This window comes from Carassius auratus, chromosome 46 (assembly GCF_003368295.1).
Source record: "Carassius auratus strain Wakin chromosome 46, ASM336829v1, whole genome shotgun sequence".
NCBI lineage: Eukaryota > Metazoa > Chordata > Actinopteri > Cypriniformes > Cyprinidae > Carassius > Carassius auratus.
The window spans coordinates 3,320,805-3,438,134 of NC_039288.1; the positions used below are offsets into that span (position 1 = coordinate 3,320,805).

The window sequence follows — 117,330 nt, forward strand, 5'->3', positions numbered from 1 at the left end:
AAATCCTTCCCGGCCCCCCTCTATACCCTTTTGGGATATGATTCTAGTGTTAAAATCACTACAGCAGGGCCCATTCGAGACTTTGCATTCAGTTGAGCTAAAGTTTATTTCATTAAAAACCCTGCTCCTGCTTGCATTGGCCTCCATCAAGAATTTAGGGGACCTGCATGCATTTTTGGTCGACGATTTGTGCCTAGAGTTTGGGCCGGCTGACTCCCAGGTAATCCTGAGGCTCTGGCTTGGCTATGTGCCTAAGGTTCCCACCACACCCTTCAAAGACCAAGTGGTGAACCTGGAAGCTCTGCCCCTGGAGGAGGCAGACCCTGTCCTGGCTTTGCTCTGTCCTGTCCGAGCATTAAGATGCTACATAGACTGGACACAAAGCTTCTGGACCTCAGACCAGCTCTTTGTCTGTTACAGAGGCTGGCAGAAGGGGAATGCCGTCTCTAAGCAGAGGATGCCCTCACCCTGGCTGCCCGCTCACTCAGCTAGCAGTGTTGCATCTTCCTGAGCGTTGGCTCATGGCACCTCACTGACAGATATTTGTAGAGCTGTGGGATGGGTGACCCCCAACATGTTCGCTAGATTCTATAGCCTTCGTGTAGAGACGGTATCCTCCTCACCTCAAATGAGTAGTGGCAGAGGTCAGCGGAGGTCCCAAGGACTATGCTTATATTGCGGTGGCTCTGAGCATTCCATCCATTCCTGCCTGGTAAAAAGAGCCAGCCGGTAGTAAGTTTGAGGCTACTATCGGGTGGGATCTCTGCCAGGAAGTCCTCAACCAATTCATATCCAAATTTTGAAAGGAATTTTGTAAATTGCTAGGTGCGACGGTTAGTCTGTCTTAGGGTTATCATCCCCAGAGTAACAGGCAGTCTGAGCGAGCCAACCAGGATTTAGAGAGGACGTTGCAATGTTTGGACTCCAAGAATCCTTCTTCCTGGAGCCGACAACTCTCTATGGTGGAGTACGCTCACAATTCGTTACCAGTGTAAACTCCGTTTCAGTGCAGCTTAGGTTACAAGCCACCAGCTTTTCCTAGCCTGGAATCTGAAGTCACAGTCCCCTCCGCTCACGCCTTTGTCCAGAGGTGCCACCGCACCAGGACCAGAGCCTGCGAGACTCTGCTCCGGATGCGGGAGCGCACTAAGGCCAAGGCCGATCGCCACCGGTCAAAGCCTCCCGTTTACGTCGTAGGTCAAAAAGTGTGGCTTTCTACTAACAATATTCCTCTTCGTTCCATTTCTAACAAATTAGCTCCCAAATTCAATGGCCCATTTACTGTCACCAAGATCATTAGTCCGGTGACAGTCCGCCTCAAACTACCTCCAGCGTAGAGGAGAATACATCCCGCCTTCCATGTGTCAAAAATTTTATCCGTGTTTTATTCACGTATTAATCCACAAACCCCCGCCGCCGCGTCTTGTAGATGGGGAACCGACTTATTCAGTTAATTGTATTCTGGACTCGAGATGGAGGGGACGAGGATTCCAGTACTTGGTGGACTGGGAAGGTTACGGTCCGCAGGAGAGGAGTTGGCTACCTGCTAGGGATATACTGGATCACTCCCTTATTGATGATTACAATCAGCAGGTAGACCCTTCTGGGTACTCCAGGAGGCGTTCTTAGAGGGGGGGGGGGGGGTACTGTCACGGTTGGTAATCTCGTGATCTCTAGGTTTTGCACATTGTGGGTGAAGCCTGTGTGTTACACGTCAGCACTGATTAGGTTGTGGCCGTCTCCGTTAATTGTCATCAGCAACAGCTGTCATTCATTACTCATCCATAAATATTGGCTTGTCTAGCGTCTTGTGTTAGTGTGAGCGTTGTTTCATATTCATGATCTGTTTTGCTTTTTTTTGTGTTTCTGCGTTGGATGTCCTTGTCTCCCCGGAACCCCGTCCACTCTACGCAACCCACCACCAAGCAACAACACTTACCTTCGGCTCGCTTCCCCGCAGTTCCTGTGTCACCCTCTCCTGCTGCCAACTCACCTCCGCCTTCCAGATTCGTCATTCATCACCACCATCTTGGACTGTGCATTTCTCCCAGCATTAATACCTGTTTATTACTGGATCTTCCAGTTCATTCAAAAGATTTAGAAGAACAGTTTCATGAATCAGACATCTATACCTCTCTCATGAACGTGTCAAAGAGACCAAAATTTAAATGGAAAAAGTGTGTCTATTTAAAATTTCCCAGAACAAGAGATACACAGAATGAATAAAGAAAATGTCTGACCTAAGACTATAATCTGAATATAAGATATTATAAGATATAAATTATTTATCATTTCCATACAGCAATTTTATTTCCTCTTGTACAATTATTATAATGTAAGTCATTGTTCATTGTGCTTGTTCTCTCAAAATCTGATCATAAATTAGATTGACAGTGGAATTGACAATATAATAATAGGTGTTTTTTTCTATATCTGTTTTGACAATTAGATCTTATTTTTGTAGTTACTGTTGCTAAAAACAAAAGAATGCAGGTTTGTATACAAATTATACAAATTTATATATAAGTCGCAACACTTTATAATGTCATATCATGAACAAAATTTAATTTCTGACATTTTTCAACACACGCACACATACACAAACACATAATTTCTACCTGTATTTGGCCCAAGAAAAAAATCACACAGAAAAACAAAATAATTATCATCATACTCGACTACGGTATCTCCACTGACGTCACTCACATTCGCAGACACTGTTTTGATTTGCTGCAGGTTTGCATAAAGTTAAACTTTGCTCGACTTTCAGAGGCAAGTCAGTGCGGCACGCCTGCATTGCATTTCTACAGTCACTAATGCGGTCTTTTTGCCAGTTCTTTTCTTTTTGGCAGTTCTAAAAGAAAATGAATGACATCCAGTTGCTTTGCCTCTGTAAGTCACTGTCAGTGTGAATGAAGCATGACGTGCTCAAAGTAACTAGGATGACACTAATTACACTATAAGGAGGAGGTAAAGCATTACCCTAGCAGGATGAGGGGGAGATGTTTTCCACTGGGAGTGAGGATTCCTGGGAAAATACTTGTCCAATCAACTACTTGGTGGTTTAATTATGGTAGAAGTTAAGAAAAAACTGCAGCTAGGAGCTTTTTAAATTTATAACCTGCAATATAATTAGACCCTAAACCCAAATGTTGCTATTATTATTGCACTGTGCAAGCAGTATTTCCTCAAGAGCTGTGCACTGTAACATCTCTCTGAAATATACATTTCCATAAGCCTTCCTCAGAGCAAATACTTCACCATAATACACCATAATGTTTTAAACTTTATACATGTTTGTTCACTTACATGATAAATTAAAAACTGAAATAATATATATATATATATATATATATATATATATATATATATATATATATATATATATATATATATATATATATATTTATTTATTTTTTTTTATTTTTTTTATAACTGCCGTTAACGGTCAAATTTGTCTATACAGATTCGTTTAAATAGTTTTTTTTTTTTTTTTTTTTTTTTTTTACAGTGTGTCTGTTTAATTATTATTAAAGGGATCCTATTATGCCCTTTTATGAATTCTTGATTTGTTTTTTCTGGTGTACTGAAATTGGTTTTCATGCTAGAATGTTCCAAATACGCATTATTTTTCACATTTTAGATTATTGCGGCACCTCTCTTCTCAGTCTGCCTCATGCCCTGATTAGTTCCTTTTTTTGAAGAAACCCCCATTAAAAAAAAAAAAAAAAAAAAAAAATTTAATAAAAAGTGCTCTGATTGGTTAGTTGGCCAAGATCCTCTTTTACAGCTGTAATATGGGATTTCATCAGGATGCAGACAAGGCACGTTCACATGTAGATTTAGTCCTTGCAGCTGTGGGCAGTGGCAGGCTAGGCCAAGATATAGCAGTTAATGAAAATCAGAGACGGTTAGGTCTTATGACAGCAGCAGCAAATGTGATTCTATTGGGTCTACTACACATAAAAACCATTTCAGTTTGGAGAAAAGTGTATGGAATTTCTCCCACTGAGCAACCTGTCAAAGATCATAAGTGTCATGCACTGAGGGCTTCATACCATTAATCTGTGCAAAAGACACCATTTTCTGACCCAGAGTCCCATTCTTGGAAGTAGCAAAACTCGTAACGGACCCCTCTCTCACAGGCTTGGGTGCAGTTCTTGATGACCAGCCAGCCCATGAACCTTTGGAAGGCCATCATCTCTCATGGCACATAAACTGTCTGGAAATGAGGGCATTATTACTACAGTAGCACTTAAAATGCTTCCTCCCACAGCTGAGGGCAACCATGGGCTCTCCTCCTGAGAGTTCTAGCAAGGGTTTATCAGGGCCGAGTACACCTATTGTTTGTAGCTCTGTTCTGGCAACGTGCAGCCTGAGTTTGGTTCTTAGATCTAGTGTCTCTCTGGTGCTCACAAAGTTTGTGAGGCTCATTGCATTGTGTCTTTGTTTCAATATCTTAAAAATGGCAAATGTCTCAAACCCTTCAAATTAGTTTCCATTTTGTGGCAGAATAAACAATAATATTGGTCAGGATTTTTTCAATATAATGGCTTCTGTGAATATATCTCATTTATACAGAGTACTGAAAAAATTGACAAAAAATATCAAGCATGAAATATTCAAGGTGATTGTTTAAAAAAAAAAAAAAAATCAAATCACTGGCTTTCTTTGTCTTTTCTTCAGTACAGATTAACAAATTAATGAACAGACTTTATAGTGCACGATCCAAACCTAAATTTGTATAATTCATGAATGAAAACATTTTGTAACATGATATTGATGCACCATTTACATGGTAATGCAATGTCTGATTTTAAAATGGGTTTTAAAGGATGAATTTTGAGATTTTAAGTTTTCAGTTGAAATATAATTTCTGATAATTTCTAAAATGTGATAGAGAAAAAGGCAATGAAGAACTCTTTTTTTTAACAAAGGTCAGAACTGTTATAATGTAGATTTTTGAGGATGCACTCATGTCATAAATTAATCTATTACTTTTCCTACATAATTTTTAACAAAAAACATTGGTAAAATATATATTTGGGAGTCTTAGATCTTTCCAACGATATATAGTTTGTCAAGATTAGATTTAATTGTAATATAGTGAAGTAAATGTAGGAGTCCCGTATACAGGAAGGGGTGAGAGTTAAAGGGTTAAGTGTCAATATTTGCCCTTTTGAACTGATTTCAAGGGGCATTTCTTTCTCTTTTTTTTTTACCTTTGTATGGGCAATTTTTATAATTACCTTATGAAACCTATTTGTGTTGTGTTTTATATCAGATGTTTAAAATGGAATAATGTAATTTTAAATAGCATACATAAATTATATAAAAAATAAATAAATCAGGAACTCATTAATGGGTAGGGAGCTACATTTTTTTGAAAAAGTAGCTGTTAATTATTGACCTTGATGCTGTAATAATGATGATTAATGTTGTAGGCTACACAGTCAAAAAAGCTTAGATCCATTTATGATTTAGTTTATTACTGTTTTATGCATTAGAAAATCAAGACTTCACATTGGTTATCTTAGCAGGATTAAACACACAAACACACACACACAAGCAATATCATACTTGTAGCAGTGCAATAAGTAAGGAATAATGTACATCCAGCCAGTTGTTATTGCAGATTACAACTGTCATTGTATGGACAAACAGTTGAAACAGTCTTCAGAAAAAAGTAAGTCACACAGCTTTGGAATGACTCTGAGTAAATGAATTTACCTTTTTTTTTTTTTGGCAACTACTACTGTTTGTCTGTTGTTAGTTAAAAGGGATTGTTCTGGCCATCCAAAATGTAAGTGGACTTTTTTTTCTTCATTAGAAAAGTAAAGAAGATTTTTATTTGAAACCGTGAGCAGGTCCCCTTTTCAAAAAAAAAAAAAAAAAAATGAGATCACCATATGAGATCTTATGAAGTTAAATAATTGGTCTGTGATCACATGATCACATGACTGCATATTGTCGTATAATGATATTATCCACCAACTGAGTTATGCGAAACCCAAATTGTGCTGCAGGTAAAAGAGTGCAAAGCATTAATATGAAAGTGTCCTGTCGCAGACACTCTGATGGGTCATATTTCAGGGATTTTGACGAACGACCGGTGCAGGCGTATTGGTTGGAGGAAATGTTGCTTTATTTTAAAGTGTCCTGGACCTTGTTCTAGTGTAATTATACATAAAAGTACGGAGTGATATTAATTAACTACATGTACTGTACTTACTACATGGTTAGGGTTAGGATTAGGGTTTGGTTAAGGGTAACCTGCATGTAATTATGTATAATTAATTTTTATTATAATAGTAATCAAAAAAAGTACATGTAACATATGAAACAAGGAAACCTTAAAATAAAGTGTTACCGAAAGTCTCACTTCAACATCAATTCAGTGGGTTAGTAGTTTCTGTATGGTTCTGTAGCAGGCTTTTCAGTTTCTTTAGAAGAACATGTGTATGCTGAATAAATATTTTTTATGCATTTGATATAATACTTGATTTGCTATGATTTGTTTTATTGTGGCTGATCCTGTTCTACGGTTTCAGGGTGATTTTGAATCCCACGCCAGTGTTGAATAATGTTAATTTAAGCATCGCTGTAGGTGTGTTAAGAAAATACATGAACACCTGACTCAATATTCAACTATCTGACAGACTGTTTCTGAGCAAAAACAAATAACCTTTGATCAACTGTGGCAGTGTTTAAATGGAGTCATGGATAATTGGCCCATTGGTGATTAAAGTCGGGATAAAACAATATTGTATGTTGATGGTATTGCTAAAAGGTTATTCTCGAGGACAGCACTTCCTAAATTAGACTACCACTGCTTGTGCAATTGATGTTTGGCCTGAGGGTGCAGTTTATTTCACTATCACTCATCAAACTTAATTAAAACATGCTATCTCCTCAAACAGGAAGTTGACAGCAAATCTATCAGGAGCTGGGATCTTGCTGAAGATAACTGAAGATCAGAGACACATTTCCTATATCAGCATACTAAATGTTTGCAGCTCATCACAAAATGTATCACAATAAGTGGGAAAAAATTGCCAATTGATAAATGGGAAATGACAAATAAGGATGTTTATTATTATAATAATTATTATTATGTATTATTATTTATGAGAGTGTACCATCTAATATATTGATCGATTGGCTTTCAAAATGTCAAGTGGTGAAACCACCAAAGAAAAATTAGTCATGTTATAAACATTCAAATATCATTATTTCTTTGGTTACTCCATTGGACATTAACTATCTTTGCCTTTTAATAAAAATATTTGTTGTGATTATGAAATATGTATGGCTGAAATTTCCAGACATTTAAAAATAAAAAAAAATTGGAGTATTCCTTTGGATTTCAAACTCCACTAAGTGGAGCAACAAGGAATATGAGCAACAAGGAAATGGAAAATTGGATTAGTCTGGGAAAAAGTGTGTGTGAGCAACAGGGCAGTTTATAGATGATGAAACAATTTGTTACACACCGCTTTCCATTCGACCAAATTGAGGAAAAGATCCACTCTATCTCAAACACGCTGTCTCTACTGATATCACCCTCCATAAATCTGTGAGGACCTCAATGATTAGGATTACAGAGTGGATAAAACAGTCTAGTTCAGGTGTAACTTCTGCAAAGAAACCCTGCTGCTTGACAGGCTCAAACTATATCATGACCACCTGTCCCACAATTAGCATACGCTGACCTCTGGAATTTCTATAAAAATGTCACGTTTTAAAGACTGCGAAAAAAAATTATATGTTGTAGTCATATAAAACATCAAGAGACCAATGAATGGTTTATAACAACATTTTCAGGATTTCTCAGAGGCAGGCTTCAAGTATAACTCGTTTGAAGTACTGGTGCTACATATAACATTATACTCTATTGGTGTTAGACAACAAGTTTCAGGACCTACTCATTGTCGAAATCATACTCTAGATTTAATACTGTCACATGGAATTGATGTTGATAGTGTTGAAATTATTCAGCCAAGTGATGATATCTCAGATCATTATTTAGTTCTGTGCAAACTTCATATAGCCAAAATTGTAAATTCTACTTCTTGTTACAAGTATCGAAGAACCATCACTTCTACCACAAAAGACTGCTTTTTATCTTTTTAAGTTATCTTCCTGATGTATCCAAATTCCTTAGCACATCCAAAACCTCAGAACAACTTGATGATGTAACAGAAACTATGGACTCTCTCTTTTCTAGCACTTTAAATACAGTTGCTCCTTTACGCTTAAGGAAGGTTAAGGAAAACAGTTTGACACCATGGTATAATGAGCATACTCGCACCCTAAAGAGAGCAGCCCGAAAAATGGAGCGCAGCTGGAGGAAAACAAAACTAGAGGTATTTCGTATTGCTTGGCGGGAAAGTAACCTATCCTACAGAAAAGCATTAAAAACTGCTAGATCTGATTACTTTTCTTCTCTTTTAGTACAGTGGCTAAATTAACGAAAAATAAACCCTCAACAAGTGTTGACATTTCCCAACACCCCAGCAGTAATGACTTTATGAACTACTTTACTTCTAAAATCGATACTATTAGAGATAAAATTGCAACCATTCAGCCGTCAGCTACAGTATCACATCAGACAGTGCACTATAGACCCCCTGAGGAACAATTCCTCTCATTCTCTACTATAGGAGAGGAAGAATTGCATAAACTTGTTAAATCATCTAAACCAACAACATGTATGTAACGTCTGCCCGATCCCTGACACTACCCCCCCTCCAGGGTCCGCGCCAGCGGGCCTTACTCTCCGGCGTCGTGGGGGTCTACCTCGAGGTCGCTGAGCGGGTTTCTCAGGATGCTGGGCATGAAACTCAGTAAGTAGACTTGGATCAAGGATGTCTTGGCGAGGCACCCAACACCTCTTGACCGCTTTCTGAAGGTGATTGTGGGCTTGGTTCCACACCAGCTCGCTGTCGCGGAACCAGTCATTGACAGCCAGAACGTTTGAAGGTTCTCCCGACCAGGGCAACAGAGGAGGTTGGTTACCAAGAATGCATTGAAATAGGGTGAGATTGGTTGATGTTTGTTGATGTTGAGGGAATTTTAGGCATATTCGGCCCAGTGTAAATACCTGCTCCACAAGTTCTGGTTCCTGTGGCAGAAGGTCCTAAGGAAATGGCTGATATCCTGGATCTTCCGTTCTGTTTGTCCGTTGGCTTGAGGAAGGTAACCAGACATTAGGCTGACGGTGACGTTGAACATGGCAAGGAAGGACCTCCAGACCCTTGAAATTAATTGATACAACTGTTACCGTCAGATGCTGGGAGGTCAGTAACGAAGTCCACACCAATACAGGACCAGGGGAGCTTAGGAATAGGTAAGGAAAGGAGCTTTGAAGTAGGTAGTTGTCGAGGTAGGGTTAGTCGTCACACATAGTGCGCACCGTTGAATAAATTCCAGAGAAATTCTACAGAGGACTGGTGAAAGATACATTTTTCTGCCTTCACAAACAGGGAATATTTTCAGAGTTCTTGGAGTACCTGGGTTATGTGCTGCTGATGTTCCTCTTCATTGCGGGAGTAGATGAGTATGTCGTCTATGTAAACGAGGGCAAATCGGTTCAGGAAATCTCAAAGGACCTCATCCATAAAGCTCTGGAATAGAGATGGGGCGTTTACAAGACCATATGGTATCACTAGGTATTCATAGTGCCCGGCTGGTGTGATGAAAGCTGTTTTCCATTCATCTCTCTCTCGGATTCTGATCAGATTGTATGCACTTCTGATATCTAATTTAGTGAAGATGCGAGTGTCACTGAGTTGTTCTAGGGAGGATGGAATTAAGGGTAGTGGATAACTGAATTTCACAGTAACCTTATTTAATGGCCTGTAGTCAATGCAAGGTCGCAATCCACCATCCTTCTTGGGGACAAAGAAACTATAAACTATAAACTATCCAAACTATAGTGAAACACTATCAATTAGCACAGTAACAAGATCGGCAGTTTAAGACATTAACTTGTAAGCACAAAACACAAGATACTTCTCTTTTCAATATGAATAAGGCTTTATTAGATAAATCTAAGACATATAAACTAATCTAACACATAAACTCATGCACTCACACATTCATACAAGTTGCAGGAAGATCGAAAGTTGGGGAAAGATGAGTTTAAGAGAATGGAAATATGGAATCCCAAGTTTACAGCATTACGTTAAATTGCATAGACATGAAAAACCATCAATCACGTAATTAGCCCTCGCATTGAGTTCCTCAGTGAGGTTAAAATTATATTAGATACACCAGTAAAGGTCACAGTCTGGAGGTAAAGTTACTTGCATCTCCTGTGAAAGAGGGCTATCCCGAGGTCATTGATTGGCTGGAAGTTCAGTCGCTGAAGTGACGTCTTGGGAAGCCCGTGGTGGGGCAGTTGGCTGAAGCTGGAGTTGTGTGGCTGGTTGGACTTGAAACGCGCAGACGAGGTCGACATTACAAAACTTAACTCAGAACACGAAACTCTCAAACGGAAAAGAAAAGAAATAAAGTTTGACGAGACAAGGTTGTGTTCCTTCTCATCGTGGCTAAGTAGCAGCAGGCTTGCAGGCCGAAGCACGCTGGAACCGCGATCAACGAACAGTGATGACTAAACAGCATGGCTAGAAGCTACAAGCTAGCAGAAGCATAGCTAGAGACTAAAAGCTAAAGCTAGGTAGCAAAGCTACGTTTTCCCGAGATGAAGTTGCCTGCTGATCTGTAGTCCACAATGGCCATGGCTGAAATGATGACATCTCTAATTTTCAAAGTCACACTGATGGTTAATGGGGATGACACAAAGGGTTTAGGAAGGACTGAACTCAGCATTAAACTTGGGGGACGAGATGGGCAATTGCGTAGGAAATGATTTTCATTCCCACAATAAAGACAGAGCCTGTTTTCTCGTCGGCGAATTCGTTCAGTAGGTGGCAGTCTTTTGGTTTCCACTTGCATTCGTTCCGGAATGTGATTCAGGGAGTTTCTCAGATGTGGGCTGATGGTTAACAGGAGCTGGGGCAGGTGCGTCTTGATAGCAGGACTTGGATCTAAGGTGCACTCGCTGGGCTTGTTGCATAAATTTTTCTAACCCCATATTATCATCATATATGGCAAGCTGCAACCGTAGCGCAGGATTTAGCCCTTCCCGGTAAATCATCAGTAAGGCTTTCTCAGTCCATCCACTCGCTGCGGCCAGGATTCTAAATTCAAGAGAGTATTCCGAAACAGATTTCTTTCCTTGAGGTAAATGTAGTAATCGTTTACTGACGGAGGAACCACCCACTGGACGGCCAAACACCTCCTTAAAATGATGAATGATGAAGTGACCGCTGTTTCTTGGAACCAGAGTTCTTCTGCCCACCTCAATGCAGCCCCGGATAACTGCTGGATTATAAAGGATATTTTCGAACGATCCGTGGGATACTGATGTGCATGTTGTTCCAGTGCGAGAGAGCATTGTAACAGAAATCCATTGCAGTCCTCCTCCCTGACTGAGAAGGGCACTGGTCGAGTGATCATGTTCACGATATACACCAGTGTGGGAGCGGGGTTTACGGAAGTGCCGTCCTCGGGTGTTGTTGAATCCATCGGTGTTGGTCAAGCCTTCTGTCAGGGTATCACATGGAGGCTGAGGTTTACTGAATTCAACAGTATTTATTTTGCAAAGTTTGTGAGAGGTGAGCAAGGGAAATCTTGGTGCAGGGGGTGTGGAGTTTGTGTTCGTGGAAACCCGGTTAATTTGGCTTCTGTGGAAGCCAGGTGAGTTTGTTCTGTGTCGGAACGTCAAAGCCACACAATACGTGAATATCAACACTTGTTCTTTTCCATTTGCAGTGGGAGAACAATGTCAGAGAATCACATGAGCACTCATGACGTAACGAGGTACGTAGGAGCATTCAGATCATTGGGAAGTGCCAAGAGAGTTCTGGAGACAAGAGAACAAAGACACACAGGTTAACTGCCAAATGTGAGTATACGTTATGCCTGGTGCTTCGTCGAGAAGATGCGGTGAGTTAGAGACAAGATCGTGAGGTCGATTTCTGTTGGAGGCTTGACGGTGAACTGAGGTTTCAGAGGGTGTCTTATAGTGCCGGGGTAATGGAGATCAGGTGCTGCCCGATCCCTGACACCTGTGACTTATTTTGACATGATTTAATATATATATATATATATATATATATATATATATATATATATATATATGGATTAAAAGTACAGCTAATTTGCTTCAGTCCAGTAAAATGTTTGTTTTTAAATATTACTAATAATATAAAAGTAACTTTTATGTCTTCTTTACAAAACTCAGAAAATATTTCATTGATCCTGTTATTGTCCCCTAAAAAGGGTACTAAAAGGCCTTTTACTTGCTAAAAAAATATGAACTATCAATTAGACAGACAGCATATACTGTAGTAGATTGTTTACAAAAGGTTTTTTAGCAAATTTTTTATGATGTTGATAAATTAGGGGCCTAAATGGGATTAATTTTAAATAATGATAAGCTCTATTTAAATACTTAATGTAGGTAAGACTTTACTAAACTAAGACCATTCAAAATATAAAGATAAAATTATCCACAGTTACAGTTTAGCAGTAAAGGTACATAGTTCTTAAGGAGGACATCTTAGTCTCATTTACACCGGACTGTGTGCAGTTATAGATATATTGAACCAGCCATATGCTTTTGCTGTGTGAATGTAGTCAGTATTTCACATATTCTTCAGATTCATGTGTATTAGAGACTTTACTTTAATTAACATCTCGTTATTTCAGCAAATTGAATGACAACACTCACTTCCTGTTCGAGCGTTAATGCATTGCAGATGTGCAAATTTAATCACTTCATTAATCAATCATTTTGGACGCCTCCGTTACTGATTTTGTGACACGTGGCAATGAAGAAACTCTTTTGGATCAGACAATATGTCTGTGGAGCTGTGATACATAAATGAGTGGAGCTGTCATAAATGCCATTGTCATAAGCCATACTCGTTTGAGTTCAATAATAGATCATATAATTAGATTCACGGAAACCATGCTGTCATCATCTCCAGCACAAAGCACTACCGCACACATAAACAATAGATGCTGTGCCTGCTTGGATAGAAATAGAAAATGTGCCTGCTTTTTCATTCTGTTCCCATGCATGGGTGAACAGGGTCTAGATTGTAGTATTCATTTATCTTAAAGAGTGACACGTTGATATGGATGTGTCAAAGCACACGGAGAAGAGTTCCAATGCTTCAAAAAGAAAAGAGAATAGTGTTGATTTCATTTTCAGCATTTGTATTGTTTTGTGTGTGTGGTTAATTGTCAAGCTCAGCAGGTCAAACTATTAATTTTGATGTTTTAGATTACTGCATTCATTCTAAGTTTATTTTATTACAGTTACTCCCATGTATCACACAGCAACATTGCAAATATTTTCTTAAAGCCACTTGGTCATCTTAAATGGTTAGTGTACACCAGTGAGTTATCAGTCCTGGAGAATTTGAGGGATCGAGCGAAAACATATTTCTACTTTTTACTCGACTGGGCTGTGGAATACGATTTGCTGCCAAAAAGTAATTTATAATATTTATATTTGTCACTTTGATGTTTTGATTGCCATCAAAAAAAATAAATAAAAAAAAATAAAATAAACCAATGGTTCTTGATTTAAACTACAAAAACTTGTAAAATGCTTTTTAAAAGGTTTTCTTGAAAATCTTAACTATTTATTCAGCTTTATGCATCATTTTCTGATGAATAATAAAGTTGCACTGGTACTTAACCTACAATATATAATATTATGTTATTTTGCTTCATGCTTTTCTTTATACATAACATTTAAATGATCTGTAAAATGAATTCAGGAACACACCAGCTCAGACCAGCATGAATTTCCATATACAAATTTTAAGCCAGTTAACTTAATTTCCTGGTAGAGATGTGCCAAAAATAAGCCCATTTGGGTCATTATGAACTATATAGCAGTTATAATGTACATTTGTCATTAATATCTGACCATCGTTTTCCTTGCTGGTTAAAAGCAACTTAAGGCAGCTGTACGGTTGATGGTACATAGCTGATCTAAACTAGTTTACCAGCTAATAGAGTACTAGTATACCACTGGACTGTTTTTAATATAATATTATATATATATATATATATATATATATATATATATATATATATATATATATATATATATATATATATATATACATATATATATATATATATATATATATATATATATATATATACATATATTTTAATATATAATATATATATAGTAACCCAGTACCTTTGTGATTCTTCATAGACATAAACAGAGAGAAGTAGTTCCGGCTACGATGTTCTTCCGCAAGACGCAAGCAGTTCTGTTTATTAACCGCTAGAGCGTCAAAAGTTCCCTACTGCAGCTTTAACACATGTGGAATTATATATGGAATTATATACATAACAAAAATTGTGAAACAACTGAAAATCTGTCATATTCTAGGTTCTTCAAAGTAGTCACCTTTTGCTTTGATTACTGCTTTGCTCACTCTTGGCATTCTCTTGATGAGCTTCAAGAGGTCGTCACCTGAAATGGTCTTCCAACAGTCTTGAAGGAGTTCCCCGAGAGATGCTTAGCACTTGTTGCCCTTTTGCCTTCTGTCTGTGGTCCAGCTCACCCCTAAACCATCTCGATTGAGTTCAGGTCCGGTGACTGTGGAGGCCAGGTCATCTGGCGCAGCACCCCATCACTCTCCTTCTTGCTCAAATAGCCCTTGATGCCTTCAGTGTGACTCGACAATTTTCATAGTCATGAAAATAAAGAAAACTCTTTGAATGAGAAGGTGTGTCCAAACTTTTGGTCTCTACTGTATGTCACAAGATATATTTTCCTCATAGTTGTGACATATATAGGTAATCCATGTTCAAAATACTGTATATTTACTGTTTATATTTATACATGATACCATATTTTATCGCATATATGTCAATATACTGCATTATTGAATATAAAATAAACATTTCCAAATATAAGTATTTTATATTGTTACATTTTAATATGAAAAAGAAGTGATTGCTTATTATTCAATATTATAATATATTAACACAAAATATTGTTCTGTATATTTTCAATATCCGTTAAATAATTTATTGATTATTCAAATATAAATAATTATTTAGTTAGTTACTTGGTGACTGAAAATGCCATTTAAATGTGGACAAAATGCAGATAAAAAATCTTAAAAGTTTTCAGAAATGTGATATTCATTGATGAGATCTAACAAAAGTGGATTTTGGGGGAAATGTCAGATCAACCTGTTCTTCAACAGTGCATACAAATAAATGAAACTGTGATTTGTTGTTTTAAATGGCAGTCACTTAACCTCCTTTTGAGTTTGTTTGCTGTTTAGCCAAAGATCTTTCTGTCAATAAAATCTATATTTTTCTAGCTCCATACAGACCAAGATGAAACACTTAAATAACACATTGAAGACATCTGTTGCTGTTCCATTTAGTTGTTTGACTATTTACAATAATGCAAAAGTGTGATATGGACCATTTCACTTGATGTCAGTTAAATGAACAGTTATTATTGCTTCTCTGTAATAGACAAATTTTATGACCTACACATTTAACAGAAAGCTGCTGTTCAACTATGCAGTTCTCTCACCAAGTCACCTCCAGTATTTCCTTTGAAATGCTTTTCTGTAATAAACAACATGATGTCTCATCTAGGGAGTACTAGACCGGAGGCGTTAACCAACACACATCTGACCATCTCCACACTGCCAAGTACTGTACAAACAATTAAGCAGAAAGTTGAGAAGCATCTCTGATCCTTGACAGAGCACGACTTTCTGACATCACAGAGACCTGTCAAGACATTAGCGGCCGACTCATGCAACCCCCGCTTCAGATTGTTGACATTTTATACACTCTGTTGCCGCCTAACTAGACAAAGTTTGGCTTGGTTGGTTTGAGAAAATCCACTTCTTCAAAGCAAAGAGCAACCTGACAGGCTTACATTCATCTCTCTCTTTCGCTCTCGCTCTCTTCTCTCTTGTTTTTGTGTGTTAGGGAGGGATGATTTTGAACAAACCTAGCATTTCATTGACACGTTGGCTGGTTTTGAGATGAAAGGTGGGATTCAAAGAGTTTTGTTTATTTGAAGAGGCCAGATCAGACTGATATAGGAAGCTCAAATCTGGCTTTAGATGAAATGGAGCGAACATTCAGATTCTTCTTTTTCACAATGGCACTTTTCAAAATGTTGCACGGAATTGTGACATCTTGATCTAGCTAATCATAAGAGCGTTTATAACCAGTTAGTGTTACTGTATGTTTATAAGATGCATATATGTTTATAAGATGCATATAAGATGCATATAAGCTTATAAGATGCATTGGTAACATAACACTGGCAACAAATATGTTTTACAGCCTTTTGACTTGAAATTTTTAATGATAGTTGCTTTTAGAAATATAATGTTACTTAATAAAAATAAAATAATAAATAAACACTATGAAACTGAGTCAGGCTCTGAAACTTGATGACATTGATTTCTCATTCTGGAAGCTTGCGCTGGAAGCTCTTACATCCATCATGTTAGAAAAAAAAAATCTTTTACAGAAAGAATGGAAGAATAACTATGCCTCTACACTGCCCTGTACAGTAGCCAAATCATCTAGGATCTTATTCAAGCCAAAATATTACAATTACTCGTCTGGTCATTTCATGTGGTTGTACCAGTTTTTGGCAAATAGCATTAGTTGCTGGACAGTCTGAAATGCAGTCCCCATTATTACCAGTGCTGTCATTTAAATTCACTGGACACAGGAAAATATTTTTATGGATAGGACTAATGAATAGATTATAACATAGAGAACATTAGTGGGACCCCTGGCTGTCCCCCCATGGATAATATGCTCATATGGGCTTTGTTAATGTTGCATATATAATGATAGAGTATGAAAGGACAATCTAAGACTGGAAAAAGAACATAATTTTGTCATGAATCTCTGATTGACTGGCAAATGAGAGCTGTATATTTACTGAAAATTATGCAAAAATAATTTTTGCATGGACTCAAAATTTACAAGCAAATGGCATGTCGCCCAAATTGAAATGACAGAAGTAACATTCTTGTAATCTGAGCAGATTTAAAAAGCTCGTCCTGCAAGCTCCTGTGCACTTTCATGCATTGATGTGGAATCTGCCAATATCTGTGTTGTTATTAGAATTGAAGAGAACCTTTATTGATTCGGGTTCTGTGCTGTGCAGCATGAAATCTCTCTCAAAAACAAAAGTGAAAGATTTTTTCAGATCATTTCAGATTTTCTTAATAGCAATAAGAAATATGAATGACCCTCAAGTCATGCATTGTATACATATGCATATATACTGTATATTCTTATTCTTATCTTATGTGTTCAGTTAATTTTAAAGTGTACACCAAGGAATATGACAAAACTGCAGTAAATCTACAGTAGTCTCTGGGAGTTACTGAAATTGAGTTTAATAACACATGACAAATGACAGAGATATGCAGTTTGGCATATGAAATGCACTATAAACCTTTGTTATCAATATAGTGTAACCTTTTGTAGTATTTACCTTTATAAAACAACAGGGCTTTTGAAGACAATAATAATGACTACATTATGAACAAGATGTGTTCATAATCAGATTTACAGCAAAGTACTGATTCTAAATTAGACAAAAAAAAAATGCATTTAGTAACGTTATCCATTGCATTTCAAATTTTAGGTTTTATAATCAGCCTACTTTTTTATTACTTTGATTACATTTGACCTAACTTATTGATCACACTGATTTAAATAGGAATGCAAACAGAGAGGATATATAATCTGTTCATTGTTAATAACATCATAAAGTGCATTAAACATTACATTACATCAAGGTTTCTCAAACTAGGGTTGTGAACAACTTACACAGGGTTCATGAGTTTAATGAAAAAGAACATTAACTAATAAAATTTTAATTAATTTTAAAATAATAGATACAATTTTTAAATATCATGTGTTCCTGTAGCTCAATTGGTAGAGCACTGTGCTATCAAGCGCAAGGTTGGGGGTTTGAATCCCTGGGAACACATGATAGGTAAAAATGGATAGCCTGAATGCACTGTAAGTCACTTTGGATAAAAGTGTCTGCTAAATGAACAAATTTATTTTAAAATAACAACAATTAACACTTAAAAAGGAAGAAAAATATTTTTGTTAACCTAAATGTCATGTGACCATAACCCAATATCAGAAAACAGTGACATATAAACTTCCTCTCCATTCCTCTGTTGTTCCTTTCCTCTCTTTGAGTTTCCAGTTCCTTTCTGATTTCATATCAACTGTTAACCGTTGTCTAGTGAATCTGTATTAACTTTCATCGCAGTACTTTCCAGCAGTTCACATTCCGCCCTCAAGCTGTTATATTTAAGAACTAATCCAAAATGCACTTTCGTTCACACATCAGAGGGTCTGATCTCCATCCGACAGAGCTTGGCAGCAGCAGATGTGTTAGTGTGTGCAGGACTGGCAGCGCTCTTGGCCGCGGGGGTTGCATGCTGGGCAGCGCAGCTCTCTGATTGACTCGTTGAAGCGATTGGCCAGCATGGACAATTTGCTGCCGTGACAGAGAGAGCACGGCGCACAGCCCGAACCTCCACACTGTTCACAGGAGCCTGCTTCCTGCTGCACAAACAAAACAAGTAAACAAACCAGCAAACATGCGTGGTGCACAAGCAAGCAAGATGATGAAGCCAAGTGCCCAATAAAAGCAAGCAGCTTGTTGCCCCTTCACATTTTAAAGGTATAGTCACAAAAATATGAAAATTCTCACATCATTTATTCACCCTTATGTTCCAAACCTGTTTGTATTTCCTTCTACTGCAGAACACAACATTTTGAAAAACACGCAGCTCAAATAGTATTGGACCCAGTTGACTGTCATTGTATGGTAAAAAAAAAAAAAAAAAAAAAAAAAAATGAAATTAAAATTGTGTTCCTGTAGCTCAATTGGTAGAGCACTGCATTATCAGGCACAAGGTTGTGGGTTCGATTCCCCTGGAAAACATGAGAGATAAAAATTGATAGCCTGAATGCACTGTAAGTCGCTTTGGATAAAAGCATCTGCTAAATAAAATTTATTTTATTTTATTTTATTTTATTTTATTTTATTTTATTTTATTTTATTTTATTAATTAAAATAAAGTTCATTTATTTTCATCTTTAAAAATGGGAAATTAATACTACATTAATACACTTACAAGTATCATTAGAAATGACTTTAAAACATACTTTAGCTTACCATTAATGCTTGTCAGTACTGTACATTCAACAGTACACTTTAACCATATGTCAGAGACAGTAGGAGTATAACATATAAAGATGTACTTAAGTCTTACTAAAGTGTGTCAAAAAAAGCAATCTTAAGTTAATTGAACTGAATACAAATGTTTAGACCTGATTTATATTAAGTGTCTTTAACTATTATGTATTTCCATTTCATGTACTCATTTGTGCAATGTTCTTATTGTGTGCTGTACATATTTGTTATATTTACAAATACCTTCCTGTATTTACATGTGTAATACATTTCTGTAAATGCATCTGTCATTACGCTGTTGACTCTACCCCTACATCATGAACACAATAGGTACATTGTAACTTAACTTAAGTACAAGTTGCATTCTCACTGTTTCAACAAAAGAGGCTATAGTGTCATTATCATAAACTATCAAGTATGTTCAGTGACAGTTTGAAGAGAATGCTTTTTGCAAGTTGGTTAAATTGATCTGATTGTAGCTGAATAACAGATATGTTTGGAGAGAACTGTGTTGCTCCATTGAGTACTGAGGTTTATTACCACTTGTTTCTGGTCTTAAAGTACATATTTTAGATAATGTTGCAATGGGTGTATTTTTTCGTAAAAGACAGAACAGACCGATTGATTAGAGTAAAAGATTTATGGAAATGTACAGTATAGGGACTCATGTCATGGTTCATTATTTTCAGTGGTGTTTCAGAAAGAGTCATTATTCAAGACAAATTGTGTTTCAGCAGTGGATAACATTCTGCAAATGTCTTAATCATTGCTTTGAGAATGTTACAAGTTAAAAAAGTAGAATGCAGCTCTGAGAAACCACAGCCTTTGTTAAACAATACAGATAAATGAACAATAGTAATAAAACCAATGTTATCTTTTTTGAAACAATGGTTTATGGAACAGTCAAAATAGCTACTCCAGGCTATCATTATATGTTGCCACCATGAAAGATGTTTTCTGTCTGTGATTTGGTACCAAATCAAAAAACCATGTCACCAAGACTTTATAGCATTGTCTGTTTTGTTGTCTTATCATTTGGAACAGTAATAGCATACATCTTCTCAACAAATCAAAAGATTTGAGATAGCATATTAATGTCCTTAGCAGTACAAGTTACATGTCAAGGTTAGTTCAAGGTTTGTTCAGATTCCTGACTGTTAGTACAAGCAACTATGGCATGAGCAGATTAATTAAAGTCTGTCTAGTAGTGCAGAAGAAGCCAGGAGACGCAAGTATTTATATGCTACTGTACTGCAGACTGTATATACCTTTTGTTCAGTCATTGCATCTGGTTCCTCTGCATGAGAACCTGCTGTTCTATGTCTCCCTTTGCTCCGGGACTCCCGTCCTGGGGAACTTTCTTTCCTGTCCCGGCTGCGGTGAGGACTTCTTTCAGATTCTCCCCTTCTCTGAGGAGCTCGAATAATCTTCAGGTTGCTGGTGTAGATAATAATCTTTCCAAAATCGAGTACTGGTGCCTATAAAAAATAAGCACAGAATCACTAAGAAAAAGATTCAAATCTTAGTTCATGCAGTTTCATATGGTTCATAGAGTCACATGGTGTTTATTACTATGTAATTACACAGAAGGTAATGTATAATAGTTATGAACTTACTATTTTGTGATTATTTTGTGTAGCTGTTTTTAATAAACAATGCTTTGTGACTACAATTTAGGGGTGTTGGGATATACTGGTATTTACAATAATTGTGATATTAAAAAAATGGCATATTGTTATTGTGTTAATTAGGAGTGTTGTGGTATTGCTCATAACAATGACATGAAAAGTACACAGTGCTAAACTCTTACATATACTTAATTTTTTATTCATACTCTAAATGGTTGACTGATGAAATGTGAGGAGAATCAACACACAAATGCAGATTGAAATGCACACAAATGCAGTCGAACATTTGAATATTCGTTCTGCTCTAATTATTAGATAAATAAAAATGATATTCGAATTTTGCAAAAAAAAAAAAAAAAAAAAGTTCACAATAAAACCTATTTTGGTCACTTTCTGTGATTCTCCACGGCATATCTGAAGATGTATGCAAGCAAAAAATAATTAATGAATGAATAAGGGGCCGTTCACATATCGTGCCTAAAAACGCGTGGAAAACGCTAGGCGCGCCGTTTTCTCCTTCTCCAAAGCACTCGGGCAGAAGCTCTTGAGGCGTCTGCCGTTGCGAAGCACCAATGACCACTCTCTCCATGAAGACGCAGAAATTTCAGAAAAGGATAAATGGATTTGAAGCACAAAGAAAAAACGCTTTCAGTGGCTCTGCTACTAAATTTATTTCAAAATGGCAATCCATATACAGCTATGATCAGCTGTTCTTTCATCTTGGCTGAGTGTTCAACGTTGTTACGGGAAAGGATGAAGCTGAATGTTTAGTTCTTGTGACATGACCTGCGGTGCGCTTGCGGCATTCTGAAAAGTTGAGATGTTTTTAACTCGATGCGGTGCGGACGCACCTGGAAAAAATGGGCGTGTTGCACAACGTGTGCATCGCGACCACGTCACTTCCATTATGATCACGCATACCACACGCCTACACTGGAAAAACGAACTTGAGAGGGCAATAGACGCGATATGTGAATGGCCCCTAAGAACTGCGGTCTTCTACAGTACTTCAAATATGCCGTGGAGAATCACAGAAAGTGACCGAATTCAAGAACATTGTTGCGGCATCTCTCAACCAACGAATAAACACCGCTAACTTGGAGAATTCAGTGAAAACTCCTCTTCTCACGTCTGCCTTAGACCCTCAGCACAAACATCTCAGGTTTCTCGATGAAAACATGAGAGAAGTAAGAAGAAAAAAAACTTTTTTGAACATTATCAGAACATTTTCCTTGATGCGAGTGGTGCGGATGCAGCTGCCATCACCAACGATGAAGAGGATGCAATGCCCACTCATCGGAAAAGGCTGAGCCAGTTCTTCAGCGATGATTTCAGAGAGTGGGAACAGTTCTTGCTGGAGCCATGTATTCCACCAAATGAGGATCCCCTTCAGTGGTGAAACGAAAACACGAAGTGCTTCACAAAACTTATTCGCTTAGCACACCGTTATTTCTGAGTCCCGCCAACGTCTGTGCCGTCAGAGCGCGTTTTTTCCGTGTCCGGCATTATTGTTAACAGACTAAGGAGCCGACTTTCCCCCTATCATGTTTACATGCCTGTATTTCTTAACAAGAACATGTAAAACAATATAAAAAAAAAGCATAAAAAAGATTTGCTGACAGTTTAAAAGTTTAAAAGTTAAGTGTAGGCTACGTTCTACAATAGGCTAATTGCTGCAGGCTGCTTTACGTTTTTTCTTTGTTTAATTTTTTTTGTAATCTGTACTTTTTTCTTTGCACGCATTGTTAAAGGTTTTCAGCTGCAAAACATGACGTGTAATGTTCAAGCTTATTGTGTGTAAGCTTGTTCAAAAATGACGGAAACAATACATTTTGCTGAAAAATAACATCTGTCTCATTAAACTTAATTTAAATAAATGAATATTTGAATATTTGAGTATTCGAATGTGATATTTGCAGAAAACGCCCATCCCTAATTTATAATTGCAATGCTTATCAACATGCTAGAAAATAATGATTTATTGATAATTTCCCCCTTTCTGTGATAAGAAAAAACATCAGTTCATAGAAAGAAGTAATTCAAACAATCAAGCAACTCAACAGTAAAATATGTTGTTATTTTCATAAATTGTTTGTTTTTCCTTCTGCAGCATAGGGAAAAATAAGAAATAAAATACTGCTGCAAAGTTCTCAAACCAATATCATGTAACAAAATATAATGAAATATATAAATAAATAACTATGATTACAGTGCAGCATTACCAATCCCAGCTTGTGGGCCTGCTCATATTTAATATATATATATATATATATATATATATATATATATATATATATATATATATATATATATATATATATATATATATATATATATATATATATATGTGTGTGTGTGTGTGTGTGTATATATATATATATATATATATATATATATATATTAGGGGTGTAACGGTTCACAAAATTCACGGTTCGGTTCGGTACGATTCACTGATGTCACGGTTCGGTTCGGTACGGTTCGGTACGTTTTAGATACAGCAAAAAGAACAAATTGGCAACAAAGTATGTTTTTTGTTTTTTTTTACATTGAACAATGATCTATTCTTTACCCATCTTCTATGGTGTTTTCTTAGCAGCATACTGTATAAAACAAAAACAGCTCCTTATTAAAAAAAATTGAAAATGTTATATTGTTGTAGTAGTTATGAACAAATACAAAGATGTAACTTTTCATATGGAACTCTATAACTCTTTATATTGAGTGTGTTTTTACTCAATTGGTTCTCTATAGGGCTTATGTTTTTTGGAACAAAGCAGGAATTACGGTCTGGCTGAAATGGGCTCGTGAAGGAATATAGTAACGGGGCTAAATTACATTAAGAATGTTCTTAAAACATGCGTTTTCCACTATAGGCGCTCGCTCACTCAGCACACGCTGAAGGCTCGTTGCAAAATGACTAAAGGGTCTTTCACACAGGACGCGATACGCGCGGCGCTGGATCCTGGGCTCAGCTATGGAAGGCCAAAAGGGTCAAATTCACGTGAATTTTAACGCGTCAACAACACGTTAAATACGTGTATTTCACGCGTAAACAACACGTATTTAACGCGTTAAATACGTGTTGTTTACGTGTTAAAAATCAGCGCGTACTTAACGTGTATTTCACGTGTTAAATACACGTGAAGTACACGTGAAGTACGCGTTAAAAATCAGTTTGAACGGGTCAATGTCATTGGCTGCTGAGGACTTGGGTCAAACCACTTCTGTGAGCTTAGAGGGGTGTACCATTCACAGACAGGCAACCATCATTTAACATGCTATAGATCAGCTTATTCAGCCTTATTATTTTGTCTTTTTTTGTATAGACTATAGAAATAATATAATTTAATTGCAGTTTTATGAAATATTTATTTTTTAATAAATATTAATTAACATTTTGTGGTGATAGTATAATGTTTATAAAAGTTACAGTATTTTGTAATGAAACAGGACTTTTTGTTTAGCTCTTGACTCGTCAAAATATACTATTTAAATACTGTTGCTTTCTGAGTGCCATACACAAAAATACCAACTCATAACTCCACGAATATAGCAAGGAGAGTCAAAAGTTATAGTCTGATTCTACTGTGACGATCCAAGGGGCTGTAGTATTTTATTTTGCCCAGCAGGTGTCATGGGGTAACACTTTTTGTGTCTTTAGGTTAAGTGCTGTGATGCAGGTGTGGAAAATTGATTGTGATTAACAATGCTGCTTATAAGATGCTGGCTTTCTTACCCTTTGGAGGGAAGGAGATTGGTGCTCGGTCTTTGCTGGTCTTGCTGTTTGGTGGTCAGGCGGACTTTCTCACGCTCTCCAGTCCAAGGCTTGATGTTGTGTTTTTGTATCTTTATATTTTTTTATGTTTTACCTCAATGTGGTTATGGCTGTTTTCTGATTAAAACACATATTTGTGCAAATTTGATTATGTTGTATGGACTCTCTATTCATGTTGCTACTCCTTGATCCAAGGGGTTGTAACACTACGTTCTGTCAAAATGTTTAATAGAGCTCTCCAACTGATTCATGGGTTTAGATATTATTTACATATGAAAGATCATAATGGATTGTTTTGATTTTGGACTCATCTCAATCTGGAGAATCGGCTGTAAATAATGATATGCCATTTTTCACAATCAGAGCATGTTTCATGAAGTTATAAAGGTAAAACCATGAGAATATTGTAGCATGTGTGTATTTGGAGTTTTTTTCTTGTTTTGTTATAATTCGATGACGGATATCTTCAAATCTGAATGACAGATTATTGTATAATTGGGCTCATTTTAATCGAGAGAATTTTTAATTTTCCAATATTATTAAAATAACTAAATTACTAGTAACTACTGCTCAACTCTGACTTTCAGTAAATAAAAATATATATTTGCACATTCTCCTGCTGAGAAATAACTGACAAAATGTAAGAAAAAATATAGTGTTCAAGATAAATTATTTATATCCATCATATTTGATATTCAATATCTCAGGACATACATAAGTTTAGTTAAAGTACTGGTTTCAAATGTTTTGTGATAGTATAAGACTTAAGTTAGCATCGAGCATTAACATTTGTGTGGGGGAAATAGTTACAATGGAGGTAAGCAATCAATTCAGGTTTAAGATACAAACCATTGAAATCAATATGTCTTTAGAATACAATCATCTTAGGAATCAACAGCTTTTATTGTGCTTACATTTACAGCAATCACCAAGCAGGTGGCACTTATTGAAACCTCTTTTTTTGTTCAGCAATTTTGCACTTTTTGTTCAGCGATGCACTCATCAGACAATCATTAATTAGGTACACAGGTGATGTTATAAGACATAAGCGTTTAAGACTTTCAGGATTAGAATGAGAGCTTGTACTAGGGTCAGGACAACAGAAGTATTCTACTGCTACCACAGTCAACCCCCCCCCCCCCCCCCCAACACATCAATATTACTAATCATATATTTTTTTTTAATCGCTGTCCATATAAACAATATTGACTTGTAGCCTAAAAGATTAACTAACAATCTGGTCAACATAATGTATTAGAAGTACATTTCTACAAGAAAGGTAACTTACTGAAAAAGTTTTGGTGCTTAAAGTGTTTCACTGAGGTGAAATTTAAACCTAAAACGTCTCAAGATACATGAAATAAAAAGAAAATCTAAATGAAGGGTTTTAAGGGCTTCAAACTGAACATATCATGGCTCAATGTCTTATGGACTATCCTCCACTGCAGTCACATGCCCCTCCGATGGACAATTCCTTCTTGATTTCTTGATCTTTGGCCTTTGCTAATCCAGCTGGCCACACTCTCTCTAGCATCAAAATCTTCCAGACTTGGCCATCTACACTGATTCTTATGGGACAGGTGAACAGTCCCTAAACAGCTTACACTTATTGGATCAGCTATTAAAATAGTTCAGTTTTATATGTAATAGAAAAGTCATTATATTTTGTTAATATAATATATTTTATTAAGTTAGAAAAGCGTTTGGAGCATTTTATGTTTGTTAAATATAAGTTTTAGGTTTTTTTAAGTAATGACCAAGCTGCCAGCGGCAGACAGTGAGCCTATATGTTTGATGAATTTAGCCTTCTCAAATCATCACGACTTGCCTAAAATAAAATCTATAGATATAAAACAGTTGAAGCTTATGACAGTGTTTGTTAGACCCAGGTAAATGTAAGCTATCCAATCATTTGTGAGATGCTTCAGGACAGGGAGACGGCAGCATGATCACTTGCAATTTTTTCCTTGGATATGCCATCATTTTTGCTTATAAAAGGTAAAAGTAATACATTATTCGTAACTGTACACACAATATCAACAAAACAGTTGCTCGTTCTGCCGTGTTGTCTTTAATAGGAGTACAAAAATTAACCGAAACTCAGTGAAAACATATACATATATATACATACATACATACATACATACATAAATATAGCTTTAAATAACTACTTAACAAAATAAAAAAAATAAAAAACAAAAACTCTTTCATTATAATTATAACCCATAAAGATGTACTTATCTCTAAAAACGTTTCTAATGAGGAGATGACGAGTCGGGATTGCAACTGTCATGATCCCAGTTCGGTCTCCACCTGCTGGTTCTTTCTTTTCCTTTGCGCTCACTTATCTCTACTCTCATCATCTTCAGCTGTTCCTCGTTCTCTTCCGCTCACCTGATCTCCTATCATTAGGCTCTCTATTTCTAGCTCTGTCTCTTTCCATTCCCTGTTAGATTATTACTAACCACTTTGGATGTTTCTGACGTTTTTGTGCTTTTTCTACAGACCATTAGTCTAGTCTAGTCTAGTCTAGTCTAGTCAAGTCGTTGGGAGAGTTTTGTATGGACTGTTTGTTGCCTGTCTGGTTCTCCCCCAGTTATCTGCCGTGAGGAGTAACGAGGGGTCCGCTGCCTCACCTGTACCCTCGCTGATCACAGGCTTTCCAGACCAGCCACTTTAGGCTCCATTGTTTTGACCAGGAATTATCCCTGTACTCTGCCTTTGTTTTTTGGCCGTTGCGGCTTTGCCTTATTTCTACTAAAAGAGCATTAACTTGCCATTCGCCTCCTGGGTTCTCTCTCTCTCTGTTCCGTAACAGCAACTTCATTCTTGTGATACAGATTCAGAAAACACTAGTTTATTAGTAAATTAAAATATCTTCTTCTTAAGCCTATTATTTGAACGCAGAACTGTTCAGCAGTGCTGCTGCGGGACACAAAACACCGTCGAGCCACTCTTTACAGCCGTGGCATCAAGGTTTCCTGTTGTTTCCAATAGGGCAGCAAGTTTTTTTTTTCATCGTTAATTGACGAATGTCTAAAATATAAAAGTAAGAAGAAGTCTAAACAGACTGGAGGCCCAGCCCACATCTGAACAATCGAAGCCCGGCTCGAGGGGTTCCCCTTAAATGGCTCGTTGCACCGGTGCGACCTCAGAATTTTTTTTAGTCGCACCATTGAGAAATTGTATGAGGCTTTGAATAAAGTATATTCTCCTGATTAAAAGAGCCCAAAACTATCTGTCATTTATATCTAAAGATTTTCCTCATAAATTTATAACGCACATAAAACTGCACAGAGAGCATGTAGTTTAGCCAAAAATCTATGTTAGCTGTCATGTAGGCTTTCCACTGATAACTTCATGAAAAAAGCATAGGCTATATCATAAAAAAGACAAGTCACTATTTGCAGATTAAACACAGTCGAAACTCACCATAAAACATAATTTAGATCTAAATATATATTTCATAAAGATATAACACATAGAAAAAAACTTAGGTAATATATCTTAGAAAAAAAAAAGAAAAAAAATCAGAGGTTTCAGTCCCGTGCCTCTTAACTTCACCAAACATGCATAGATCCTATGATCAGATCGAAAGATTTCGTTCATAGAGCTGTGACACATGAAAGCAGACTGGCGCACTGAGGCTGCAAAGAAAAACAGCTCGATACTTCACGTTTCGTTTTCATTCATAGCTTCAAGAATCATGCATAGATCATTATTTTCAGAAAATTATCCCAATTAAAATGAGCCCAGAGATACTGTAATCCATGGATGAGATCCAAATATATTGCTATAACACATAAAACCCAACAGGCACAGCACAACAAATAACTTTTGTTTCCCTTTGCACTTTTATTAATAACTTCATGAAACATTAGATCATGCAAAATCATATGTCATTTTTTACAAAATTCTACAGATTAAAAGGAGCTCAAATTCATCATAATTTGTTCACTTGATCTAAATATATTACTTACGATATTATCACACACATGAAATCATTCAACTGAGAAAATAACATAGGTTACGTTTCCATTCATAACTTCATGAAACATGCATAGCTCGTGGAAAGTGTTAAATTCTCTCGATTAAAATGAGCCCAATTATACAATAATCTGTCATTCAGATTTGAAGATATTCATAATCGAATTATAACAAAACAAAACAAAAACTTTTTTTAAAAAGGTTTTACCTTTATAACTTCATGAAACATGCTCTGATTGTGAAAAATGGCATATCATTATTTACAGCCGATTCTCCAGATTGAGATGAGTCCAAAATCAAAACAATCCATTATGATCTTTCATATGTAAATAATATCTAAACCCATGAATCAGTTGGAGAGCTCTATTAAACATTTTCACAGAACATAGTGTTACAACCCCTTGGATCAAGGAGTAGCAACATGAATAGAGAGTCCATACAACATAATCAAATTTGCACAAATATGTGTTTTAATCAGAAAACAGCCATAACCACATTGAGGTAAAACATAAAAAAAAATATAAAGATACAAAAACACAACATCAAGCCTTGGACTGGAGAGCGTGAGAAAGTCCGCCTGACCACCAAACAGCAAGACCAGCAAAGACCGAGCACCAATCTCCTTCCCTCCAAAGGGTAAGAAAGCCAGCATCTTATAAGCAGCATTGTTAATCACAATCAATTTTCCACACCTGCATCACAGCACTTAACCTAAAGACACAAAAAGTGTTACCCCATGACACCTGCTGGGCAAAATAAAATACTACAGCCCCTTGGATCGTCACAGTAGATTCAGACTATAACTTTTGACTCTCCTTGCTATATTCGTGGAGTTATGAGTTGGTATTTTTGTGTATGGCACTCAGAAAGCAACAGTATTTAAATAGTATATTTTGACGAGTCAAGAGCTAAACAAAAAGTCCTGTTTCATTACAAAATACTGTAACTTTTATAAACATTATACTATCAACACAAAATTTTAATTAATATTTATTAAAAAATAAATATTTCATAAAACTGCAATTAAATTATATTATTTCTATAGTCTATACAAAAAAAGACAAAATAATAAGGCTGAATAAGCTGATCTATAGCATGTCAAATGATGGTTGCCTGTCTGTGAATGGTACACCCCTCTAAGCTCACAGAAGTGGTTTGACCCAAGTCCTCAGCAGCCAATGACATTGACCCGTTCAAACTGATTTTTAACGCGTACTTCACGTGTACTTCACGTGTATTTAACACGTGAAATACACGTTAAATACACGTTGAATACGCGCTGATTTTTAACACGTAAACAACACGTATTTAACGCGTTAAATACGTGTTGTTTACGCGTGAAATACACGTTAAATACGCGCTGATTTTTAACACGTAAACAACACGTATTTAACGCGTTAAATACGTGTTGTTTACGTGTGAAATACACGTATTTAACGTGTTGTTGACGCGTTAAAATTCACGTGAATTTGACCCTTTTGGCCTTCCATACTCAGCGTTGCCCTTCAGATACAACGCGATTTGCGCTGCACTATGCCAAGAGCAAAGTAGGTGGAGTTTTCAAAACTGCCCGTGCATACGTTCTATTTATAACAGTTCTTCTATAACGTGCAGGCCTGTTAATTGAATCGTACTGCTCAGGAAATTCCGACACAGTACTAGTCCATTTTGATTACCGTGCTTGTTTGGATGCCCCGATCGATTGGTAAAGTGCACCCAAACACCAGACCTGTTGGTTATTGGAGGATCTTCTATTTGTGGTCTGTTAAACGCATTGGCCATTTTGCAACGAGCCTTCAGCGCGTACTGAGTGAGCGAGCGCCTGACCTGAGTAGCCTAACATAAACATATAAGATGGTGTTTTTTTCTTGTTCGGGAGTGTCAGGGGCGTTGCCTGTTACGTCGTTTGGGTTATTGGGCTACCTTGTTGAACGCATATCATTATATTTCACAATTTTTTCTTTATTTTCCAAATATAATTAATTAGTCCAACGAACCGTTCGGTACATAATGCGTACCGCGTACCGAACCGAAAGCCTCGTACCGAACGGTTCAATACGAATACGCGTATCGTTACACCCCTAATATATATATATATATATATATATATATATATATATATATATATATATATATATATATATATATATATATATATATATATATATATATACACACACATATAGTTGATGTTCACACTCGCGTGATGCCTTTTGAAAACCTTAGGCCAGTGACACACTGGCATATTGCACCTGTCAAACACAGCGCCGTGTCAGGCACGATTCTGGTGTGTAAAGACACAGAAAACACAAGCAGCCATCATGCAACTGACACGCAGCAGAAACGCCACGCTCACGCCATGCAGCCAGTGTGTCACCGGGCTTAGAATCAGCTGCAGGGCGGGATTTCCGCTGAACGCTTTTGAAAACACGAAAATGTACCTATGTTCCACACACAAAATAATACATTTGGTCATTAGGCACACACATGCACCGTACCGAAAGCCCTGTACCGAAACGGTCCGGTACGTATACACGTACCGTTACACCCCTAATACATATATATATATAGTGGGTATAGAACAGAATCACCCCTCCAATCACATTTTGTTGAAATAAAGACAGACACAGTTTTTGTTTTATCCAGTCACTTATAACATTCAAGTGTAGTACCACTGTGACAAAAACAAAAAAAAAAAAAAAACACAGATTATTTAGTTGAACCACCTTTTGCTTTAATAATAGCCTTTATTCTGTTGGGATATATCTGTACTTACTTTGCACATCTAGACAATATTTGCCCACTCTTCTTTGCAGAACCGCTCGTTCAGTTAATATTGATGTTGAGTGTTTGTGGACTGCAGTCTTCAAGTCATTCCACAGATTTTCAATGAGGTATAAGTCTAGGCTCTGACTATAGGCTATGCAAGGATGTTCACCTTTTTCTCCTTCAAACACTGTGTGATCAGTTTTGTTGTGTGCTTTGGAAGGTAAACCTTCTTCCTATTGAAAACTTTCTGGCAGAGGACAGCAAGTTTTTGCGCAATCCATTTTTCTTCTATCCTGACAAGTACTCCAGTCCCTGCTGCAGAGAAACACGATATTACCAATGCTTTACTCCGTGCTTTACTGGAGGAATGCTGTTTTTTTATGCTGAGCTGTATTGGTTTTCCAACAGACATATTGTTTGGTGTTGAGGCCAAATAATTCAGTTTTACTCTCATCTGCCTAAGAATCTTTAAGGTGCGTTTTGGCAAAGCTCGGTCATGGTTGTATGTGGCCTTTCTTGAGGAGTAGCTTTTTCTTGCAACCCTCCCCTACAAGCCACATTTGTGGAAACTTTGTGATATTGTTTTCACATGCACACAATTACCACACTCATGGTTAGTTATAAACTCCTGTAACTGCTTCAGAGTTGATGTTGGCCTCTTGGTCGCCTCTCTCACCAGTTTCCTCTTGGCTCTTTCATCCAGTTTGGAGCGACGTCCTGATCCAGGGAGGGTCTGTGTTGTACCTTTCACTTATTGATAATAGACTTCACTGTGCTTCTAGTCATTGATACAGCATTTTATTTTATTTTATTATTTTATATTATTATCCATTTTCTGACTTGTGCCTGTCCACAACTTTATCCTGGAGATATTTTGACAGTGACTTGCCACCCATAGTTGATTGTTTGCTACAGTTGCACTACCAAGAACTACACCTGATTGGGTTTACAAGTCTTTTTAGGAGGGGTGATCGTTTTTACAACTCAGTGATTATGTTTGTTTGGTTGTTTATTTATTCATATAGTGACATGTTGGTGATATATCTTTCACTTGGATGTGATAAGTTGTATATAAGTGTCTTTTAAGGACAGGACAAGTCAAGAGAAAAAGGACACCACTGAGGTTAGAGTTGGGAAATAGGATTAGGACATGACGCAGGCCAGACTGAAACTTACATCCCCATGAGGCAAATGCCCTTTACCCATCATGAGCTTGTTCATTACCGACTGTAGCATGGCTGGCTTTTAAAATTCTGACACACTGATAGATTTGATTAGATTAAATGTCGGGGATCAGATGATGAGAAATGTGATAAATATGCTGCCAGTTTAGTCTTTCAGCAGCATGTCACAGGTGACATTTTAATGACAATATAAGTTTAATACAACACAAAGAAGCAATTTTCAATCTTATTTAAGTATCCACCTTGTTTGATGTTTATTCAGTCTATGAATTTGAAGATTTGAGGCAGAGAAACAAAACATAGTTCACAGTGGAAAGGAAAAGAATATCCATGCGGATGAGATGTAATTGCATCCCTATGTTTAGAAGCTGTGTTGGAGTTTGGGTCTATTATTAGATCTGGGAACTATGAATTAGTAACGGTGTGGCATAAAAACAGAGAATTCAAAAACAGCACTGCGACCGTGGAGCAAGACAAAACAAGAGAAAAATCTTGTAAGCAATGTTTTACATGCCAAACAAAACATATTAAGGAGGACAATAAGGAATCCTTACAAAACACACATTGTGTTTCGCTCACAACAAATGACTATTTTCTAAACTTACCCACCTTAGATGCTATTGCAATATCTACAAAATGTCCCAAAAGAATAAAATCATGATTACTGTGAAAAAGGCAATTTACATTTCAGTGTGTTCATAACATTGGGAAAAAAATAATAGATATTATTCTTATGTGGGCTGGAATGAAGTTTGACTCTGCAAAGCATTATCAAATTTGATGAAAAATTTATGCAGTACCAAAATAAAAGAAGCAGACAGTGAATCAGAATCAAGGCAAACACTTCTCAGTAGGCTAATCGGAAACACAGAAGCGTCTTTTGAAAGCGATGATAACATAGTGAAGAGAACATCAGTAACAACTGATAGTACAGTGAGATTTATAATATTTTGTTTGGTTTATAAGGCCAAAGTCCCTTTAAGGCAAGTCATTTCACCTGGCGGGCATCTTTAAAACATTTCAGTCATGTAAGTACGGCTCCTATCTCTTTGAATGGGGAAACATCAAATTCTCCAAAGGTACAATTTCATGTTTAAAATCACCTATAAAATCTGATAAAAACTGCCTCATACATTTAGTTTGATTTGCACAAATAAGATTAAAAAATAGCTTATTTTTCAGGCTAGAGCAGCTAAAGTGCAAGTGCAGTAGGCGTGCATCCCAGAATGCTGACTGTTTCTATAGCAACCGGAACTTCCATTGGCAGCTGCAGTGATGCGATGACATTACCATTTAGTGATTGGCTCTTTTACTGAGAAGGCAGGACTATTCCGCCATATTGTACGTTGTTCTTTCTCCCATTTATAAGTGAGTGAGTGAATGAAGTGGCATACTTGACATACAAGTATGGTGACCCATACTCAGAATTCATGCTCTGCATTTAACCCATCCAAAGTGCACACACAAACACACACACACACACACAAACACAAAAACAGCAGTGAACACACACTCATCAAGGGCACCTCAGTCGTGGAATTTCCGGTCCGAGACTCAAACCCACAACCTTAGGGTTAGGAGTCAAACTCTCTAACATGGCTTCTAATAAGTAATAGGAGTGCACCGTCTTGGTATATCTAAAGTCTTTGACAGGGCTTTAAGATGATGTCGATGGTTGCTAGCCTGTTTTTGGTAGTTGCTACATGGTCAAAAGAGCCCCAACCCTTGTGATAGTCAGATCTCTAGATATGGCTCACATCGCACCTTCAGAATAAGTTCATGGAATTATTATCTAGTATGTCTCCAAGGCGAGATTTAGAGAAGTAGCAATTGCAGCTTTCCTCAATAAAAGTGATCTGAGGATTTGTTCATAATCGTAGTGGGAACAGAGGTGGATCATAATCCTAATTATGAACAATTTTTATTTATTTTATTTTATTTAACCTTTATTTAACCAGGAAAGGTCCCATTGAGTTACAGTAACTCTTCTCCCAGGGAGTCCTGGCCAAGACTGGCGGCCAAAAGTTTCAATACATAAAAGACAGGACATAAATTACATAATACACTACAAATCTCTATACACTATACATACTAGAAAACAAAACAAGACATTAACAATAGGGAAAGGGTCAATGACAAATCAGATGGTTAATGACAATGAATAAGACAAATATCTTACTGTTAAAATTCACGTTGGCTGGATATGATTTTTTAGAACTGTTTTTAAGAAGCATTCAACGACTCTAAAAATTTAATGTGGTGTAAGTAAAGATGTATAACTATACAGTAATAACATATTTCCTTACATTTTCCATTCATGTGAGGGTACCTATGTTTTAGAACATATTTTCCTAAGTAAAATATTATTAAAATGGTTTATTCATAAATACCATTGCACTTTTGGTGGGCATTTTGCAATCTGAAATAACCTTTCCTTGTTATTAAAATTATCTGATATAATATTATATTTTCTGACCTTGACAGCCCTCTTATATCATAAACTCAATGATAGGAATTTTTTTTTATTTTTTTTTATTTTTTTGTGGTTGCACCGCAGTACTTTTTGATCGTAAAGTGGCATTGTATTTGCCACACTTTTTTTTTTTAATAAGCAGTATGTAGTTTTTATTATTTTAATTAATATTATTATAATGCAAGATTATGCCAAACTACCTACTGAAGTTCTATTTTCAAGAATGTTATTTATTTATTTATTTTTCATTAAATAAGGGCAGTTTTAATAATGGAATTAAAAATATATATCACAGAGGAGGTTTACTTTAGTTAGCGTACGAATGTATGACCCGTATTAATCTTTTAAAAGCATTTTTTAAAATAAGTTTCAATGTTCAGTCCACAGAGAGCAATCTAGTTTTCAGTGCAGTGCATTCTTACTTTATGATCCCCTTCTGGAAGATCTCCACACACCAGGGAGTTGCATCCTGTCACTCCTCGATAGACGTTTATCCTCTGGGCGATCAGGCCTGTCGGAGGGTACAAACTCTGCTCCTGCATGTCTTCTAAGCCACACAGATGTCCCATCTCCATCTTGGTGTGCATGAAGCTGTGTGGGTACTGCTCCTCTGGACTATCCAGTTCCTGTCCATCTTCATACACGTGCTTCAGCACCCGGCCGCTGTACGATGAGGCCAGCCTGAACCTCACCTTTCTGGGCTTGCCCTCAATCAAGTTGCCCGCTTGCCTCTGAAATTCCTCCATGGTCCCTTACAGCTAAAATACACTATGGTCTTGAACAGGAGAAAGAACAAGAACAGGAGGAAGAACTGTGTTCGATATATATTGAGGAGAGACTCGGACAGCCCAGCTGCTTTCCATGGCCCTGATGAATTATTGAGCTGGGGATCTTGTGCACAACAGGAGAGTTGGAAATTGAGACCTCACCATTTCATCAAATAATGATGGTTGAAGGAGAGAAGCAGGTGTGTCTACATTGCTTATGCAATTCCTGTAATGAATGTCATGAATATTTTTTTTTCCCTCACTATAAAGACTGAAATTAAATGCTCTAAAAAAAAAGTGGATACACTTATATGTGGGCACAGATATGTGGAGATCACAGATGAATGTTACTCATGCTACGTCAGGTTTTAAAAGTCTGATTCATTCTAGTGAATTGGTCATCTTAAATGCTCATAACTCCCATACTGTACTTAATCTACTTGACCATGTAGTGTATGGATTATATAAGATTATTTTGTCATTCATAATCGGAGTCTGCAAGCCCCTCCCCTCTGCTAATTCAAGTTTTGACTGCTGAGTGCATGAAGTATTCAACATTTCGCACTTTGTTTTTCAGTTATTTAAGTAAAGTGCACTTTTGTGGACTTTTCAGTGTGAACACAGTACTCGCACTATTTACACTACAAAACGTCATAGGATAGTGCTTCAGTACGCAAATTGGGACGTACCTTATGTGAGTCTGATACAGTATACTGAATTTGTTTATTCAGAAATCACAAAAAAAAGATTCAATGATTCGATTCCCAGTACTATGTATTAAATTTGTAACTTTTGTTATGTATATTGGAATTTATTTATTTATTTATTTATTTATTTATTTATTTATTTATTTATTTTTTGCTGTATTTAAAATCAATGTACTTGTTCATTGTTGACACAGTTACCCAAATTAAGATGTAGCTAACTACTTGGAAAAAAAGCTTGACTATATTTTAAATTCTACAATGGCACTGAAAATAGAAATTAACTGAAAACAAATGCTAACAGATTTATTTATTTATTTTATTTATATGTATTTATTTATATAATATACAGTTACAATTACTGACTGCATATATGATGTATTATATGATGCAAATAATTTAAATTAAGACAAAAATAAATGTAAAATAATTAAGAAGTAGGTAAAAGTATTAACAAAAAAATCGACAATTATTTTAATTGTATTATTTTATAATTAAGTTATATTTATTATAATATTTATTTATGTATTATTGTTTTATTCTTATTTAGTTTTTAGTACAGATATCTCTTAACATTTAATATGATAACAGTATAATAAAAGAGCAGTACACACTAAAATCACAAGCAAATCAACAAAGTTATGATTATACAACCATGACTATCTTGGAATTTAAATTTGTTTACAACATCTCAACAGATTAGTCACATTATACACACATTTAGATGGTATTGCTCTTAATAGTTAAATGCTATTAGCATCTTTTATATTTCTTTCTGGCCAGCTTGCAGAAATCCCTTAGATCAGCTAGTAGAGAGACATTTTCCTGAGACAGCATCTAACAAATGGCTGACATTAACCCTTGTGCATTCTAACATCCATCTTGCAATTATCCCCCTTGTTGACTGTTATTGCATTCTAACCAACTGCTGAGATGGTTTGCCTCTTTTTCCTCCATATATTCTTATCTGCTATTACTATGAAATCATTCATGTGAGAAATTGTTTTGTGTGCCTCTCAGTAAAAGACTCATTGAAGGTGTCAAGTCTCCAACTAGGCTGTACTAAATGATTATTAATCTGCGTGCATGCTTATTTTCAGCTGTCATTTGAGACTGTATTTTTCTGCAGGGTACCTCCATTGGGACACAATTTTTCTGAATGTTTTTGATGTTGTCTTAATGATGCCTCTGATGATATGTTATCAGTTCCTTATTTTCCAGATTGTCATAAAAGCGCATGCCGCTGGGCAAAAAATATGTGATGGCATAACCTTTCATCTCAGGAAAAGAGTTAATTATTTTCTATACAAGCCAGAGTATCTGGTATTGATGGAGTGTCATGCAGTGTTGGTTTATAATGGACTCTATTAATTTAAAGTGTGTGTGAGCTCTAAATTATCTATTTATCTGGAATTGGTTAATGAAAACTACAGTGGCTCTGATTATTTGAACATTTAAATCTGAATGTCATTACACTTAGATACACAGTAGCAAACCAATTGATTTCTGCAAAACAAATGCCACTAGAGCTTTTCTCAGAACTACTTTTCTAAACCATTTTATAATGACCTTTAAGCAACTGGTATGAGTAGTAACTAGAAAAAGTAACCATGCACAGGATTAGGTCATCACTTTAATTATGAACATGGGCCACTACTGTTTGCCAAACCATATATTTTGACCTTATTGTGAACATTATATCAATTGATTTATCATTTATGGCTTAATCTTATTTTGTAAAATATTTTTTTATGGAATTTATGTGCTTGTGCTGATACACAACACTTCAGATTATCACTAATAACTATTTTCCAGTACCATTTAAAGGGTTGCATTTGCACTAACAGTTTGTATTAGGACGTGATGTAAGCCAGTGGACAGCGATGTCATTAGTGCATGGCGTTCAACAACGAAAACGAAGAAGAACAACGTTAACAACAGGAGGATGGAGGACACTGTGATTGGAGCAATGTTTTATTGTGTCTCGCGGGTTTCACAATAATGGACATGGAATGACGATGTATACATAAAGCGACTGAAAAACGGAAAGGAGAATTAAGAATGTCCAATGACAGCATTGCTACAAGTGCCCCTATCCGTCCATCTAACGCTGTTCTCCATTTTTGTGAAATAAGTTGACACAATGATCACAGAATGTTTACAACGTATCTTAAATTATAGCTGGTGAGGGCATTTTCAAATGCATCTGCCCAATCAGTGTCTACTTACATCATGGGTAGTACCAGTTGTGCTGGTTAGACAAAAAGTGGGTAGTTCCACAATTAGTTCTGGCACTATGAAAAGGCTGGATGATTGGTCTCGAAGTGGCTCGTGCTGGTTCTCAGCGCCCCACCATGGTGCCTTTCTTCCCGGAAGTGCATGACAAGCTCACCATAGACGGCACCTTTTACTGTAAGAATCCATCCGGTGGGCTCCTCCTCCCTCACCACCTCTTGACAGTGGTGCAGTGAAGGGGTATTCGGTGATTCCCCCAGTGGAGCTGCTGCCTCTACCCATCCACCAGCCGTAGCACCCCAGCCTGCTTTTCGCCAAGGGCGGCCCCCTGCATCCAACCCCGCGCTGCATCCATAGCAGCCCCCATTACCGTAAATCTGGGTGTAGGCAGGCCACCCCACCCGTCCTTGCCCCTGTCAAACCTGGCGTTTAGTGGAAGAGCAAGAGGCCCCGAGATGGGTGACCCAGAGAGAGGTAGTTGTTTTCTGGGGGATGGTGCAGGCACCTCTCCCTCCCCGTGAGGAACGCCAAACGGCAGCAGCGGGCGGTTCGAGAGTGTCAATGAAAGCCCTAGGCTGGGCATATCAGTACAAGGTCCTGCCCTTCTGGCTGTCCCTGTCTCCACGTGTCTCCAAGAAAGTCACAGAGGTGGCTCTTGTTACCCTCAGAGAGCAGGGTGTTTGCATTTTCAACTATCTAGACGATTGGATGATTCTAGCACAATCTTAGTATCAGTTGTGCGAGCACAGGGACCTGGTGCTCCGGCATCTCTGCCTGTTGGGCCTTTGGGTCAAATGGGAAAAGAGCAAACACTTGCCCACACAGAGGATCTCTTTTCTCATTATGTTGAAGTTGATTAGGATTCGGTCAAACAGACAGGGCGCCTCACATAGAAACGTGCGCGGGCGGTGCTAGCCTGCTTGAATATGTTCAAGGGCAGGACAGCGGTCCCACTGAAACTTTTTCAAATGGTGGCTGCAGTGGCCCTTTACCACGCTCGGCCTATTACATATGAGACCGGAGGTGGGGGTGACACTGGCCTGTCGCCAAACCCTCACCCCGTGGTCAGATCTTACATTCCTCCGAGCATGGGTGCCCCAAGAACAGATCTCCAGGCATGCTGTGGTTTACACCGATGCCTCCACCACCAGCTAGGGGGCAACGTACAACGGGCATGCGGTCTCAGGGGTTTGGAAGATGGCCCTCCGGTTTGTGAATGCCATAACCCTGGCTTATGAGGCACAGGGTGTGCCCTGCCTGTTCAGGTTGCGAGCTCACTCAACTAGAAGTGTTGCATCCTCCTGGCCTTCATGATGAATCTGTGAGAACCGCAGAAGGCTGGGTTCCATATTGAGACTTAAGTGGTACTCGTATGTTGATAGTCCACTGTATAGCCTAAGAGCCTGTTTCCCCGGCAGACTTCTGCCTTCCCAAGAAGGTTTTAATCACCTTAAATTTCTCCATATACACCTAAATGGATGCTAAATGTGTAGTGCTCCAAAAACTCCTTCGAGAAGGATGAGGCTTCCGCAGCATCCCTGTTGCAAGCGGAACGGGAACGTTTTCCCAGTATTATACAGTCTCACCCAGTGATATAATAATGGAGACATCACGTCTTGTCGCCACTGTTGCTGTACCACCGCTGAGCCGCTGGGTCACCGGCTCGGCTCCTCAGCGAAAACCTGATATGCAATGCACCTGCTGCCTTATTATATTCACACTGTGATCAGCAGCAGCTGGATCCAAAAATTGCATGACAATGTGCATTGGCTCATTTAGTTTACAATTGAAGTAGATTGGTTTATCAAAGCAATATCCCAATTAGTCGGCCACTGACGTAACGTCTCCATTCCCTCCTTCAGGAAAGGAGGGTAATCATACGTAACCGAGATGTTTTCTTGTGTTACAAAATTATTATTATTACAGAATTAATGATTTGATAATATACAAAGTGTGTTTTCTCATAATTCAGTAATTCATGTTTGGCCCAAACTCTGGGGATTCTGCCAGAAACCTGAATGACAGCATTGTTCTGTTCTACAGGATGATGGATTGCACATTACAGGTGATTTGTTTGAAGCTGACATTAGAGCGCTCGCACCATCCAACAAACCAGAGGCAACTTGCAACCCACCCCCCTGCATGCAAGAGATACAAACTATTCATGACTGTGTTACAGTAAACTGATATTGTACACTATGATTTTGCACTGGTAAGCACAGGGGGTGGGATGTAAAAAAAATATAAAATGTAAAGTTTCACTGTATATTTACATTTGAGTGATTTGAGTGATACAAGTATCGTAACGTTTCTATAAATCTGTTGTTTGTTAATGACCTGTTAATAAAAGTTATGGAGGTATATTATTCTTATTCTCATTCTTATTCTTATTCTTATTTTTATGCTTATTTTTATTCTTATTCTTATCATCATCATTATTATTATTATTATTATTATTATTATTATTATTATATAATGTGCACCCCTGCTCAGGATGAAACATGAATCTTTTGTGTAAGCCGAGCAGTCCACCAGCTAAAAAAAAACAAACAAAAAAACACTTTGACTTTTCACAATGGTCTGAACTGTCTTCCTTTGCCCTTTTTTTTTTTTTTTTTTTCTGTAACATTCACAACACCTTAATGTTCCTGCCTCATGGCATCACTGCACCTGCAGGGAGCTTGCTGTGACTTAATGGATAATGGTACTGTAGGTCAGCAGCCAACATTAGGTTCGTCAGAATGAATCCCGGTGAAATCACAATGCTTGGCTGCTCATAGGCAACCAAGCATTGATACATAGCAGTTTGGTAACTTCCCTCAATACCTTGCTAGTCCATTATGGGAATGTGGCCCATCGGCCCTTCCATTTGGCTGCCCGTCAGGTCATTCTTCCCCTAATCAATCAGATTTACTTCTCTGCCTCGTGTTTCAAGAGATAAGAATAAAGACACCGGGAAACTGCTTAATGACATTCAGATTAGTACAGTGTGCCAGGTTAGGAAATTACAACTGATGCAAATGGTTGTTGCTGGAGCTCTCAGCTAAGAGTGGTAGAGAAAGTGGTGCCATTTTTTTTTTCTAAGACTGCCTCAATGTGAAAGGAGAGCCAATATGACAAAGGTTAGAAAGAAAAGAATAGAATAGAATAGAATAGAAAAGACAGTAACAAATGGTTCTAAACTGTTTTTGTTTTTTTTACAAACCTGAAACTGCTCAAGTAGCAGTCACATTAATTGTAAGTACTAGTAGTGTTTAATTTACTCCTATTTACACACTGCTTATTGACATACCATTTACCTTTAGATGAAACAATCATGAAGATAAAGTGCCACCAACAGGCCTATTATGTGAAGTGTAAGCAGTTCAAGTTCAAAGTTGTAAACAAATGGAATCAAAAGTTGAACACACACACTTGAACTCTTGGGCCAAATGCCTCATGACAAGTAGAAAGATGCAAAGACCTCGAGTGCAGGTATTGGGACAGGCCCAGAAACTGAGTTCTGCTTTGTCATGGTCTTTCTCTCAGCCCCCTACATGTTCTTTCTACGTTACTCATTGATTGTGGCAGCACCTAAAAGATTTAACACAGAAATGAACATGCTCTCTGAGTTACTCATTAATATTATCTGACCAAAAGTCAAAAAGAATATTTGATTTGCAGTAGAGCTTTGTAGAAAAACCTTGTTTTGTAGCAGGGCATCGCTAGCCTAATTTTTTTTGCATTTATGCTAAAAAAGGTCTATCCTTGGACTGAAATTTTAACATCTTTTACACCTTATGAACTTAGCTATAGCCAACATCTCTGGTAATTGGTTCAGACGGCTATGCTTATTAAAAGCACGGGTGTCGCCTACACACTGCGAGCTCATTGGTTGCTCTCCGTGTTGTAGAGACATCCTGCAGTGCCAGGCCTGGAAAGGCAAAAGATGTAGACTGTGATGGGGAGAAAAGCACATTTACACACTGGCAAGGACTCGTGCATCACGCTGAATTATTCACAAGCGGCTGGCTAATACAGATGGAGAGGGGTTTGTAGAAAAGTGCTCTGGACGAAAGTGACTGGCAGAGATGCTGATTGTTAAGTTAAGTGCTTATGTGGGGCACTGTGGTTTCATGCTGAATTATGTTTGAGGTAGATCGCAGAAAGTGGTCAAAAAAAGCCTATTATTTTGGAATATACAGCATTTATTTTTTTGCATGTGTGTGTGTACCTGGTATTCCCTACATTATTGGGACCTAACATTCCCATAATTACGTGTAATTTTTTATGTTGTGGGGACAATTTGGTCCCCATGAGGAAAACAGCTAATAAATAATAAATTTTTAAAAAAAATTACAAAAAGTTCTGTATGGGGAGTAAGTTTAGCAGGTCATGGAAACTGCATTACATGTTATCAATGAGTAGTTTTGATATGATATTTTTGATGTTTGAATATTTAGGCCTAGTAAGAAAAACGAGTAGAAAATAGAGCTCTATTGTCCCTCTGAATTATTGAGAATCTGAACTTGGGAACAAAAATGCAAAGTATCTAAAGCAAGTATCACTAAAGCCTACTATTACTCAAACTGTCTTGAATACTACAGTGCTTACTTAAAAACATTTAGAATATTTGCCTGGTGGAGATCTAAATTCAATAAAAAATACAAATAAAATAATGAGTATATTTAAATGGACACTAAAAGAGTGACTGAGAATGCATACGTTTACTTGTTTGTTTGTTTTTATTAAATTATAAACAATGTAAAAAAAAGGTATTTGGACACTTGAGTGTACTATATATATATTCCACTTTGTGAGTTGCTGCTGTTCCTAAACACTTCCACTTGCAATAATACCAATTTCACAAACTGACTAATGGCAAAGATGGCATGTTTGTAAATGCAGACCTCATGACCGGGGGCTTGATTTTATACACCTGCTACAGTTGATGCTTCATTTTATATACGTTATTTAGTGTGTATACTGGTCAAATGTCTTTATAAAAATAATTAAACTCAGACCAACCACCTAATAAAATGCTAAAAACAACACAGAACCATCTTACCACATAAACACTCACCCACAACCGGCACAGACACACATACACACAAAATAGCAGTCCCTTTAAATGTTAAATACACATTATGTACATAAAGCTGAGAGGCGTATTGGCAGATGTTAAAGTTTTCTTTGAAATCTTTTTTTTTTTTAAGTAAACTTTGTCAACTTAGTATGGGCATATTACTTCAATATCCCATTGTAGGAATGCATCAATCTAAAAAATACTAAATAAATCAATACTTGGCACAGCAATTTTCCACCTCATTGGTGTCCGTAGCTAATGAGAATTTCAGTCATAAATCATTATGTAAAAAACTGTCTCCAAGTGACCATATCGTGTGGTTGTGTAACTGCAGCACTGAAGCTAATTTCATGCGAGCAAGTAGTTGGCTGTTCACTCCTCTCACAAGCAGCTTCAATTACAAATGGCTGTCAACCCGATTTCCATGTGCTCTTGAAACCTGGATCCAACGCTCTTAGAAAGGTCTGACCTGCTCATCTGCCAGCTACAAATATAAGACATATATTTATTTTGGCTGTTGTTGGAGAGTGCCTTCCTTTTGAACTTATATATCACCATAGTGCTTGGGGTGTGTTATAATAATTATATGTTAAAGAAGAATGATCCTAAACAGTGAAACATCCATCCTGCTGTAATTGCTGAAATAAACCTATTTTTGTCAATAAATTGCTTGCTTTGTTTGAAAGGAAGCAAGCAGAGTGGCAAAAGAACAAGCTTTAGATACATCACACATGTAATAAAAAGATCCTGCCTGAGCCCCGTTCACACAGAGACGAGTTTAGATGTGTACGCATACATATTGTATCATATAGGCATTTCGTTCACACAGATCCGCCGTTTTGGGAGAGTGATTATTATTATTTTTTAAACTGGGTCCCAGAGTGGATAAATCTGAATATGCTTCCCTTGCGTTTGCGTGTGGACAGCGAATCCGTATATTTTTTTAAAACAATGACGTCATCAGCTCACGTCTCGCCCCTAGTCAGACACCGCTACGTCACGTAACAGCTCTGTAATGCTTGAAAATACTGTACACAGTGCTTAAATAGACTAGTTTACCTCTACAGCAGCAACAGTGGTCTTCGGTGACTAATGCACTTTTAAAAAAAGTCCATACACTCTTAAGTGTGGACTACAAAGGGCTGAAGGTGCCATTTAGGACAAGGTTCATCTTTGTCTGTGCCTGGATAGGCTATTACATAAGTGTACACAGGTCACATGAGAATTTCTCTCTTTAAAGAGCAAATAGTGTTTGAGCTAATTGGCTACATTGAGCAAGCATTATCGCTTACTCATATTTTCATTTGCACTAAACCTTACTCTTTCCCTCAAGAGGTTCTAATACAAACCATGTTTCTCCATTTCTTGCTGACTGTCATTGTTCTTTTTTCACTTTATTATTCTAACCGCACTCCTTTTCATTCGCTTCGCTGTCAGTTTTCACCGCATCCTCTTTCACTGTCTGTCTTCTCTGCTAACCTGTTTATGTTCTCACATCAGTGCTGGAGAGCTGACTGATGGCCACTCGTTCATGTCTCAGGACTTTCTATTGTACCCTGACTCGCATGTCATCTATAAAATATTTGTATTTTTCTCGTATGCACCCCTAAAGCATCACCCTATTTTAAGAGCAATGCTCTTTAAGGTTTATGCCTTGCAACTTTTTTGACATGCACTTTTTTTTTTTATCAGGCTCAGTACATATGCATTTCAGATGACCACTTCCAGGAAAGAATTAATAATGTCACACTTCGTTTCATTACTATCTCTCTTTTTAATGCGTGTTATGTGCTATGGCCATGGGATTTAATAGGCTGTGCTTATCGTAGCATATTTAAAAGTAATTTTCACGGAAAGTAACTCAAGCCTTGAAAACCTACCAGGGTGATATGAATGAATGTTCCTTGACCTTTAGAGTTAACTTCAACCTCTTTCCATAAGGACTTGAAAATTCCCCTTCAAAGGGATGTTCCACCTTGATGTTAGGATCATATCGTGAAGAGAAACAACCGATATCCGCTCAAATATTCACTGGACCACCCACAGCGCGTGGATTGAGATACTAGGTTGATTTCACGTTCAAAGCTAAACCTGCTTTCACAGGAGAGGAGCGCTTCAAAAGGACCACCGACCTGTAGGAGATTCCTCCAGTCAGCCAGTCCTAAAATGAGAAGATAAGCTCAGCTTTTCATACTCTGTGAACCCTTAAATAACATTGACGTGCTGTATTTTAAAGGGCTTATGTCATACCAAAGTTTTTCATGACCATTTTCTAGACTATTTATTTAGCATCTGTGCCTTTAGTTTCGAAAAAATGCAAGTATTTCATCATATTACAATAGATATTTTTGGATATTTTTCCTCTCCTTTTCACACCACAGCTCAGAATAGAATCTGTGCACATTCCTGTAGTTCTGTCAATGCTGTCATGTCCTGCTGCTCCAGAATTAGTCACGCAACGGGTGTAGTATGTGTGTGTGTGTGTGTGTGTGTGTGTGTGTGTGTGTGTTATTTATTTCAGTTTAACAAATTAAAATAATTGGATTCAATTAACACAGCATCATTGTTCCCCTGGCATCCTTTGGTAACCTCTAGTAGATTCATATTGATTAGCTTTAATTAATTAATGACTAAAATTGAGTATTGGTATCAAAAATAGTGGATATTAGATTTGAAAATATGACAATATAAATATATTAATATGCAATTAACCAGTTAATTACAGAAAAAATGTGTGATTATTTAGTTATGAGTTGTGTGTTTGAACACTATATATATGTGTGTGTGTGTATGATAAAATCATAAACTGTAGATATTGTACAAAGCCACACAAACGAGTCACAAAAGATTTATATGATAGTGACTGTGCATTATGTCACATTATGAGCACATCACAGTAATTGGCTGAAAAATATTTGCTGTCTTCTGTTTCCCCACTTGTGTGTGTGTGTGTGTGTGTGTGTGTGTTTCCTCATGATCTACATGCCATCATTGTTTGTCTTGTTCCATCACTAACCACTGGGGATTTTCTTTCAGTGCTATATTTTCAGTGAGCTTGATGCATAACGTCCAAAAGAAGGTCACTAGGGCACTGCATTACCCATAATTCACCCCACAGGTACATCAGCTGCATTTGAAATCATTTTCCCTAGAATACTAGAGCTGATACAAAATGATCATGTACAAAAATTAAAATATCAACAGTTCATATTGTACAGTGTTTAAGATATGAGAATGTTTCAAGGCAGCTTCGCCAGGTTTTATCAGAAGTCATTCTTATCAAGATGAGCAGAGAAGTGAAGAGACATGGAACAGCACTGGGAGACCGTTCACAGAGACAACATCCTTATCGCTGATGATGACCTTGACTGAACACAAGCTAAAAAAAAGTAACTATTTTATTAGTCCATGCAATGGAAGTCAACAGGGTCCAAAGTTATTTTGGAACATGATTTTGTTAATGACTTGATTTTCCATATTTTCCATTAGTTGAACACACAACTAGTTCCACTACAAAATCACTTCAATTATATTACATCACATTTTCAAAGCGACATGTTCAGTGAGTAGCATTAAATTTAAAGCATGTTCATTTTTCAGATGAACATGAGTTTTATTGTGTTGTTTGTTGCCTAGCCGGAACATAACTGATAGTTACAATTTTTTAAAAAAGCAAACATGAGATATAAAAAAAAGCAGCCCAACAAGTCTTTACTTTATAACAGCTTGTGATTTACGGGACTTGTACCCGAGCGCTCTGTATCTCAGTAACAATGATGTACCAGGTGAGCTACTGAGCAAGTTTACTGCCAGAAAGAATTAGTCATGTATTAGTTACAGTTACACTTTATTTTAAGGACCTATTCTCATTATTAACTAGCATGCATATTACAAGCATGTTGGCTGTTTATTAGTACATATTATTACCTTATTCTGCATGACCACATTTTAGCTCCCTTAAACCAACCCCATACTTAAACTTAACAACTTATTTAATAATTATTAATAAGCAGCAAATAATTGGTTTACTGAGGCAAAGGTCTTTAATAACGAGAACTGAACCTTAAAATAAAGTGTGACCTAGTTTCCAAATCATGCACTATAGTAAAAGTGTCTCGGGGTCATAGCATACAGTAGGGTGTAAGTCTTTATTAATCAATGATATAAAAGTTGTTGTTTTACAGACATCAGTGTTCATTTCAGCAGAAAACTGTGATGAATTGAATAGGTAAGGTTTTAGAGTTTTGCCAAAATGTAGGCCAGTGCATGTGTTTCTATGTTTAACAGGCTATTTGATCACAAACTTGTCCAATTCTATAACTGTCCAAACCTTAGGGTGACAAACCATTAGTGAATACGGAGTAGGTTGATACAGTAGGCAAAAATGCCAAAACTAAAGCATTATGAGGAGATAACATTCTCCACGTGATCTGCATGTCACCACACTCCACTTAGATAAGAGCTCACACCCAAACACATCACTCAAAGATCAAAGACACGAGTTAGGACGAGACCCCGGAGGAGCAAGAGATAAAACCCACAATACACCACCATGCAGAATATAGCCCTGCTCCAAAGCCCGTTATAAAGGAGCGGTTGACTGATACTTCAACACCTCATTCTGCAATGAGACGACATATCTATGCTGAGCAAGATTTTTTTTTTGCAGAAAAGATCCAAGCTTCAGGCATGCTGGACTGGATGGGATGGTTTCTGCCCCAGGTGCCTCAGCTGTTTCTGTGGACTGGGCTGTTACCACAGGGACACATGGCTGCTAAGGAGATACACACACACAAACACTGAGAGATGTCACAGCAAGACAACATCTCTCTAGGGTACATATGCTCTAAAAAGTGCCACGGATGCTCTTAGATCCTCCCGAGCAGTTGCGAGCTGGGAACTCATTATTTGTGTTCGAGTGTTTCCAGTCAGAATAAAACGGCCTTGTTTGCCACTTTCATATTTCAAATGAGATTTTAACTGCTAGACAATAAAATGAAGAGCACATTAGTTGTGTAAATAATGCATTACTCATAATTTGTTACATGCAAGTGTCTATGGTAAAGAAAAAAGTTCTTAATAATGTGATCTCTGTATTCATTTAATGACCCATCTGAGTGCATTTTTTATTATAAAAAATTATTAATACATTGCATTTTTATGTATTTTCAAATAAATTAATAGATTTATTTAACCCAGTTTCCACTTATTAACATAAAATTCATGCATCGTGATCATTCTGACGTGTCAAGGTATCACATTTCAGATTTGATGATCAACTGTGATCTTGACACAATTTAAAAGAAATAATACATGATTAAACCTTACTGGATCTCAGTGATTTTGAGAAATATTTCATGCTCAGTCACTCCTTTCCTCTTTTTTTCACTTTTCTGGTTTTGTATCTGCAGTGCTTAAGGCTCCAGCGGCCTCATGTCCCACCAGTGCTCCACAGAAAACCCTTGTCGCAACCATGCACCTGTCTCTTATACACACACACACACACAGTCTCGACAGAATGTGTGTGTGTGTGTGTGACAACAGTGCCCTCTACAGAAATGCACACACACTTTTTGCACCAAGAGAGCAGAGAGAATCCAGCGCTTATGACATACAATCCTTGAAAACCATGATGGATGATTTAAGTTATTTATACCAGAGGTTGCTAGATTTTTTTACTGCATTGAATATTTCTCAAAGTAGACACATACCTTATAGTCTTAGTGGGGATGGATGGATGGTGAAAAGTTAGTTACTGAATAGCCACAGCTATTCTACAATACATAAAATAATAATAATAATTTTGGAAATCAAGTATCATCATTATTATTATTATAATTATTTGTACTTTTTTGTATAGGACTATTATATATTCATAATAATAAATATTTATGTTATGCATTTAGCAGATGCTTATTTCCAGTGCATTCAGGCTATCAATTTTTACATATCATGTGTTGCCAGGGAATTGAACCCACAACCTTTCGCTTGATATTGCAATGCTCTACCAATTGAGCTACAGGAACAATACTTCATAATTATATCATACACATATAATGTTATGTAATGTAATATAAATGTTAATATATGTAAAAAAAAAAAAAAAAAAAAAGAAGTTAACTAAAGGGGGGGGGGGGGGGTGAAATGCTATTTCATGCATACTGAGTTTTTTACACTGTTAAAGAGTTGGATTCCCATGCTAAACATGGACAAAGTTTCAAAAATTAAGTTGTACGTTTGAAGGAGTATTTCTGTTCCAAAAATACTCCTTCCGGTTTGTCAAGTTTCGGAAAGTTTTTTCGAGTATGGCTCTGTGTGACGTTAGATGGAGCGGAATTTCCTTATATGGGTCCTGAGGGCACGTCTGCCAGATCAGAGCGAGAGCGTCGCGAAATGTCACAAAAGAAGTGTATTTTTGGTTGCCAGGGCAAGACAACCCTGCACAGATTACCAAAAAAAAAAAAAAAAAAAACAGCATTAAGGGACCAGTGGATGGAGTTTATTTTTACAGAGCATCAACGGAGTTGTGCAAGTGTTTTTGTTTGTTCCCTGATTGTTGCTGATGCTGCTCTTGTTAAATTTCAGCCTCTGGATCTGATTCTGGATCATAAATAAACGGCTGAATCTGACTGTTAGCCATGGTTTGTTTGGGATGTGTTTTCCTCACGGTAATGTCACAGCTTCCAAACGCTCTCAACGCAAAAGCCTACTGGCGCTCGTGATTCTTTAGCTCCGCCCACACGTCACGCCTCCAGCCGGTCGTGTTTTTCCGGGAAAAATCGGTACAGACTATCTTTCTCTTATGAATATAATAAAACTAAATACTTTTTGGAGTTATGAAGGATGCAGTACTACTCTATAGGTACTCAAGATTAACAGGATATTGAGTGAAAACGAGCATTTCACCCCCCCTCTAAATAAAAAATCCCAATCTTTAATATAATGGTAAATGTAAAATGTAAGATTTAATGGCAACATGCATGAGTCACTAATCAACTTATATATTGCTTGATTGTTTGTTTATCACAGGTTTATCATTATTTGAAGGTTTAAGGTATTACATAAAACACACTATATATTTTTATAACATTTTATTTTGGATCAAATGAGAGATGAGGTCATATCAGTTTTGACTCGGACTTTGAAATCCGATTAAAACTAGTGACCCGATCCAGACTGAATCCATGTAGCGAAGCCTGCATATGTATAACGACCATGAGAGAGCAATCTGAAATCAAAGCATACAGTACACAGTCCCAGAAGCCATCAGAAAGCTCTTTTCCACCCCAACTCTCCGTCAGTTTGAGATGTCAGCGGCATCAATCTTCAAGCAGAGAATACGGATGAGTCTAACCCTGCATGAAGTTCAGGACCCCGGGTAATAAACATCCTGACAGCTGAGACTTTTAGCATCGGCAAAAACACAGATAAGAAAAGAAAATCTGAGCAGTGTACACACACAGTTTCTCAGGAGCTCTCCAGCGTGGTAGAAACGGTGTAGGTCTGTGTCTTCAGCCTCTTCTTCATCTCTCTGATCATCTGACAGAGGGCCAGAGGGTAGCAGCAGTATACTGTAGTCCAGTCCTCACACACACTGCCCTAGAGACACACACAGGACACGCTCATGGATTCTTCATCTAATGTAGCTAGTCAAAAGAGTTTGTAGATTTCTAAGTAGGGATATGTTTCCCTGATATTGATTTACACCCCCACCCAAGTCAAGAAATCTACTTATAGACTCATATCTAATGGTCAAATACTGTGTTTCACTTCTTAGCACATGAAGGTTATGACATGATAAATAAAATAAAAAATCTATCTACACCTAGTCTACACCTAGAGGGAATATTGTAAAAATATAGGAAAATATAGTTTCGTGGAAACTGCCATTTATGTTAATGCTAGTCTATTTTTTTTATTTTTAATCAATCCGTCTGAAAGGGTTACAAATTTGGAATACATTAACTGAATATATAATGAGTTGCTGAGTATAAAAACTGAAAGATAAAGTCATTTTTGTTAGTATCATTCAGTAAAAAATAAAAAAATTGCAAAACTTGTTATTGTAATGCAAAAATGCTGAATAATTGTCTTTATTATTAAATATTATTAATTTAACCCTTTAATATAACTATTAAATGTAACCTGACACCACACATGGTTACTTTACTTTAAACTGCAATAAAACTAAAAACACACACATACATATATATATATGTCTTTATTCATCATCATTTTACTTTTCTTAAAATGAATATAGTATGCATCCACTGCTATTCATACACTGTGTATATGTATACATATACGTATAAACACATATACATACATGTACATATATATATATACATACAAACACACACACACACACACACAGTGTATGAATAGCAGTGGATGCATACTATATTAATTTTAAGAAAAGTAAAATGATGATGAATGCAGACATACATTTCTTGCATAACATTTCTTACATAATGTTTCATAAAAAAGTGCACACTAAACAGATCAGATACATTTTTAATTCCTGTTTATTTTGGCGGTAGTTCCGTTTCCAGATTTTTGTAACATTTTCAGTTGAACCGAAACTTCCAAAAGCCTCTTGTAAGTTTTCAGCATGAAAGCATATTTTCAGCATATTTTGGTTGATTTATTTTTTACATAACTGCTGAATCCTTACCCTGATTTTATAGCGCTCTCGAATGCCCACCCTCATGGCGAACGTAGAGCCAGGCAGCAGAGGCAGACACATGCACTCTCCATACTGATGAGCCAGACTCAGGTCCAAACAGCAGGGCACAAACGCACCCATCAGACCTGCACAGAAGAGGGAGAGATGAGCTTATATGCAATTACCTTAACACTGCTTACATCAGTTGACTACAGAAGAGGTTTCAATCCTGAGAAATATCACTTTGAAAGATAAACCAATGTCCTTGTTTTATGCCCAGGTTAACTTTAAATTAATGGAAAATCATTAACAAGTTATAATCATTAAGGACTGTCATTAACTTCTAATGATCGTGAAACGGTACACAAGCCATTGGATTAGGAAAAAAAACAATAATTGTGCTTATAATGAATGCATAGTAATAAATAGTGGAGTCCTAAGACACTGTATAGCTGTAATTCAAAAGTTGTACTCAATAGATCAAGTACTTTATGTGATTTGTAAAGTAAATAATCTAATGGAGCAGGATAGCCTATATCTTTTGTACAAATTTAGTCATGTTTAACTTTGACAAACTACAGTTTACTAGAGTAATAAAATACAAAAACTATTTATAATTAACAATGTAATCATCATGAAATCTAATGAAATAGTAAGGGTAAGAATTTAGCTTAGGACCAATTCTCATTATGATCTAGTTGCTTATGAGCATGCATAATACTAGCATTTTGGCTTTTCATCAGTACTTCTAAAGCGCATATTAATGCATTATTCAGCATAACAATATTTTAGATCCCTAAATCTTACCCCGTACCTAAACTTAACTACTACGTTACTATTTAAAAAAAAAAAAAAAAAAAAAAAGTTCATAGTGAGGATTGGCCCTCAAACTAAAGTGTGAGCATAATAGGTTCTAGAGTTAGGGATTTGTTTTCTACAATTTTACACAAGATATGCAGCTATGGAATTCTGTGCGCTATCAATAAAGATTCATCTCAATTACTTGCATAGAGAAACAGAGGCTTCAAGGAAAGACTTACAATAAATAAGCTGCTGTGTTCGGTTTTCTGAGGCTTTTAATATATTAGACCAAACAGTGTCCCACCAGAGCTCCAGGCCAGTTTTATTATAGGTCAAATTACTTAAAACAATTAAAATCCATGTGACACAATGTGGAAACAAGAAAATCTGAAAAGTTTTTTTTTTTTTTTTTTTTGTCTAAATACAAGACGGACAAAAAAAACTTTGTATTTCCCACTGAGACTGTTTTTCATAATTGCGACTTTATATCTCACATTTTTCTTTTTTTTTTTTTTTTTTTTTTTGCAATTGCCAGCTTACCTCTTGTAATTTAATAAAAGCATAAACCAGCAGCTTACAAAAACCCGTCTTTTCAAAAACTACTGTCAGGATTTTCTAAAGACAGGCAGTGAAAAATTAGCAATGAAAAGGCGTGGACTGTTATTTTTCCGGCTGACCTTATTGCACATGCATTTGTAGGGAATTTATGGCAGAAAGGTGTTTAAATGAATCATGCAAGGTTTTTACAATGAATCATGCAAAGCCAATTTACTGCTATTTTGCACCATTATTTAATGCATGTCTAAAAGCACCTGATTTGAGTCTATCTCACAATATGAATGGTTTTCTTAACCGCAAAAACTGTGACTTTTTTGAGTTTTGACTTTGCATCTCAAAATGTTAGTATGCATCATAATGCGACGTCACTGGGAGCATACGTCTTGCAGTTGAGGCTTTATTTCTCATAGCTGTGACTTTCCAACTTGCAATGTTACTAGTTCTCGCAATTGTAAACGTCTTTCCCAATTTTGACTGCTACTTCATGTCACAATGTGACTTTATATCTTTAAAGTGAGTTGCAGTTAATGCTTTGTTACTCATAGGTATGGCTTTGAATCTCCAAATGTGACCATTTCTAGCAAATGCAAACATGTATTTCTCCCAAAACGTTGCTTTTTACATCACATTGAGACTATTATTTTGTAGTTCTAACTAGTTTTTTTTTTTTTTTTTTGTAGTAGCAACTTGTAACCCAGAATGTGACTTTAGATCTCATAATGCCAATCAATATCAATCTTCTCTCAAGCACTTCCTCTTACATGTGCTGGCGTCACGGCACACTGCGAACAGTCCTGTGCTCCAGTCTCCTCCCGTTTGAGAGATAGTGGTCACTGTTGTCGTGGTCACTCCGAGGCCAGGTTGGGTCAGAACAGGAAGTTCCATCATCTCACTACCTGTTGGGTTTGCTTCAATATCGGTTCCGTCTAGAGGGTCCATTTGGTTCAGACGCTGATGCAAAAAAAGCAGGTTCACAACAAAATCACAGGTGCACAATCCTATAAAAATGTACGTGAAAAGGAAGTCCTTACCTGACCCGAAAGTTTTGACAGTCCTGGGACATTACACAAATGAAATGCATACTAATGAGATGAACACTTACATGGTGAATGTCAAAGTGGCTCGGAACAATCTCTCACGATGACAACGGACTAAGGGAAAAGACAGGGGTGAGTTTCCTGTGGTGACAGTGGTGTCTTCTTCTGATAGCCACTTGGCCAAGAAGCCCTGACAGAAAGCTGCTGTGAGCTGATAAGCCTTCATACTCACACACACACACAACACACAGGAGAGCCCCACACAAATGAAAACACCTCTCAAGTGCATTTAAATACCATCTCTCCCGAGACGCAAACAGAAATGTTTCACACACAAAAGCAGATACAATTCAAAATTCCTCTCAAATTCCATCATGCATGTTTTAGGACCGCAGGCCTACTTACATGTATCCCACTGGTTCATACAATTCACACACTCACAAAAATATTAAACAAAAGCTCGCAAATGACATCTCACATATGCAACAAGAGCTTACCAGCGATCCAGGCTTTGTGTGATGTTACAGTGCAGAATTGCACGTTCTCTTGAGGTTAATGTCTCGCATCACTTCCTTCTGCACTGAAGCTAACGCACATCAAACTGGGTCACATCCAATGAAACACTGCATGTAGCTGTCACATGTAGAATGGCTCACTTTTGTGTTTGCCACCCAAAGCTGTTCAAGTGCATGCAAGCGTCCATCTGAAAATGTTTCTTTGTGGCTGATCTCGTCTTCCCTTGCATCCGACTGTAAAAATAGTCCGTCTTGGTATCTGCTATGGCCTGCTTGGCCGGAAAATAGAGTTATATCCCTCATAGCACTTCCTAGTTGGCCCATTTTCAGTGCTATTTCTGTCTTAACTTATTTCTTATTTTTACCATGTTTTAACATATGACCTTTAAAGAAAATGTACAGTATATTCTCTCACCCCGGTCTCAAATATCATAGGCAGTAAGATATTAAGCGAATATCAGATTAGTGATTATCCAGTATGGTTTCTATCAAAGTAAACAATAGTTATCATTACTAACCCTAAAGATAACGATAGGTTTTCAACAAAAGGCTGCATTCTTTTTTTAATCAAATACAGTAAAACAAAACGGTACTATTGTGAAATATTATTCCAATTTAAAATTACTCTTTTCTATTTCAGTAGATTTTAAGATGTATTTTTTTTTCCTGATACAAAGCTGAATTTTCAGCATCATTGTCACAGAAATTATTCTAATATTCTGATTTTGTGCCCAACATTGCTTCTTATTTTGTTAATGCTGAAAACATTTGTGCTTCTCCATATTTTTTTTTTTTTTTTTGTGGTTGTAGAAAGTGATATATTCCTTTGCAATTTTTTATTTATTTATAATTAATATAAATTTCAAAAGATATTTTTTGTTATCTTTTTTGTTTTGACTAATTTCAGTATGTGGCATTTTTTGTATTAATCATATCTGTAGTAAGTCATGAGGATGAAAATTCCACCAATTCTCATGAATGATCCAGACGTGAAGTGGCATTTGTATAAAAATAAATAAATAAAATAAAAAGAATACAGAGAGAAACCAAATGTACATTTTACTTGAATCAATTTATTAATTGTTCACTGAATACATATAATTTTAAAGGGGGAAACAAGGAAGAAAACAAAGCTTCCTTTTAAGGTTTTAAAGTGAAAGGATATAAAGGCAGTGAATTCACAATTTGTTGGCCTGACGTCCTCAACTGGACTACTGCAGCTGACATATGCAAACGATTTAAAGCAGAGGACGGATTGAAAACATTTCAAATGAAAACCAATAGACAGGTATAAAACATTATGAAAGTACACTATGTCATATGAAGAGTCCACAAAGTATGGCATGAATATTTCCAATGCCATTAGCCTGAATGTGTCTAAATTGAGTGTACAGTTCTCTTGGTCTTTTATTACTTAAAAAGCTAGAAAAGGGATATAAATACATTATTGATGTTATAGAGACACTCCAGGCCCTTCAAGAGTGCAAGAGTTCACTAGATGCATTTAGACTGAATGCCAGCTAATGCGAAATTAACTAGCGCCTCAGCAGTCAATACAAACAATACTGTTTTTCTGATTATGTCAAGATGATACTCAAATGAGAAAACAAAAGACAACACCCTTGTGACAACAGAGTCTCTGAAATCAATGGACCAGGTAGATTAAAGTGTCCCCGATGTCTATTTTCAGGCCGTTATCACTCATATGAACTTTGTTTTCTTGCAGGTTGATGTGGAAAACTGAACTGTTTGAGATGGGGAGCTTACCCTCCTCTTCTTTCCCCAAAACTGGGATTCTCCGAGGCCCGAGCAGTGGGTCCTCAAAACGCATCAGCTTCACTTTAGATAAATCTACAAATTTCACAACATCATTATTTAGAAAGATGGCAACACTAACAGTAATCTAGCATGCTGTAGCATCGAAGTACAGGTGTTGGTCATATAATTAGAATATCATCAAAAAGTTGATTTTACTAATTCTATTCAAAAAGTGAAACTTGTATATTATATTCATTCATTACACGCAGACTGATATATTTCAAATGTTTACTTCTTTTAATTTTGATGATTATAACGGTCAACTAGGGAAATCTCAAATTCAGTATCTCAGAAAATTTGAATATTACTTAAGACCAATACAAAGAAAAGGTTTTAGAAATCTTGGCCAACTGAAACGTATGAACATGAAAAGTATGAGCATGAACAGCACTCAATACTTAGTACTTAGGCTCCTTTTGCCTGAATTACTGCAGCAATGCAGCGTGACATGGAGTCGATCAGACTTTTGCACTGCTCAGGTGTTATGAGAGCCCAGGTTGCTCTGATAGTGGCCTTCAACTCTTCTGCATTCTTGGGTCTGTCATATCACATCTTCCTCTTCACAGTACCCCATAGATTTTCTACGGGGTTATGGTCAGGCAAGTTTGCTGGTCTATTAAGTACAGGGATACCATGTGCAGGTGCCAAGTCCTGTTGGAAAATGAAATCTGCATCTCCATAAAGTTGGTCAGCAGCAGGAAGCATTTGACCTTGAACCTCAGAAAACGCAGTGGACCAACACCAGCAGATAACATGGTACCACAAACCATCACTTGACTGTGGAAACTTTACATTGGACCAGGAACGTGGATTGTGTGCCTCTCCTCTGTTCCTTGACAGAAGGAATGTGACAGCTGAAACCCATGTCTAGCATTTGTCTGTGTGTAGTGGTTCTTGAAGCTCTTGCTCCAGCTGCAGTCCACTCTTTGTGAATCTCCCCCACATTTTTGAATGGGTTTTGTTTCACAATCCTCTCCAGGGTGCGGTAATCCCTATTGCTTGTACACTTTTTTTCTACCACATCTTTTCCTTCCCTTCGCCTCTCTATTAATGTGCTTGGACACAGAGCTCTGAGAACAGCCAGCCTCTTTTGCAGTGACCTTTTGTGTCTTGCCCTCCTTGTGCAAAGTGTCAATGGTCATCTTTTGGACAACTCTCAAGTCAGCAGTCTCCCCCATGATTGTGTAGCCTACAGAACTAGACTGAGAGACCATTTAAAGGCTTTGCAGGTGTTTTGAGATAATTAGCCGATTAGAGTGTGACACCAGGTGTCGTCAATATTGAACCTTTTCACAATATTCTAATTCTCTGAGATGGTGAATTTGGGATTTTCCTGAGTTGTCAGTTATAATCATCAAAATTAAAAGAAATAAACATTTGAAATATATCAGTCTCTGTGTAATGAATGAATATTATATACAAGTTTCACTTTTTGAATGGAATTAGTGAAATAAATCAACTTTTTGATGATATTCTAATTATATTACCAGCACCTGTATTTGGATACCAAGGTTACACTTAAAAATGATTTTTGTAGCTTAGTCCCTAAAATTAAATCTCTTTATGAATATCTAGTTTAGTGAAAACCTTCTAACAATTTCAACTTTAATAAAAAAAAAAAAATTGAAATAAGCTTTACCCTTGAGGCCTCTGTTGACTCGGGATAGTCTGCGGATGATGGTGTCTTTGCGGTCTCCCTGTCGGATGTCAATCTTGGTGGAGAACAGACCGTTGGCTGGCTGAGGGTTCACCAGTGAGACTAACACGCCAGGCTACAGCAGAAACAGAAGTCACAGCTGGAGATGACACATTTATGGATGCTACATCATACAGATCATGTGACAAGGTTTAAATGAATTACTATTATTTTTATTCCCCCAACCATTTGACCAATATATTTTCAGGGTTCAATTATTAGATATTATATATGTGTGTGGGTGTGTGATATAATTTAACTTTATGGGTGCGTGATATAACATACATACATACATAACATACATACGCAGGTCAAATCCTGTATAAAATATGTATTATATTGTCAAATATAAAAAATTCAAATACAAATGTTTGCAAATGCCTGGCAATAATTCAGAAAACATTTTTTATGTCTGAATGAACGCTGTACACTACATCATAGTAAGATGCATCGAAGACGCATTAGAAATGCACGGCGTGCTTCTAAAATTAGGCTGTCTCTAGCTGCATGCAGCACAAGCCAGAACAACCATTAACAAACAGAAACAGTAGACGGAGGCTATGACAGGGCCTCAGTGGACCCTCATAATCACCTCAGATCTGAAGACACAGAGCGGTTTCCCAGGGCAACACTCCTCCTTTATTTTGTCATCCGCTTCGGAGGCAAAAACAACATCTACCTGATCCAGCTGATGGAGGAGACGGCGAGGGACGGAGGGTCAGAGAAAGAATGACACCGGTTATCATTTAGCTATTGACGGAAACAACTAACAATGAGATCAGGCTGAAAGTCATCTAATAATAGTGCTTTCAGCACTGCAGCTTGGTTATTACAAAAGAAAAAAACAACAACTTTGCAATGCATTTTAGTGCAAAACACTATATTCAAATGGAAAGAATGAAAGGACCAGAGACATCCATTAAGTCATACATAAAGTAATTTAGTTTGCATGCTGTGTTACGACGTGAGGGTCCTTCTTGTTTTCTGTCCTTTGGTTTTGTAGAACAGAACATTTAGTTTGCTTTTCAAGGAGTTAGGTGCTATTACCTCAAGTGAATTAGTCAAATAAACAATGTTCTCCAGCAGGACAGCACGCTCATCAAACTCCAGCTCTAGATCAAGAACCCGTGGCCCCTTTTTCTCTAGATTGTCCTGGAAACACACAGTAAGACAAAAACAAGACCAATGTTAATGCATACTAATGACACATTTTATTTATGATATTGCTAAGCAATTCAACAAACATGCATTTATAAAAAAAAAAAAAAAAAAAAAAAAAATTATATATATATCATATTTTTTTCAAGATCATTTTCAAGGACCGATCTCTTCTACCTTTATCATGGCTACAAAGGGCATCACTCTCTTCATGTATTTCTTCAGCTCTGGCATGGCACCCAGCTCCATGGCAATGACCTTATTGTCAGGTAGAGCTCCATTGTTGCTCTGGAAATGAAAAGGGGGAAGAATAGTTTCTGATTGACAGCCCAACAAAACTTGACTCTCCAAATTCAACAATGGCATTCAGAGTGTCAGAAAACTGTATCAATCGCTGGTTATCCCTGTGCGGCTTTATAATTATATACGCAACACCTAATTTTCAACTTTAATCGTCTGTGTGAGCAAAACATGTCTCAACATTATGTATTGTGGCCTCTAATCCAATAATCACTTTGTGTTTTGTTACTTTAGAATTTCTGTTTAGAAATTAGAAGTTAGGATTCATCATGGCAGCGCTCATCGCTTACTCAATGAAATAAACATGAATGAAACATTACAACCTTCTGAAATGTATCATGTCAATCATTAAAAAGATGTTAATAAAAGATCTTATATATAAATGTCATATAAAATTACATTTCGCTCTGAAAAGCCATTCAATTTTCATAAATCGTTAGTCAGAGAAAGAAAAAACTTTAAACAGGAGCATTTTGCTAAATATACCCACTGTATTACATAATGATTACATTCTTATAAAGCCATTAGTCATTTCTCATCTGTTATATGTTTGAATAAAATCTGTCATGAAAATAAAGCAGAACAATAACCATTTAAATGTTTATATTTTAAAAATGAACTGGAGTAGAAACCCAATTATATTATTAAAAACTATTTATGGGCAATTTAAATGTTTGTGTGCGTGAGAGTTGATTTCCTGTATAAAAATTAATAGCAATTGAATTTGGACTCTATTGTTCATTTTAAAATCACAGTGTTGTATCAACTGATTTCACAGCATTAGTTAAGAGATTGTTACACTTTAAAAAATTAAACATTGAAACTTGTAAATCAACAAATCAATTCATGAAATCTGTGTTGAGACGTATTAAATATGTGAAGATTCTCTCAATTTGCACACTTTTATATGCATGTTGTGATCAGAGTGTTTCTACCTTGTAATGTTTGCCCAGCAGAGAGAGGGCGCTGTGCTGCCAGGGCGGGTAGGTCTTTGCTACGTAGATGGTGCAGTGTGTGGGCTTAGCTGGAGGTTTGTTGTCTCCCTTCTGGGATAGAAAAGAAAACCAAAACTTAAAGTCAAAAGTAGTCACAAAGTAGTACAGTAGCATTATTGAGTATCATTTTGAATTTCAAGAATTTTAAACACTAAGCTGATGCTCTACAAACATGTTTACCTAAATGGGTTGTGATTTATTATTGCATTCGTATAATTATTATTATTATTAATAATAATAATAATAATAATAATAATAATAAAAATCTTGAATAGACTAAGGTACCGTATACACAAAGACATGTTTTGCTGTATACACATATATTTTGTATCGTACAGGTGTTTTGTCCACACAAAACTGGGGATTTGGGAGAGTGAAACCAAGAGTGGATAAATCTTAAAACACCACTCTTGCATTTACATCTGGACAGCAAATCTGTATATTTCCTGAAACTATGACGTCATCAGCTCATGTCTTGCCTCTAGTCAGAAACTGCTACGTCACGTAACCGAAACAAAAACATGAACAAACACTGAAAGATTTGTCTTTTTATTAACTAACATGAACACAGATTAATAAATGTATTGTTCCATGTTCGTTTGAATACCGTGCACAAGGTTTATGCGCATTAGGGCTGTCACTTTTAGTTCGAAAATCGATAGCACAATCGATCGGACCAACCAAAAAAAGTTTCGAAAATACAAATAGGGAATCGATTTTAACCAAATATGTACATTATTAATTTTAAAAGAATTAAACAATTAGAAAATACATATGTAACAAAACTCACAAACAAGCAGAAAAAGAAAATAAAGAATTCCCAAAGTGCAGTATGCGTTGCGAAAGCTAGACAGAAAATACCAGCAATTTTACGCTACTATAAGACCAAGTGACGTCGACAGCGACCTCTTGTACACAAATAGAGTGTCTGGCACGAATGATTTCAGTGTTAAGTAAATGTAAAGACGCGTTTACGTGCGTCTGGAGGTCTTGCGGCACGGTAGAAGCGAATTGGCCTCATTCGCGCATCTAGTTATGAGTTATTCTGAGTTATGAAAAGGACCATTGCAAGCCGACAGCGACCGACTTTTGTGATGGAAAATTGGCAGTAATACCCCCACCTTGTGCAGCTGTACCTGAGTGTCCCTGGGACATCAGTGCGTTCGGAGCATGTGTTCTCAACAGCTGGACATATAGTGAATAAAAATCGCTCTGCTCTGGACCCCGAAAAAGTTGATCGACTTGTTTTCCTGTCCAATAAATTTGTAATGGTCCTAGCCTTTTTGCGCATGTCACTATGCCTGCGTAGTGCCGCCTAGCCTAAGTGTCGGTTACGTTCAATGAAACACAGACATGACCTGTTCTCAAGTCCATTTAAAGTTTCATTTTTTTGAACAGTTGTTGAAATGGATTGAATCATTATTTAAAATAATCTTGGAGATTTTTGAATTGCCTGAATATTGCTGACTTGTGCATTTCCAGCGCTGTCTTTACGTTCGTCCGTTATTTGACGTTGAAAAAGGAAACGTCGAATCTTAAAAATCGAAAATTATTTTTTCACAAAAGTGACAGCCCTTATGCGCATAGTCCAAGTCTTCTTCTCCATTTAGGTGTATCTCTGTGGCAGAATTACAGCACCACATACTGGTCTGGCATGTATACTACATCGCTTTGTGTGGATGCAGATATTTCTTGAGACAAGAAAAAAAGATTGGATTGGAAAAAGCTCTGGCTTTGTTTGGACGTAGCCTAAAAAAGCCAGTGAAACCAGTAAAAAAAATACATTATTTTATAAAATAAGTTTCCAAAAATAGACTTTAAATCTATGAATGTATTATCATATATGTATTTAAAATTGATATCCTTATTTTTATATCAAGTTACCAGCAGTACACAGTAGTTTCCTTCAGAGTCTAAACCCCTCAGAAACACATGAGCACAACAACTCCTTATCCAAAGTGACACCCATTACCATAAAGGTCCCAACAACAGGACGGAGAAAAGCCTCTCTCCTCAGAGTCTTGACTCATAATGGTTACGTAAGGCTTGACTGTTGAAACAGACTGTAGGGAAACTGTCCCGTGTTAAAAGCGAGGCATAATGCACCGGTGGACTGTCAGGGGAGGTCTGGGACAGTGCTGAACTCACTCAACATGACTGCTGTCGACTTGATTCATTCTTAAAGTCAGTTATGTTTGGGTGGAGTCGGATTGCATGCTGGACTGCGGAGTTCTGGAGGTGCGAGATCTCCGTCTAATGGTTTAATGTTACAAGTGTTATTATTATTTCAAGTAGAAGCTCAGCGTAAGTAACCTAACTGAAAATCTTCACAATCAAACTTTAATGTTGAGGCAGCAAGGTTAAATTTGTGAAAATAACATTTAACTCTAGTTACTATGCAATGAGGCATCCAATCCAAGAAAACAGCCACTGGCCCTTCCTGAGTGCAAAGTTTGGTGAGTTTGCACTATAGAGAGAAAACTATTAAGATTGTATATTATTATGATAAATATTATAAATATAGCTGGAAGCAGCAGTTACAGGACCAAGCCCAGCAGTGGCAGAAATGCTGTGACTTGTACACTATTAAAAGAGTCACCAGAAATATGATTTCAGGATAAAAGATTCAACAGAAATGAGCCGACTTCTTCAAATTAGCACCCGCCACAAGCCAAATGCGGGTGATTTTGCGTTGTGGCGGGTAAACTCGATTCACCTACCGGCCGCCGTGGCGGGTAAATAAAAATAGCATACTGGTGTGTGTACAAGTGTAATATCATCCGAAGCAGCTCCGTGGAGAAAGGCAGTGTAAACCGGGCTCGAAACGGCGGCGTTGTTCCCAGTACAGTGTTTGCAGCTGAAGTTATTGCCGCCGGTTGAGTGATATATATGTTGATCATTTACAGTTAGTTTTATAGCACGCGCTCATGATATACAATATCGCGCAAAGAGATGAATTTGTTGTCGTGCACAAATTTCATTCATTTGCGTTCATTTGTAGATGGTGTAAAAGTTTGCGAGCCGGGATTTCTTTCAGTGATACAGTGTTGAACAGGGGACGTTTCCCCACGTGTTCCCTCAACCACAAAAAAAAAAAAAAAAAAAAAAAAACTCTTATACTGGTGATTCCTTTCCTTTGGAATTAAATACAACATTATTAATGCGTACAAAAAATGTTTAGAATATCGCAAACAAATTTCTGTGCATTAAAAAAAAGTGTAGTGCAGTTTATCATCCGGTTGTGCTGCAGAGCTGAGAGAATGAGCTACTTCAGCAAGAGTCAGCTGTTTCAAAACCTGGTAAGCTGCCTACATAGGCAGCATTTTTGAGCATCCCTGAAAGAGAAAATGTCAGTATTTCATTGAGACTTGAGATTAAATAGACTGCTTAAGTATTGTAGATCTTGTAGTATTAATTTTCACCTTAAAGTTCAAAGTTCCACATTGTCAGTTAAAAACAAAAAAGTGGCTGGTAAAAACATTGAGTGGCTGGTAGATTTTGAAATCCAAAATCTACCAAAATCTAACAAAAACAGTTAATTAAGTTAAACTAAGATCTAGTTTTACTTGATCTTAGTGCTGCGTTCGACACCATAGATCATGACATACTCATAGATCGATTACAAAACTATACAGGTATTCAAGGGCAGGCTCTAAGATGGTTTAGATCCTACCTGTCCGATCGCTACCATTTTGTTTACTTAAATGGGGAGTCATCTCATTTATCATCAGTAAAATATGGAGTGCCACAAGGATCCGTCCTAGGTCCCCTTCTATTTTCAATATACATGTTGCCCCTTGGTAATATTATTAGAAAATACGGAATTAGCTTCCACTGTTATGCTGATGATACTCAGCTATATATATCAACGAGACCAGATGAAACTTCCCAATTATCTAAGCTAACAGATTGTGTTAAAAATGTAAAAGATTGGATGACAAAGAATTTTCTCCAATTAAATTCGGATAAGACGGAGATATTAATTATTGGACCAAAAAACACTACAGAGAATCTTGTAGATTACAATCTGCAACTAGACGGATGTACTGTAACTTCCTCTACAGTCAGAAATCTGGGTGTTATATTAGACAGCAATTTGTCTTTTGAAAATCATATTTCCAATGTTACAAAAATTGCATTCTTCCATCTTAGAAACATTGCCAAGCTACGAAACATGTTATCTGTTTCTGATGCAGAAAAGCTAGTTCATGCATTCATGACCTCTAGACTGGACTATTGTAATGCACTTCTAGGTGGTTGTCCTGCTTCTTCAATAAACAAGCTACAGGTCGTCCAAAATGCAGCAGCGAGAGTCCTTACGAGGTCAAGAAAATATGATCATATTACCCCAATTTTACAGTCTCTGCACTGGCTACCTATTAAGTTCCGTATCAGTTACAAATTATCATTACTTACCTATAAGGCCCTAAATGGTTTAGCTCCAGCGTACCTAACTAGCCTTCTACCACGTTACAACCCATCACGCACCCTAAGGTCACAAAACGCTGGACTTTTGGTAGTTCCTAGGATAGCAAAGTCCACTAAAGGAGGTAGAGCCTTCTCACATTTGGCTCCCAAACTCTGGAATAGCCTTCCTGATAATGTTCGGGGTTCAGACACACTCTCTCTGTTTAAATCTAGATTAAAAACACATCTCTTTCGCCAAGCATTCGAATAATGTATCTTTTTAATTGTGAGTGTAGTTGCATCTGATCAAAGGTGCATTTTTATTCATTAGCTTGGGTTAAACTAATTTTACTTTGTTGGATCAGCAGCTATGCTAATGATGTCTGTATTTTGTTTCTATGTTTCGCCACGGGATTTACATCCCGTGGTAACTAGGATTTACACAAGCTCCAGTCTGGATCCAGAACACCTGAGAAGAGATGATGCTGACCCTCAGAGGACCTCAGATGATGCTAACCCTGAATCAACAAACAGAACTAACAATTATTCCTAAATGTGTGACTTAATCATATAATAACTTAATTAATAATATTGATAGTTCATCGTCTAGCTGACTACGTCTTGTATTATTATTATTTTTTAGTTTTTCTAAAATCCTGTCAAATGTGCACAAACTACTAGCTACTACTAAATATTGTAGAAACATAATTTTCTGTAAAGTTGCTTTGTAACGATTTGTTTTGTAAAAAGCGCTATACAAATAAACTTGAATTGAATTGAATTGAATTAATTTCCATCCCTGGTGTGCACTGTACAGGACTAAAGAATACTTTTGGTCAGGTGGCCAACATATCTACCCAATAGGGAAAATTGTTGCTCAGCAAAAAAAAGAAAAAGCCTTGTCCGTACCTTGCCCTTGGCTGGCTGTGTGTAAGCTTTCAGGCGAAGGCGGAGGTCATGAGCAGTGTCCATCAGATACTGTGAGGAGCGAATCAAGATCTCATCCACTGGACCGGCTGGAGGCCAGCGAGCCTTCATTATAGAACCGCTCTGTATGGAGAGAAAATAAAGTGTGTTAACTACGCAGCGTAGTTAAAGATTCATTTAACTGCTATTTCTACTGAAATTCAAAAAAAAAAAAAAGCCAGTTGTGATCGGCTGTTTAAAACAATATAGTCTTCCAGCATTAAAATTATCATTTTAAAATTAGATGGACAAAATATAATAACTAACCCAGAATGGATATACCAAGGATGCAATAATAGTCTAAATAAAGCTTTACAAAAAAAGGTAATTGAAATTAGATCAATGTCAATTCTCAAAGTTGTCAAAAGTATGACATTGTTGCATTCGGTTTAGGATTTGTGCCTTTGAAACAAACGAATGGAACACCAAGCTGTACCGTATGTGACTGTGGAGAACGCCAGTTACTACAGTTCCTCAACAGTATGATTGGCTGTGAAGTGTTATGGTTTAGGAGTAAGAAGACAATCCCTTCCTTCAGTGTAGAGGGGGTCTCACCTTCCCAAGCAGAGACCAGGTGTGTTCACACAGATGGGGGCAGATGGGAGCCAGCAGGAGTGTCTGGTTCTCAATAAACTGGAACACAAGATCCCTGTGCATGCCCTCGATGGCCAGCTCCCTGTATTTATCCTTGGCGGCCTTTAAAGAGTCAAGAATTTGTTTATTATACATAACCTCACTGCCACAACTTACTCTGCTGAAAATATCATGGAATTACACTTGAGTACATGTAGTCTCCTGAAGTGACGTGAGGTGTGTTATTGTTCTCATTAATTAATATGACTAATGTAGACATAATTTCTCCATATGACTCCACCCCATGCTAATGTAGCCGACGCATGCTGACGTGAAGGATGGTGGATGTAACTGTGTATGTGTTACCTGGAACTCAAAGAAACCGCTCTTCAAAGCCTCCTTGTACATCATCCTCTCATAGTGTTGCTCTGTTTTAATGATGCTGGAACCCATTTCACTGCAGACAGGCACAGAGAAGCAGGTGGAAATAAAGAAATACAATTACAATAAAAGAAAAACTCTTTTACAGATTGATTATTCTACACACACTACAGTTCAAATGTTTGGGTTCCATAAGATTATATAAAAAAATTACAATAAATTAAGCAGCTCAACATGGCTTAATTTATCTGATTCAAAATAAAACAGTATTTATTATTATTATTATTATTATTATTAAGAGCGGTTTTCTTTCTTTTTTAATGTAATTTATTCCTCTGATGGAATAAGAGTTGTATTTTCAGCATCATTACTCCAGTATTTAGTGTCACATGATCCTTTGAAAATCATTTTCACGTGCTGATTTCTTATTTCTTATCAATGTCAATCATTATCAACTATTTCTGATTATTATCAATGTTGAAAACTTATTCTGCTTATTGTGCTGGTTCCATTTGTTATAGAAACCATGATACAATTTCTCCAGGATTCTTTTGATGGATGGAAAGTTCAAAAGAACAGCATTTATTTGAAACAGATATCTTTTGTAAAATGATACATTGTCTTCATGGTAACTTTTGATTCATTTGTCACTCTGAATAAAAGTATTAATTACTTTCAAAAATAATACTAATAATCTATTATTTTAACAGTACACTTCTATTATTGGTATTATAGCACAATATAATATATTCACTATGTTACTGCATGAAGGCAGTGGATTTTTACGTCTGTACCTAATAAACACTCGGTCATTAAACGTGTCCGCTGGTCCGGTCCTCAGGTTGTTCTGATTGGCGATCATCTCTTTCACCCACTCCACCCAGGTAAAGAGACGCAATATTCCTGCATCTGCCATAGCCTCCACGAAGTTAGCATCCTCCACCGTGTCCCCTGCATCAGCCAGAGCCAGACGCATCCCTACAACACAGACAGACAGAGACAGGTTAGCATGGGTTTAATGAGGTTTATGGCATTCACATTCATACATTTCCATTACAGGTCACAGAAAAAAGACATATCCTCTTTTAGAGGATCAGAAAGTTATACTTTACACACTACTGCTAGCTGCAGCAAACGGTCGGACCGCATGTAAAGTGTTTGGCCTTCAACTGAGCCGCTACTTAGAAAGAACTTACCATCTGCTGAAAACTTGGATATGGCTTGACTCAGAGTGAGGAAGTTGCCAGTGGATTTGGACATCTGGTGAGTAGAAACACTGAATCAGACGAGCAAAGAGGAGCATCCACAACATGTGTGCTCATAAACACAGAGGAACAAACTAAAACTATTCTGTTAATTGAAATATAACCGAATTTATACCAATTTATGGTCTTTTTGTTAAGAGATCTGTAAACAAATTCTCAAAAATGTGAGTCTCACAATTACATTTTAGTCTACAGTAGCAAACTCAGTGTTTGTTTTTTTCTGACCAGAGAAACAGAAGCGGAATATCAACTCACCTTTTCAGAGTTTAGCAAAAGATGACCGTTGGCACGTACTGCTTTTGGCCATTTGCCACTATCATGAAAAACACAATTTGCGATAAGTGTGAAAATGTGTAGTAATGAGGGTGACAAATTGAAATGAAACCGCTACATTACTGCTACTGTCTACACAGGTAAAGTGCAGTGCACCTGTCATTGGGCCACATGGCTACATGATTGTAGAGGTAGTAGGAGAGGTGGTTTGGCACCAGGTCTTTCCCTGAGACTCTCACGTCTACAGGGTACCAGAACTCAAACTCCCTCCTGAGCTTCTGCAGCTTCTCCTCGGGGATGTCCGTCTTTGGGAAAGGTGCTGTTTTGAAGAAGACGTAATCCCACACCTCCCTCGTCATCTGCTCTGGTCTAAAGGTAGAAATGTGTTTTTCTGGATCACTTTTGCTATTTTTACTCAAGTGACAATGAATGTGCGTGACAGTATACTCAGATGGTCAGGAACAACATTTTCCATGTCCAGCATTTGTGCTCTCAGTTTGCTTCACAGAGAGTTTGACCAATTTTATGTAACGTTTACCTATTCAGTGAATTTCTACTAAAGTTCTGTTTTTACTCTATACTGTCCTTTTATATTTTGGCTGGACTCATCATTTCTGAACACTGTGGGGCTGTTAAACGCGAGCAGATATTAGGGTACATTTTACTTGTCAAAATTCATTTTAGCATTTTATGTTATCTCTGTTTTTCTCACAATAAAGCTAAATTGCTATATAAAGTTCATATGTAAAACATTTTTTTATTTTTTTTATTATTTTACTACATAAAGTCCCATTTTTGTAGGCCAACAAGTTATCATCAGCTTGGTTCCCTCAACAAAAAAAAACAGGATTTTTCTAAATGCTTCTGGATTACTGCTGAAAATATGCTCTATTTTCAAAAAAAATAAATAAGAATATATATATATATATATATATATATATATATATATATATATATATATATATATATATATATATATATATATATATATATATATATATATACTTATACTTTTTGTTCAAAAATTAACACACTCATTGAATTTAAGACTAAATCCAAACATAAAAATTAGCTATAAACAAACTCCACCAGAGTCACATGACTTTAACATCACCACTGACAACTCAGTATTTAAAAAAAAAAGAAAATTATATATATATATATATATATATATATATATATATATATATATATATATATATATATATATATATATATACACAACGTTTATAATGGATATAAATCTGATCTTCAATTGCCGTGCTACATGCAAATTTAACATTCATTGAAATTAAACCTTGCATTATGTAGAGCCGGTGTATAGAACTGTCTTGTTTATTCTAAAATTTAGAATTTTTTTTACTGTCTAGCCTTTTCTGGAAAAGCACAAATACCTGATTCCCAGTGGCGAGGGGCCCTGTCCGTTGAGGACCCCTCCCTGGAGGAGATGTGCCACGGTGTAGTAAGCCATATAGATGGTGGAGTCCGACAGGGACTCAATGAGCCAATGTTCATCCCATGGCAACCGGGTTCCTGTGGGAACCAAACACATATAAGAACTCCAAAATCAAAGGTTTTCTCTAAGGAACAGAAAGAAAATTGCTGATGGTATCGCTGAGTGGTTTGGGGGCAAGGGAGGAGCGAGGAATAAGAGTATTACACAGGAAATACAGAAGGGCATTGTCCTTACAAAAAGACTTTGATTAAGATAAGCTTCAAACAAAAGCGGCCGTCTGAGTTGATTTCAAAAGGAAGAAAACTATTACAAGCAATTTATTTCAAAAGAAAAATCCAACAGGATGCATGTAAAGTTGCAATGAAGCTTGTTAACTAGATAAGCTGGTCTCACCTAACCCATAGGTTCTGGAACAGGCGTGCTCCTGAAGCCAAGCCAATGTTGCTTCAAAGTTCTTCCTGGTTTCATCACAGAACCTGAAGAACAAAGCATATAGTCAATATTCAATAAAACAGTCAGCAACTTGACAATTTCCACTGTAATCTCCCAATGCCACAAAGTGTGTGACTTACGTCTCCAGAGCCTCCAGGACGCCCGTAGTTTGCTTTTTCCATTCCTCGTTACCATAATCCAGATACCTGACGGATAAAGACCCCAGAACCCTAGTCAGATCACTCTGGGATTCCCACAACAACAACAAAGGACTAAAACCCTCAAAGATCACAAGGACAGGGCACAATCTGACTGAACAGGAAGCATATATACTACAAGACAATAAATAGTGGATGTTAAAATGTGTTCGGAGATGTATGAGTGTTTCCTGCACTGACCACTGATCACACAGTGCCACGACACACTCGTCTGCAGACCGAGATAACACCTGCTTCTCCGGCTCCATGTAGATCAGCGCCTCTCCCTAACAAAATGAACAAAATGGGTTAAGACTTTTTTTTTTTTATATACTTTATTAAAAAAAAAAATATTTCCAACATCAACATTTAATCAATTAGTCATTAACCCTACTCTGGGCAAAAAATCTAATGCGATTTTCATGCGCATCTCATCAATAAAGACGCTCCTGTAATTAGAAGTACATCCCCAGCACGTGTGTTCAGATCAGGGTTGCCAGGTTTTCACAACAAATCCTGCCCAGTTGCTTCTTAAAACTAGTCCAAAACTAGGCCAATCGTGTTTCCGGGAGGTTCCCCGATAAAAATTGCTTCCCGGGGTTAAAATATAATTTTTTGGGAAGGTTTGCCCAGGTAAAATTCGCATTTTAGGCGCTAAATATCGCGTTATTGGTATAGCGGTTGCTACAAACCGCGGACATGAAAAACAATCGCAGACTTGGCAACACTGGTTCAGGTGGAGCGGCAGTTACTACACAGAGCCGTAGTCTACTGACAACTAACACAAAATCGTTTTCAAAATCGACAAAGAATTGCCTGCAATTTTAAAATCGATTTTCTGTAGATTGTCAGTGAATTACGGCTCAATGTAGTAAATGCCAACCGGTGTTGCCAAGTCTGTGGTTGTTTTTCATGTCCGCGGGTCACAGCGACCCCAATACAAATAACGTGATATTTAGCCCCTGAAATGCGAATTTTACCAGGGCAACCCTGCTAAAAAAAAAACATATATTTTAACCCCGGGAAGCAATGTTTTATCTGGGAACCTCCTGGAAACGCGATTGGGCTAGTTTTGGACTAGTTTTAAGAAGCAACTGGGCAGGATTTCTTGTGAAAACCTGGCAATCCTAAACTGAAAGCACGTGCAGGAGATATACTTTTAATTACAGGAGCGTCTTTACTGATGCGATGTGCATGAAAATCGCATTTGATTTTTTGCACAGCCCTACCTACTGTATTTTATAAGACGTACAAACATCTAAGGCTTCACAAATGTCTTATGTCTAGTTTATACTTTTTCTAACCAAGTAAAATGCCTTTTAGTTTTTTTTATTATTATTATCCACCTTCAGGAAATCTTTAATGATTTTTTTTTATTTTATTAAATAACTATACGATTAACTTTTTTTAAATTTATTTTAGTAAGACTGAGAAACTCTTGGACAGAAGCAACCTAAGTTTACTTGATTATCCAAATCAAAACTGCTTGGTGCGGCTGTCCTCGACTAAAAAAATTTCTGGTCGACTAGCAGTCATTCATTGGAATAAAACATTTAAATCATTATTATGAGCCTTTAATTGTCATCTCCACTGTAGTGATGCGCTTGTGTGCATGTTTCACACAGATCACATAACCTGAGAATATTTGTCTTCCATTAGAATTGGTTCATTTCAAAGCAGATGTTTCACTCTCTATAGATATCTTTTTTATTATATATTTTTTCTTAGATTTTTTATACTTTGTCTAAACTTGTCCACCAACCTTCTCCACCATGATCTTCTGAATGGGCTTCTTAACGTCCTGGACCTTCTGTCCCTTGAATCCCTCCACTAACATGATCTGGCAATACAAAGTTCAGTAAAGTTGTTCAAAGTTGTCATTTAGCAGATATCTAAAGCAAATACCTCGATGTCTAATACAAGTGTATTTCAGAAAGTGCATTCATCTGTGGTATTATATCAGAGAAGAAAATTATGAATTTGAGTGATGTTGGAGTCAGATGGTCTCACCCCCTCATAAAAGCCCTTGAGGTAGACCTTCTCTTTGGCCTCAGCCAGCTTCTCTCTGTCATTCTGGCTTTGGATCTTTAGCTCATCACAAACCAGAGGAGCCGACAGGTTCCCATATCCTGGAATCTCAATGATGGGCACCTGGTAGAACATGAAGCCATAGGTCACTATTAAACACAGAATCTAGGATGTTTTGAAAAGGGTTTCTCCACCCCAAAATGAAAATTTTGTCATTAATCGCTTACGCCCATATCGTTCTAAACTCATAAAAGTGTTCATCGTGAACACGATTGAAGATATTTTGGATGAAAACCGGGAGGCTTGTGACTGTCCTATAGACTGTCAAGTAAATTACACTGTCAAGGTCCAGGAAAGTATGAAATACATCAACAGAACAGTCCATCTGACATCAGTGGTTCAGCTGTAATGTTACAAAGAGACGAGAATACTTTTTGTACATGAAGAAAAGATTTTATTCAACAATTCCTCTCCTCTGTTTCTTTCCACTTCACCGTAGCGCTGTTTTGGAGAATATGAGCTGAACGCAGCCAGCGTACACGCTTCTGAGTCAGCCGCGCCACAAGGTTGTGCTGTTTTCTTTCAAATCAAAGCATAAATATACATAAAAAACATTGTGGGGCGTCTTATACAGAAGAGCATATGCTGCTTGCGTTCAGCTCATATTCGTTATTTTTGTTTTCCTCGTGTACAAAAAATATTCTCGTCGCTTCATAACATTACGGTTGAACCACTGATGGCAGATGGACTACTCTGATCACTCTTTTAATACTTTTCTGGACCTTGACAATGTATTTTACTTGCAGTCTATGGGACAGTCACAAGCCTCCCGGTCTTCATCCAAAATATCTTAAATTGTGTTCTGAAGATGAACAAAGCTTTTACAGGTTTGGAACGACCTGGAAGTAAGAGATTTTAAGAGGCAACATTTTCATTTTGGGGTGGAGAAACCCTTTAATCCATAAAGTAATCAGTCAGGCACAGCACTTTCCCAACAATTTATTATTTATGAACAAGTCATTTTTAAATATAATTTTTTTTTATAAAGTAGTTAAAAATTTATGATTACACTCATACAAAAGTCGACTCCCTTGTGATTTATGTTCTCACAATTGAATACATTAGACTTTGGCAATTTACTTTGCCTTGTGTTCGTATTAATGTTGCTGTTGTTAAAGCATACCATGTTTTTATTTATTAGTCAGAAAAACCACATTACAATTACATTTGCAGCCCTATTCAACAGTAAGGAAGTTCAGATTTTTACTAGCTCTGCCCTATACATTTAACTATTAAATAAATACATATAACTAAAATGTTTCTTACCGGCTCGAATGGTAGAACCATATAATCTTGAATTCCGTACTTCTCTCTCAAAGCCTAAAAAAATAATAAAAAAAAATATTATTATAATAATGCATTTTTGTATCAGGTATAACAATCTTATAAGAAACACAGTTATCCTCTGAAAATTTCTCTTGTGAAGGAAATCAAGCAACATTTGTATCAACAAAAGAAAATGAAATATTATAATAATGATAAAACAAATACATCACCTGTTTCTTTTTAATGTCCCTGAGAGCGGCGATGTCATCAGGAGCATCTGACGGAACACTGGTGACGACTCCAGTTCCTATGACGACACATTACTACTCAACAAACCTCAACAAATATTAACAGTCCTGATATATCAATTTGGGAATGGCCCTTCCGGGGTGTAAACAGGGCCCCAGGGTATAAGAAAACTTCACTGTGCTCCGCAATGACTAACGCCACTTTCACTTTGGCTGTTAAAACATGCAGCATTGCCCTGCGGCCCACTGAGAGATGCATCTTGTCAATGCAGGGATCATGTGATGTGACAATATTATGGGCTGGTGTCAGGTACCTTTGTCTTCTTTAATGGTGAGCATTGGCAGGGCATAAATGGTCTTGTATGAAGTGAGGGGGGCATTCAATGCACAGCCGAGGATGTCCTGAAAAAATGGGAGAGTGAGTGAGTCTGTAAAAGAGCAGTAAGTGTGCATAAACTGCCATAGTACTTAACTGAAAACCATCACTTGTCATAAGTTTGGTACACAACGCACTGCATTTTCAATAGATTCAAATAATTGTAATGACCTTTTTTTTTGTAGTTAATGCATTTGGTTTCTTCTTTTTCCTTCCCTTTACTGTTATTGTTATTTTATTAAATAATCAGAATAGTAGAAATACAATATAATGATATAGTATGAAACAAATCACATCATCATTGAGTGAAAGTTATAAGTGCTACCTCCCAACAAATTTAACTCCACAAAAAAATAAAATAAATGAAAGTTATATTTTAAAATAATTGTGACAAATTGTGACAAAATGACACTAATTAAAAACAATTATAATATTTCTACTTTTATTATCTACTTATAAGAAAAAGAACAACAACAATAATAGTACAACAAATACTACCATGATTTAAAAATACTTCAGTTTAAATAACACTTCATTATTCTTACAAAATGATCACTACTAGTTTCATTGCATCTTGGATTGTGGATGTTATTTCATCCTCTATTTCCTTCACTACCCAAGTAACTGCTTTCCCACACTGCCTTGTTAATTCATTCTGTCAGATTTTTTTCTTTTAAACCACAAAACACAAGCAGACTGTGTTAGAGACACAGACCTGGCCCATGATGTTCATGATCACAGGAACCACTCCGTTCTCTTTGGTAAAGCCCTGGTAGGACATGTTCCTGGCGGACCGCTGCGTGCTGATGAACAGCTCACCGCTGGCCGTCTCAAATATAATGTACTTCATATCTGGCCGAATCCAGCAATTCGTCTGACCAAACATGGTTTCAGGCCTCAGAGTCGCAGCCACCAGAAAAATCCTCTTGCCTTGAAGTCCACTGAAAGAATTTTGAAAGATATTTTTGTATGGCTAGATCATTTGGTATCATATTATTATGGATTGTACCTCAATTTTGCTGGGTAAGGTTCCACCATCTTCATCTTAATCAGGGTATACTCTTGAGGACCAACCCCCTGCGATACAGAACATTACTAGATACAAATATATCCTATTTGATAGAGAAAATAAAATTCATTAAAAATAGTGCTCACCTCTCCTGTCTGTCTGTCATGGTCCATGCAGGGCTGCCCATCCTTGGGAGAGTAAATGGTATATCTGGAAGAGCAAGAAAGAAAGATTTAATTCAAAAAGAAATATTTCAGAATTGGAAAATAAATCAATGACTATTTAATGTCAAACAATGTTTTTAGTTACAGAAGTCTAAAAAATGTAAACTTTCTAAAACAACTAATTTATTCAGTAATGACAAGTTGACTGTAATTTTTCTATCCATAACCTAGGTTGAAAATCAGGATAAACCATTCATTAATTGACCAATGTTTTTTTAAATAGTAACAAAAAATCAAAACAAGTAAGAAAATTATTTTAGAAAATGTAATAAAAAAATAGCTATGCTTCATCACACATCGACGTTTGGCCTATGAATTGTCAGAGGGGAGTGTGTGTGTTCACTTCTGTGTGTGTGTGTATGTGTGTGCGCGCGCACAATTTGATGGGTTAAATGCAGAGCACAAATTCCGTACTTGGCCACATGCCACTTCACTTTGTTTTTTTTTGTCACATGTAATATGTCGATGTACAAGAAAGGAGACAGAAAAGAAGGGACAGATATCACTTTCTGTCTTTTAAGGAGTCATTTTCAAGGGGCACTGTATGCAATATATCTTCATGTGTCCAACATGTGTACAACATGCTTGTATTTTAGGTTAGTACTGTAAACAGTCGTTTACCTTCCTATTAAGTTTCTCAACTCTATTCATTTTATTTTTTAAGGCCAAAGAGGGGCTGTTCTTCACACAAACTGCCCAACTAACAGAGAACGTTCACCTAACATTAGCACTTATTTCCCAATTGGTTATTATTTTTGGGAACAAACCAAACAATAGCATTCTAGGAACATTCTTTTTTTTATTTTACAAACATAAAACAACATCAAATCCCACAATGTTGCAGGAAGGGTTAGTTTGAGACAACCTAAAAATTATTTTTACAGAACTTTAAGGTTTTACTTTTGCGATTACTTCCATAGAAAGGTTATTTTAGGTGTCATTTTTGATTATGATGTGTACAGTATAGTACAGACTTTGCTTTTCTCTGCCGGGGTTTTACACTTCTCCAAAATTTAGTCAACTTCAGTGTTGTAATTAATGATATTGATTAATAGTTACAAAATGTATTTCAAGTCTGTTACCATACCTTTTCCCGAACTTGATCTTTTTTCTCTCTTTCAGAGTAATGTACTGCCATCTCACGAAAGAGTCGTAGAAAGGGTTCACATCGGTCGTGATGAATGAACGACGCCAGTCAGCCTACAACATTAATGAAGAAAAACTTCATTTACAGACTCAAATCATGTTGCTTTAAACGGCAAAATACAAAGCAATAGGCAGAATTACAAATGTTGAGGTGAACTTATACTACCTTTAAACCCATTTTCTTCAGGTCTTCTACAGCGAGAGGAGGGAAATACTCCAGCCAATGTTCAGCTTCAGCAAACTTCACAATTTCATCGTCCCGCAGTCCCAAGGATTTCATGATGTCCCACTGGAACTTGGCGCTTCCGGACTTTGCTACGGCTTTACTCTGCCAATGACATCATATTAATAAACTTACACTTTACCAGCTTTAATTAATTATCTGTTCTCAGCTAGTGTTGCTTTCGTCAATGAAAATTATGACTAAATATCGTCTTCAATGACAATCACATGACGAAAACAAGACGAGACACAACGTAAATGCTGGTCATGTGACGATGACTATAATTAAATTGTATAATGCGATAATGTTGATGAATAAAAACGAGACTAAATGTGGTTTAAAAATAAAGACGATGCTAAAATGTCTTTTAATTTTCGATGACCAAAACGAGACGAAACAAATTGTTATAACTTATTTTTTTGTCTCGTTTAGTCGCGTTATTATTATTATTATTTTGCAGTGTTTCCTGTGTCTCATTCCGGGGACTGCATAAGGTCGCACTGCGCAGACGCATGCGATGTCACTTCCTCAATTTTGGTTTCGTCTATACTAATATGTACTTATACTAGGGGTGTGACGGTTAGTATATAACCGTGAGACCGGCGGTTATAGTTGAACACCGTCATTAGAACTCTATAACCGCCAAAACAGTGTCATTAAAATATTTTTTACCAAAAATTATTTTCATTTTTTAGATAGGATCATAACCCCCCTGACGGTTATGTTATGAACCGTCACATTTGACTCGCGTCATAACCGTCATCACCAATTCTGAAACCGGCACACCCCTAACTTATACTTTACTGACTGGGTTAAATAGAATTGCGTTACTAAAAAGAGACTAAAATACAATTATCATTTACTAGACTAAAAAGTGTATGAACGTGAACTAAAATGACACCTTCACACAAAGACTAGACTGAAACTAAAATTAAAACAGGGCTCCATAAAAAAAACACTATTCACAGCTCACGGATCAACTCTTGTGAGTAGGGCTGTACGATAAATATCGGCCGATAATTAATGTGCATCTCATCAGTAAAGCCGGTTATCTAATCAGCAGTAAATTCCATCAGGTGTGTGATTTCACACAGGGCCGTTGTTAAATGACAAGCTGCACAAATCAACGCTGATAATGAACGTGGATTTGCACAGCTTGTCAGGATTTACTTATGAGATGCGCATTAATTATCGGCCGATATTTATTGTGCACCAATACTTGTGAGGATTCAAAACCTACAACATTTAGGTTATAATTTCCTCAAAGCACACATTTACCTTCTTGCCCTTTGTCTTGTCCTTGATGATGACCTCATCAATGATCTTCTTCTGCTCTTCCTCCTCCTCATCTTCCTCAGTGAACTGGGGCGGGTTTCCATACAGCTCCATTTCTCTCTTCAGCTTGTCTGCACATGCCTGTTACACACGGACATACAGCATTTATGTTGATTATAAATGTGTATAGATCTGAGGTGCAGACCTTTGGGAGTTTAATCTACTCACTTTGATGGGCATCCCAGTGCAATGAAGTCCAAATGGGAAAAGACAATGCTTTCCTTTCAGCCGCTGGTAACCCATTGCAAACTACAGGGCATTGGAGATTATAATTAAATTATAAATGCTAAGGCATGTTGTCTTTGAAATCATCTTTAATTAGATTTCAGACTCACCTCACACTTCGACAGGCAGAACGTGTGTCCAAGGTGAAGTCTCCCGTTCATGTACGGATAAGGAAACGTAACAAAGTATTTGTTCTTCCTGGGTAAACAGACAAGAATACATAATTAGTCGTGAATATAATGTGTAAAACTTCAGAAAATATATCAAAACAGGCTCACTTTGTATTTTCCTCAGAGGTGGTTTGAGCGTCAATCTCAAAAATCTTTTCCTGCTCCCATTTCTGTTGAACCTCCTGCTCGATCTTCCTCAAGAAGTCAAGTTTCGCCGTTCCTTTGCGTTCCTGGAAGGACACATAACATCATCAAAATTAAGTTTCAGATGCATAAACCTCTAAATCCATCTATTCAAGATTTTTTTTCTTTTAAATTGGCATTTTTATCAGGCTCCTATGTTTAGGTTAAACAATTGCAATTCAATGGCAATAAAAAGATTATTAGCAAGTTACTCAAAAATGTAAAATGTCATTTCATAAGTGCCTGATAAAAGTGCTAATTTCAAAGATGTTTAAAATGTTTAAATAGAGTCCACAAGAGAAATTAATAGTTTAATTTATAAAAATTACAAAAGTTTATATATGCTCAATTATTAATACTGATCATCCAAAGTGTTCTTTGATTTATTTTTTTTTTTTTTTAGACAGTAGTTCATGAGTCCCTTTGTAGTTTTGAACAATTAAATTTCGCACTGTTCTTCAGATAATTCATTCTAGTCTCACAAATTCTTTGGCAAGTTTTTTAAGTCCCTCGGTTCTCCTCAGTGTGAAAAGATGGACCTCAAAATCATTGTGATTGTTGAAAAGGGTTCAAATGGGCCAAAGATGCTGGAAAACCACAGAATTTGTGGGACCTGAAGGATTTTTTCTGAAAACAACGGGCAATTTAACTGTACAAGACAAACAACGGACTCATGAATGACTATAAAAATTAAAAACACAAATACAAATAATAATAATATATATTATTAAGAAGAGTATAGTTAATATATTACCTTATGTAAATAGTTAGAAATGCATAAAAAAACTATAGTTCATAAATGAACAAAGGCTAAATCATCTAGTGATCTGTTCGGTGTCATGGTTTATGTTTATTAATAAAATTGTACTGTAAATGGTACATTTCCTAAGCTAACGTATATAGTGGCTCTCGTATCCAGATCAGATGCGCATCAGCAGTTCTGATTGACAGCTGTCAACTCCGTTCATAGAAATGGGCCAACAACTTAATCCAACTTGCAATAAAGTTAACAACGTTACTGAGATCGCTCACTGTGTGGATCGAACATCTCCCAACCATGGACAGTAAAGGCTCAAAACACATAAATGATCAAGGGATACATTTGCATGAAGCTAGCTTATAAAGATAAGCCATGCTGCTCAATGGACCGGTTTATTTTTTTGTTGTTTGAGCTCATGATGCAGGCAGTAATCTAAACCGCATAAAGTAAAGGGTGTGATCCAAGAAACCGGCTTATTATGAAATAAATTTACCGTCATTCCGCTATTTTCGCTGTAACTTCTGCTGGATTTGTTGAAGAGTGGAACCCACGTTGCGCTCGGCTGATGACACCGGGCGGAAACGGAAGACGCTTTGAATTATGGGTAATGCAGTTCGCAAGGACTCAGTACTCTTTCCCAGTTTAAAAAACCGCTCTGTTCTCTTTTTCTGTACAGACTATGTAGTGTTAGGGAGTAACAAGTTAAATTTAGCCGTTATCTGTTACAGTTACTGAAAAAAGTGTCATTAAATTACAGTTACCTATGAAAATGTTAACGATTACAAAGGAAGTTACATCTGAATATTTGTCTTTCTCTCACTTTCTCACACGCAGACATCTTTCTGCTGTCTTAGTGAAGACATTGCATATACTTCCATTGATTTTATATGAAATCTTCTATCAGCTAACCCAACTGCTACCACAAAATCTACCCCTCAAGAAACATGTGCAAAAGACTATATTTAAATAAAATCATGTTTGGGCTGTTTTATAAAGAATTATAGTGAAATGTCCTCACTAGCATGTTGTCATGATCTTCACTATAAGCAAGGACATTTGGTCCTCACCAGCATAGGTAAACCATAGTTTGCATTCACACACACACACACACACACACACACACAGAGAGAGAGAGAGAGAGAGAGAGAGAGAGAGAGAGAGAGAGAGATAATTGATTTCTTTCCACATGATTTTCCACATGACTAAAATATGAGACACTATTGTTTGAGGACACATAATAGGACACATGCTTGTTCAATAACTTTATTTTATAACTTTATTAAAACTTTAAAATATAAAAATGTATTTATAACAATACCTGTTTTTTTTTTCCAAGGCTTTGTTATGCCAGTGTTTTCTGACGTATTTGCTATGCAAAGATTTTATTTCAGAAACAGTATATTAAACTATATCTTTTTATCATTTATCATTTAAGATCTGTATTTAACCTCAAAACAATCTAAAATTGAAAATAAGGGCTAAAGTCTGATTTTGTGGTGGCTGTGCTTTAAAATAAATAAATAAATATAATACATTTCCAAAGTAGCCTTCCCAATACTGGCCATATGTGAATCCCTGATCACTTGCAGAAATCACAGCACAACTATCCTCAAAAAGCCACACGATTTGAGAAATGCATAGCATCTCTAAGCACCCCTTTGCAAGGAAATAATAATAATAATAATAATAATAATAATAATAATAATAATAATAATAATAATAATAATAATAATAATAATAATAATAATAATAATAATTTATCAAATTATTATTATAATTGTTGTTGTTGGAGCGGTTTTTGTTTTCTCGCTCTCTCTCAGAAATAGTCCAAACATTCAAAAGCATGCCATAAACCAATTCAAATGAAATAGTCTATTCAGTCTGATGTGGGTGTCCATTCCATAGCGAAAAGTGGGGGCCTGGTAATTATGCAGTATGGCATGTTAAAGCAGCTATGTGATTGGCTGCCCTCGTTGCTTTGCGTTGTGACGTCACGGAGAACGAGAAACTCCAGCAGCTCGAGACGTGCTTGTGACTACAGAAGGCCCAGTGTGTTTCAGACGATGCTAGTAGGAGTTGCGCATAAACACCCAGCCTTTCATCAGTATTAATCACTTGCGCGTCAGGATGATTATTGATAATGTTGACGCTCTGAAATCCTGGCTGGCTAAACTTCTTGAACCCATGTAAGTGATGAACAGTGACATTTGAAAGAGTGAAGCTAACATGCTAACAGCTTAGCTGGGTTTCAAACCACTTAGTCGCTCTGCAAACAGATATCAGTTCCTTTGATTGTTTTTAAATGATATTTCAGTTGTGTTTTATTCATATTTAAGGTCATATTGTTCAGTAAACGAACACACCTCCCATTTAGAAGCTGTGAAGTAGGAAGCTAAGCTAAGAGGGTCTGCTGGCAGAGTAGGGTGCTCATCAAAACAGCCTGATAGTTTTCATACTGGGCCAAAACAGGACCAGAGCACAAGTTATTTTAGTTTTAAAGCCTTGGGATATGTGGTCAGCAGGCAGACACAGTTTATTTTTGAAGTCAGTAGTGTATTTGGTGGTTGTTTCTCTAGCTGACAACTTGACATGTGTTTGATTTCAGTGCATCCTAGTAGCAGACCTCCTAGAAAAGCTGCTAACAAACAACACTTACAGTGACATGCAAAAGTTTGGGAACCCTTGGTTCTTAGTACTGTTTTAGGTTACCTGGATGATCCATGACTGTCTTTCTGTTTTGTGATGGTTGTGCATGAGTCCCTTATTTGATCTGAACAGTTAAACTGAGCAGCGTTCTTCAGAAAAATCTTAAAGGTCCTGCAGATTCTTCAGTTAGCATATTTTGCATATTTGAACCCTTTCCAGCAGTGACTATGATTTTGAGATCCTTTTTTTTTTACACTGAGGACAATTGGGGCACAACTATCAAACACAACTATTAAAAAGGTTCAAACATTCACTGATGCTCCAGAAGGAAACAAGATTCATTAAGAGCTTGGAATTTGAAGATCAAGGTAAATTGTGCTTAATTTGTGTTCCGGGAAACATACAAGTATCTTCTGTTGTTTACGAAGGGCAGAACTAAGAAAATATATATATATATATTTCAACAAAATAAGAAAAATTTGGAAACCCTCCTCTTAATGCATCTTGTTTCCTTCTGGGGCATCGTTGAATGTTTGAATCTTTTTTAATAGTTGTGTTTGAGTGCTGCAATTTTCCTCAGTGTGTAAAGATGTATCTCAAAATCATAAAGTCACTGCTGGAAAGGGTTCAAATATGCAAAGAAGCTGGAAAACGGAAGAATCTGCAGGACCTGAAAGATTTTTCTGAAGAACAGTTCTCAGTTTAACTTTTCAGAACAAACAAGAGACTCAGGCACAACCATCACAAAACAGAAAGACAGTCGAGGATCATCAGGTCACGGCACACAGTATTAAGAACCAAGGGTTCACAAAGCTTTGAATGGGGTTATTTTAATAATTTCAGCAATTTATTTTTGTCTTGTGGACTAAATGTAAGCATCTTTTATACAATATCTTACTCGGGACAAAAAATAAATAACATGCATTTAGTATGATCTCTATTATTTTGTTAAAATAATTCACATTTTTACAGATTCTGCAAGGGGTGCACAAACATTTGAGCCCCACTGTATGTTTTGTATTGGTGTCCTCGAAGACATGCATGGATACACTTGACTTTTGGATTAGATAGGAAACTTCTTGTCTTTTGCATGTGTGGATTTACCTGAAATTAACCCGAGATCCATTACAGATGTGATGCTGACCCGTCTGCATTGGCAAACTACGTCGTGGCTTTAGTAAAGAAGGAAAAACCAGAGAAAGAACTCCGAGCGTTGTGTGCGGATCAGCTGGATGTTTTCCTTCAGAAAGGTATTGGTAAAAAAAGTCCTCCCATAGCTGTTTATTCTCAGTTTAGAAAGTGTTGTGGATACCGTGCACATAATTATGCAGTTACTAGTGAATTCAAGTGTCCTTTAGTCAAGTGTGAATGATTTTAATACTGAATTGATTGATTTATTCTGTCTGTTTCACAGAGACTACAGGGTTCGTCGATAAACTCTTTGAATGCCTAACCACCAAAAATTATTTGGGAAACCCAGCTGCTAAAGAAGAGAGTAAAATCCCAGTCCAGAAGCTTGAGGAGAAGGACGAGGTAAATAGTCGCTCATATGAAATAACAGCGACAAAGATTTGTTAATGTTTATAATGTTGCAAAATGTAAACTGTATAATGACACCGCTCTCTATATAAAGTTGGAAACATAATAAATGTATCCAATGTATATTCAGCATAGTCGTGAAAAGTGATATAAGCTATATAGCAACTGCTTGATTGTTTATATCATTGAACAATGTCAACTGTGTCATCGCTCCGCTCTAATCTGCTAGATGCAGCTAAAAGACGTGAAGATGTTCTGACTTTATTATTAGATAAATGAATAAATTGCATTGATAATAACACTGTGGCATGTGTTTTCAGCCTAGTCATGTTGAAGATGATAAGGATAACAGAAGAAGAAGAAGCCCATTAAGGAATCGTTCAGACTTTAACGAACCAAGGTTGGTCTTCAGCAAGTGTTTTTTTTTTTTTCTTCCTGCTGTCTTTGTTGGATCTCGTCTTGTGTTCATCTAAAAGTTAAAATTTCATAATAGTTATTAAGTTAGAATCGTAGTTTATAAATAGTTATTTATTCCTGTGATCAAAGCTGAATTTACAGCATTATTACTCCAGTCTTCAGTGTTGAAAACCGTTGTGCTTCTTAATATTGTTCTAGAAACCATGATAGGGAGTTCAAATCATTTGTAACAATGAAGAACTCTTTACTGTCACCTTTCAGTTTAATCTGTTGTAACACATTCTTGAAAGTATACATTTCTTACTGAGAGAAAGAGATCTTTCTGAGTAGCTCAAATTATTCCATGAGACTTTCATTATGTGTAAAAACCCTTCACAGCTGACACGAGGCAGTCAGAACTGTCCAATCTAGATCAAATTCACTCATTAGTAACATGCAGTGTCTGAACGTCTCAACTCAGGGCTAAAGATGACCGCAGGAGAGACGAGCGTAAGCGACGGGAACCCGAGCGTCATGGAAAGAGCGGAGAATCGTACCGAGACCGACATGAGCGACGAGGAGGAAGCTCACGAGGGAGAAGCTACAGTCCAAGCAGGAGTCGTAGCCGCAGCGGCAGCCGTGGAAAGAGCCGAGAACGAGAGCACAATCAGAGGAGAGGTGAGCACCGGCCCAAAACATCACTCTTACATACACTTAAGTTCATCTGTGTGCAACAGAGGAGTGTCTAGACATGTATTTAAATGTTAATCGTTCCTTAATATGACTCTCTTTTGTTTTGACCAGATCTATGATTTTATTCTTAAATACATCAAATTAATTTGAACATGGAAGGACTTAAATATACATCTTCTCTAATGAACATATATTTTTTCGATTTTTTTTATTTATTTTTTAAATTTGTCATAAACAAATGTCAGGCTGATGTACCTGTCCTGTTATCGTAAATAAATAATGAAAATAATGCAAATTTTTTTTTTTTTAAAGAAATTAAGTATTTTTTGGCATAATCTTTTGTTACTATTTATTAGAAAATAAAACTGCATATTAATATTTGAAGAAAATGTGAGGGATTTTTCAGGAGGAAATTGTCAGAGAGAGAACCCTTGAAGACCTTTTATAATATTAACTATCAATTGATTAAATTTGTTTTAGAAAATGCATTTTAACCCCTCTCTCTCTCTCCCTATATATATAAATATTACTGTAGAAATACATACATAGTATAGGTTAAAAGGCATACATAATAGTCTTATATTAGTGTGTGTATATATATATATATATATATATATATATATATATATATATATATATATATATATATATATATACACACACACACATATATACATACTAATATAAGACTATTACGTATGCAAGGTAAATATGAAAATGTTTGTAAGCAAAGTACAAATATTTGATGGTTATGCCACATTTTTAGAATTATTAAACTTATGTTTTCTTCAGAATAGTATAAAAGTGTTTCTTAACCGTTTGCAACCAACATAAATACTTGGGACTGGAAATAGAATTGGCTTTCTCTGCTGACTAATGGCTTCTCCTAAATTTGGAGAGTGACCAAGCAGTTGAAATAGCCTTCCGGTCGCTGTGCACACCTTCACAATTAGCACAGCAAAAGTCTATAGCAGGCGGATGTCTCAAACTGAAACTACTGCTGGACAGATCATCGCTTCAATGCAGTGAAGGAGCAATACAGATATCAAAAGCAGCTGCTTAGCTGACGGCTGTTATTCTAATTACAAATAAATGCACTAACAAAAGAAGAAAAATAGAAATGGATAATAAAATAAACATTAGTTTTTTAGCAGCAAATAAAAATTGAAACAACAGAAATAGAAACAAAGTATTAAAGGGATACTCCACCCCAAAATGAAAGTTTTGTCTTTAATCTCTTACCCCATGTCCTTTCAAACCCATAAAAGCTTCATTCACCTTCGGAACACAGTTTAAGATATTTTGAATGAAAATCAGGAGGCTTGTGACTAGGGATGCATGATAAATATGGCCCGATATTTAATGTGCATCTTGTCAGTAATCACAGACAAGCTGAGCCAAACGTGCAAAATATGATCATGGTTTGGCGCAGCTTTGTACAAGCTTTGTACGTGAAGAAAACTAAAATAACAATTTTGTTTCAAAACTTTCAAAACGCATCGCCATTTTGGAAAACATCTGCTGAACACAAGCAGCGTACGCTCTTCTGTGTCAGCCGCGGTGCACAGATGTGCTGTTTTCATCCAAAGCAAAGTGTAAATACACGCAGAAAACATATCATTTGTCGCAGCTGACACAGAAGAGCGTATGCTGCTAGCATCTCCAAAATGTCGATACGTTGATGCAGAAATCTATTCAAACCACTGTCAAGATTTCTTTCTTTGCAAACAAGCGTTCAACCACGTGTCTTCATTTTAAATGTGTTTTTATTTCAGCAGAGCACAGAACCAAGTTTGAGCCGGAGCGGAAGGACACGGAGCCTTACAACCCATCCTCCGGCCACATGGGTAACCCACACCACCAGCAGACCCATCCGCCCCATCCGCACCTCTTCTCCCTCTGCCCCCTCCTCAGCACCAGTTCCCCTCCTCAGGGAGCCCAGTGGTCCCCAACGCTGTAACCGTGGCAGCACCGGCTCACCTGCCCGACAGCACTACAGAGAGCTGGTCCACATACTTCACCAACCACACAGACGGCAAGAGCTTCAACAAGAGCAGCACGCTCAAACACCGCTGCAGAGACTACGACGGTAAGACCCATGTGGATCACTTCTCTACTCGGTGCTCTTATTGTTAACTCAAACTTTTCTAAATAGTTTTTGAGCTAAAAAGGAACTGAAACATGAAAATTAGAAATGTGCTAAGTACTAAAATAATTGAAACGAGAATACAATTTTTTTTTTTTTAAGCTAAATAGGCGTTTCTTTTTTTCCACAATAATTTATCTTTATATAACATATTTAAATTATGCTAAACGCAGCTTGTAATGCATTTTATGTTGTTTAAATTAACAGATTAAAAAATAAATAAATAAGTTACGTTTGGACACTTGTAAATTATCACATTGTGACAACCAGAAAGTGTACAAAAACATGTTTGCTTGGTTTGAAATACAACAATGGATTCTATCGTTCTTTCTTAAATGCATGCAGCTTAGTTTGATGTTTTATTGTTTTAGTTCTTAAAGTCTTTATGCATTTTACATCCACTGGATGTCTTTAAAATCGAAGTCCAGTGATGTATAAACAGATACACTGATGTGTCTTGATGTCCTCTGAGGACACACTTTACTCTTTTGGGTGTCTGTTTCTAAAGCATCGCTAATGACTATGGCGTAGCAGACTCGCAGCATGGCCTTATGGGAGTGGTGTTAAAGCAGCAGTGTTTATATTTACTACCCTGTCTTTCTGGAGCGAGGGTATTTTTCACACTGCTGGGAGTAGCAGGAGAATCTCCACAGGGATTCCTGAAGGATGGATGTTAGCTCGATTGTCCCAGCTGTGATTCGGCACGTTGAAGGGGAAGAGACGTGACGATCCATACAGCACTGTTTACATGGAGCAAACTCCACTGAAGAACGAGCTCCGTGACCAGAAGTTCATCCACCTCGACGAGTAGACAAACCTCAAGGATGACTTGTATGCAGCGTCAATGTCAAAGTGCTTTGGAGAAGGAAAACAAATCTTTGCGTTGCTTTTAAACAGTCCAGAAAGACTGTTGTGATATTGTTGATTTTAATGTTTAGTGTTTCTTTTTGTTGGCAGTGAAAGGGTTTTGTATACGAGGCGATCTCTGTCCTTTTGACCACGGTAATGACCCTCTGATCGTGGATGACGTCACGCTTCCTACCATGATCCCGTTCCCCCCCCCACCAGCTCTGCCACGGATGCCCATGCCACCAATGACAGAGCCTCCTCCTCGCCTGCCCATGCCGCTGCGCCCTCCCCACGGACAGCCTCCGCCTCCGGGCATCTACCCCATGCCAGGTGAGGCTCATTCTGATTTCAGCATGCTACACTTGCCTTTTACTCAGTTAAATTGAAGAAAAAAAAATGGATATAATTATAGCATTTTTATGCTTTATGCTTGCTTTTTTAATTTATGATTATTAATCATATTACTATTAATTTATCTTATATATATATATATATATTTTTTTTTTATATATATTATACATACACATTTTATTAAAAGTATACTATTAAAAGTATTATAATATTTTTAATAATAAATATAAATTTGACCTGAAATAAAACTCGCACAAGGTCAAAACTGCATTGTTGAGAGAGAGAGAGAGAGAGAGATACAGATGTCTAGATGATCTAAAATTCCATTAAATAAAAATGAGACATTTTCAAACATTAAAAACACTTTAAATCTATTTTTGTTTGTCACAGATTCTGATATATTTTACACTCGTACACTTGTGATTAACAGTTTTGAATGATTTTAATGTTGAAAGGAAATTCTGAGAAAGTTCTTGCAAACACATTTTGTTATATTTTATTTATTTATTTATTTATTTTCCCAAGGGAAGAACCTGCATGACGCTTTAGCCATATTTGATTAATAATGATTTATAATTTCTATTTAATTTGTAAAGGTTTATGAACTAACAAAAATCTTAATAATTTTTTTACAGTTTTAATTTGAATACCGATTTAATATATTTTTTTATTATTATTATTTTACTGTCTATCAATTGACATTAAAATCTTACAACTATATGCGTCGCAGTATTACAAATTTACACAAGTTCACACAGATAAGTCATTTCTGTGTGTAAGTCATATTTTATTGTTTCATTCAAAATAATGCACAACCATGGTTAATAAAAACAAACATAAAAAAAAACATTATAAACACTTTTCTTTGTTTTTCTCACTCCACAACAAATTCTTTGAATTTAACAGTATTCAGAACAAAACAGAAATGAAAAAAATATAAGTATACAGTATTAAATAAACAAACTAAATGGCTTTCATTATAAGCAACATTTATTATAAATGTCAAGCCTAAACAAATTTTTTAAAGCTGCATGTGGGAAATGCAAAAATGAAATGAAATGTATACATTCTGGAGTACTCTGTAAATGAATTTGTTAATCTTGAGGACTTGATATAAGCAGCACTGAACTGTGGAAATGATTTCCCTGAAGTCAGCTGTAGAGAGTGTGCTTCAGTTTGCTCTTGTCTTGTTTTAGGGCCTCCTCTGATCCCAGCTACTGGGATAGACACTCAACCCCACTCCAGAACCAGCACCTCTTCCCCTCTGACCCTGCCTGGAGTGGGACCTCCTCCTCCTCTTCCTCCTCCTTCCTCATCCTCCTCCTCTTCTGCCTCTCTTCACCCTCAGTACACTCTCTCTGAATGTAAGCCTCTGCACTTTTCTCTTCTCCACTTGAGCAGTGCTGCTTCTAGAGCTTACGGTGTTTTAAACGGGTCATGTCGTGGAAAACATGCTCTTTTGGGCACATTTCATTTCTGATTTTGATGCACTCTAGTTACAGTTTTTCTTTTTTCCAGTTTTTTTCATTTTAATTTATCAATGTCTCTGACATTTTAAGTGGACTTCCGGGAAGAAAGTAAGAAAGAAGTTAATTTAAAAAAAAGTCAGCCACTTCTGTTTCTGTTGGTGGTGTTTCTGGACTTGTGTGTACTTGAATGCATTTGTGTCAGGGATATTTTTTCCTGAAGGCTGCAGTAACAGATTCTGACCAAGTAGATGTGCTGTTGCTGCATTTTACTCCCTGCAGTTTTTGAGTTTATTTGAAAAACTATTTAAAATAATAAAGAAAACTGAGACAGTGCTTGCATTCAGAATTGGTCTCTTTTTTTTTTTTTTTTTTTTACCAAAGGGAAATAACCTACATGTTTTGGTAGCCATGTCTATTGTCATTCATTTTTATGCAGTGCATGTGGTTGAAGATGTCTGTCTCGTGTCTCATACAGACAGCTATGACCCTGACGCCTATAACCCAGAGTCTCCAGGACTGACCGGGCCGGGCAGAGCTCAGTACCGCCATTTCATTCCTCGCATCCAGACGCAGAGACCCAATCTCATCGGCCTCACTGCTGGTGACGGACAAAACTCCCGAGGTATCAGATGTGAGATGTTCCACACACATGACTCTCTTTCTTGTGTATTACATGTTTTAAACTCTTTCAAAATGACGGCAAGTAACTGAGCTCTGGTTTATCTGTGTTTTTAGCGGCTAACATAGTAATCCAGACAGAGCCGTCCGTCACGAGTGTGTCGAGCGGAGAGATGAGGTACAGCTCTGAGCAGGAGAACAGGAAGAGATGTTTGCCATCTACAGACGGACCACAGGCCAAAAAACCCTGGATGGACAAGTGAGTGATGAGAGATCAGTGTCCTTAGACACAGACTGTAGTGTAAAAAAAAAAAAGTATATTATTCCTCACAAATTTGGAATAATTACAGTTTAAATTTTTTGAAAGAATCTGTTGTGCTCACCAAGGCTGCATTAATTTGACTAAAAAATCAGTAACAACTAATATTGTGATATTACACCTTAAAATAACTATTTTCTGTTTTAATGTATTTTAAAAAAAAAATTATGATGGCAAAGCTACATTTTCAGCAACCTTTATTTTAGACTTTAGTATCTCAAGAACCTTCTGAAATAATTCTAATATACTGCTTTAGTGCTCAGTTGTTTAATATAACCAATTATTTTTTGTGCTCAAGTATTAAGTTCTCATTAATATTGTTTTATGATTTTTTATTTTTATATTTGATATTTGTGAAAACTTTGATCTAATCTCTGAATAGGGAGTTTGAAACAACAGCTTTTATTTGAAATCATATTATGATATATATGGAGGATCATGTTACACTGAAGACTGAAGTAATGACTGCTGAAAATTCAGTTTTGCCTTCACAGGAATATATTACATTTTAAAATATTTTAAAATATACATATCTTTAAAGTGTAAAAATATCATAATTTAACTTTTTAAAATCATATTAAATCACTGAGCAAAAGAGACCTCTTTTAAAATCATTAAAATTATAATAATAATAATCCTGTATTATTTTAAACGTTTGATCTGTAGTGTGTGTTAAATGTATTGTGTATGTGACCTGTGCTGGCAAAATGAGTCACAATGAGCAAATTTTATATTTCTATTCTCCATTAAAAGAATGATGTATGATTTGTTGGAATTGGTTAAAAAAATGACACCCGTTTGATGTCGATAGAGACAACAAAGTCCGTTTTGAGAAAGATCCAGTTAAAGTTTACTGAAGGTTCCAAAGCAAAATCACAGTGCAGTGCTGCATCTTTTCCTCCACTTCTTTTCTTAATAATAATTTCTTTATTAATTATCACAATATAGCTATTTTTTTATTTATTTTAGCTTTATTATAAATAAGAACAGATGCAAAAAAATACAGAACAAATATATGAGAAACAAACAAGTAATGCATTACCTTTTTCATTTTACATACAAACAAGTAGAGAAGTAGGAAAACGAATAATCAAATGTAAAAATTCCTTTAGTGTGGGATAACTATAACTAATTTTTTTGGGAATCTCAAAATTGACAAAAATCAGCAGTTTTTTTTTTTTTTGCTTGTATCTCAAAATTAGCTTGTGCGCACTCCAACTGATTTTGCCAGCACAGGTCACATATTTATATAGAATATATAATGAAATCCTGGAGTGTGAAGGAAACTATAATGATACAAGAGGAGGATATCCAGTTTTTGTTTTGTAATGGGGTATTTTCTGTTTTGCAGACAAAATTTCAATAACCAGCATAAACCCACCTTCCCGAAAAAGAACCATTACGTCAACACCAAACTAGAGGTGCGCAAAATCCCCCGGGAGCTCAACAACATCACCAAACTCAATGAGCACTTCAGCAAGTTTGGAACAATAGTCAACATCCAGGTAAACATCCTACATGGATTAGATGATCAACTCAACACATGCGCTCATAGAGCTGGGGATCGTTAACAATGTTCAATACAGATACCTTGACTTTGATACCGGTTCCTGAACGAGACTTTCCCGATATCAATTTTATGTAATACGTTTTGACAAGATTACATTTCACATTACCTCAAAGAAAAAACTTTGGATTTTTTTTCAGCTTGTTGACATTTTTACAGTCTCGTTTATGCTAGGTTTCCAAAAGTGTCATTGTAAAACACATACCGTATTTTCCAGACTATTAGTCCTACTTTTTTTCATAGTTTGGCTGGTCCTGCGACTTACAGTCAGGTGCGACTTATTTATCAAAATTAATTTGACATGAACCGAGAGAAATGAACCAAGAGAAAACATTACCGTCCACAGCCGCAAGAGGGCACTGTATGCTGCTCAGTGTAAGATATAGGTGCACTGAGCACAGTGAGCAGCATAGAGCGCCCTCTCGCGGCTGTAGACGGTAATGTTTTCTCTTGGTTCTAAATAAATGCGACTTAGGGTGCTTTCACACTTGGTTCACTTGCCTGGCCCGAACCCGAGTTCGGTTGCTCCCCCTCCCCCTGCCCCCGCTGGACAGTGTTCATATTATAATATTTGAGTCCGAACCACGGATCGCTTGCGTCATCAAGCCAGCAACTGTTTACCCCGTTGCTTGGTAACGACAGCGGCAAATGCATAACATTAGTCTCATTAGTCATAACATTACTTTTATGTATTACATTTTTGAACTGTTCGTTTTGTTTACATGCGTCTGTCTTACGAATGTACTGATAAAGCTCTAAAGAACGTTGACGGCGAACATAAATGAGATGTACAGCTCTCTGCTTGCAGCGCGTAAGTCACGCTCATCAGGAAAGTGAGGGAAACACAAACACAAACAGACGTTTGCATCAAATAATTTGTCATTAAAAGCGGTTCACTTCCGCGATTTGGTATGATTGCGTTCACATAAGCAGCGAACCGTACCAGAGTTCACATGAAGCGTACCCCAGACCACCATTTTTAAGCGGACTCTGGTACGGTTCGCGAGTGCGCATCCGGAAGACAGCGTTCACATCATCCAAATGAACTGAACTCTGACGTCAATCGAACCCGGGTGCGCACCAAAAGTGCTAGTGTGAAAGCACCCTTATAGTCCAGTGTAACTTATGTTTTTTTTCTTCATCATGACGTATTTTTGGACTGATGCGACTTATACTCAGGTGCGACTTATAGTCCGAAAAATATGGTAGCTAAGACAGAATCGTAATTTCTTTACTCTTCTGAGATCGCTGTTCTGACTCAGAGGAAGCTCATTCGCTGCTCATATGTCAATCATATTTCACGTTCATAACCCGCCCTGTCTATGATGACCAACATCCATGACACTTCCATGGCCAGTTCTGTACGTAAGAATCCCAAAAAAATACATTTATATAGATAAAACATGAAGCTAATAAACACACGATTACAACACTATATGATTTGTATGTGATTTTCATAACAATACAGGGTGTTTACATGAGATATGCTAAGCAGTAGCGATTAGCCTGCTATAAAAGGCTATAAATAGCAATATCAGGTGATTAACCTCTTAGGTATCAAGGCAGTTCAGTCAGTGGCTAAAAAGTATACCCCACTGTACTTTCTCAACAAGATTGCTTTTGACATTGTGGTCATGTTGTACTTTTGTTGCACAGATCACTTAATGTAGTTGTCGTAATGGTTAAACTGCGTCCTGTATTGTGATTTCCTCAGGTGGTGTTTGGGGGCGACCCTGAGGCAGCATTGATCCAGTATACAGCTAATGATGAGGCTCGGAGGGCCATCTCCAGCACCGAAGCCGTTCTGAATAACCGCTTCATCAGAGTGTACTGGCACCGAGAGACCACATCGAACACACAGGAACAGGGACCCAGTCAGAGCACGAACCCTGGACACCAACATCCCACAACACACAAGGTCTGGCAGAAGTGTCTGATGATGTTGAAACCTACTGATGGACTGTCTTTCATTAAATAGGAGTTATATTCCTATGCGGTTTCATTGTGGTTGCGTTCTAATATTTGGGGAACTGACTCTTACTGGCCAGTCCTGTTTTTGAAATTTCTGAGGTCCCACTGAAACAGCTGTGTCAGTTTTTAGAGATTGTTCACCCATAAATGATTAATTGATATTCAGAAAGTTACTGTTGATCCATGCATGAGACTTGGTTTCCCGTTTGTCTACATTGTTTGACTGAATGTAGTTTTGTTTGCAGGTCATTAACAAGCAGCACGCTGCAGGATCTTATGTGCTGAATAAAACCTTCCCCAAACAGCAGACTGCCACGGGAGCGGCAGGCACAACGGGCGCCACGGGCGGCACTGAACCTACCAGCCCAAGCCAGGAGCCTTCAGTGGTAAAGACAGCACATGAATGTTTGCACACATCTGAACTGAAAACTACTAAGCCCTTTTCACACTGCACGTCATACCCGGAAAATTGCCGAGTCGCCTTCTGTGTGAAAGCAAACACGTCCCGGATTGATTCCGGGATTGATCCCAGGACCTATTAACATTGCCGGGTTCAGTTCCGGGACGAGCGCTGTGTGAACAAAAGCCAGATCTAATGCCGTGTCGTAGTGATGACGCACGTTATCGCCAACTCTTTTACCAGGTGTTTTGAAGGAAAATCAATGTTCGCGACGAAAAAATTATGCAAACTGTAATGAAGCAGAGATCAGTTAGTTCTACACGTTCCGCACTGACGCTGAGATCGTTTGCTTGCTTCAGTGAAAGTATAACGCCCCTAATGTTTTCCACTCGTACATTACACGTCACGCCCTGATGTCACATGTGATTACGGGATCTTTACGGGTTGTGTGTGAAAGCGACCCGGGAACAATTGCCGGAATACTTTACCCGTGTATTTGCCGGAATCGCAGTGTGAAAGGGGCTCTACTGATCCAGTCTTAAAAGTTCTGATCATTAAGCGCATTTTAATTTCTTCCCCAGGGTCCACTTATGCAGGGATCCTCAAATCTGGACCTCTGGATCCACTTTCCTGCAGAGTTTAGCGCTAACCCTAATCAAACACACCTGAGCATGATAATCAGTGTCTATCAATGTCTTTGGGATCATTCGAAAATGGCTGACAGGTGACTTTAATCAGGGTTGGTGCTAAACTCTGCAGTGCATTGGACCTCCAGGGTAAGATTTGAGGAAGGGGGACTTATAGTTTTATGTGTATATACACTACCAGGCGAAAGTTTGGGAAAATAATAATTATTATTAGTCTCTAATATTCGCCAAGGCCATGTTTATTTGATAATAAAAAAAAAAAACGTAATATTGTGAAATTGTATTGCAATTTAAAATAACTTTTTTTTTTTTTTTTCTATTTGAATGTTTTAAAATATTTTAATCAGACCTTACCACAGATGTCACATGATCATTTAGAAATCATCTTAATATGCTGATTTGCTACTCAAGTATTATCAGTTATTAATGGTGCTTAGTTATTACAGAGGAACTATTCTTATCAATGACCAAAGAGGGTTTGCTGTTAAATATCTATGTGGAAACCCTGATGCATATTTTTATTTTTATTTTTATTTTTTTCAGGATTGTTTGATGTTCAAAAATAGTTCAAAAGAACCACATATGAAATTGAAATCTTATATAATCACAAAAATATTAAGCAGCAAAACCATTTGTCAACATAACAAGAAATGTTTTTTTGATCAGCAAATCTGCATATTATAATGTGTGTATATATATATATATATTGTGTGTGTATATGTGTGTATGTATTTTTATATATGTGTAATATGTTATTAATCAACACTTGCTTTAAATTCTCTGTTAAACTAGGGTTTGACTCCACCTTCAAGTTTACAGAATGGTCCATTCTTGCGCACAATGTTGAAAACCGCATCCAAATCATTGGGAAAAACAGGCAAAGCACTGGAAGCTCAGGAGGTTTTGAAAAAGAAGCAGGTGAGTATTTCCTTTCTCCTTCTCGCCTCTGTAAGCCGATAGCAGCACTTCCACCTGCTTGGATTGCACGGCCTGGAATGTGCTTATGAGTGAGCTAATGTGACCTCTGACCTCTGGCCTTTAGGAGGCATTGAAACTGCAGCAAGACATGAGGAAGAAGAAACAAGAAATGCTTGAAAAACAGATTGAATGTCAGAAGGTATGAAGAATAATAATAACTATTTGTTTTGGTTTTTTTTTCATGTGTGCACTGTTGGTTACAATTTTAACTTCCTTTTTATTGATACTTCCTTTTTTATTTTATTAAAAAAAAAATGAATAAGGAAATTTATCTGTAAAGTATAACTCTGGTTACAATTTATTTTAAGGTGTCCTTGTTGCAGTGTAATTATACTGAGTAATGTTAATTAACTACATGTAATTTATAGTTTGTCTTAGAATTACATGCATGCAGTTATGCATAATTAATTGTTATTATAATAGTAAGTACATCTAACGTGTATCAAGGACACCTTAAAATAAAGTGTAACCAAATCTCTTTATTTTTACAGATTTATTTAATATGATATGAAATATTATGAGATATTATTTTTATTGCAGCATTTGTTATTTAATATCATTAATTGAATAAGTGTGATATTGGATTTATACCAGGTGTTGGACACCCAGCTCTGTACTTGTCTTGGTTCAGTTTTAGTTGAATGAATGTAATGAACAAGAAGTGTATAACAGAACTTGTCTAGAGGTTTCGTATATCACATGCAGTTTAATGTAACATTAAACCTGAAATGTGTTCTGCAGGTGCTGATAAACCGCCTGGAAAAGAACAGAGGGATGAAGCCAGAGGAGAGAGCTAACATCATGAAGACTCTCAAAGAACTGACAGAAAAGATCTCTCAGCTGAAGAATGAGATCAGCCCCAGCTCACAAGCTGCTGCCAACACGACTCAATCAAAGTCAAAAACAGATGTAAGACAATTCTTATATACCAGGTGTTACTGCTGAGAGGAGCTGGAACAGATCATAGTCTATGTCAGTTTAATATATATAAGATTTTTCTGCATTTAAGTATAACTATTATTTCATCTGTAGGCACAGAAAGAGTTGCTTGACGCGGAGTTGGACTTCCATAAGAAGCTGACGTCAGGAGAAGACACCACAGACCTGAAGAGGAGGTTGGGTCAGTTGCAGGTGGAGGTAAGTGGCCACGTTCTGTCCCTGTGACATGACATATGGGTTTTTCAGTGGCTGATGCTGATTTCTAGTGAGTGGGTTAATTAAAATTAAGTTTTTCAATTCAAATAAATAAATTATATTTTGCACGTAGAAAATTAAACCTGTCATAGTTTCCATAAGCACTCCTTTTTTTCTTCTTACAACATACTCAGGGCTCTAGAGTGCGACTTTATTTCTCAATGGCGCAAGGGGAAAAAAATGTCTCTGCGACTCTGAAAGTCTCCCTGTGGTTCAACACTAGAGCCCTGCATTTCAGCCCCCCGATGGGCTCTGACTTTTTTACGCCCCTCGAGCTGGGCTTCGGGCCAATATTCACGTCATAGTTCAGATGCAGGCTGGTCCTCCCTCTTGTTTTAGACTTATCCTTACTTTTATACTTTAGACATCCATCAACTAGTGATGAAAATTGTTGCGCTGGTGGAAACAAGACTGTCAAGCGACTCGACATTGTTTATTGATGTTGATATTGACATGTTTTTTGTCCCTCTAGCAGCAGTAAGGTGCGTGCCATCTGCGCATTTGGGGTGCATTTCCCAAGAGCATCATTAGCCAACTATGATCGCAAGTTCCGTCATTACCCACATAGTTCAACGATTCTGTGTTTCCCGAAACCATAGTTCAAACGAACATTCGCAAAACCGAGTCGCAAACTTACATGGTAGGAACTACACCTCTCATCGTATGGTTAGAAGCATAGTTTCTTAGCAAGGGATATGGGCCTAAATAAATATGGTTTGGCCACAGTAAGCAAGTTAACGTAGTGCAATCTATATATTACCTTTTATCTTAATATAAATACACTAATCTGTGTATTTTTGCGCGTCCTCTAAAAGCGCTGTTTTTGAAGAGTGTGCATGTGCATAAATACCTAAGGGAAATCCGGAGAATGACATAAGAGGTAACTGGTAGTGAATCAAAAACCAATAAAGCAAAATGACAGTTAAATTTTTTTTTTTTTAAAAAAATCAAGTAATCAGGTGCCATGTTCAATACAGCAGCATTTTAGAGATGTGGTTAATCAGCGAGTTATGTCGTTGTATGGGAAATGCACCCCCGAACAGTTCTGTGTTAAAATACATGCAATAGGTTTAAGCTTGCTGCAAAGCACTGGTAAAATAATTACCATAAATGTGACGTGGAAACAGTAAGGAGATATTTGAATTATTTATTAATAAACTAGTGTTGTCTGAGTCTCTGTCACAAGGATGAAGTTGCCGATCCTGACTCGCCATCTTCTCATTAGACGCGCCTTTAGAGAGAAGTGCATATTTACAAATTATGATTAATAATGAAATCGATTTGTTTTATTTCATGAAGTAGTCATTTACAGCTTTCTACAGATATATTTATCATGTCTGTGAGGCATCACTGAGTTTCGGTTCATTTTTGTACTCCTGTTAAAGACGACACGGCAGAAACACATCATGTTTGTTATTTTATATTAGCACAACGATTTGTTGATATTGTACTAACCATGATGTAAGTAGACATTGATTGTCCAAACGCCCTCACCAGCCATGATTTAAAATGCTGTGTAAACATACTGTAAACATTGTCAATTTTTTTCGCAAGTATGATGAACAGCGATAAATGTATGATCGCTGAAGTGCAGGCATTGTAGCAATGTATCACTGCCAGTTGTCGTTGGAAATTCTTAGTCTTTCCGTTCTTTCAATTGCTTTACGTATTAAGTCTACATTCCATGTCCATTATTGACACAACAAAAACACAGCTCCGATCACAGCATCCTCCATCCTCCTGTTGTTAACGTTGTTGTTCTTTGTTAACATTGTTTAACGCCGTGCACATATAACATCGCTTTCAACAGGCTTATGTCACTTCCTAGTACACAATGTCAGTGCGAATGCAACCCTTTAAATGGTACTGGGAAAATCGTCCTTATCACGGTATACGTACGATATTGAAATTTAGTTTAAAAAAACAACTCTTTGTAGTAAATGCTGCTCCATGTGAAAGCACGCAGGTGATGGAGATTTACAGCTGATTACAGAACTGGCTTTACTGACAAAATGTGCATAAATATGCACATTAAATATTGCATGCGATTTATTGTGCAGCCCTAACAGCAATCCAGTTAACATAAGGCTGGTATTGTAACAGAAATACAGGGTATTTCATATCAAATTTGATTATATTATTAATATAATTTATTATTAAATTAAAAGGAGAACAGAATTGATTGTTTATAGTTTTTTTTTTTTTGTTTTTTTTGATCTATAGTAGGTTTTGTGCATTTAATTTATAGAACAATGGAAACCATATATATTTTTACCTTGGTAGTGATGTACCATGCATGGTTTTACCTGTGGCTCTCATGATCTACAAATGTATGATACTATATAGAAGCAGTGGTTCATTTTAATAAGATTCCTAACTCAGTCATATTTACATTTGCTACAATATCCCTCCTCAAGCTGCTGCTACTGTCAACTCAAGCCTCTTTCAAATGTGCCATTCCAAGAGACAAAACATTTAATATTAACAATTACTATTATTAATAATTCTATAATAATTATTTTGCTGCTCCCAAATCAGTTTCTGGTGCAACCGTCAGAGGAGCCTGGCTCTCAGATATTAGTCTGGAATGCTGTAGTTGCTAAGATTTCGTACTGTTGTTTGTTTTTTCTTCTCCCCTAAACAAAAGACACTTGTACACACCCACAACCAGCATAATCCATTACACCCAAACACAGTCTCACTCCTAAAACAAGAGTGACAACAAAACTGACTCTGGGCTTAAATTAGCTGGTGTGAAATATGCATGTCATTACACTTCATCTCCTGCACATTTAACTCTGAGCACTTCCCAAACCCCAAGGACCGTCCCTAAACAACACACATCCCTCTCCACACGCTGATGCTTCTCGTTCCATTAAAGTTTGATCGCCTCCCATGTAAGAAATGAGAGAAAGATCGAGGGAAGACAATTAATGGAAGAGAGGGAACAGAAGAAACTCCACTAGCTGAAAGTCTGTTCAGTCGGGGCATGAAAGAAAAATGACCAGCATTTGGTGTGGCTTTTGTCACTCTGTGGCTTATCATTTTTTTATTTGCAGTCAGGGTGAAGGTTAGGCAAGTTTCAAAGTCTAGTACTTTTTGAAAGTTTAGAAGCTCTCACTACACCATTCCCATACTTTCATTGTTTTTCATTGTCCATACAGTTTTGATGGCTTTCTTGTGCTTTTAAAATGTGAAACAATAATAATAAAATAAAATGAGTAGGTGTTTATAAACTTCTTGAATTGTATTATATAAAAAAAGAATAAAAAATATGCTTGGATTAAGGGTTCCTGTGGGTCTTAAAAAGTTTCAATTCATGGTTCCACAAATTAAGGCATAAAAAGTTAAGTCAAAGCAGAAAGAGTTAAATTCATAAAAGCGAGGCACAAAATGTTTAATTCACTGCAAAACATATCTGTTTTTCAATACAAATATATGAGCATCCTTAGATGAAAAATTAGGAAATAAAGTCTTGTTTTCTGAGAAACTGAACAAAACAAGAACAAATCTATCAATGTGGTACGAAAACGTATTTTTTTCTGTGAATTAAGTCCATTGGCAAATATCTGTGCTAGTTGCTATCATAAACTTGCTCCATTTTGATAAATTTCTCATTAAGCAATTTATGTAATTTTTATTAATTTTCATGCATATTGACATTTGCACTGGAAAGCAAGACAAAACTACTGAAGAACATGATTTTCTTTACAATGTGATCAGAAGAAACAGTAAATGTTACTTTTTTTTTTTTTTTTGTTTTGTTTAAAAAGGTGTCTAAAAAGTCTTACATTTACCTTCATAAAACCTGTTGAAACTCTGATAGATCTATACATATAGCTATATTTTACCATTTTTGTGTTATTTGAATGAATTTTATTATATTAACCTTATTTATTATATTTGATTTTTATTATAAGTTTAAAATATCCACCTGTCTCTGTATTAAAATCACGTAGGCAACACTGCTGGGACTGATCCCGGCTGGGCGGGGCAAACCACCAGCAGCACAAAGTCGAGGCAGAGGGAGGGGCCGAGGGCGGAGCCTAAGAGGGCGTGGAGGAGGTAATCACATGGTAGTAGACCACCGGCCTCGAGCCCTCACTATTATTGGCGTCACACAGGAAGAGAAGGAGGAGCTCATCCCTCATTTTGTGGTAAGACTTGAGTTTATGCACACACACACACACACACACAGTATATACTTCATTTGTATATATTTGTCTATGTATATGTATATATATATATATATATATATATATATATATATATATATATATATATATATATATATATATATCACCAAATTTATGATCAACCCATATGATTTCAATAGAAATTTGGGGAGATCGAGGAGCTTCGTGACCATGATGCTACCAGTGTTGTGATGACCTTCAAAAGCCGTAGTGAAGCGGAAAATGTACTGTGGCTTTTTTTCATTTTGAATTAAATTTAGAATTTATGGTATTAGTTACATTTATCACCACTAAATCATCATTTTTTTCAGGCTGCAAACCAAGGGGCGAAGTTCAAAGGTCGAATTCTACAGATCTCGTGGTACAAACCTAAAACTCCATCCATGTCCACTGAACCAGAAGAGGAGGAGTCAAAGGAAGAGGTCAACGACACAGGAATGCATGTAATGACGGTAATTACACAGCCAGATTACACATCATGATATAATATTTCTAAATGTATGATTAGCAGTGTTTGCCAAATCAAACATGGATGGGCATGTATTTATGGTGTAAGTAAAATGTTACTACTTTTTACTTTATACCAGTTTTTTTTTTTTCATATGTTTTTTGTTGATGTTTTAATGTTAAATATTTAAAATAATCTTTGCTGACACTTCTAGGATCCAGTCAGCCCTTTTCTGCTTCCAGAGGAAGAGGAGGAAGATGATGATGAAGAAGATGAATACGAGAGCCGCTCATGGAGGCGATGAGGAAGGGCAATCGGCACCGCTTTTTGTTCACGGACACTCATTTTTAGTTTTTGTTTGTGAATTCTAATTTAAGTCTATTTGATTGAATAAGACAGAGTCTTTTTTTAAGATAGTTTCAGTATTTTGAGAGGTGGAAAAAATGAAAAGTCTAACGGCATTCTCCGTACACGAGAATGAGACGTCTGTGGGGACTTGCAGTGTTTCTGTCACTCGGAAATCTCTGCATTATATATCAAATTCTCACTTTTGCTGAGATTGATTGCAAAATGTTTCAACTTGGAAACATTTTGATTCACTGTGCATGAGTAGATATCAGTAACTCACAACATTTGTGACTACTGTGTTTTTTTTTTTTTTTTTTTTTTTTTTTTTTAATACATAAATGGTTTTGCTCATTTTTCCATTTCAAAGTATTATTTAACATGAAACTTCATCTGCACTTTGTGCCACTTTGGCCTGTGGTAGACATTCTCCCAATGGACGCACTCATTAGGCATCATTCCCATTAAAGGCATCCCTTTCCATTGTGAAGAAACAATGTGTCCTAATGATGTCAAACCCTTTCAAAACACTTTTGTATCTGCCTTCTAAAGTTGGGCAATATATATATCCCCAGATGGATTATTTTTCCTCCTTCTCAAGATTAAAGTGCCACTTCCTGTAAATATAGACTCTATAGAAGCTCTATGTGGCATACCTCATTTTGGTCAGTGTGTCTGACTGTTCATATTTGTTTCTTACATGTAGGTGATTTTCCAAAATGACAAAAAGCATTGGATGAGGGTCATAGAAAATTATAATTGTTAATTGAGGTAAAATATGAGCAGAGGTGTTGTGAATGTATTCATAATTGATTTACACTTCATTTACGCCTTATACCGTCAGTGTGCAGCTGATGTTTTGTGAGATTTTTATTTTTTGTGTGTGTGTGTATATTTTGTTAATGGTTGCAGTAGTAATGACTGTTCTCTTCATTATTTTAGCCATTAGAATGAATGAATCGCTGAACGAATCACATTCATGAATCTTAGAGGCTTATTTAAGTGGCCGTACGACTTAAACTAAACATCAGGGTTTTTTTCTCCTCTTTGAAACGTGATCTTATATAATTACACCATACTTTTTTTTTTTTTTTCATGTTTGACGCTCCACTCGTTTCAAAAGCCTTGTCCACCAGAAATGGGTCAAAAAAAAAAAAAGTACAATTTCTGTAACCTTACATATTATCCAATAGCATGCTGCCATCTGTATGCGTGTTCATTTGGGGGGGAAAAAAGAAAATATATGTACGAATGTATATTTTTTTAATAATCATATTTACATACTTTGCTAAAACAATTAAGATATAAGTTTATAGTTCCTTTTAATGAAGGACCAGTGTAAAATGTTGAATCTTTATTATATATACTGTTGATGTGACATTTAATAGCACGTTACTATGCCGTTTGAATCCAAACGTTCAATGAAATACCTGTTAGTCCCATTCTTTCTGATCAATTGTAAACCTTTTTTTCTCAACCTCCACAATGGCTTCGTTTCTCAGTAACTCATATAAGGTCTGGTAGGTCCTGATGTTGATTTTGTACATGAGTCTAGTAGAAGGACTCAGGACTGTGTGAATTTAGAGAGTGCACTTTGATCATTTGTACAACAGTTTTACTACACATTAGTATAAAGTCATACATCTAGCATAAATAGATTTTGATTACTGTTTGTAAATTGAAAAATCTATGGATGTTTTTTTCAGTTCTTTGTTTGTAAAATGGATTTCTAACAGCTGCATGTTTGCTAATCAATAAAGATATTGGAATGGGGGTAAGCAAGAGGAATATATATAAAAAAGAGATCCATTTGGCCTAAAATAAAACAATTTGCAATACACCTACAAGAAAAGAAAAAGAGAAGAAAATGAGAAATATTCCATGATCCATTCCAAGAATTATTACCCTCTGAAGCAGTTGTCCTGTTTTTGTGTGAGCGTGTTCGTTTATGCTACTTTTTTTTTATTATTATTATTGATTTTATTAAACTAAATGTTGGACCTCTAATAATATATTTTATTAGTTTTTAAAGTAATTCTAAATGATTAACTTAGTTTGCATATAGGTGAGACTAGGGCTACTTGTCAGTTTTATACATAGATGCATAGATTGAAGCACACATATGTTCAGTACATTCACATGAATACATTTAGCAGACACTTTTATCCAAAGGGACTTAAAAAAGCGGAGCAAAGCATTCATGCTGTAGTAATGTTGTACACAATACCAGATTAATGAGAAAATTAGATTAGGGAACCAGCTGGAGAAGTAGTATAGAGGTGTATGTGTGCGTGTCCATGCACGCATCCCAGACAGCAAGCAGTGTCGGCCCAGATCTGGCCCACATGTGGCCTGCATGGATTTCACGCAGGCCAGATGTGGGCCGGGTCTGGCCCAACACTATATTGATGTCTGGGATTGGCTTAAGAGTGTGGAGGTGCATTTCCTAAAGGCACAGATAGCTAACTTTGATTGCAGTTTCCATTATTGGTAATGACTTGCAACAAAAGTTACTTTTGGGAAATGTGCTTTGGGGTGGTTAAAAGCTTGCAGAAGAGGTGTGCATGCAGCTGCTGAAAGATGGTGTTATTGAAAGATGTGATGGTTGCAGCAGTTCACGTGGAGTTCTACCAGAGAGGAACAGAAAGGGTGGAAATTATGGAGAGTGACATTTTGCCCTATTGTGCAGAAACGAGATGTTGCTTATTCTGTATAGACCTGAGCTGGCAGGAGGGAGCATACATTTCTAGTAGTGAGTTGAAGTAGAGAGGACCTATTTCATACTGGCCACACGAGGCTGGGCATTGTAATGCACCAGAGGGAACCCAGGGCCCACTGCACTAGATTAAGGTCTGACAATGTCTCTGAGGATTTCATCCCGGTACCTAATGTTAGTAAAGGTACCGCTGGCTTTGGAGGTATGACCCACTGCCAAAACAGTTATGCTGGTTGTTGTTGCAGGTAGCATAACATTCCCCACTGCATATCCATACTACATTAGGTTTATCATATGCTGAATTATGATCTCACTTAGAGAGACCAATCTACTTCGAGTGTAAAACAAATGAGCCAATACACATTGACATGAGATGATTGCATCCAGTTGCTGCAGATCGCAGCGTGAGTATAATTAGGCAGCAGCTGCAATGCATTCTCAGCTTTTGCTTCTTAGCCAAGCGGTCAAACAGTTCCGCTCCTGATTTTACTGCTTAAAAAATACAGACGAGTTCAACACGCCCCTTGGAGCTCTGGTGGTGGTGGTTCCTGTGTCGAGTGGGATGCACAGATCAGGCTGCATTATTCCTTGTTTCTGTTGCAAGCAGCTATCTCAACTGTGCACTTCAGCATATTTGAAAGAGCAATTTCTAAAAGAGCATTCACGGGTGGATATCTTTTTAAAGACGTATCTTTTTGGGGTATCTTTGGCTCTCCCCCCAATGATCGGATGTCGATCAATGCATTGGAGGGTGAGCCAGACTTTTATGGGTGGCCAGCAGCTCCGGATTAGGATGGCTATGCTTGCCCGGAACGGTGAGAGGAAGCCTCCACCATGTCCCAAACCTTCGAGGCTGGATGATTGGTTTTTGGAGTGACTCGTGTTGATTCTCAGGGCCCCACCCTGGTGCCTTTCTTTTCAAGAAGTGCATGAGGAGCTTACTGGGTCATGGACGGCATCTTTCACTGCCAGAAACCACTCCAGTGACTCCTACACCCTTGACGGTAAGGCAGCGGAATGTAGCTACTGTATATGGACATCCCTCCGGTGGAGTGGCCGGTTGCAATGCAATTGTGTCCAAATACCGCTGCCACCTGGCGGGGCAAGCCCTCACTCCCTTTTTCGGACCTGTAGGTACTCGTCATCCCTGACCGACAGTGCTTATGCTGCCTGCGGAGAAGCTGCCTCTGCCTTACATGTCATGACGTTATTGCATGTTCATCGGGCCAAGGCACTGAAGGACCAGCACAAGAGTGGTCAAGACCTGGAAGTTCTCAAAGAACTCTGCGCTTCTACTGACTTCGCACTACATGCTGGCGAAGGTCACTGTGTGGTTTCTGGTTCATGTGATGTCCACTACGGTGGTCCAGGAGTGCCACCTCTGGCTGTCTGGCTGACATGAGGGAAACCGATAAGATCCGGTTCTTGAACGACCCCATGTTCCAGAGCAGCATGTTTGGCAACAAGGTGGACAACTTTTCACAGCAGACGTGGCCTTTAGGCACGTCCTGCCCTGGCGTGCAGCTGCTGCCTACACCCAGCCACCCGCAGCAGTTGCTCTGTCTGTTTGTCTTATTGGCACCCTGCCCCCATGGAGCAGCCTTTAGCCAAGCAGCACCATGGAACCGATCACAGGGCAGCTGCCCCGCCCATCCAGGCCCCCTTTAAACCTGGAGTAAAACTAAAAAGTAGCAAGAGGCCTTGAGATGGGCATTCTTCAGGAGGAGGGCGGGGTGGATAATCTTTTGTTTATTTTTTTTTTCCAGCCACTGACTTCACAGTAAGTAATACTCAAAATCTTAACAAAAGAGCAGTTTCTTCTATCTGTGTCCCCAGAGGAGACGGGGAGTTGTGGACAGGCCAGGCCTGGATCACAATCACACCCTCCTCTCTTGCCACTAAGCAGCAATGGGTGGTTTGAGGATGCTATCAAATGTAATACTCCCGCACCCTCTGCCTAAAGGCAGGTAAGTGTTGTACGCACACAGACCCCGCTTTGGACTGGCCACAAGAAACCCAGGCTGGGTCCCTACATTCCTCTTTGCTGCCCCACCACGGGTACATCGGTGGTTCCATTGGTGCCACTTGTACTGTATCTGTGATCCTGGCTACGCTGTCAAGTCCATCTTGCTGGCTCATTCAGACTATGCAATTATGTTCGCCCCGCATCCCCCCAAGTTCAAGGACATCCACTTCACTTCGGTGAAGGCTGCAGATGCCCCTTTTTTGCATGCAGAAATTGCAGTCTCACTGGCAAAGGACACAATAGAGCTGGTCCCTCCAGCCGATATGAGGACAGGGTTTAACAGCCCCTAACTTCATTGTACCCAAGAAAGGCAGTGGGTTATGACCAATCTTGGACCTGCATGTCCTGAACCAAGCCCTTCACAAGCTATGGTTCAGGATGCTCATGCAGAAGTCTTCTGGTGCATCTGTCTCCGAGATTGGTTTGCAGGGTTATGTCATAGGGACACATGAGGTGTTAGTTGGTGTTAAACATCCTGAATATGTTCAAGAACAAGATGGCGGTCCACTGAAACAGTTTCAGAGGCTCCTGGGGTATATAGCAGCTGCAGTGGTAGTCCGCTGCTGGGGCTGCTTCATATGAGACCTCTTCAATACTGGCTCCATGGCTGAGTCCTGAGGTGTCATGCCAATGCGGTACCTACTAAGTCCAAATGATGCCTGCCTGCCACCAAACCTTCACCCCATGGTCAGACCTTGCGTTAATCTAAGTTTTTTTTATACAATCTATTGTTTTTTCGTGAATAAACAAGATGATTTTCACATCATTTTGAATTAAGAATTCTAGGCTACAAGCTCCAGGTTTGACAGTCTTGTGAACAAATGTTCTGTATGTGTTTTATGACTTTATTTCAGTGACTTAAAAATGTTAGTTTTTGTCTAACTACACATAAATGTTGTTTTCTCATAAACACAATAATGTACATACATGCTATTTACATATAATTTAAGCCCAGTTTGTACTGAATACAGTGTTTTCAGAGTTTAGCCATGTATATGTTTCTAAGAAACTGAAAAAAGCACAAAAGTCAGGGCATGTCAAAACTTCTCCAGGCCCCCAAAACCCCCTAGACCTCAGAAGGTTAAAGTCTTTGTTGCTGCAAATGCTGCTAACCACAACCTCGTGGAAAGGAAGTCAGTAGGGAAGCATGACCTGACCATCAGGTTTCTTAAGGGGGCGAGAAAGATAAATCCTCCCTGCCCCCCTCAATACCCTCTTGGGACCTGTCTCTAGTGTTCAAAGCAATACAGCAGAGCCCATTTGAGCCTTTGCAGTCAGATGAGCTGAAGTTTATATCAAAGAAGACTCTGTTCCTGCTTGCACTGGCCTCCATCTAGTGGGGAGGAGAAAAACTAAAAAGAAAACGGCAGGTAAGAATACTTTTTTTAAAAAGAATGTTTTGTGAATCTGGCCCCAGGTGGTGAACATGCCACTGCTGCTCCCTGGAGAAGGCAGACCCAGCCCTAGCTTTACTTTGTCCTGGCCAAGCCGTAAGATAGTACGTAGACTGGACACAAAGCTTCGGGATCTAAGATCAGCTCTTTGTCTGTTACAGAGGCCAGCAGAAGGGGAATGCCATCACTGAGCAGAGGATGTAGAACTGTGGTATGGGTGTAGCATTTGAATCAGACAAACAACTATTTGTTATATTTAACAAATAATATCTAATGCCCCCTCATCTAACAAAAGGATCTCTGGACCCTTCCCCCGAAATGTCCTAAAAAAAAGGCAGAACAGGCCTCTGGTTACCATGGAAACAAAGACACAAAATCAAAATATTGATCAAAAATCAAGATTGATCTACAACTCAAAGGAATGTAGAGTTTTCACTCTAAATTCACTTTGAAACAGACTAATGTACCCTTTAACTATACAGTCCATCCTAATTCTATCTCCCTCTTGATATAACTACTTGAGATATGTAGGAACATGTACCCAGTTTCCCCATTTCATTATTTTTCCTCTTAAAGCGTTTCACTTATGTATTGATACAAATTCTTTTTAAATTAACATTTTAGAATTGCATACTATTGTTAACAGAGGTCTTGTTAACAGTATGCCATGTTTGGTATCTTTCGGCTGCATTTGAATGGTCTAAATGTTCATTTATATTTTATGTTGGTACCTATGGAAGGTATTTGTGTTACCAGAATCTTTAATAGTTTCTTCATCAACAGCCAATGAAAGACCATATGTGAAACATGTGCCTGAGGACAAAAGGTTGTAAAACTTCCCTCTAAAAGGTACCATTCCTCATTGGCTCATAACTGAAGTCCCTAATCATGCAGATTTTTGCCACATGCTCTGAGTGGTATTGTAAAGAAAGTAATTTTCCTTAACCAGGAAATTAACGTTCTTAGAATTGACAGACAGTTGACTGAGAGGTCAGGTAAATACTCACAGTGGATCGAAATATTTATAATTAATCATAGCTAGTTATGATTGATTATTCATATTTCCCCTTTGAGCTGATTTGCTACACTGGGCGACCCCCAACACATTCGCTAGATTCTATAGCCTTCGTGTGGGCCGATATCCTCCTGTGTTCTCACCTCAAATGGGAAGAAGCACTGAGAGGCCCCAGTTTAGTGTTGACTTGATAAAACCGCTCTAGATATACTGTAGGCTCTGCTGAGCTCCTCCATCCCTCAATAGCCAGATGTGATGGAATGTCCGGTGCCAGGCCCTCATTCAATGAAACCTTGAGAACTGGAAGGCTGGGTTCCATATGTAGTGATTCAAGTGGATCCCATATGTGTTAGTTCCAGGGTATAGCTCAGAGCCTGTGTTTCCCTGGCAGACTTTCTGCCATTTCCCAAGAGGGTTACAATCACCTCTAAATCTTCCATTTTCACCTAAACGGTTTTCCATATGAGCCTCCTGCCGTCCGCAATGATGGGGAGGAGCAGGGAACGGGGGACTCCTGCCTTAAACCGGAGGAGCCGTCGGCGTCCACCGGGCAGCGAAGGAGTGTAGTGCCGTCCCCCGAGGGGCCGTCCAGTGCCATCACCAGGCACCGCGGAGGAGTTCAACCAGCTGGTGGAGGGCCGAGCGGCAGTGTGTCTGGGAAACTGAATTTTTTTTTCTTTCGTCTCTGTCACTACACATCCTTCCATCTCCTTTTCTCTTGCCTCGTCTGTCTGTCCTACCCCCAGGTTCCCGCAGATCACCATGAGCCGTCCCCCCTGGAGGGAGGGGGGGCAGAGTAGAGCGCAGTCTCTGGAGTACCCCCCGGCCTGTGAGGGGCGATGGGGGTATGTGAGGAGTGGAGGCAGGGCTGAGAGCCATGGGAACAGAGCGAGGCCAGTGGAGTGATTGGGAAATGAGCGACACCTGTTCCACTCACCGGTCTCAAGTCCCAAGGAGGAGATTGGAAGGATACAAAAGAGGAGCGATGACAGTGCAGGATGAGAGAGGACCAGGCCTGGACTTTATGTTGTGTTTTGCTTTAGTTTGTGCGTGATAGTCGTCCGCGAGGGGCTGTCACGCTGTTTGTGTTTATTTTATTATTAAAGCTTCATTTTAATTGTCCGCCGGTTCCCACCTCTTTCTTCCCGCGATTGTGAAGTTTGTATATTGTTACAATTATATATGAATAAACTTAAGTTCAGAGGCAGGCCTGTGTGGTCCAATCCAACTGCAAGCTAGTGTAGCTCAAATTGCTCAAAAAGTTAATGCTGGTTCTAATGGAAAAGGATCAGAATACACAGTGCATCGCAGTTTGTCACGTATGGGGCTGCATAGCCACAGATCAGTCAGGGTGCCCATGATGACCTCGGGCCTCCACCGAAAGTGACAAAGGCATGTGATCATCAGAACAGGACTGGAGCTATGGAAAAAGTGGCCAGGTCTGATGAATCACGTTTACTTTTACATTATGTGGATGACTGAGTACGTGTGAGTGACTTACCTGGGGAACACATGGCACCAGGATGCACTATGGGAAGAAGGCAAGCAGGTGGTGGAGGCAGTGTGATGCTTTGACAATGTTCTGCTGGGAAACATTGAGTCCTGCCATCCATGTGGCATATAACTACACACACACACACACACACACACACAGTGGTTATGGAAAGTATTCAGACGCCCTTTATTGTTTCACTCTTTGTTATATTGCAGCCATTTGCTAAAGATTTTTAAGTTTGTTTTTTTTTCATCATTAGTGTACACACAGCACCCCATAATGTCAGAAAAACACAGAATTGTTGATGTTTTTGCACATTTATTAAAAAAGAAAAACTGAAATATCACATGGTCTTAAGTATTCAGACCTCTTGCTCAGTATTTAGTAGAAGCACCCTTTTGATCGAATACAGCCATGAGTCTTTTTGGGAAGGATGCAACAAGTTTTTCACACCTGGATTTGGGGGTCTTCTGCCATTCCTCCTTTCAGATCCTCTCCAGTTCTGTCAGGTTGGATGGTAAACGTTGGTGGACAGCCATTTTCAGGTCTCTCCAGAACAATTAAGAACAGTCAAGAACAGTTATGGAGTTGTTGTGAAGCCACTCCTTCATTATTTTAGCTGTGTGCCCAGTCTGAGGTCCTGAGCACTCTGGAGAAGGTTTTCGTCCAGGATATCCCTGTACTTGGCCGCATTCATCTTTCCCTCGATTGCAACCAGCCGTCCTGTCCCTGCAGCTGAAAAACACCCCCACAGCATGATGCTGCCACCACCATGCTTCACTGTTGGGACCGTACTGGACAGGTGATGAGCAGTGCCTGGTTTACTCCACACATACCGCTTAGAATTAAGGCCAAAAGGTTCTATCTTGGTCTCATCCGACCAGAGAATCCTTCAAGTGTTTTTTAGCAAACTCCATGGGGTCTTTCATGTGTCTTGCACTGAGGAGAGGCTTCCGTCGGGCCACTCTGCCATAAAGCCCCAACTGGTGGAGGGCTGCAGTGATGGTTGACTTTCTTCATCTTTCTCTCACCTCCCAACTGCATCTCTGGAGCTCAGCCACAGTCCTCTTTGGGTCCTTCTTTACCTCTCTCACCAAGGCTCTTCTCCCCCGATAGCTCAGTTTGGCCGGACGGCCAGCTCTAGGAAGGGTTCTGGTAATCCCAAATGCAGCAGAATTTTTTTGTAACCTTGTCCAGATCTGTGCCTTGCCACAATTCTGTCTCTGAGCTCTTCAGGCAGTTCCTTTGACCTCATGATTCTCATTTGCTCTGACATGCACTGTGAGCTGTAAGTCTTATATAGACAGGTGTGTAGCTTTCCTAATCAAGTCCAATCAGTATAATCAAACACAGCTGGACTCAAATGAAGGTGTAGAACCATCTCAAGGATGATCAGAAGAAATGCACAGCACCTGAGTTAAATATATGACTGTAACGATAAAAGCTCCATATTCATCCGGAAGAAGGAGGCGGGAACCGGCGCACAATCAAAAATCACTTTAATATTCAAAAATAAACAAAACAGCGCGTCAGTCGCCGTGAGGGGTACAAATAAAAGCCAAAACATAAAATAATGTCCCAGGCCTGGTCCTCTCTCGTCCTTCATGGTCGTCACTCCAGTTTTATATCCTTCCATCTCCTACGTGGGACTCGATACCGGCGGTGGGGGGCAGGTGTAGCTCATCTCCAATCACTACACCTGGCCTCACTCCTCGTTCCCACACCTCTCGGCCCCGCCCCACTCGCCACAATGAGTGTCACAGCAAAGGGTGTGAATACTTAGGACCATGTGATATTTCAATTTGTATTTCTTTTCTTTTTTTATAAATCTGCAAAATGTCAACAATTCTGTGTTTTTCTGTCAATATGGGGTGCTGTGTGTACATTAATGAGAAAAAGGAAAAAGAACTTGATTTTAATGATTTTAGCAAATGGCTGCAATATAACAAAGAGTGAAAACTTTAATGGGGTCTTACTTTCCGTACCCACTGTATATAAACTGTATCCACCCATCTTACCCAAACCTTCGACATGGTGTAAAAGTTAATTTGCCTTCAGTGGCTTTGACATATTCAAATGCTTATGAATAATGCACTGCCATTCCTTACTTTGGGAAGCCAAGTGAAAAACACTCAGAGTCTATTTGATTTAATGCAAGCAGTGTTGATTGCCCCATGGGACACCATGTCAACCACCCGCTTTACCCGCTCGTCATTCTCTTATCCCTTGCTGCTAGAGCGACAAGCACTCAGAGCTCGCTTGGAGCATGGATACGAAAAGAAATGGATGGAGCAAACACACCAACAACGACAGTGAGGTCGTTCTGCAGATCAGAGCATTAATTCCAGCAGAAGAGCAAACTCCTGTCATATCTCACCAAAACCAAATCAATAAAACATGTCACCTGAAATCAGTGCCATGTTGTTGCCGGCTGATGACAAGCCCACAAATACCATTGCAACCCTTAAATAATGAATCCATTTTTTTTTTTCAGATGACAATGGGAGGTTTTGAGATGATGTGGGCAGATGCACGACTATCAGAGTGAGAGACTTGTGAAGTCATGGTGAGGTTGATCTTTCCATGCATGCAATGTGAGACCTGATGCTACAGAAGCATCAGTCAGGTGGTTTGGTGTCAAGCCTAGTGACACATGGTCACCATTTAACATATCTGATCATCTGTTTGTTTGTTTAGTTGGTCTGCGGTACATATCATCATGACTTCTTTGTTCCTTTTAATACATAAGCATTTATTTCTGTTTTTAAAAACAATTACTTATTTTTACTCACTAGTTTGCACTTTAAAGCATACATGTAAAAACATTAGGGTCATTAAACAATCATGAAGAAACAAGTATTTGCATTTTAATTAACCATCAAATAAAATATGATGAAACAGCAAATTGTTATTTTTTTCTAAGATTTATAACAATTTTACATTATACTTATTCACCAGCGGTGTAAGGTAGTAACTGATTACATATAATCTGGATAACATAATCAGATTCCAAAATTTAAGTATTTGTAATTAGATTATGAATACATATATTTAATATGGTCACATGACATGCAGCATTAAATTCCTTTTTTATCAAGTGTTTTATTTTGGTTGTAATTAAAAAATATAAATATATTAGAATTTAACTTTTTATTTATTTTATTATTATTAGGTTTTCAATTAAACTCTTGAACCCCCTTTAATTACGTCACAGACCCCATGAACTTTAACTTTAAACTTTAATGCACTTCATGCTGTAACAATGAATGGAATATATTTTCTTTCTCTTTGTGTTTTTATATCAGTTTTGTATAAGATACAAAAGCAATGTGGAAAACCAGTTAGGTCAAAGGTAATCTAAAATAATCAAAAAGTATTATGATTATTAAATGTGTAATGTAATAGATCATTTTACTAACTACAGTTTTTGACGTGTAATTTGGAATCGGTAAGTAACCCAGCATTGTTCACTAGTAATAACAACCTTAAATATTAAAGCACGTCAAATATGTATGTGTTAAGGTATGTTTACATGTCAAAAAAGTTTTTCCTTTATTTTTTTGAAAAGTTTTGCGATCAGACAACAACATTGTCAAAACAATCTTCGTTCACATGGATCCATGAAAATGATAAAAATGCTGTATTCTGCATACCTGATCAGTGATGTCAGTATGTTAAGAAACACATATTGATAGACTGAACATCTAATACACATGACATTTTCACATTTTTTGTAGTTTACACAAAGACTAAAATCTTTTTTGTTTTCAAAAACTTTCAGGCCCAAAAATGCTGTCATATAATCAGACACAATGCATAAAGATTTCCATTGTGTTGTCATATAAACTTCCACATAACATTTTTAAACATGTCATGTTTGTATCCAGGGTGGTGTATTCATGGTATCATCAATTAATCAGTATTTTTACAAATAGAATTATTATTTGAATAATTATTATACAACAATTTATGTGCATTCACATTAAGTCAGAAATTACCATAATTATGAGATTTGACTAGTAAAAAGTGCACTTTAATTAAGTAGCCTATGAGGTCTCTGGGGAACAAAAGTGGGCATTTAAAATTTTTGTGGGCATTTTCAAACTGGTGGGTGTTTCTTAATTCACATTATTCACTCACTGATTAACTTCCAAACACGGATTCATTCAGGAATAAAACAAGTCACTGTGCACATAATCACATATTTAAATGCGAAACATATACAGTGTGTGAAGAGAGACGTCCAAATTCACAGTATTCATATTATCATACTTATCTGGTGATATTCTGAGGTGCACATCAATTGGACACTTTACTATCCCATGAGGCCACGGGAGAGAATTTGTGAATGACAGTGAAGAGATGGAACTGACACTGGTAGGTCACATGACAATGATAACATGAGGAATGTCTGGAATATATTCATACTATACACATGGATAGAACTTAGCATTTCATACTATAGAATATTTAATTAGTATTTGATTTGAGATGTAAATAGGCTACTGTCTGTATGAGTTAGTCATTTGGATCGTTTACTCAATCAATTTGTTCAAAAACACGATTAAGGCCTGTTCATACCAGGAACGATAACTATAAAGATGACGATATTAGCATCCACACCAGCGAACGATATTGTTTGTATTTTCTAAGCGGACGCGCGTCTGCTGCTTTAAATTCTCGAGCTCATTACAGCAAGATTGATTCTGATTGGTTGGCAATGTTTTAATCTCTCATCAGGGGAAAAAAATCGTTCTGAAAGTGATTCCAACGATATCGTTTCTCTGTGCCTTTATCGTTATCGTTGTGGTGTGGACTCCGCTATTCTTTAATATTGAGAACGATTTTTAGAACGATATCTTCATCGTTATCTTTATTATGATTGTATAGTTATCGTGCTTGGTGTGAACGGGCCTTTATGCTATAATTTTGGATTTATTCTCATTAGCACAATTACTTTTGAGTGCACTGTAAAAAATAAGTGTAATTTTAACTGTAAAATTTTGTAAAAACGCTACGGAAAAAAACTGATAATAGGTTAACAGTAAGTTCCCGTACTATATAAAGGGAAAAACTGTAAAAGATCTAACAAAGCATTTAATGTAAATTTACAGTAAAATTCTGTTAATTATACAGCTTTTAGAAGTAAAAAAAGAACAAATCAATGTATAATTTACAGTCTAAAACTGTAAACTGATATTCCCAGAATTCCCTGCGTGACACTCCACGTTTGAAAGTATTTTGTTTAA

General features: G+C 37.3%; 3 protein-coding genes and 1 pseudogene across 7 annotated transcripts; 1 reads left to right on the plus strand and 3 right to left on the minus strand.

The window, feature by feature from the left end:
- Positions 1 to 17,497: 17,497 nt before the first annotated feature.
- Positions 17,498 to 36,707, minus strand: grxcr2 (glutaredoxin and cysteine rich domain containing 2). Its single transcript, XM_026234269.1, has 3 exons — positions 35,569 to 36,707; positions 20,599 to 20,808; positions 17,498 to 18,696 (listed from the first exon to the last, which is right to left on the minus strand). The coding sequence occupies exons 1-3, from the start codon at positions 35,890 to 35,892 to the stop codon at positions 18,523 to 18,525; spliced, it is 708 nt and encodes a 235-aa protein (XP_026090054.1). The 5' UTR covers positions 35,893 to 36,707; the 3' UTR covers positions 17,498 to 18,522.
- A 12,699-nt stretch (positions 36,708 to 49,406) lies between these two features.
- Positions 49,407 to 55,747, minus strand: LOC113063871 (PLAC8-like protein 1). Of its 5 annotated transcripts, XM_026234274.1 has the most exons (6): positions 55,476 to 55,746; positions 55,044 to 55,092; positions 54,703 to 54,892; positions 52,592 to 52,728; positions 51,371 to 51,516; positions 49,407 to 49,423 (listed from the first exon to the last, which is right to left on the minus strand). In XM_026234274.1, exons 3-5 carry the CDS (start codon positions 54,878 to 54,880, stop codon positions 51,385 to 51,387), a joined length of 447 nt encoding a protein of 148 aa, XP_026090059.1. In that variant the 5' UTR covers positions 54,881 to 54,892; positions 55,044 to 55,092; positions 55,476 to 55,746; the 3' UTR covers positions 49,407 to 49,423; positions 51,371 to 51,384. The 5 variants fall into 5 exon arrangements, with proteins under 5 accessions (XP_026090059.1, XP_026090060.1, XP_026090057.1 ...); XM_026234275.1 differs by lacking the exon at positions 49,407 to 49,423 and having other exon boundaries at positions 51,379 to 51,516; positions 54,973 to 55,198; positions 55,476 to 55,747; XM_026234272.1 differs by lacking the exon at positions 49,407 to 49,423 and having other exon boundaries at positions 51,379 to 51,516; positions 55,044 to 55,168; positions 55,476 to 55,745.
- A 799-nt stretch (positions 55,748 to 56,546) lies between these two features.
- Positions 56,547 to 81,306, minus strand: LOC113063872 (leucine--tRNA ligase, cytoplasmic-like). Its single transcript, XM_026234276.1, has 32 exons — positions 81,157 to 81,306; positions 79,829 to 79,950; positions 79,661 to 79,748; positions 79,494 to 79,574; positions 79,269 to 79,406; positions 77,934 to 78,095; positions 77,709 to 77,821; positions 76,544 to 76,607; positions 76,398 to 76,465; positions 76,104 to 76,329; positions 75,327 to 75,414; positions 74,995 to 75,071; positions 74,765 to 74,818; positions 73,421 to 73,561; positions 73,173 to 73,250; positions 71,612 to 71,697; positions 71,354 to 71,419; positions 71,175 to 71,257; positions 70,720 to 70,858; positions 69,482 to 69,694; positions 69,308 to 69,365; positions 68,984 to 69,047; positions 68,582 to 68,765; positions 67,773 to 67,863; positions 67,389 to 67,529; positions 66,777 to 66,917; positions 61,401 to 61,511; positions 60,343 to 60,453; positions 60,055 to 60,159; positions 59,600 to 59,695; positions 58,951 to 59,083; positions 56,547 to 57,344 (listed from the first exon to the last, which is right to left on the minus strand). The coding sequence occupies exons 1-32, from the start codon at positions 81,160 to 81,162 to the stop codon at positions 57,139 to 57,141; spliced, it is 3,534 nt and encodes a 1,177-aa protein (XP_026090061.1). The 5' UTR covers positions 81,163 to 81,306; the 3' UTR covers positions 56,547 to 57,138.
- Positions 81,307 to 82,648: 1,342 nt separating this feature from the next.
- Positions 82,649 to 105,348, plus strand: LOC113063873 (RNA-binding protein 27-like; annotated as a pseudogene).
- The last annotated feature ends 11,982 nt before the right edge of the window (positions 105,349 to 117,330 follow it).

Bases quoted from the DNA above. Each gene is read 5' to 3' on its own strand.
- LOC113063872 (XM_026234276.1), bottom strand. The intron at 75,072-75,326 runs GTACCTGACACC...GTGTCGTCATAG, and splicing joins CACCATTAAAGAAGACAAAG to GAACTGGAGTCGTCACCAGT. The intron at 71,698-73,172 runs GTTGGTGGACAA...TCATTTTGTTAG, and splicing joins AGAAGATCATGGTGGAGAAG to GGAGAGGCGCTGATCTACAT.
- LOC113063871 (XM_026234274.1), bottom strand. From the start codon at position 54,880: ATGGACCCTCTAGACGGAACCGATATTGAAGCAAACCCAACAGGTAGT. The intron at 52,729-54,702 runs GTAAGAGGAAGT...TCTTCTGTGCAG, and splicing joins GTGCCGTGACGCCAGCACAT to GTCTGATGGGTGCGTTTGTG. The intron at 51,517-52,591 runs GTAAGGATTCAG...GTGTGTCTCTAG, and splicing joins GAGAGCGCTATAAAATCAGG to GGCAGTGTGTGTGAGGACTG.
- grxcr2 (XM_026234269.1), bottom strand. From the start codon at position 35,892: ATGGAGGAATTTCAGAGGCAAGCGGGCAACTTGATTGAGGGCAAGCCC. The intron at 20,809-35,568 runs GTAAGAATGCAC...TATTTTTTATAG, and splicing joins TTCCAGAAGGGGATCATAAA to GCACCAGTACTCGATTTTGG. The intron at 18,697-20,598 runs GTATATACAGTC...TTGTTTGTGCAG, and splicing joins ATGCAATGACTGAACAAAAG to CAGGAAGCAGGCTCCTGTGA.